General features: G+C 39.4%; 1 protein-coding gene across 1 annotated transcript; it reads left to right on the top strand.

The window, feature by feature from the left end:
- Positions 1-15312: 15312 nt before the first annotated feature.
- LOC106829631 (cytosolic beta-glucosidase) lies at positions 15313-119953 on the top strand. Its single transcript, XM_014838847.3, has 5 exons — positions 15313-15469; positions 50611-50838; positions 60712-61508; positions 62265-62388; positions 119169-119953. The coding sequence occupies exons 1-5, from the start codon at positions 15412-15414 to the stop codon at positions 119369-119371; spliced, it is 1410 nt and encodes a 469-aa protein (XP_014694333.1). The 5' UTR covers positions 15313-15411; the 3' UTR covers positions 119372-119953.
- Positions 119954-136556: the final 16603 nt, after the last annotated feature.

The raw sequence follows: 136556 nt of genomic DNA, 5'->3' as shown, positions 1-136556 counted from the left end.
TTCTGATTGTTGATAAGAGCAGCCAGTATTCTCTCTTTCTTTGGTTTCTCTTTACATCATTACATCAATAGGTACATCTACCCACTGATGTGATACTTGCCACGGGCATCAGATCCAGCTTGCTGAAGCATTTTCCTGGAGTGACTTAAACACATCACGAATAGATCACAAATAATGAGGTCTTAGGGTCTGGAATTGTCTGCCAACAGGAAGTTAAATTTTGCTGATGGAATACATTTGAGCCATATGTGAGTGATCATCTGTCTAATTTATGATTTTAAGAAGATAAAGGGAGGCATGATGATGAGAAAGAGAATGACCGAGATGCTTCACGGAAATGGATTTAAAAAATGTGGCAGAGCTTGGAAAGCTTGGAAAAGTGGCAGCTTTTTTTTTGCATTAGTCAAACCTTATCCCTTTTCCTCCAATCCTCTCTTCCCTCCTTGCCTGCCTTATTCAAGAGAACCACCAGAGTGCAAGTTCAGGTTCTTCGTAGATGTCAACATAGGTAAGAGAGGGCCCAAGTATCAAGAAGCTTAAAATCTACCTCTGGAGTGAGACTGCTAGCCTTTGTTATACGAACACAACTGACTCTGGGAAGTAGAGTTTTTTAGTGAAGGTGTTAATAGTCCAAGAAGTCAGAAGTCAGAGCTCCACACAGGGTGATTTCTGCAACAGTGGGTGTCCAATAAAAAGAGAGAATGGCCTACTTGGGCTTTTGTCTCCAGTGACTCTTGTACTGTAAATCAGGTAGAGTTCCTACACTCCACATGCCTCATCATCTTTCATGTAGCAATGTGAATACATAATCCCACCCCAGAGACTGTTTCCTCCTTCCCAGCCACCATTTGTTTAGAAGAGTCTGGATTTTGCCCAAATGGAAAATGATTATATTTTAGGAATTCAGTTTCACAGAGAGGCAGAATGGGTGCGGCCTTGGCTTGTGCTCTTGCCTAGGAGCGAAGAGCTAAAACCTTCACACACTGGAGATTAGCTTTGAGTGTCATGATTTGGGGCAAAGCCAATAGGGTTTATTGTCAAACAAATCCCTACGCTACTCTTCTCCAGCTTTGAATTGAGCAAGTTGCCAAACCTTGAGAACTTTCCATTTATAAATCTTTAGAAAGAGAATAAGACTTCTGGCCCTTCAGGATTATTGTGAACTGAGTCTGCTTGGGAAAGTTGACAGAATGACGCCTGGTCTATGCTTGTTGATTCCCTTCTCCCTCCCTCATAGACACACAATTTCCCTCTGAAGAATGGGAAAATCTTTAAGACAAATTAAAGTGGTTAAAGTTGTCTGCCTGGGCAACGTGAACCCAAGTCTTATTGAAAGAATAGCATATCTACATGTCTGTTTTTCTGACCTCTCCTGCTTCTCAGAAATATCTATAGTTTATCTATGAACTATTTGCATTCCTATTAGGTATTTGTGAAGAGAGAGAGAAAAAGAGAGGGAAATGGTCAATTCTTAACTTGGAAAACGCACCGTATGCTTATCCAAATCCAATCTTGGACAGGTTTCTAGAATCAGGCTGTGTTCTGGAGTGTGAGGTCCAAGCCGAAGAAGGAAACTCAAGTGCTGGAGGCAATCTGATCTGACTTAGGAAAGCATGACTTTTTTCCTCCCTGTCAAAGGCAAGTATTATTCTAATTTATGTAAATTAACCCAAGTAGATTCTTTGTCTCTTTTCATAGAATGATGTAAATCATGGGAAAATAAAAACAAAGGCATTTGGGGTTTATGTTTTTAAGTATAGTGTTGATCCAGCAAAATGGAGTGCCAGAATACTAGTATGTTGACCCAGGTAAGAGATGTTTACCCAAAACAGGCTGATCACTTGAAATCTCCCTCGGGGCTGGGAGACCTACTTCACTGCTTTCTAGTCAATGTGCTACCAATTCATTTTGGATGTGCCACAATATCATGAGTTTCCTTTATTCCAGTAGTGTGAAAACCAGTGCCAGGCATATGTCAACACGTGTTGTCACATTTGTTTCTCCCTTTGCCAGTTTTACTTTTATGCAAGGGAGAGGGAGGGAAAGAATAGGGGAGGTGATTTAAAAAAAAATGCATGGAGCAAAGAGACTTTGGCCGGGAATGGAATTTTCATGATCCTTTGGTTATTGTTAGATATATGCCTGTTGGAAAGTGGAACTACCAAGTAAAGATAAGTGCCTGTAAAAAGCTAAAAAAAATCAAAGAAAGTTTGGGCAAAGCTTTTTATAGTACATGGAGTCTATCGTAGAAATGTGTTCTGCCTTCTAGAATAATAATAGACTGTATCTTCAAATGGAATGAAAATGCTGGAAAGAAAGACAGGATTTGGAATGGAAAAACCAGGACTTGAGTTCTGGCTTTTCCAACTTATAACGGTGCTTTTCCAGGCAATTCTCTGGCCCTCTTCTTCATTTATAAATGATTGCTCCTTACGAAATGACCTTTAATATCATTTCCAGTTCAAAAGACTCTATGAGTCTAACTGAGGATTCCTCTCCAAACTCCATGAATAGGGCCTTTTCAGTGCTATGTTTTATGATTCTGAATAAAGGTCTTACTTCCACTTGACCACTGCAGAGAAGGAAGAAAGAGGTCTGGAAAGGGACTGTGGGTAGTTAATTACTATACCATATGGCACAAAGAACAGCTGTACTACAAGCATTTCTGCTTCCTAAAAAAATAAGATGTGCTGAAGTGAACAAAGACAGACCAAGCAGCGGAAGGGCAAGAGCCTCTGGAACAGTGGCTTTATGTAGCCTCAAATGATTGGCAGCCAGTTGTGACATTATTACTCGATGCGTCTATGTTGCCATTCAAAACAGTTGTGGCAAGCGCTCAAGAGAGAACAGTCGGGCTGTTTGGCTCTGTTTTTCCTCTCTTCCAGCGGGGTGGAGTGGAATGCACACAGAACCTGCTTTGAAGAATATTAGCAGTTAGAATCAGGGTCCGTTGTTGGTCAGTAGAATTTATCTACTTAATAAAAAAAATGCTTTTCCTCTTCTGATATATAACGTATACTTATTGTCAAACATTTGTAAAAATACAAACATAAATGAAGATAAATATCATAACCTCAACACCGAAACATAACTACATTTTGGAAATATATCTTGTAAGAAATATATCAATAAGAGACCAAAGGGGCATGAGCTGTAGGAAATACACACATATGCAGATGGAAGTAGACCTGGAGAAGTTGAGCAACCTTTGCAATATCTACAGTACTTTATACGGCACCACACTTCCTCGGGGGCTCAGCTCAACATTTCAGAAGAGTGAAAGCATTGTTGACATTCAAAAGCTAAAGTAAGGACTTGGGATAAGGCAATTTTGTTTTCTATTTCTGAGAGAAGAAAAGAATCACAGTGCACACCAGGAAAATAATTTTGGAAAGTCAGTTAATTGTGAAGGTGAAGCTGAGCCAGCTTGTGGTTAGGTACAAAGGAAATATTATTCACTACCCATAAATGATTTCCCATATGTAAAGTGGGGCTGATCCTAGCAGGTGACTTCAGAGATGTGGAAACATTTAACCACATACGAATAAATCTTGCAAGCGCTTAAAAAAAAACTGCAAAGTATAACCTTTAAAATAAAATTGTGGCTGTCACATTTTGAGACTGAAAGCTCTAAAAGCAGAGCTTGTTTATACCAACCACAAAGGCCAGGGACCTGTGGTTTTATTGGATTTCTCATTCCAAGAAAATATTTATGCTTGGATGGGATGATGTGTTTTTAACTATAAAAGCCATACATAGGGTATTTGTGGAGAATATTGCAAATAAAAATGTTTTTTCCTGAGCCTGGAAAAATTGACAGCTCTGCTTAAGGCATCAAAAAATAGGTAAAATACAGAATCATAGTGTTTTTAAATGGGGGAAACTTTTTATTCTTCTGGGGATGTGCATGGGTGGTTGCCAGGGAGGAACAAGATCTTGGGTGAAAGTCCTGCCTTCTATGGCCACAAAATTCCAGTTACTAGAGTTTCTGGAAGTCTATATCCATATATATGAGAGGAAGAGAAAAGGGCACCACAAGAGAGAGTGAGAAAGAAAAATGAGCACAGACCCAGCTCCACGGACCAGAGGCAAAATGGAATAAATTCATGCTGTGGGGAAATGAAGGCAATTTGGGGGAATTCAATGATGTTTGCTATTCAATCATTGGCAATCTAATTTTTAAAAAAGTAATTATTGATTTGGGGGTCAATTGATTTAGGGAAATTAAAAAAACCAACCCGAACTAAATGTTTGCCTTATGTATTAGCCATTATGCTATAAAATAAGGTCCTTATTTTTATCTGAAACCTCCAGCCTTCTGCATAACAGAGGCGGAAATAAAACAAAGGCTGCAAACTGTGGAAAGTGATCCAGAAGTGGATGTGGGGACCCACGCTGGTGTGTCGTCTTAACGAAAGAAATAGCTGAAGGCACCTACATACCTGAAACACAAGGAGCCAGACCTCCTCTTAATAGTCCCTGTTTCTTCTCTCGTTTTTATAGTTTCTGATCGCCTCTCTAAAGAATATAAAGTTAACCCCTTGACAAACTACGTAAAGAACTTCTCGTCTGTAGTGTTGGACTGAAACTTAATTGCAGTGAGTGTAGCAAATATTGCTTGGAATATGGCAATGAGTGACCCCAAGGATTCAGTGTTTTTTAAAGTTACATTGATGAGAAATAATAAGAAATATATATATTGATCTCCGGCCTCAGTTACTGACACAGCTCCTAAAACTTGCAGTTTCCTGAGTGATAGGAGTGTCTGACATAGAACTCCTAAACCCCTTGGCATTTGCTGGGTGACAGAGGCATCTTGTCAACAGGATGTGACTCTTAGTAGGCTCCTGGATAGGGTTGTTCACCAGAAAGACCAAGCCATCATCTGAAGCTTGGAACTTTCAGCCCTGCCCCCCATTCTCCAGAGAGGGGAGAGGGGTTGGAAGTGGAGATAATAATCAATCATGCCTACGTGATGAGGCCTCTATAAAAAATCCCTAGAGTATGGGGTACAGAGAGCTTCCAGGCTGGTAAACACATCCATGTGCCAGGAGGATGGCACACCCCAACTCCATGGGAACAGAAGCTGCTGCCATTGGGACTCTTCCAGGCCTTGCCATAAGTATCTCTTCATCTGATTATCCATCTGTATTTTTTATGGTATCCTTTGTGGTTTTTTTTTAAGATTGGCCCTGAGCTAACATCCGTTGCCAATCACTTTTTCTTCTTATTCTTCTCCTCAAAACCCCCCTGTACATAGCTTTAGATTCTAGTTGTAGGTCCTTCTAGTTCTACTATGTGAGATGCTTCCTCAGCATGGCTTGATGAATGGTGCTACGTCTGAGCCCAGGATCTGAATCTGCGATACCCTGGGCCACCGAAGTGGAGCATGAGAAATTAACTCAGCCATGCGGCCAGCCCCTCAATATCTTTAATCAGAGTTTTCTTACCAGTGGTGGAGAACATCCAGTCTTGGCAGAGAACCTTCAGTGTCCACATCTATAATTGTCAAAAGTTCAGAGCGAACTTAACCATTCTGCCATGAAGCTGGCCCCTATCATATCCTTTATTATATAATACACTACTAAACATACGTAAGTGTTTATCTGAGTTTTGTTAGCTGTTCTAACAAATTATTGAACAATGAAGGGGTTGTGGGAAACCTGATTTATGGCCTGTTGGTTAGAAGTACAGGTGACAACCAGGTGACAGCCTGGCCCCTGAAGTGGGGGCAGTCTTGTGGGACTGAAGCCTTAAGTTACAAGATCTGACGCTAACTCTAGGTAGATAGTGTCAGAACTGAATCAAATTGTAGGACACTCAGATAGTGTCAGAGCATTGTTCGATGAGGGAAAAAACCCACACATCTGGTGTCAGAAGTACTCTGACTGTGAGAGTAAAGGAAAGCACAGTGCATTTCCCCTAGACAACTGGGATACTAACTTTCATAGTGTTTGTTGGCCTGCACCGGGACTTGATGGAATAACAAATGGCAAAGGCCACAAGTACAGCAAAAGAGGTGCACCTAATGCCCTACACTGTGCATTGGAAAGCATCAGCAGGGGATGTTTTCCAGACACACATGTGACTTCTGTTCTGGCTCAATTCCTTGGTCACATTTGTGTCAACAAGAGCAGGTAAGTGTAAAAGTGGGAGAATCCACTTCAGAGAAGCAGTGTCTCATGAGCGACACCATTCACCAGCATAAGCCATGGTAAAATGTTGCTCCCACATGCCCCATGAGAAAACACATAAGCTTTAACACTTTCTCTCAGTCTGGAGTTGTGCCCCTCCCCCCAGTTATGTTCTGTGGCAAAGAATCCCTGCCCAACCCAGCTTCTAGCTTACAGCGCCCTGAAAGTCAAAATGCTGCTTTGAATAAATAGTGATCTCTTCCCCTTGACTGTTTTTTTTTTTTTTTTTTTGAGGAAGACTGGCCCTGAACTAACATCTGTTGCCAATCTTCCTCTTTTTGCTGAGGAAGACCGGCCCTGAGCTAACATCCATGCCCATCTTCCTCTATTTTATATGTGGGATGCCTGCCACAGCGTGGCCTGACAAGCGGTTGGTAGGTCTGTACCTGGGATCCGAACTGGCGAACCCCAGGCCACTAAAGCAGGACTTGTGAACTTAACTGCCGCAGCACCAGGCCAGCCCCGCAGTCCATGACTGTTTTTGATGAGGTGTCAACTGTGGGTCTGGCACTTTTCTCAGGGCTTCCTGTATATCATCTCCCTTAATCCTCACAACAGTCCTCTGAACTAGGAACGATGATCGCTAGATTACAGTTGGGAAAACTGTCATTCAGAGAGGTCAAGAAATGCATCCAAGCTTACACATCTGGAAAACAGCCAAGCTGAGCCTCACCTGGGCCCTGCTGCTTGACATCCAAGCCCTTGTGCCTCTAGCACGCCCTATTCCAGAAAAGAGGTGTCACCTGTAGTTTGAAAATACTCAGTATTTCAATTTCCTGCCCAATAAAAACGACCAAAAATGCAAAGCTAATCAAGATCTTCCTTCCTGTGAGAGTGCGTGTAAGCCAGAGGGAGAAATTGCTGTTTGGGCATGGGTTTAAAATGGGTGAAAATCCCGGCCTGAGACAGAGCTGCACAAATTTCAGACATTTGGATACGGCCTTTCCTATTTTTGCCATAGCTCTATAATAACTGCATTACTACGTACTTTACATTGACTCATCTTTTTTTACTTAAAAATGTGTTTATAAAGGAAAATTTATATCATGGTGCTGTATGGAAAATTAGGGTCATGCGTTATAAGTAAAAGGTAACCAGAAAAATACATGTAACGAAAACATGGCAATTTTATTAAATATTAGCTCCTTCCTTTCTGTGGCTCCCTCCCTTTGTGGATATCCCCCCTGAGTTTCCAGCCCCTTTTCCTCCCTCAAACTTCCTTCTCTCACTCTGCAGGCCGGAAGGATAGAGATTTTCTGCTTGAGTTCTATGAGGAGTGTCCTCAGGGTAAACACCTTTAAAAATGGATGGCACTCTACTTCGCTTCTCTTCTTTCCTGTTTGACTATTACCCAGTTTCTACCTACTTTTGCATCCTCTTCGGTTCCTTCAAAAAGTTGTCTTTGGTGTTATGGTTAGAGTTTGCAACTGAAATTGGCAGAAGAGTAATTCTGATGCAAGCTACTCTTGTCATTATCAGAAGCTAGACCTGCTTTTAGCACAGTTATAATTAGATTTTTGTTTTTTTTTGTTCATTTGCATGTATAATAACTGTCTCTTCAATGAAACTAAACACATGAAGTGAATGTTATAAAAAGAGGTTTTCAGGGAAAATTCTCATCTGTCCCAAGCTTTTTCCCACTGACTTTAACTATCTTAGCATATTTTAATGGCCTCACCTTGATTTCAGGAATAATATTAATATATTGCTCATTCTTTATGTATTTTGATTATTATATATGAATATTATAATACAAGAAATCCTTAGTAAGAATGCAAGCCCACAAAAATTACACATGAAATGGGAATGTAATAATCTTTTTTAATTGCTTAACTCTGAATGTTACGAATAGAAAGGTAAGTTGATGCCTGGGGTTGTGCTGTGTACCATTGTTCAATGCATGGGTTCCCAAATAAAAGGAATGTGAGTCAGGTACAGTGTTGCCTTTGGGAAGACAGGGAGGAGGGGCTCCCTGGCTTGATGCAGAGGCTGAGAGATGCCCCATACCAGCAGGACATCAAATTAGGTTGATGGAGCTTTAACCCAGCTACCCTAAGACTGAGAAGCTCGCAGACAACTTTTCTGATGGAGTTCTCTGAGTAGCATTCTTATTGTCTGCTCCCTAAGCCTAAATGCCAAACCCACTTCAGCCAGTGGTCCCAGAGTGTTCCTTTCTCCATCAATGACCTCATGGGCACAACAGAGCAAAGCAGCATCCCATAGTTTTTGGTGTTCTCTTTCCTTCTCCTTATGCATCTCCTTTCTCTACTGTGAATCTCTAAGGTGTTGGGGGGATGAGTGGTAACAATACACTTAGGAAAACTATAGGTCAATCTCTCCTTCCTCTTCGATTCTTCCCTGAGTAACTTGGGGTGAAAATGCGATGCTATTAAAACAAAGTTGGGGACGTTTAATTAGTAGATTGGAAGATGATTCAAACCTTGACCGTAAGTTCGGGGCCTGACTCAGTCGGATTGGTTCGCCATTTTCTTCCTAGGGTTTAACATGGTGCCTGGCTTATAGTCAATGCTCAATACTCATTTGGTGAATGAATTGATGAATTTAGGTAAAAACAGATACCAAATGAGCCTTTCATCCTTAGCTTGCTTGGTTAAGGCAATCCCTACTCTCAGAAAAGTTATAAATTGCTTGGGGAAGTCAGACATCTAAACACATTTTGAAATAAAATGCCATGTTATAATAAGGAGTGCACAAAGAACAATGGGAGCATGGGTCAGGGGGACATAACTTGTCCTGGGGGATATGTCCTTTCCAGAGGGAAAAGTACACTTTAGTTGGTCAATGGAAGATAAGTAAGAGTTAGCCCAGAAAAGGGAAAAAAAATACATAGATAGAAGAAACATCATTTGTTGAGAATCAGCATTGAGAAAGAGCACGGAGTGTGGTAGACTTGAAAAGCTGAAAATGTTGAAAGAGCTTATAAGAGAAACACTGGTGCACATGTGAACAGAAGGGAGGCAGGAGCCAGATCACGCAGGCTTTGTGTAGATGGAGACGTTTGAACTTCAGGGGCAGGGGACAGCCTCTGAAAAATTTGTATTTTATAAAGTTGGCTGGGAACAAAACTAGATGTTAGGAGTCCATTTTGAAACTTCTAGGCTTGAGAGGATTTCCACTGACTTTGAATAGAGAAGAGACTGCAGGGATGAAAGTAAACTGATAAACGTAAGACAAGTCAAGGAATTAGAGTCGGCAGTGTTGGGAGGTGGGCTGCATGTGGCAGGAAGTAGGAGGACCACAACAGAAGGGTTGAGAATGGTATCGAGACTCTACCATGGTCTTTGATTGAGGACCAAGAGAGAAAGGTCTGGGCATTTTCCTAGATCATCACATGCTATGAAGAAAGCCATGCTTACTCTTCCAATACAGTTGATTTAAAATAATTTTATGATTACTGAAGTTCTTGTTTTTACTCTGGTTTTACATTTTGTTTGGCTCGATTCCACTTTGATGCTTCCTTTTGAGATTGCGGGCCTCCAACACATCTCTTTATTCACTGTGGGAAGAAAATGCTTTTGAAGTTCTAAACCCAATCCCTGAAGAGAGATTAACAATCAAAGATACTCTCAAACGTGCAAAGACTCATGGGACTTAGGTGGATTAGCTACAGTCTAGTCCTGAGGCATATGGCACACCTGTGCGTTGCCACAAACGGTTTGGAAATAAAACCAGTTCGTGGTCTGTAACAAGGCCTTTGAACTTGTTTTCTTTCTGGCATTTAACACCAGGGCCAGGAATGAGAGAGAGCACCTCCTTAAATTTTGTGCCCTGAGGCCTCATTTGCTGCACCCTAATTCCAGCTCAATTTAACACTTCTCCAAACAATCCAGAGGAACAAGTGGAGTTTAGATTGCATTGGTGGAGGGATGTTTTTAGGCGGACGACCTGAGTGGCTAAATCCACGTTGCGGCAATAGCAATTCTGGGGAATCTGAATCACGTTGATGAAGTAGATGGAATCACTGGCAGCTACGCGGTGATTAGTGTCCTGAAATGTGCTACCAGTAGACTCTGATCCCACAGCTGTGGGTGTTTGCTGGAAGGCTCCCAAAAGGCACTCTAAGGGCTCTGCCTCTACTGATGTCTTTTATTCTTAGAGCTTCTAAGCTCAAAGCTTGAGCTTTGAGTGGTATTTAGCGATTTTTGTGATTATTTATATGCCATTGTCAGTACCAGCCTGTCAACACCTTGAAGGGCAGAGCATTTCTTTGTTTGTTTTGAAAATTGCTCAATAGTAAATCCTTAATTATACAGTAGTGCGGCTTTTTGAGATGTTGAGGGGGGCACTGCTGTTGTTTTACATTGCTTTCATGCTAAATCTTATGGGGTGTGTGGTCTTCAATAAATTAATGCAAATAATGTAATTGAATCCCACTTGAGCCTGCCGTTAATTATCTCACATATATCTTCATTTTTGGGCTGGTGATATGGGCCAAGATTCAAGTCAGCTGGGAAACATATCCCGTAAATTTCCTTTATTTGGAGGGGATTTATGATACATAGACATGCGTAGGCATCATGTACATGTACACACATCCACCTTCATATGTCCATGTCTATACTCATTGAGATATATCTACAGCAAACTACATGCATGGATAAATAGACTCAAACACATACACATATATATTATACATACATACGCATGCGCATATACATGTGTATAGATAAATAGAGCCATAGATAAAGATATAGATACACACATCCTGGAAAAATGTGTGTACTGTATATGAATCTTTTGGTTGCAAGTAACAGGAAATCCAACCTTTGTAACAACCAATCCAACAGGAAACCCAAAGAGACCTAAACCGTAAAGGGAATTCATTGGTTCTCAAAGGTTCAGTTCCTTCATCTTTCCTCCATATCCCAAGGCTAGTCCTCTTTATGTTTATGAAGTGGCTGCCAAAAACTTTACATTCATGTGTAGCAGGAAGAGCGTCTTTTTAGAGAGCTCCTACGGGAGAGTGAGAAACTAATGTAGATTTTCTCCTCTCTCATTGTTTGATTGCGTTTCTACCCCATCTCTCATCCAATGCCTGTAAGATGAGATGTGAAGATGGCCTCGAATTAATCCCTGGAGCTAGTGGGCTGTTTAGTGGGGTGCAGTGGCAGCTTCTCCAGAAGCATAGAGGCTGCAAAGGGGAAAGGCAGATACTCAAGGGAAAATCAGATTACCAAGAGAATCCTGAGACTTGACTGAATCCCGAGTGGCTCAGATTAATAAATGTCCCTACGCACTGGATCCCAATACACACACACACATCGTGGTTGTCAGAATTTTCACAAAGATTCCTTTTATAATTGATTTACTTTTTGGACTTCACGTTTTGACAGCTTCTATCTACTAAGAAACTGAGAGCATTGTATAACTAATTCATTTTTGCATTTTTGTGCATAAGAAGCTGGTATTAGCACAATGAGTTTACATAAAAAAAGCAATAAAATTGACGTTTTAGATAGCCTCGGAGACCAGATAGGAAGAAAATGTACAACTGCAATTAGAAGTATTAAAATACTAAAAATAGCTTGATGACTTTCAGGAGTCAAGGACTCTGTTTGGAGGCACGTTTGTAAAATATGCATCCTTAGGTCAAGATTTGACTAGATCTTTCTTGGCAAATGCAGAAAATCAAGATGAATAATCCATTGCGCAAACAACTGCGGGTCGATCTGCCCTTTGGTGTGCCTCACCCCACTTGGCCCTGCTTCACTTTCCCTTCCATTTCCTTTTTCCTCCAGTGAAGTGCTATCACCTGAGAGGCTCCACTGCTGGAGAAAAGTATTTCGAAGTCATTGAAATTTTCCTTGGGCTTTTTTGTTTTTTATACAGTCATTATTCAGAGAGTATATTTATCGGCAACTCCCCAATCTTAGTGGTTTGGCAAAGTCACTATTTTTCATTCATACCACAGTCCAAAGTGGGTTGCTTGTGGAGTTGTGACTGGGCCATACTCAACACGGTGACATGGGGAACCAGGCTCCTTCCATCTAAAGAGTTCCTAGGCCTCAGAGTTTTCCAGGAGAGCCTCTGTGTCCAGTCAGTGGTTGAAAGGAGAATGATGACATACAGATGAAACACAAATCATTGTGTGGGCAGATTTGAGCAACCTAGCCTGGAAGTGGTGTACATTATTTCTGCCCGCATTCCGCTGGCCGGGGAACAGTTGTAAGGCCACATCTAACTGCAAGGGGGCTGACAAATGTGGTCTAATTGTGTGCCCAGATGGAAAGGAAACAGGATTTGGCTAAGACGTAGGAGTCTTTGCTGCAGACAGAAAAATGCTTATTTAGAACCTTACTTTTCTCCTGACATGGGTACACAGGAACATTTTGAATGCCAGGGTCCTTATTGAATAACAGCTTGTTCTGTAGTTAACAAAAGAGTTTCTACAAGATACATTTTTGCTTCAAAGGGCACTGAATTTATAATCTCCTAGCACTAGCACTCCGAGGACTTCTAGAGAGAGCACATCTGTAGCCAAAACCATAATGCAAGTAACTCATATTTCCCTCCAGCTTAGCAAGTGGACAGGGGTTGGTGGCTCTTGTGAATAGTGTGGTTTGGCATGCTCTTTGAAGGCAACACTCTGGGAAGGTGGCAGGATCTCAAAGGGATTACTGTGTGGTGTTGAGGAGGGAGCTGGAACTAAGGTCTCAGATTTACACCACTAGAGGATTCCTGTACCACAAAACAGAGAGTTAGTGGATGTGAAGGGACCATGGAAGGCTTGGAGATGGGAGAATGGACATGTTGGCATTAATCAGTATGGACCAAAACTGGGAGGTGGGAGAATGAAGACACCAGGCATTTGTTAAATTTGGTCTTCATAAGATCTAAATTTTCTAGTATGGCCCTAAAGTGGAGTGCAGGGGACCCAAATAATGACAAATTAAATTACCAGCCAGTCTTGCTAGATAGGGCCATGAAATCAGAATGCTTTTTGTATAAAGCAAATAAAAATATAAAATAATTTCTTCTTATCCAAGATAGTGGCTGCAAATTCATATGTCTTACAGCCAAAAGGGCTTTAGTGCAGGCAATGTTAGTGGAATGAGCTCTCTGGAAGGTGAGAAGAATACAGAGGGATTGGGGTAGCAATGGAAGGCACTGGAAGAGGGGCAGGGAGAGAGTACCAGGAGAGCTAGGGTTCCTGTGGGGTCCTCGATACCCTCTTGGGAGTCCACAAGGTCAGAGCTATTTTCATAAGAATCCTAAGACATGCTTTGTCTTCTTCCTTCTCATCTCTATGAGTGTACAGTGGCATTTTCCAGAGGCAACAAATCTAAGAAGAAGCAGATATGAATATCCAGCTCTCTTCTCTTAAGCCAGACATGAAAGAGATTTGAAAAAATGTAAAACGTTCTTCTCACTAAATATTTTTTGTTTTGGATTATAGAATTATTTTTTATAAAATGTTATTTATGTTCACATGCATTTTATTGCTATTTTAAGCGAAGACATCAGTAAATATTTTTTAAAAATCTGTTTTAATTTTGAATAAGGTAAATGTTCATAAATATAATCCACATTTTAAAAAGCTCTTTGGGGGGGGGGTCTCAATTATTTCTAAGAGTGTAAAGAGGTCCTGACACCAAAACACTTGAGATTGCAATACTAGAGAACCTTATCGGAACTGAAAAAAATGAGATTCTGCCATTTGTGGTCAAACAACATCAGAGAATGTGGAGCACTGAAAAAGTAGTTTGTTTTTTCTGAAGAAAAATCATTAGAGGAGCAGTAGCAATTAGCTAGAGGTTGCTGGGGTAGGTGGCCGTTGGTGGGACAATGAAATTTTAATAACACGTCATACAACTTGTAAACCTAAAAAAATTGCAATACTGCCATCTAGTGTTCCATAATGAAAATATTTTAATATTTATTTTTTTCATTCCATTTATGATTGCTTCAGAATCGAATGACTATAGGGACTCAATTTAATCGTATGCCCTGTATTTTTAATGCTTATTTCACCACACATGTACGTTTAAATGTCTTCCCTCATTTCCTTCTATATTCAACCTCTTCTTTCTTCTTAGGGTTAGGATAACTGGGGAGGGTAGGATTTCAACCTCCTTATAACTCGTTCCAATCTTGTGTTCTGGTCATTATAGAGCGCCGGATGATGTAGCCCTGTCTTAGGGGAACTGGGTAAGTAACTTTCCTCACTTGGATTTTGCCTAACTCCTCACTCTACCGTCATTTAAAAAAAAAATTGAGGTATAATTGACATTACGCCATTATATTAGTTTCGGTTGTATAACATAATGATTCGATATTTGTATATATTATGAAATGATCACAATATATATAACCACAATGTATATCACATCTAGTTAACATCCATCACCATATATAGTTACAATTTTTTTTCTTGTGATGGGAACGTTTAAGATTTACTCTAGGGGCTGGCTGGTGGCGCAGCGGTTAAGTGCGCAGGTTCCACTTGGGGGCCGGGGTTCGCCCTCCGGATCCTGGGTGTGGACATGGCACCACTTGGCAAGCCATGCTCTGGTAGTTATCCCACATATAAAGTAGAGGAAGATAGGCACAGATGTTAGTTCAGGGCCAGTCTTCCTCAGCAAAAAGAGGAGGATTGGCAGCAGGTGTTATCTCAGGGTTAATCTTCCTCAAAAAAAAAAAGATTTACTGTCTTAGCAACTTTCAAATATGCAATACAGCAGTGTTAACTATGGTTAATACTTGACTACTAATCGTTATATTTTTATTAATTAATTATTATTAATTAACTATATTAACTAATATAATTAATAATTGACAGAATAATTTTTATATGTCAATTATAACTATCGTTATATTAGTTACATATAGTTATAATTTTACAAATTACATCCTCATGACATTAAAAGGGAAAAGATGGGATGACTGGGGGCCCTGCCAAGGCAGGGACTGTGTCAGCTCTCAGGCTGGTCCAACAATGTTAAAAATCAGGGAGTGCTCGGAGAAGAAACTATAAATGTTTGCCTGGTACAAAGTGTCTTGGATTCGTATCAAGGCCGTGGCCAGTCAAGTGGAATCCTTTAATCAGACTCCCTGCGTATTCGCACAAACACTTGCATTCGGAGACTCCGGTCAGGGGTGAGAGTTCACTTCCTGTGTATATAAGTGCTGGGCTCCTCCTCCTAAGGGGCACAGTGCTCCCACTGACTGCGCGTTCAGGCAGCCGCCTTCTGAAGGCATGGCTTTCCCTGCAGGATTTGGATGGGGGGCAGCCACGGCAGCCTATCAAGTGGAAGGTAGGAGAAGCTCCTTCCCTCTTGCTAAGGCTGGGATGGATTATTTCTGGTGGGCTCTGTGTGCCTGGGGAAGCGGGTAGGAGGGAGGGGGCAAAAAGAAAAGAAGGAAGAGGATTGAAGAGTCTGTAACAGTACCAATGAAACTGTCGCTTTCCACACAAAAGAGGCTCACATTCCTGTGTCCCTTTCCTTAGGCACAAGGGCAGTGTTGGTGAGGGACTGAGGACCAGGCTGCAGTGTATTTTCTGTCAGTCCCAGCTTTTCTGAAACATCAGTTTGCATTGGGCCAGCTGCTTCCGTCACTGGTTTCTTGAGCATGTTTGCCCCACCCCCCCTAAAAAAGATATTCTCCTATTAGCTGGAAAAATATTGGGTAACTTCCTCCAAAGAGTCCAAAGAGACTTCATTGAAGGACCTGTGTCAGTTGCGAGAGGTGCCCTGTTCCATTCCGTCTGCACAAAGCAGAGCCTATCTGGCGTGCCAGGCCATTCGCTGGGCCCCTGAGAAGCAAAGGGGAGCAATTGTAAGATGGTAAACGCACCCAGAATGGAGCTGGAGGTCTGAGTTCCACTCTCCATCCTACCTTGCATGAACATGCGAATTCACTATCCTCCCTGAGGCTCAGTTTCTTCCTCTGTAAAACAGGACGATTAGGTTAGCTTTTCCAAAATATTTATGTTTTCCCCCGCAAGGAATTAGGGATTGCTAATACTATTACGAGAAAAATATTTCTTTGGTTAAATAAGTTTAAGAAACCCTGGGTTAAACAAAGCTAAGTGAATTTCTTGTAGTAATCTCCTGAAGCTGCTGTCGCAAATTACATTGCGGTCGCCACCCAAAGTCTAATTACCATCCATCAGGACACACATGTGCCTAATCACCTCTTTCATCTTCCTCCCTCCCTGCTTCCCTTCTGGTAACCACCGATCCAATCTCTGTCTCTGTGTGTTTGTTTGTTGTTGTTTTATCTTCTATTTATGAGACCCTACAGTATTTGACTTCCTCCCTCTGACTTATTTCGCTTTGCATAATACCCTCAAGGTTCCTAGCTCAAGCACTTACTAGCCAAGTGACTTTGGGCGAATAACTTGTCTCAGTTCCCTTATTTGTAAAATTAGGAAAATGATCATGCCCACTTTGTAGGTTTGTTCTGGGGAATGAAAGGGGTTAACATATGTTAGCTGAAGCACAGAGTGCCTGGCACGTAGTACCCACTAAATGACAATAAACAATAAACTATATAACAATTTCTCCTGGCTTGGTTCTCTCTTACTCTGTATGACAGGAGAATTACACCGTCTGCTCCATTTGGTGGGAAGGGTCGTTTCTTCTTTGGACTTCAAATTAGAATGTACTCCCTCCTTGCTTCTGGGAGAGTTACTGTTTAACTACCCTTCCGCTGTTGCGCTGATCACACGTGCAGGGCGTCAACATTCGGCTTTGTCAAATCAATGTGGCTTGGGATTTAAAAGCTGAGGTCACCCTGCCATTTTTTGATTTTGAGAATCTTTGAACTTTTGGGCGGCCCTGGCCTCTGGAAGTCTGCAGAGCCATCGGAAGTCACACTGGGCAGAACTGAGGACTAAGCATGAATTGTATTTGTAAAAAAAAACCAATCTAACATTTCTGCGATTTGTTATAAAACATTGCCATGTATCTCTTTCCACTGATTTTCAAAACACAGTTGTCTGTGTAGCTATCTTTGTTTTCAGATACCCTCTCGAGAGCCCTGAGAGATGACTGGCAGACTCTGCCACCTCCCCACCCCCTACATACCCATGCTTCGCCCCTACACAGACATGGAGATATTTTGGCTATGTTACTTGGCATGAAAGGTGCTGTCAATGTCTTTGCAGGTGGGCTGACCGAAGCGGGCAGGACAGGGCCTTCTGATCCCTGGACCTCCCGACACATTGACTACTTGGTTGTGTATGTCACCAGACCCAAGGTTCTTCTTCCTGTCCTTGTCCTTATCCCTTCTGCTTCCTCTGGCTACTTCCTTGGTCATAGTTTGTAAGAAGAGTTTACTGTAATGTTTATTAGGAGTCGGCTGCGTGGTGCCTTGAGCCTTTTGGAGGAAAGCACAGTATAAATCTAGTAAATAAATAACCCAGTGGTATAAGCAGGAGGAAAATTATGTGTTTTAGGTGAATTGTAAAGAACATTGTAAAACCTGTAAAAGTGTATTTGTTAGATGAAGAGGCAGGGAAGAAAATGCAGATAATCATCGTTCCTACAGAAATGGGTCTCATGCAATATTTTAAAGTACAGAAAAATTCCCATGATTTTTAACCCTTTAGGAATCTGCCTCTGCCTCTGTTTTTGGTTGGAGGGAATGTGAGGCACAAAACAGCAGGGAGCTTAGTGGCGTTTTGCTTACTTTCTCAGTATGCCACAGAGGAGCTATGAAAATGACATTTAGGACCCAATTCTACAGCTCTTATGAGCTCATAACTCCCAATGATTTCAGGGGAGTCTCTTAAGGGGTGAACATGCTCTGCAAAATCCCACAAATCCTGAGCAAAGTCTAAACTGCTCTGTTAACGCTTCCTGGTGGGATCTGAGTTTGTGGTTCTTAAGGAGGCAAAGGCCTCAGTTTTATGAATGCCATTATCAACCCTTGATGCTGCGCTGGATACCAATATAAAGTTTGGACTTTGATTGAACTTTGACTTTGGACTTATGTTGGCAGAAATTGGGGCTGGCCTCAAACTTCTGCCATCAGTTTGCCTTGGTGCGCCAAAGGTGGAATCCTATAGTTAAGAAATTTAGGGTTATTTTTATACTAAAAAGGGAGAATAAACAGGGAAACTGCCTTAGCTGGTTTTAGGTGCAGTTTGTGGCGATTCTATCCAGCCTGTTTCTGCTCTGGTACCTTTGAAAAACTCAACTGGTCCACACAAAGCTAGGCTGGAGGCACATTTCATCCACCTGCTGTAGATGTCAGCACAGGCCCCGTGTTTCTTTAGACTACTTCCTGTTTGCTTTCTCCACTCAACCAAGTGTGACTGTGTATCTTGGTTTCTATTTTCTGCTAAACCCCTTGGATTAAACATCCCAGTTTGGGTCTTGATTTCTTGGCTGCCCTTGGTGTTCTTTTAGAACAGGTCTCACCAGATAGATCGGCCCTTTCTCTGGACCACTTAAGAAAGAAGGAGGGGGAAGAGATTTAAAGCATGGTCACAGATTTCTTGGTGTGTAAGGGAAAAGGAAGAAGAGAGGCAAACATTTATCCATGAAATTTCTCATAGCTTAAAAGTTGATATGACAGAAACCACCCTTATTTCGTTCCCCCAGTTTCAGATTTGAGATCCACAGGAATCTTCATAATTGCCACCTTTTTGATTGTACCAGGAAATGATGTAGGCATCATCAAAAGAGTATGGGCTTAGGCAGGGATGATACTCAAGTATTCATCAATTGCTATACTATCCACGTTGACCCATCAGATGCCAACTGTAAACAATGAGTGTAGACTAGACTGACACCCGCATTGACGAATGAGAGTGGATGCCAGCCATAAACAACCAGTATGGGACAGTCTAGCATCTTCATTGACCATTAAGAGTAAACAACTGATATAGACCAGGGTGGTACCCACATTAACCAATCAGAGTGGGTGCCAGGTGTAAACAACCACTGGGACCACACTTAAATGTGCTGATTCATTTCAGGCTTGGGCTTATGAGTGGGACACATCTGGAATATATCTGCCTCTATTTGTGGATTACTGAAGAGTGAAATCAGTTAACTTCTCTGAGCCTCAGATTTCTCATCTGCAAAATTCCTAATGCTGATCTCTCTCTTTGAAATTTCATTTCTGAATATTGGAGAACTTCTTCCTACATTTTTTACTTCTTTGAAATTTGGTTTCCTCCACGTTTTGTTTCAGATTACTAATTCGGACTTTAGCGTTCATACTATTTTTCAATCTCGCTATTGAATACTTAATTCTAGCAATCACATTTTTAGATTTTCAAACGCATTCTTTTTCTTTGCTTCATTTTCAGGAAGCCACGTTTCGTTTTCTGGATGTTATCAACCCTGAAATCTTGTTAAGAATGCTAGTTTAGAAAATCAAGTTTTCTTTCTTTTTTTTTGTTTTGGTACAATTTTGAGATCTTTGGGTCATTTGTTTATTTGCTTTCTTATCTTTCATGCTATTTGTTTTTGTGAAACGTCTGGCAATCCTTGAGTGCCTCCTCATGTTTATGAATGAAAGAGTATGTTGATTGATATCAGTAACTGAGTTAGGCTTCCTTTGAAGTGAGGTAGTTCTGTTCAACTGAAACAGGGCTGACTCTATACGAAGCAGGGCTCTGTGTAAGTGGATCAGACACACTGAGAGTGTCTTCTCATAAAGGACTATGTGTGTAGAGGAGGGAACCAAGATTTAGACCTCAGTAACTGCCAGATAATGAGGACTTTAAAGAAGGATGTTTTTGGTTTTTGCTTTTATATTTCCTCTCCCCACTGCTCTTCAAATTCATGTTGGGCTGTAGAGTTTGTTCTGCTTTTCTTGACTGTCTCAGCACCCTTGATGGAAATCCTTCTCAGTCACACCTCTCACTTTTATTAAGCATTTCTTGGGATTTCAACATGAGGTAAAGGCAACATGATGTGCTCTGTTTATGGGGGAGAGGAACCACTCCGTCCAGCAATACGATAGATAATCCTTGAATTAATTGCCGTGATGCTTGCTTTGCGGCCTGCTCTGCTCTCTGTGTTGGTTGACCCACAGATTCCCTAGGGGAGCCCCTCTTAATCTTTACCTGCCGTCTTCAGTGTGTGAGTTTATGTTGTAACTCTTTGCTTTAGTTTCTCAGACAATTCAGTCCTATTTTCTTTCTATTACCTAGAAATACTTTAGTAAATGTGGTATTTTGGGGCACTTTGTTTCAGCTCTATTGTGGATTCCTTTTTGTAATTTACTGTCACTTCAATTTCAGTGTGAGAAGGAGAAGAATTAAATATGGGTACTCTGTTCCCCATGCTGAACTGGAAATCTTTATTAATATGCGTTAATATGTGGAAGTTCTTCATAAACCATGTAGGATTATTTGAAGTTAACAAAGGAATGCCTGCCTCTTCTTCGTCTTACCATTATATCCTCCTGGTCATCACTAACACATCTAATCTCTGGAAATTTTCTAGTCCAATGCTTTTTAGAACAAGGATGAGAGAACATGGAATTGATGGAACTTTGGACAATGTAACAAGAGAAAGTGAAGTATTTGGACAATGTGAGGAAAGCCATAGTGGAGGGGGGTACTATGAGTAAGAAAGACCACGTGTCTAGGCATAAGCTTCTGAGGTCAGCTGCTCTAAGCCACTTTCGCTTTTCATCATTTCTTATCTCCCTTTATTCTGAACACACGGATTCTCCATGTACCCAATTTCCAGTACCTCATTTGGCTTTGTGGGCAGTGCTAAGAGGTATCTGCTGCCATCAATATTGGTATACGTGGATTACTTATCAATGAGGGTCTACCTGCTTGTCTAGTCTTTTGTACTGGCAAGGTTCTGAATATAGAATGGATGCTTATCATCTATGTTTAGGAAAAAACCATTTTTATTTGTATTATGAAAATAAGATAATTGCAGAACATTTAAAACATACAAACAAGCAAATAATTAAATAAAAAATCAGCCAGAGGGATATTTTCAAATTTTGAGTACGTACTTCCAGTCTTTTTAGTTTTTGTTTTTTGTGTTTTTTTTGAGGAAGATTAGCCCTGAGCTAACATCTGCTGCCAATCCTCCTCTTTTTGCTGAGGAAGACTGGCCCTGAGGTAACATCTGTGCCCATCTTCCTCTACTTTATATGTGGGATGCCTACCACAGCATGGCCTGCCAAGCGGTGCCATGTCCGCACCTGGGATCCGAACCAGCAAACCCCGGGCCACCGAGTAGCGGAACATGCGAACTTAATGGCTGCGCCACCGGGCAGACCCTGTTCCAGTCTGTTTCTATGCCTTCACAGACTTTTATGAACACGTACGTGTTTCTACACCCTAATAAGAACGTTCTGTAAATGGTTTGGGTTTCTTTAAGACAACACAAATATCTTGATAAGCTATGACATGTCTGCCTCTTTTCTCCTCTTCCAGTATCCTTTCTCCCTTATCTGTCTTTCTACAGTTGCCCACAGATGTCACATGGAAAGCTAAATGTGAGTCAATATCTTTAACCTTGAAAAAACAAGAAAAAATTTGCTGCATCTTGCTAATTTGTTTGGAATATGGATTCTATATATTGTCCTACATATTTGCACATGATTTTTTTTGGTCACCACTAATTTCATCAGTTAAGTTCGGACATTTGTTTATTTGGATGAAAATGTGCTGGCATCCTACTGGAAAAGAACAAGGCATTGCTTGTTCTGTTCCTTCCTGGGCCTGCCCATCTGGTAGGGGTTGCTTTCCAGGTAAGTTCACTGGTGCACAAGGTTAAGCAATTCTTTAAAAATTGTTAGGCCATCACACAGTGCCCAAGCCAGAAATATGGGGCCCTTGCTAGACTGTTCCTTTTCCTCTCTCCTTTATTTAACCAATTATTTTTTATTCTCTCTCCTCTAAACCTCTTGATTACACCCCTCCTCTCCATTACTACTACCTTTGCCTTAGTTCTGGAACTCACCGGCTCTGGTCTTCTTAAAGTGTCCTTCCCTTCCCCCACTCTCCAATCTTTCTGGCACATTGCTTCTAGCGTGGTTTTTAAAAATTCTAACCACATCATTCCTTTTCTTAAGAGAGCATGAGCTCTGAAATCAAACAGACTAAGTTTGAACCCTGACTTCCCCTCTTACCAGATGTGTGATCTTGGGAGATATCCAAACTTTGCATGCCTCAGTTTCCTCATTTGTAAAATGGGAACAGTAAGAGTGCCTACCTCGGGGTTGTTGTAAATATTAACTGTGTTTACAAACATCAAATGTTTACAACAGTGCTGGGAAAACTGTATGTGTTCATAAATTTCAACAATGAAAAATTTTTTTATTGTTTTCTTACCGTCTACAGAATAACTTCTGAACTTCCTGCATGACATTGAAAAAACTCTGTAATTTTCTCCAGCTACATCCCCAGTTTTGTCTCTTGCTTCTTTTTCATTTGTATCTTATTCTTTGACCAAAATGAAGCACAATGTAATTCTTTAAATGTGCCATGACCTTCATGTACTGTTGCCCGCACTGTTCCCTCTGCTTGGCTGCATACCTGACTCTTGGCATGAGCAGAGACTGACAGAGAACAAAGATCCAGGCCTCCTGACTTCCAGGCTGGATCTTTTCCTACTCCAGCATACAATCTCTTTCATCTTCATCTTTTGTGCTACTGTTCTGAGTGTTACTGTCAGCTTGGTAGTGGTAGCAAGAGGCTGGGGGTAAGGTGGGGTAAAGGGAACCCCCAAAAGAAGTTTCTAGCACATATGAACAATCTATTCTATATTAACAATATTTATAAATTGTTTTATATGTAATATATATTCTATGTTTATATATTTATCTATTCTATATTAACCTTATTCTATATTCTATTTGGAACAACATGGATGATATGCCTTTTTACCTGGGGGCGTTTGGACATAACTGCATGCTTGTAGAGATGACTAATATCATGAGAGGTGTTCATATGGATATTGTAGTTGGATGTTGATATTTTGGATGGCGTGGGTGGTTGTCACTGGCAGCAGCTGGGACCCTGTTGTTTTCTTTCTACTGTGCTCTGTGGGCCTCCTTGAGGTGCCCTAAACCAGCTGAGCAAATCTTATTGGCTTCGGATCTTTCTCAAGGTGGCTGCTCTTCCTTTCATTAGTGTGGATAATCAGAGTTTGATTCTAAAGTATGCCCAGGCCAAATACAAGGGCTTTTAAAATTGTCTGCTGTTTTAGATTATCCAGGCCACTGATCCCCCTTCCTTAGCATGGATAATTGAGAGTGGACTGGGCTGAAGAATGTTAAGCAGAACCAATTGACACAATAAATGAGATTTAAAAAATCCTTTACATTTTAATAATAGGAAAAAAAACAAGCTAGGTTTCCTTTTTTTTAATCTCAAAGGGCTTATTTTATATTTTGAAACTGTAAACTTATTTGGTTTTAAGTTGATTCAAAATAGGAAAATATTTCCTCTGATATGTATCCATTTAAAACGATTTAAAATGTATACTAATTACAATATGTACTTAAAAGAGGAGAAAATTTGAAAGGCTAAAGAGGTTGGACAGTTTCAGATTCAATGTAAAATATTATTATAATCATATTTATGTTTCAACTACGTGGAAAGGAGAGGGTAGGAGTCACTGCACATTCTGAAAATCTCTCTCTCTTTTTTTTTTTAAAGATTTTATTTTTTTTTCCTTTTTCTCCCCAAAGCCCCCAGGTACATAGTTATATATTCTTCGTTGTGGGTCCTTCTAGTTGTGGCACGTGGGACGCTGCCTCAGCGTGGTTTGATGAGCAGTGCCATGTCCGCGCCCAGGATTCGAACCAACGAAACACTGGGCCGCCTGCAGCGGAGCACGCAAACTTAACCACTCGGCCACGGGGCCAGCCCCTGAAAATCTCTCTCTTGATAGTGGAGGCTATAATTGTTTGTCCCTAATGAGCAATAATCATGTAGAGAAGGGCATTTTGGGAATGTATGTGTAAGATAACAGGATTCTGATTCCTGGGAATATCTGATCTCTTTCACTTCTCATTTTCATCCTCTCATCTTTCCCCATACGTCCCCAAATGCAGGGAGAAACGTGTTCACATGTCAATTGACTGGGAATTTAGAGGACAAATTCTCAAAGGAACAATGTTGTAAATAGGTGTAGGTGTCACTGTATACCCTTCAGGTGTGTAATGAGATAAATAGATTTGGGGAGTTGGCCTGGGAATTTGGAACATAATGTAAGAGGCAATGGTGAGTTTCTGGGCAGGTGACTCATAAACAAAGTGTTTGAAACATTACTGACTTTTATGTTGGGAATTGCCAAGCTAAGGCTTAAAGTCTCCCACAACACCCATGAATAATCATTTAAATACAGGCTTTGAGACTTGGGGGAAAAAGCGCATTATTTACTCTAAAGACAATAATCTTTTCGAGTCATTGTAGTCTATCATACAGATGCATACTTGGGGATCTTTGAAAGAGCAACATTTTCTCTCGATGGTCCATTACCTCATATACCTTATAAATTATTATCCAGGTCTAGATTGCAGGCACAGTTTAGAGATACGCATCAGCCACTCCGTAACAGAATCTGGGAGACTAAGACTCTTTCCCAGGGTGAAACATTGCAAAGGGGCTTCGGCCATTGCCTATTGTGTTTGTGTGAAGAGCAAGACCTGGGGATGGAGGTGATGAGACTGTCTTGCATCCTCTTGTTCTTTGTAATGCCAGGAACTTGGTGAATGTAGGCAAACAATATATTCTTGTTGCCCAACTGATTTGATGAAGGGAGAACTGAGGAGTTCTCAGAATAGATATTATATGGCTTGGCCAAACATCTTCCAGGGTCATCCTAGTATACTCTCTGTGGTTCAAATAAAGACCAGATACAAGCATACTAAAACTATGATATGGTTGGCTTGCTGTTGGATGGTGACTTTTCTCTTGGATAGAGAGAAATTACGCAAGAAGGTTGAGAAAAGGTCAGTCTCTGTGTTGTACTTGGGTCCCATGGCATGAATTAATAATTAAATTGAATGAATATTTATTGGAATTACTACTATGTAGTTCATCTCAGTTAGACATTTATTTACTGTGGATACTAGAGCCTGGGGTATAAAAGATAAATAAAATGATCATTTGAATCCAACAGTCTAGGGCAGGAGAGAGGCATATAGTTGACTATGATATGATGTGACAACTCTAACTGCAGAACAAATGAAATGCTATCTAAGCATGAGTGGGAGGGGTGGGGATTCAAGAATAATATTGGGGGGATTGTATGGGCATCTAAGTTGGGTGAGAAGTTTGATTTTTTGTGTTTTCAGGGAAAGGCATAGGAAGGGCATATCAGCAGAGAAAGTATTTTGAGCCAAGGCACCAAAGTATGGCTACTTCCATTGTATTTGGGGAATGGTATAGTCACATTTGGTACAGTAGAAATGATTTAGAATTCTAATAATTTAGATTGTATAAGAATCACCTGGAGCTCTTGTTAAAATGTAGATTTGGGGCTTCATACCAGGCTATATAATACCAGCATTTACAGATGTGGCCCAGGAATTTACATTTTTTATAGGTGCTGTGGATGATTGTGTTGCAGATGGCTCATACTTGGAGAAAGCCTGCCACAGTCTCTGTTCTCTAGGGTCTGTATTGTGATGTACATAAGGTACCAGGATAAGGAGTTGGTATTAGAATCACATGCAATATGTTCTTCACAGCCATAAAATACTCTTAAGCAAAGGGAGTAATATGATCACGTTGTGCATCAGAAGACTTGACTGCAGTGTGGAGGATGAACTGAAGGAAGGAGACGCGGAAGCTTGGGGTAGTTGCTAGGCTATTGCAATAGATAAGGCAGATGATGATGAAGATCTGAATTGATGTAGAGGGGACAGACTGGAGAAAAGAGTGTAAACAGACATCTTTGAGGGAGAACCAAAAGGAAATGTACATGAATGCAATGCAGGGCATGACGGAAATAGAAGGAAGACTAAGGTGACTTGAGATTGTAGTTTAGGTAACTGGCTGGCTGATGAGGCTATGAATTGAAATAAAATACACTGGAGAAGGAGCAGCTTTGGAGTTTGTGTAGTAGAAATATAACAGGCTCAATTTGGGTTTGAGGCTCCCTTAGGGTATTTAAATGGAAATCCCTGGGAGGTGACTGGAAATTCACATCTCCATTTCACATTGGATTTGCTGGCAGTCACCAGTGTATAGCGGATAGCTGAAGTCATAATGGAAGAGAATGCTTGAAATAGGGTTATAGAGGGACACAGATACAGGAGCAAAGGTTGGAAAGTTCAGATTAAGTGCTGTAGAGGAATTCAAAAGACACAGAAGGAGCCCACCTCGAACTGACATTCTTTCAGAATATTAGAATGGCTAGAAAGAACTTTAGAAGACTTCTAGTCCGGTGGTTTTAAAACATTTTTTTTAATGCAGCAGAACTAGGTTTTCAAGGAAAATCTAACTCAGAACTCTAATAAAACAGACACAGATGGAGCGTCTCTGGTTGAAGGGAAGGGCGGGAGAGCTTGTGCCTCTCTGTCCAGCATTCCCTTCTTTCTTTCTTTCTTTACTTTTTAAAGATTGGCCCTGAGCTAACATCTGTTGATGATCTTTGTTATTTTTTGTTTGTTTGTTTTGTTTTGTTTTCTTCTTCTCCCCAAAGCCCGCCAGTACGTAGTCGTATATTCTAGTTGTAGGTCCTTCTGGCTTTGCTACGTGGGACACCGCCTCACCATGGCTTGATGAGTGGTGCTAGGTTGGTGCCCAGGATCCAAATCGTGAAACCTAAGGCTGCTGAAGGGGAGCGTGCAAACTCAACCACTCAGTCACAGCCACGGCCGTGGGGCCACCCCCTCCCTTCTTTATGCTTCTCCCCCACATGGCTACTTTTGACTCCTCTCCAGGGTACATGATTCTTAAAACATCAATGTACATTCCTTATTTTGTAGAGCCTGGAGAGATGAACTGACATGATCCATGTTGCACAACTCATTAGTGACAAAGGGGAGTGTGATGTGATAAGGCTCACAAGAAACAAAGTAACAAAAAGCAGTGTGGAACTCACAGCCAAAAGGAGTGGTGCTGACAATGTGTGGTTTCACCTTCTGAGTTGTAATATTCAGGCAGGGAGTTGCAGAGGTGGCAGATTTTCCCAGGCTAAGCAAACATTTGGGGATTTGGTTTCTTGTCCATTTAAAAGTCAGAGTAAAGGTTTTTGCTGGGTTGGCGAAAGTTGGAAAGTGGGTCTTCACAACTTCCACAAAATTGAAGCAGTTGTAATATGCGTTGCACCACAATTCTTGCTCAGACCCCATCCAAATTCCAGTAGAAGTGGAAGTTCAATGATGGGACAAATTGAAGTGCCAGAGAGGACAACAGCAAGCTTTCCTATCCACGTAGGAGGGAGTTTCAGAGGGGCAACTTCTTTGGGAGGCAGTATGTTGGTAACTTGTCTTAAACTTGTAATTGCAAGACAAGCATGCTCTTCTTATTAGAATCACATATTTATTTTGAAAGGCTCTTTTAGGGAGGTTCCTGATAGTACACCCCTTTATACTGCCAATTGGCATACCGTAGAAACTATTTGTGGCTACCGCAATCAGTCTTTAACATGGAAAGTCTGGAAAACTCTGTATTCAGGGAGTTGTTTTGAGACATCAGCAGAAATCTGCCAAGACTGAAGTCTGACTCGGTGATTCCTGGGGGACCTTGAGGAAAGTCAATTCGTTTATGAGTCAAAGGAACCTCAAATAATTCTAAATGGCATTTGCTGCCATCATAAAGTTCTGTTCTTGAATTAGCAAGCTGCTGCAAGTTCCAAGTCGGTGTTCTTTCTTAGAAAGACGCTTATGAGAGATAAATCTTTTTAAGTGCTTTTCATTGTACCAATTGTTTTGTTTAGAAAAAGCCTATTAGTCTGTTATTAAGTGCTCTCTTTAATAGTGTCAATAAATTCTAAAAGTGGAGACTGGGTATTGTTATTTTGGATGTTTTAATGCTCCCAATTGTCTAAGTGACTTGGCCTTGGCTGATTTGCTTGACCTTTGTTTGTTTTTATGGCTTGGAAAAATTCCCCCGACTACACAGAGTTAATTTAGTGGCTCTTCATATATATGATACAAATATGGAGAATACTTGAATAAGTAAACTATTTGTATTTGAATGATTGGATCAGGTCTATACAACCAAAGTGAAATAGATAACTGTGCAAATTTTAAAGGAAGCAAAAAGTTCAAGTAAAAACTCTATTTCTTATTGAAAAGACTTTACTTATTACCTTCATTGAGTGTAATTATAACTATGCAATAACTATCCAGAAAAAGGACTGGAAGATTATGCTGCAAAATGTGAATACAGAGAGGTAATATAATGTACAAGCTACTGGCACCAGTGCTTCTATGCTTACTGGCTTAGGAAAAACAAGTGTTCAACTTTGACTTTCACAAGCAATATGGTCTTGTTTTGGTTACTTCTTTAAGATTTACTTCCCTCAGGTGAGTATTATTTACCTTTTGGAGGTTACTGGGAATAGTACATGAAATACTTTAGGCGGTCTCTTAGCACAGGGTCTGGCAATTTTTAAAAAACTTAATAAATCTTAACCCTTAACATCATTATCCTCACTACCATCATGACCACCACTATCCTTATCATCAGTCCCATCACCATCACCATCATCATCATCAGGTGGTACGTTAGTCTGGGTCCTCCAAGAAGCAGATGCCAGGATGGTATTGAACATGCGAAATGTTTGTTAGGGGAAATGCCCACGACAGAAACTGGAGAGGGGGCCAGGAGAGGCTGGGATACAGGTCTGATGAGTGAAAGGGGGAGGGAAGGAAGGAACAAAGTTTGAGTGAAGCATTTCGACTGCAGTATAGTTCAAAGGAAAGTTCAGCAAGGTCTTCGATCCAAAATTGTCTGTCAGAAGAGTCCCACATCTTCTAGGTACAGGCTTGTCACAGTTGCCTTGCCACACTCAGCACTGGCTGGGATCAGCCGGGAGAAGTGTGGCCTCAGTGCAAACTCCAGCCCGTCAATCCACGTGATGGATTTTGGGGCTCAGCAGCTGGGGCCCTCAGTCAATTATACTCCCTGATGTTGGGGGTTTGTGAAGTGTGTTCTTACAGCCCCCTCAGTTGTGAATGATTTAAAAAATCTTCTCACTTTTTTGGTATTTTACTAATTTTCTATATTTAACCTGCATTACTTTAACATTTGTGAGAAGAGATGAAATAAAGAATTTAGAATATTTCCTTTTGCTTGGGCGACCTGCGCTGTTTGAGACTTGCCCGAATCTCACAGTAATTCCCAGTTTTTCACTCCGCTTGACGGTTTTGGTACAGCCGTGCTGTTGCTTCAACTGGACCTTTCCGTGAAAAGTTTTATTTCTCTACTCCAACTTTAGTTTCTATTTAGAAAGCTGATTTGATAAAGAGTGAAAGTTTAAGTGTTTGTAACAGGATTCAATTAAAATAGGTCATTCTGGGGGCTCTGAAAATGGTAACCGGCCTTGGGTAAATTGGAACAAAAGTTATAAAATTCAGTTGGATGCATCACAACATTTAACATCTTTAAGGAGGACGTTTTGCCTAATAGATTCAATTTAGAAATATTTAGTGTAGGTCATCGGCTTAAGCACCAAAAGAATGTGTGTGTTTCTTTGTTTCTCCCTTTAGTTATAGCAAGGAGCAGGACACCTGGACTCTAATCCACAAAATAAACAATCTGTGGTGGGACCTTGAAGAAAGTCAATTAGTTTCTGTGACTTTACCTGTAGGTTAAAAAGGAGATTGTAATATTGGTGAATAATGTGCTTAGAGATGTTTGCATAAAAGATGCTTTGTCATTGTAAAGTATTATTGAATATTTATGGTCTACCAGACTGAGCCAAATGGCCCAGAGGAAAAAACAGTCAGATTTATGTAAACCTTGTTCAGTGTTCCAGATACTTCAGGATGGGTGCTCTATATATGAATGAATAAATAAATGGTATAAACATTATTTTAAATTTTGAAAGTACATCAATATTATCTGGGGTGTTAGCCAATGTGCCTGACCTATGACATTGAAATGAAATGTCTGCCTCCAGGTAACTATTTCAATCTCATAAATATTTTTAAAGCCAGAGGCATTGACAGCAAGTAATGTTTTCTTGGAGTTTTGTGTCTGCAAATAAAGGTAAATTATATCTTTTCCTAAAACCTACAAGAAATGATTATCTCTCACCCACAAGGTGGCTCTGAGAATTCCCAGACCAAAATTGCATATCTTATGCTTCTCTTTATCCTTTCTTTTCAAAAGTGTTTTACCACTGTCTGCACAATAGTTTTCTCTCACTTTGTTGTGAGAAATCTGAGCCTCACAGAAAAAAGAAAAAAATTAGCCATAAACACTGCCCAAGGACTTAATGGATCTTACTGAGCCACGCAATGCAGATGTATTGGGACATAAATAGGTGACAGGAGATAGAGGCACAGAAGCAATTTGCTTGGATTGGGTCACTGCTTCATTCAAATGGGTTCAGCACAGGAATTCATGAAACGTGACAGTGGGCCAAGAAGAACTTGCTGTGACATTTCAGATTCCCCTACTCTCGTAATTAACCATTTCAAGTATACAACACCTAGATCACATACAGATTTAGCAAGACCCGTAGGTACCAGCTGTAGACCTGTCTGTGGGGGATGGATGGTTCTAGTCTCCTCAGGCAATGGACTATGACTCAATAATACCTCAAGTTGGGCTTTTAATGTCTATGAGACATTGATTCTGAACAGCATTTTTCTAAAAGAGCAACTATAGCAGAGTTGCTTTATGACATAGCCTGCCATTAAATGTGTTTGGATATATTGCATGAATCTAAATATACCTTAGCAAGTCTAATGAGATGTACAAAAACAAAATCACGTATAGAAAAAGCTTGTTATCTTGGGAATGACAGGAATAATAGCAACAACAACAATAGGTGCCCTTTGTAACAACTGCTATTTGCCACCATGCCAGACATTTTACATACTTCCTATATAATTATTCCCTTTTTACAGATGAGGACACAGACTCAAAGAAGTTAAGTTGTCCAGGGTGAATTAGTATGTGGGAGTTCTAGAATTCTTTTTTTAATTACAGAAAAAAAAAATAAACCCATATTTCTGCTTAGAGAGGTTGTCAGGGGTTCTTGCACTGTTAGACATCCTTTAAGTGCTAATGTCTGGATATGACCCCCGTCTCTTCAGGTCAAGTTCTCCACTGCACCCACTGCCAGCTCTTCTCACTCCGCTTGGGAAATGGAAAGTAGGATCCAGTCGCTGAGTCCTGCCTCAGTATCTGCAGCATCATATGATCCATAAGCTTTGTTGACAAAACAAAGATCCAGCTGACTCTGAAGCTTCTGATTTTTATTAGTCATAAAAGGATGCCATTAGCCCATTTTCACAAATTCCAGGTTTATTTATTTATTCTAGAAAATATATCAAAATGGGATTAATTAAAATAAGAGGTTTGAATTTAACTGACAAAAAGAATTGATTTACCTGGCCCAATTCAAAAAGTGGATTTAGGGAGGCCATTTTTTTGCTTGTCCAATGAAAATCTGTGATTTCTGGTTAATAAAAAAATAACAAGAATTGAGTTAGTGTTTATAAAATTCTTGGGTTGGGGCTGGCCTGTTGGCATGGTGGTTACGTTTGCTCACCCTACTTCGACTGCCTGGGGTTCGTGGGTTTGGATCCTGGGCACAGACCTACACACTCCTCATGAAGCCATGCTGTGGTGGCATCCCACATACAAAGTAGGGGAAGACTGGCACCAATGTTATCTCAGTGACAATCTTCCTCAAGCAAAAAGTGGAAGATTGGCAACAGATGTTAGCTCAGGGCCAATCCTCCTCACCAAAAGAAAAAAAAACTTCTTGGGTTCATTTGCTTCTGGAATCAGGCCAGGCAAATCCTCAGGAATTGAGGTTTCTTGGGATATTTTATGTCTCACATCATGTCACTAGGAAGTCACAGATTAATAGCATGGTTCTGTTTGTAATTTTCATGCAGCAGAGGCAGGAAAGAGTTAAAGGATTTATATGTTGCGAAGGATGTTTCTTCTAAGCCACAGCAGTTTGAATGTAGGGCACCTTTTGCATTTTAAGCACTGATGTTTGATCCCTTATCCCATAGTTATAAAATAAGAGAACTTTATTATTATTTTTTTAAGAGAAACAGAAAGAAGGCCAGTGAGAAAAATACTTGCTCCTAGGGGACAGCTTTTACAGTGTATTTTATCCAGGAGCCATTTCTTCCTGTCCAAAAGTTCTGGAACAGGATGAATGCTCTTCTTGAGCTGCTGAGAGGCCAGAGTGACGACCGAATGCAGGCATCCGAGAAACCACATCGCTGTGTGGGCAGGATTCTCTGGGCACACCCAACAGGTCTGAGTGGTCACTGGCCTGGAGAGCTGATGCGGCCAGGCAGTCAGCTAGGCCAGAAAAGAGAACCAGGACTGTAGTCCTCCAGGAGCTGGGAAGACAACGTGGGTTCCTAAAGGAGCTAGTGACTCTGAGGTCTCTTCTTACAGGAGAGAGCCTAGAGTCGTAGGTACAAAAACTGTGTGCTAACAACAGCAACTATACACTGCCCCTGACAAGTCAATTTTAAACGCATCAACTCAGTAAGGCATCCAATAAATGTTCTCAACCACTCTGCCAAATAGGAAGACCCAGGGGTTATTATCATTCCTTTGCAGATAAGGAAACTGAGGCATAGAGGGGAGGAGTGAGTTCTCTGAGGTCACAGTGATAATAAGGCGTTGAGATAAATTAGCATGTGGAAAATATGAATTGAAAAGCCACAGAATGCAGTCAAGAGCATGGTCTGTTCAGTTATACTTAACAGTTTTAATTTTACTAGTTACCATCGCTGTAATCTCTAAATCCTTAAACTCAAGGAAACCTTCGATTCCTCATGTTTAAGAGGGGTAGAATCAGAAGGTATGAAGCATATGATGGGCTTCAGGAGACGCTATCTCAATATATGGCACCTCGGGATTGGAAGGAGTTTGAGACAGTGGAGGAACAGGAAGGTGACTCTGACTTTCCCCTTGGAAACAGGTCATAAAACCCTCCTGTGAGAGTTGCCCTCGCTATACCCGGGGAAAAGGAGCCTCCTCATCTCTGAAGACAGAGGGACACTGGGGGGCCTTGCTAAGGATCCCCCAATTACTGCACTTGCCTCATACTCCTTGACCTATCATATTCCTCCACGACTAGCCACTCTTCATCAAACCTAGCGTAAAAATACTCAGGTTTAACCATTTCTTTGGGTCTTCATTTCCTTATGAATGCTCCCACATCATGTAACACTTATGTTAAATACATTTGTATGCTTTTCTCCCGTTAATCTGTCTTTGTCAGTCTAATTTTCAGACTCAGCCAGGGACCCTTAGAGGGTCAAGGAAAACTTTTTTCCTTCCCTGCACATGTAAAGTGCTTGCCAAAGTGCCAAGCCCATTGTAAGGGCTTAATCAAAGATAGCTGTTATTATTATCAAGATGCTTTTTCCAGTATTCTGTTCCATCCTTCCAAACGTGGCTCATATTAGCATAGTAGCAATCAGAAGCTGAAGCCAGTTGAGATTAATGCAATGCTCTTATGGATGAAAAGAAGAGTCGAGGTTTCCCTTCAAAGACGGAGAAAAATGTCTTTCACTAGATAGAGTGATTCGATGCATAAATGGCTGAATGCAAAGAGACTTAATTGAAAGATAAAAGAATAATTGCAATAGAATAGAAGAGGCAAAAGCAGTTAAGACAAAAAGTCACATGTTACGCAGAACAGAAGTAAATGAAGAGGGAGCCTGAGACGTCTTTGTAGCTAAAGACATGACTATCATCAGAAAACAACAATGCGACACATACGGGGTTGAGGTCCAGAAGGTCGCGTCCCTGAGCCAGGACTGAAATATTCCCTCTCACTATTTATTCCTAGAAGAATTGATCACTTCCCTAAAATACTAAATCAGTAGTTAAATTATAATCACGTTCTGTTATACATTATACCGGCACAGTCCACAAGTAGGACACTCAGGGCACACTCATGAAGTAACTGTTTTTTTCCCAGTGTCCCTTCACACTGACTTAGTGGGGGTAGCTCTTCCCTTCCCTTTAGGAGAAAACGCAGGTGGGCTCTGTTTCTCTGGTAGCCTGAGGTCTTATTGTGTACTGGATATTTTCTCTTTGCTCATCCAGGCCCACTGTCACCTTTCCCTGCTCTTGGCCTTGGGCCGCCAACCTATATGTATGGCATTTTCCTTTGGCTTTGGTTTGGACTTGATCAATGGGAAGCATTAGTAGGAGATAGAGTCCAGGTGGGAGGAGAGAGAGAAGCTGAGGTATTTATTCTTCCAGTACCTTCCCTGCTGGATTGCAGTGGGTTGGCTGGGTCCCTCCGCTAAAGGCCTCCTCTCCTGCCAGGCAGCCCTCTGTAAGCTGCTACTCTCTACAGGATTTGGAAACTGATTCTGTCCCTATTCCCTTCCGGGGTGCTAATGACTTCCTGCTGTTGCAAGCTCCCAGGTACTGCATCATGCCTTGTTGCTTTCCCCAAACCCTGCTCACGCCATTGTAAAAGGTCCTTTTATGAAACTTTCCTTGATTACCCAGTTTGAATGCCATCTGTTTCCTGCTGGGACCGTGGCTGATACATGTAGCCACTTTCACTGGCAAAACACAGTCTCATTTTGGTATTTAGAATAATTAATCTGTGAAATAGTTAAAACTCAAAATCTGACTTAGGGTTAATTCACTTGCCTAGCTATACTGGAGGGGGGATGTGGTCATCATCTTTCCCCCCTGCCTCACTTATTTCCCCTTGTTTACCAAGGCTGCTGACCTGGTTGAAGGCAAGGTAATAAAAAGGAAAGTTCTCAAGGTGGTTTCACAACCTATGATTCGGGCAGATCTTTAGAGCTGATTCTTTTTCTCACAGCCATGTCTGTGGCTTCTTCAGAGACCTTCCCATTGCTGGGTCTATGTATCCTAGTATCCTAGATGCTGGTGAAACTGTCTGCTCCGGCTCCTCACTTCCTCTCTCCTATAGGAATCCAGCCCCGTACCTCAGCCTCCATCTGTTGAGGAAAAGTCTGTTTTAAAGCATTTAGCTGCATTAAAGATGTTTGTTTTCAGATTTTGCCTTTTCTTAAGAGAATTTTAAAGATGTATCTTTCCTTAAAAGTCATTCTGCTTCTATTTTCTGTTTATGACGAGATTTAGTTAGAATTAAAACCAAGTGGAGAAATTGGCTTATTCTTTTGTTGTTAATCTTTCTTCTTTCCTCTTTTTTTGTTTAATTGTCAGAGAAGGTAGTCTGCATGAATTCTATATTTGTGAATACTTCAGGGCTGTTTGAATAATTTTCTGTCGTTGAGTAACAATCTCTGTCTCTCTTTTGTATGTGTGTGTGTGTCATGTGTATATACACATGTGTTTAGTCATACATGGCCATCTGTCTATAAGAGGATAAATTTGTGAACTATGCTAATCAAATTCTCTCTTAGTCAATTTCTGAGAGTCTCTCACTATATTAGTGGAGTTTTCAGTGTATCCCTGCCTTTATGGCAAGTTTTTTCTTATATATTTCAAAACTCTATTGTTAAATGCACAAAAGTTCATGGTTACTATTTAGTTTAGGTGAACTGTAGCCTTTGTTAATATGAGAATATTTCTCTTTATCTCATTTAATGCTTTTTCTTTGTATTCATTTTTATAAGATATTAATTTGCTAAATTTACTTTATTTTTTATCAGTATTTACATGGTAAATATTTTTTCTTCTTCACCTTGTCTTTTATTCAAACAGGAGTATTTAATGGATTTATGATTTTTATGGTTACCAATGTTTCAACATTTTTCTGCCACATTATTATTTTATATTTTCTAATACAATAGTTCCCTTTGCTTTTTGCCCTTCTCTTCTCCTCCCCCACATTATATTTTTCTTTACTCTTTTTCCCATCTAGTGCAGGGTTTCCCAGTGGAGGGGCTGTCGGTATTTGATCTGGCCATTTCTGGGTTGTGTGTGGCCTGCATTTGGCAGGACCGCATTGTTGGCCCTGCCACTAGACATCAGTAGCACCCCAGTCACTGGGACATTCAAGAGCAACCTGCACATTTCCACATGCCTCCTTCTGGGGTCATGCCACCCCTAAGCGTGAACCAGTGCTCACTGGTTTGGGACTAGGCATACAATTTCTCTTCTCTTGTGGTTATCTTTATTTTTCTAGCTTAATTTTAAACTTACCTTAGTAACATAGGTGCATAGTTTAAAATTCAAATAGTACTGTGAGAGTTATAACACCCAACAAAGAAATGTCTTTTATGTCACTCCTACCTACTTATTTATTTTTCCCAAAGCCAATACTTTTAAGTCTTTTCACTATCTTTTTCTGGTACTTAGTTCTATGCGTTTATATAGCATGCATAAACAGCTATTATTTGATGTTCTAATCTAAAATATAACATATTAACTTTCTGTTACATGAGTTTTTTAAAGCCCGCTTACAGCATCATACTCACAAAGCAAACTTTCTCTTCTCCATTTTTCCTATTTGGTTATTTAACAAATTTTGTTAAATTGCCATTCAGTTTTTAGATCACTGTTTTATGTAACCATTGTGCACAACTGAGTCATCTAACGTCCTGTGATTGAACTGCTTTTCTTGTACAGTTTTGGCCTTGCCTGAGAGTTAATAATTGGCTTTTTTGCTGTTGTTCCTATTCTGTGATTCTTTCACTAATTCCTCCCCACATTGTCTGCCAGAAATGTAAATTGCTTCTTGACATGTTCAAACACATCAGATGCTTTATCAGTTCCTTTATTTTCTTTCTTGGAGACATCTTTTCTGGAACCGTCCATCCTCCTGTGACATGATAGCGAAGTGCATTTCCATGCAGTATGGTCGTTTTCTTGTTACTTTGGGCATTCTTGTCCCTTCTGAATTATCTCTGGGCACGGACCAGTGCTTCTAGATCAGAGAACCTTTGCTCACCACAACCTCAGAGCTTCACATAGAATAATTATGTCTGGTACACTTGCATGTTAGTTGTAAAAATAAACAAATATTTTTGTCTGAAAGCACACCGTGTCATAACTTATAAATGGTAATTGCTTGAATTTTTACCATATTTCACCTTCGAGTAAATAACTTGCAATAACTTACAAACATGAAGATAACTTCTGCATATCTCTGTGAAGCAATGAGATAGCAAACATCAATATTTCTATTTTATGCTAAGCATCCCACACAAAAAGCATTTTACTCAGCACTTACTATTTCTGTACACCATTCTTCCTACTGGAGAGACAGATAAGCAAGTGAAAACTGGACTCTGCCTTGAGAGAGCTCAAAGTGTAAAGGAGGCAAAAGATGTTTTTCAAGATGAGTCAACATGTGTGTCAATCGTACAATGTGTGCACTGAAGAGGGCGTGATTACGGTGGGAGTCAGCGAGTGCTTCCGAAAAGAGGTCGTGTGGTAATGTCATTTTGGGTTTTGAAGGAAGAGTATACACACACACACACACACACACACACACATACATACTTATTTATTTATTTTTACTTGACATGATTTCCTCTGCGTGGAGGACTGAGGACTATATAGGTGTATGTCCTCTCAAAGGGCATTGTCGAGACAAAAGTAAAAGTGACATGACACCGTTTGTAATGATGGCTTGTCAGTCAGGAAGCTAAGGGCCCTGTAGACTAAGTCATACCAGCCCAGACGCTTGATTCTTAATCATGGGCGAGTTTGTAGATATTTCTAGTCAGAATGTTTCCTACACGTGCATATCAAGAACAGGCCACAGAGGGAAGAAAGAAAAAAAGCAGCTGGTTATTTTCTGTGTAAATGTAGCTAGTGTTCACTGCATTGAGTCTAGAAGAGGAAGAAACTAACACTGGTTGAGTACATCCTATCTGCATGTACCCTGCCGTTCACTTTTGCTTTGACTCAGTTGATTTTTACTAGAGCCCCATGAAGTAGCTATTATCCTCCCACTTTACCTACAGAGAAGTCAAGTAAGGGGTAGAGACAGGACTTAAAGTTAGCTATGCCTGGTTTTAGCGCCTGTACTCTTTTCATTGTACTTTGCAGCTTTGGGAGTCTTTGATATTTAGGTTTGTAGGTAATATCAATATTCTACATTTTTGCAGGAATTCCTTCTATGTCATAATATGGTGGGAATTTCAGAGACAATGTTATTTTCTTCCAAATCACTAAAAAATAAAACACAGGAGCTTATCATTTCTTGCCAAAAATATTGCCATAACCTGCTAACTGGTCTTTGGGCCCTTCTTTCCTTCTTTCTCCAGTTCACCCTCAGCATTGCCACTGAATTATGCATTTGCTTTCCCCTCATTGGAGCCACTGTGAGAACTCTTACTCATCTTTCAACACCTGCCTTAAACGTTTTCTCTTGGGCAAGTCTATCCAACTCCCAATAACAGAAGTGATTCTTGAGTGCTTGCTTCTTGACCCTCCTTGTAGCGTTTTTACATGATCTTCATATAACTTTTATCTTAATGTAGTCTAAGAGTTTGTCTGATATCCACTAGGTTGTGAGATTCTCAAAGGAAAGTGGATATGCAATGATTATTTGTGAAATGTATGAAGGTGGAATGAAACATTAATTCACAAAGAAAGATTCATTTTGTCCAGGACTCACCTATGTTATAAGTAAAAAACTTGAAGGAGTTTAACCTGTTGATGTACATATGGGTAGGACTGGTGTGTCATGTTTTGATATTCACAGTTATTAGCTATGTGATCTTGGGAAAGTTAGTCAATCTTTATCCTTTTGTTCTTATCAGTAATAATTAATAGTACAACTTCTAATGGTGGTTTAGTGGTTAAGATTCGGTTTCCATACTCTCAATGTCATGGCCCAGGTTTGTTCCCCGGTCAGGGAACCACACCACCTGTCTTGCTACAGTGGCTGTGTGTTGCTGTGATGCTGAAAGCTATGCCACCACTATTTCAAATATCTACAGGGTAACTCATGGTGGACAGGTTTCAACAGAGCTTCCAGACTAAGACAGGCTAAGAAGAAAAATATAGCCACCCACTTCTGAAAATTTGGTCATTAAACCCTAAGAATAGCAGCGAAGCATTGTCTGATATAACACCAGAAGATGAGAGGCTGGTGCAAAAAGACCAGGCAGATAAAAAAACTCTGAATAAAATGGGTATAGAAGGAAAGTACCTCAACGTAATAAAGACCATATATTACAAACCCACAGCTGATATCATACTCAATGGAGAAAAACTGAAAACTATCCCTCTAATAACAGGAGCCAGATGAGGATGCCCACTTTTGCCACTCTTATTTAACATAGTATTAGAAGTCCTAGCCGGAACAGTGAGGCAAGAAAAAGAAATAAAAGAGATCCAAATTGGAAAGGAAGAAGCGAAACTGTCACCACGTGCAGATGATAAGATTTTATATATACAAAACCCTAAAGAATTCACCAAAAAACTGTTAGAAATAATAAACGAATACAGTAAAGTTGCAGGATACAAAATCAACATAGAAAAATCAGTTGCATTTTTATACACTAACAATGAAGTAGCAGAAAGAGAAATTAAGAATATAATCCTACTTACAATTGCAACAACAACAATAAAATATGTAGGAATAAATTTAACCAAAGAGCTGAAAGACCTGTACACTGAAAACTGTAAAACTTTGTTGAAAGAAATTGAAGAAGACACAAAGAAATGGAAAGATATTCCGTGTTCTTGGATTGGGAGAATTGACATAGTTAAAATGTCCATACTTCCTAAAGCAATCTACAGATTTAATGCAATCCCTATCAAAGTTCCAATGACATTTTTCACAGAAATAAAACAAAGAATCCTAAAATTTGTATGGAACAACAAAAGACCCCAAATAGCCAAAGGAACCCTGAGAAAAAGAACAAAGCTGGAGGTATCACACTCCCTGATTTCAAAATATACTGCAGAGCTATAGTAATCAAAACAGCATGGTACTGGGACAAAACTGGACACATAGATCAATGGAACAGAATTGGGAACCCAGAAATAAACCTTTATCTATGGACAGCCAATTTTTGACAAGAGAGTCAAGAACATACAAAGGAGAAAGGAAAGTCTCTTCAATAAATGGTGTTGGGAAAACTGGACAGCCACATGCAAAAGAATGAAAGTAGACCATTATTCTTATGCCATGCACAAAAATTAACTCAAAATGGATTAAAGACTTGAATGTAACACCTGAAACCATAAAACTTCTACAAGAAAACACGCTCTTTGACGTCGGTCTTAGCAGTATCTTTTCAAATACTGTGTCTGACCAGGCAAGGAAAACAACAGAAAAAATAAACGAATGGGACTACATCAAACTAAAAAGCTTCTGCACAGCAAAGGAAACCATCAACAAAACGAAAAGACAGCCTAACAATTGGGAGAAGATATTTGCAAACCATATATCTGATAAGGGGTTAATATTCAAAATAAATAAAGAACTCAAATGTCTCAACAACAAAAAAACTAACAGACCAATTAAAAAATGGGAAAATGATCTGAACAGACATTTCCCCAAAGAACGTATACAGATGGCCAACAGGTACCTGAAAAGATGTTCAATATCACTAATTATCAGGGAAATGCTAATCAAAACTACAATGAGATATCACCTCACGCCTGTCAGAATGGCTGTAAATAACAAGGCAAGAAATAACAAGTGTTAGAGAGGATGTGGAGAAAAAGAAATTCTCATACACTGCTGGTGAGTATGCAAATTGGTGCAACAACTATGGAAAACAGTATGGAGATTTCTCAAAAACTTAAGAATAGAACTACCATATGATCCAGCTATTCCACTGCTGGGTATTTATCCAAAGAACATGAAAACATGAATGCATAAAGATACATGCACCCCTATGTTCATTGCAGCATTGTTCACAATAGCCAAGACTTGGACGCAAGCTAGGTGCCCATCAAAGGATGAATGGATAAAGAATATGTGGTATATATACAGAATAGAATACTACTCAACTATAGACAAAGATGAAATCTTGCCATTTGCAACCTGGATGGACTTTGAGGGTATTATACTAAGTGAAATAAGTCAAATGGAGAAAGTCAAATACCATACGATCTTATTCATAAATAGAAGATAAAAAGAACAACAAACAAACACATAGAGACAGAGAGTGGATTTGTGGTTACCAGAGGGGAAGGGAGGAGGGAGGAGAGATAAAGGTCATTAGGCACATGTGTCTGGTGATGGATGGTAATTAGTCTTTGGGTGGTGAACATGATGTAATCTACACAGAAATCGAAATATAATAATGTACACTTGAAATTTATATAATGCTTTAAACCGATGTTACCTTAAAAAAAAAAAAAAGACCAAGGAGGGTTCCCCTCTGCTGTACACAGCGTTGCTAGACACTAGGATCGACTTCATGGCCTTAACAACAAACAACATCTTCTAACAGTTATGTGAGGGAAAGAGTGAGATGACCAATGTACGTTGTTGGTGTAGGACTGACGGGGAGCTAGCACTCAATACATGGCCTTCACTGTGAACAATGAAATGTATTATGAAATTAGTGTTTTAGATAAACAATAGATAAAATAATATTTATAACTTGTGTGTATAGTATAAAAAATAAAAATGATATGCACATACTCGTCATATTTCTAAGACCCATCTCTAATATTGTCTCTTTACCCCCTGTCCAGAGGTGTCTACTAAAATGAATTTTGCATTTATTAATTCCTGTCTTTTCTTTATGGTTTTAGCACAAGAGAATGTATAAATAAACAATTTATTATTTAGTTTTATATGTTTTGGACATTACAGTCGTCCCTTGGCATCCTCACAGAATTGGTTCCAGGACCTCTGCATATATGAAAATCCGTGGATGCTCAAGTCCCTTATATAAAATGGTGTTGCATTTCCATATAACCTATGTGCATCCTCCCATATACTTTAAATCATCTCTAGATCATTTATAATACTTACCACAATGTAAATGCTATGCAAATAGTTGTTATACTGTCTTGTTTAGGGAATAATGACAAGAAAAAAAAGTCTGTACACGTTCAGTACAGACGTAATCATGTAGGCCTTTCCATCTGCAGTTGGTTGAATCCAAGGATGAGGAACCGGGCATGTGGAGGGCAGACTGTATATAATTGGAAATATATCGCTTGTTTTAAGAACTTGCTTTTTCCTTCTCAATATTATATTTGAGAGATTTATTTATGTTGATCTATAGAGTTGTAGCTCATTCTTATTCCTGCATAGTCTTTCAGTGTGTTATTATTCTACGGTTTATTTATTCATTCATTGATTCATTGTCTTGACAAAGATAATTTCAGTGTGGTTTTTGTTGTTGTTGTTGCTGCAGTCGTGGCTATATATGTCTACTGGTCCACATTTGTAGAAACAGAGTATAGGCTCATATGTAAATTACTGACTTTTGGTATATGTGTTTCCTCAACTTTACTAGATATTTGCACATTTTTCTCCTACCAGCGGTGTGTAAACATTCCTGCCATGCAACAATTTCTCTAAGGCTTGATATTGCCCAACTTTTAAATTTGTGCCAACTGTGTGGGTGTAGAATGGTATCTCATTGTGGTTTCCATTTGCATTTCCCAGATTTTTAATGATCTCTTGTATTTTTAAAAATGTTTACCAGCCATGTGTTTCTCCTTCTGTGAAGGAACTGTTCACGTCTTTTGTCCTTTTTTCTACAGTCTTGTCAGTCTTTTTAATTGAAATATCCTCATGTAATTGTGGATTTGCTTAGTTTTTGCAGTTCTATCAGTTTTTGCTTCATGTGTTTTGAATCTCTGTTATTAGGTGTATAAGCATTTAGGATTGTAAGTCCTCTTGATAAATTGACTCCTTTAATGTTATGAAATGACTTTCCTTATACCTGGTAATATTCTTGCTCTGAAATCTACACTGGTATTAATATAGCTACTCCAGTTTTCTTTGATTAGTGTTAGCATGGTATATTTTTTTCATCTTGTCACTTTTAACCTTCTTTTGTCTTTATGTTTAAAGTGGATTTCTTGTAGGCAGTAGAGAGCTGAGTTTCGTGTTTTTATCCAATCTGATAATCTCTGCCTTTTAGTTGGGTTGTGTAGATTCATTTGCATTTAATGATATTATTGATATGGTTAGGTTTAAATCTGCCATCTTGCTGTTTGTTTTCTGTTTGTTCCATCCGTCTTTTATTCTCACTTCCCTCTTTTTCTGTCTTTTTCAGGTTATTTTTTATGATTCCATTGTGCTTTCTTTGCTGGCTTATTAGCTATAACTCTTTGTTTTGTCATTTTAGTGTTTCCTGTTGGATTTATAGTACACATCTTTAACTTGTTACGGTCTACCTTCAAGTGGTATTATACCACTTCCTGTGTAATCGAAGACTTACAATGGCCTACTTCCGTTTCTTCCTTCTTGGCTTTTGTGTTACTGTTGTCATAAATTTTATACCTATATATGTTATAACCCCTATACCTATATGTTATTATTTTTCTTTAAACAATAAATTATCTATTAAAGAGATTTAAATAATTTAAAAAATCTTATATAGTTTCCTTTTTCTGGTGCTCTTTGTTCCTTTGTGTAGAGCCATACTTCCATCTGGTGTCCATTGCCATCTGCCTGAAGGACTTTCCTTAATTTCTTGAAGTGAGGGTTTGCTGGTGATGAATTCCTTGAACTTTTGTACGTGTGAAAAAGTCATAAGCATTCATTTTTGAAACATTTTTTCCAGGTATAGAATTCTAGTTAGGCAGATTTTTTTCCCTTTCATTATTTTAAAGATGTCATTCCATTGTCGTCCTGCTTGCATTGTCTTTTGACAACAAATCTGCTGTGCTTATATTTGTTCTTCAAAATATCATGGGGCCGGCCCCGTGGTGGAGTGGTTGAGTTTGCACGCTCTGCTTCACTGACCCAGGGTTTCGCCACTTTGAATCATGGGTGCGGATGTGGCACCGCTCATCAAGCCATGCTGAAGCGGCATCCCACTTGCCACAAGTAGAAGGACTCACAACTAAAAATACACAGCTATGCACTGAGGGGCTTTGGGAGAAAAAGGAAAAATAAAATCTTACGAAAAATTATACACCTTTTTCCTCTGGCAACTTTTAATGTTTTTCTCTTCATCACTGGTTTTGAGCAATTTGATTATGATGTGGTTTGGCTTATTTTTCTTCATTTGTCTTGTGCCTGGGGTTCATTGAGTTGGATCTATGGATTTATAGTTTTCATCAATTTAAAAAAATTTTCAGCCATTATTTCTTCAAATATTTTTTATGTCCCCTCCCTTTGTTCTCCTTTGGTGATTCCGATCTCATGTATATTAAGCAGATTAAAGTTGTCCCATAGGTCACTGATCCTCTGTTTATGTTTTGAGTTTTTTTCTTTCTGTGTTTCGTTTTGGAAAGTTTCTATTGCTATGTCTTCAAGTGCACTAATCTTTTCTTCTACAATGTTCAATTTGCTATTAATCTCATTCAGTGTATCTTTCATCTCAGGCATTATAGTTTTTATCCTTAAAGTTCAATTTAAATTTTAAAATTAAAAAAAAATTTAATTAAAAATATTTTTAATCTTCCATATCTCTACCTATTTTTACAACTGTATTTATGAGTGAGATTGGCTTATAATTTTTCCTTTTTTGTAGTGCTATTTTCTGGTTTTGGAATCAAGAACATTCCACCCACATAAAATGAGTTGAGGAATTCTTCCTTTTTAATTTTCTGGAGTAATTTGTGCAAGAGTAGAGTTTTGTTTTTTAAATGTTTGATAGAACCCAGGTTAATTAAAATTTCCCATTATGGGGATGGACTTGTCAATTTTGGTTTTTAGTTGTGTCAATTTTTGCTACACATATTTTGGAACCAGATTCTTAGGTGCATACATATTTAAAAGAGTGTTGTCATTATTTAGTGACCCATATCATCTCCAGTAATACTGTTTTTCCTTGGAGGTCTTTTGCTTTTTTGGGGGGGGGCAAAGGGACAGGGATATCTTTTTCCATATTTTGACTTTCAATTTTTCTATATTCTTATGTCTTAGGCGTATCAGTAAAGAGCGTATGGCTGGATTGTTTTTTTTTTTATATCTAGTCTGACAATCTTTGTCTTTTGAGGAGTTTAGTCCACTGACTTATATTGTTATGAGTGATAACTTGTATCTTGTCCTACCATCTTATTTTATGCTTTTATTTTTCTTGCCCTTTCTATGTTTATTTTTCTGATTTTTCCCTGCCCTCTTTTTGGTTTATTTAGTTTTCCCCAGCTGGCATAATGGTCAAGAATATCAGCTCTGGAGATCAACTGTCTGAGTTAGAATTTCAGCTTTAGTGTGTACTAATCTGGCCAAGTTACTTACCCTCTTCATTTCTCAGTTTCCCTATCTGAAAATGGGAATAATAATGGCAGTTACTTCACTGTATCATTGGGAAGGGTTGATATATGTAAAATGCTTAGAGAGAACCTGCTATAGACCTTCCTATGGATGTTTTTATAAATTCCATTTTTTTCTTTAAGTGCCTACTCTAGAAATTTTGACCTGGATACAAAAATGTAATAGATAAAAATGTCCATATCTTAGGTCTCCTTCTGAACAATATAAGAACCTCCCACTTTTGGTGACTTTGTCTCCTTTCTCCTTGTCCCACAAGGCCATTAAAATTAAAGCTTAGTTCATCTGGGTTGGCAGATGCTCTCAGGACAAAAGCCTGCTTCACTGCTCACTTATGCCTGTGAATTTCCTCTCTCACTTTGTTTTTGGGTTACCTAACATCCTGCCAGATCAATGGTGCATTTAGAAGTATATTTCCTATGTTTCATCCAGCAATTGTAGCTGTTTAAAGGATGGCTCAGGGTATGTAGTCCACCTGGACATGGTAGTCTTGTTCATCAAAAAGGACAGTTATACTTTTAGAACATGGACAAAATTGCAGCCAGAGAAAACCCCTAATGAACAAGTGAGTTAATATCATTCATTCAGCAAAATTTACATTAAGGTGTCAATAAGTACCAGCCACTATATATTTTTTTAATCAAAATTTCTATGATAGTGGTAATTTTCAGTTCAAATTCTAGTTTCTCTCTTTTTTTTTTAAGATGCAAACTAATTTTTTTTAAGGTACACTTTTTTTTGGTGAGGAAGATTGGCCCTGAGCTAACATCTGTTGCCAATCCTCCTCTTTCATTTTTTTTTCCTCCCCAAAGCCACAGCACATAGTTGTATATCCTAGATATAAGTCATTCTAGTTCTGCTACATGGGATGCTGCCACAGCATGGCTTGATGAGCAGTGTGTAGGTCCACACCCACGATCCGAACTGGCAAACCCGGGCCATGAAAGCAGAGCTGGCGAACTTAACCACTATACCACCGGGCCAGCCCCTGTAGTTTCTCACAGAAATAATGTTGCTTAGATATGCTTCATCTAGCTAGTATACATGTAGAATGAGCTACTTCACATAAGTACATTTTTCTGTTAACCGACATTTACCTTTTAAAATTGTCAAAATTTGTTTTAGGCACTACAGAAGGAGTGCCTCCCAAAATGTACGGATTGTGGTGTGCCCTTCTTAAGCCTTACAGATTGAGTAGCATGGGCATCAGTTGACTCTTCCTTCATCACTCAGAGTCGTTATTACTAAGTGCAGTTCAGTGGAAGGACTTAGGCTTCAAGATCAGGCAGATCTGGATACACATCTCGGCTCTGCTACTTGGTAACAGTGTAAATTTAGATAAGTCTCTGATTGGTGATGTGGTGAGGCCTGCTGGTACTGGCTCACCAGTGCCTGTTGTTAAATTTTCAGCAATTTTGTGAGTTGATTCTTAAACACAGCCATTATTAAAAATTAAATTATGGAAACTTACAAGTAGGTGCTTTATCTTAAAAACAAAGGTAACAAATACTCCAAATCATTAATTCTTAATTATTTTATTACATTTTATTATCTATGCCCTTGAGGTGATTTACATTTCTTGTATCTGTAGAAAATACTATATAATGGTGTAGTACTGCTTATCTTTTCACAGCTCTGTTTTCAGTGCTATCTCATTGTTTGCTTGAAATTAGCTGTGATGGAAGTATTTACACCACAGAAATCGGCAAGTGCTACAAGTCAGTATTTGATTTATTGTTTTGTTAATTGTCTAGGTCTAAGAAAATGTTAAAGAAAATGTTAGTAATGCAGACTAAACTTAAAAGTGTGTCATGTCTGTAATTGTTAGATCGTGAGTAGGACAAAACGTTTAAGGTAATATTCTTTCAGTGTTTGAAAACTATTATCCACTTCAGCAAAGAACTGGCTCATGTCCCTGATGAACAGTGAAATTCTGGTACATCTTGGTTGTTTTCCTTTCATCTTGCCTTTTAACTTTAGCAAAAATATCAGCCAACATTCATGTGAGAACTACACACATTTGTCAGGTTGCAAGTGTAGGTCGGCTACTAAAATAAAAGTTTGGCAAAAATCTAAAAGAGAGTTCTATGAGGATCAATTGGCCATATGGAATTTACAGAAAGAGCGTTGCATGTTATTATTTGGAAATTGTATATTACAAATCCCTTATATCAATAAAATTTATAACAAACATGTGTACACATATAAGTATATATATATATTTTTAAACATATAGCCAGTTACTATTTACTAGCACATCACTGCCTAAGTTCTCTGGGATCAAACTTCTCCATTTATTAAACATTATCTGAAACTATGAGCACCGTACTTGACCAAAATTGTGTTTTAGTGTTCATGCCTGTTTTATTCTAAGATTGAACACCAGAATTCTTTTTCCTCCATGCCTCTAAACCACATATATATAGATATAATTTGCGAGCCATTGGAATATATAAACCTTTTTGCCACTATGTTACATTGCTCCAGAGCACAATACTTTTTAACATGCACGACTTCTTTGTATAGGTATGTAGTATCTTACCTTGGTATCAGTGGTCATGTTTGCTTTGTCACAGCTTATCCTTTCAGCAGTCTCTCCCATCTCTCCATGATTCCTTCCCATAACTTATTGCTTATGCTGCCTTTTTGTTGGACTAGTGACTATATTTAATCCTGTTAGAATTGTGCACAAAATACGAGTAAGTAGATGCTGAATGAGGACCTTAGAGACCTTCCTATAATTGCCGTAGTCTACTTTACTCCAGCTGTGACCTCCTTTCTTATATAAAAATCACTATGAAATATTTTATGCATATAAGAAGGACTTTGAGTAATAATAACAATAATAATAAACAGTCCCTCCACACACATTTTACCCAGTTTAAGAAATGAAACATGAGATGCAATCACAGACACCGTATACTCCTCTCTGGTTCCATTTCCCCCCTTTTTCTCCCCAAAGGTAACCATTAGCCTAATTTTATTATTCCCAGGCGTGTTGCCATATGTTTACCTCATATCTATATGTTCAGAAGAACCATGGATTGTTTTACATATTTTTAAATACACAAAACATGATAAACATATTAGATACATATTCTTTTTTAAATTAGTAGACTTTATATTTTAGAGAAATTTTAGGTTTACAGAAAAATTGAGCAGAAAGTATAGTTATTATATAATCCATTCCTTCAGTTTCCTCTTCTATTAATATCTTGCATTAGTGTGGCATATATGTTACGATGGATGAATGAATATCGATATGTTATTAACTCAAGCTCATAGTTTATGGGTTTTGACATATGTATAATGACATGTATCCACCACAACAGTATCATACAGAATAGTTTCACTGCCCTAAACATCTTCTGTGCTCCCTTGTTCATCCTTGTATACATTCTTTTGAATCTTGATTTTGTGTTGTTGTTTAACATTATAGTTTTCAGGGTGTCTTAGTCCATTTGGACTGCTATAACACAACCACAAACTGAGTGGCTTACAAACAACAAACATTTTTTTCTCACAGTTCTGGAGGCTGGAAGTCAGAGATCAGAGTGCTAGCGTGGCCAAGTGAGGCCCTCTTCTCCATCACAGACTTCTTGTTGTATCCTTACATGGCGAAGGGGCTGGGGAGCTCTGTGGGGTCTCCCTTATAAGAGTGCTGCTCTCATTCTTGAGGGTTCTACTCCCATGACCTAAGCACCTCCCAAAGGCCCCACCTCCTAATAACATCACACTGGGCATTAGGATTTCAACATACGAATTTTGGGGTACACAAACATTCAGACCATAGCAGAGGGTTATCTGTGCTCTGATTCATTCACTTTAACCGTTGATTGGTGTTTCCTCTCTATGGATATGCTTCAAATTAATTATCCGTTCTATTGTTGATAGGATGTAAAGTGTTTCCAGGATTTTGTTACTATAGACATCTCTTTCTCAATAATCTCATATACGTAATCTCTTTGTGAAAATATATTAGTGTTTCTCCATGGTATGTACCTAGAAGAGGAATTAGGGAGTTAGGAGATTTTTAAAATTAATCCTTTATACCATAAAATGGATTCTAACTACTATTTGAAACAAAATTTCTATGTGAACAGATATTCCAAATCTAATGCGATTTTTATTTTCTGTTCCTCTAATGTGCAACACTGTCTCTTACCTCTGGGTTAATAGGATCCTAGCTCTTCTTTTCTCTATCCCCCTCACTCCCTACTTCCCAGCAATTCACCTTGATGATCCAACTTTTTCTTTAGGTTTCTGTCTAGAAGTCACTTCTGTAAGAGACCTCTGACTCTGGCCCACATCTGGATAAACACCCCTCCCTGGTTTTCTTGCAAGGGCTTTTACAGTGGCTGTCTTGCAATTGCCTATAACTAAGTTCTCCAAGATCAGAAAGCACAGCAGAGTTCATCCTGGTATCCCCTGTGCTCAGCACAGAGCCTGACACATAACATTTGTTGAATTAATGGAGGTATGAATGAATGACTATAGGATACCATTACCATGTCAGCAATGGCAGAAACTAGCACCTCCCCACAATAATTGCCATCACAATCCCCATCGTCAGATAACAGGAGAATAATGCTCAAGTGTAGAGGGCCAAAGATAAGTTTCCAAGACCCCATCATGCACATCAAGGACAAGGCATGTCAGTCAAGGCTAGGAGAAATGTTTACAAGGAGGAGATATTTTCAACTCAGACATTCATAAGCTGGGGCGTGCCTCTGTTTACCAGCTGGGACATCTTCAGATAATGAACCATGAAAGCCTGCTATGTGACGGCACTATGCAATAATTTTTCATTTGCCACCAGTAAGCTTCAGGGATCAAGGACAGCTAAACACATAACCCACTCATGCATGTTATTTTAAAGGCATATTTTAAAGTTATAAATATGGTACATTGAGTTAACGAGGTATGTCCTTTTGCCGACAAATATTTACATTCCACATCTGCCTCTTGATGTCAAGAGTGTAACCATTTCATTTTCTTCTTTTTCTCAGGAGGCTGGGATGCAGATGGAAAAGGCCCTAGTGTCTGGGACACATTCACCCATCAGGGAGGAGAGAGAGTTTTCAAGAACCAGACTGGCGATGTAGCTTGTGGCAGCTACACTCTGTGGGAGGAAGATTTGAAATGTATCAAACAGCTTGGATTGACTCATTACCGCTTCTCTCTTTCCTGGTCACGTCTGTTACCTGATGGGACGACAGGTTTCATCAACCAGAAAGGCAAGTGTTTCTTAAAAATAGAAGGTTGCAGCTTTAATTCAAGGTTATTGCTGCAGTCTGGCATAATTAATCCAGTATGCTATTCTGCAGTGTAGCTTTGCAATGGCAAGTTTTTAGAGTGATCACAGGATAAATTTTTTGAAATGGGTTTGCACTAGCTTTCTCAATAATATTCCAGTTTCCTTTAACCAGAGATCTTTGTTGGGAGGGGGGAAATAGTTGGGCAATGAGGGAGTTGGAATAAGTGTTTTATTTCTGTAAGTAAGATGTTGTTTGAGTGTTAACCTGAAGGTGAATTTCCAACAGTTGTGTATTTAATTATTTTCAGTTGTGTTACACTGTGGTGAGTATGAAAGCCCTGCAGAACTTGAGAAGATTCTGAGCTTTTCAATTGGACATGACTTAGTGGAGCTAATTAACTAGCACAGAGGTTAGCACCAAGGCACCTGGAGTCCACTTACTTGGGGTTGAGTGCCAGCGACATCGCTCACTATCTGTGGAAGCATCTCTTGGTGCCTCAGTTTCCCCATAACTAGAAGGGGATACTCTAATCGTCCCTACTTCAGAGAATTATTGGAAGATTAAATGAAATAATCTTTGTAAAACGCTTTACACAATAGCTAGTATATCATAAAAGCATTCAATAAGTGTTAGCTATCATTTGTGTCATGCCTTGGAATTAAAAAGACTACAGCTCTATTTGAAAGTCTGTTACTAATGAAGCATTTTACATACGTTTTCTAAAAGGTGTAATTATCACGTTTTACAGAGCTGTATGTCCAAATCCAGACATTTTGTAAATGGTGGATCTGGAATTTAAAGCTAAGGTCTGGCTAGCTCCTTCCACACAACAAGGTTGGCCAACAATGACCTGAGGGCCAAATTTGGCCTCCCACCTATTTTTGTTAATAAAGTTTTGTTGCAACACAGACACACCCAATTTATTACATATCATCTATGGTCGCTTTCCCACTACAAAGGCAGAATTAAGTAGCTGAGACAGAGACCGTAGGAACTGCAAAGCCTCAAATATTTACTGTCTGGTCCTTTATGGGAAAATGTTTTGTGACCCCTGCATTAAAACATAATGCCTTCTTAATAAAGAACCTTTATTGCTACTTTGTCCTGGAAAAGATTTCACGCCACTCCTAGGGTTGGGACCAGAGGAGGCAAGTGAGGTGCCTCAGTGCATAGTTTAAGGAAGTGTTTACTCTCAGGGCTCACAAGTGCAAGATGGGCACTTGCAGGAGCCTGAATGAAGACTCCTGCCTGCCTCACCATACTGCCAGCCTGAAGAGTCCTCATTGATACTAATGGTTTTTTCTGAATAAGTTGTCTCATTTCCTACATAGTAAGAACAACCTGTGATAACAATTCTTTGGGACAATTGTGCGCTTCCAAAGCTCATTTTATGTAAGATGGGGTAATCTTTACATTGTGAAATGGAACCATAACCCATGGACCCATGTATAGCATATGGCCTTGAGTAGCCTCCCCAGATAGGGACAACACAAGATTAGAAGGTGCATTGCTTGATTCTAAAGACATTCGTCCCTGTGACTAACTGCTGGTGGTTGAATGTCTACTTTCTTGACATCACTGGCTGGTTTTATTTTTTGACTTCGAACATGAGTTAATTTGTTGTTCAGTTTAAAAATGAACTCATAATTTTCTACCTTCCTAATCCATCATCTGTACTTTCTCTTCTCTCTGGCACCATCATACTCCAAAGGTCTAAAAACTAAGAGTAATCTTTGAATCTTCTCTTTTCTTTGCTTTCTACATCTAATTGGCTGCTAAATACAATCTATTCTGCTTATGTCTCTTTAACTTCTCCCTTCCTAGCCATCTTCTCTGCCCCTGCCCTAGTTTAGGTGTTTACTATTCTCATCAAGGACTTTTTGATATACCCTTGACAGGTCTACCTACTGTCACTTCCTTTCTCTGTCCTTTAATCTTGTACAAAATGCCACCACAGCAATTTCTCTAAAGCTTTGCCCAAGTCATATTGGCTTGCATCATCTCCTGTTAAAAACAAAGCAAGATAAAATTTTTTTCAGTCACTTCAAGCCTCAATGTACAGTCTACGCTCCTTCATATATCATTCCAGGTTTTATTTTACTTAGGCATAACTCACCTCTGAAGCATTACAAGCTGGAATTCCCCCATGCGTATGATCCATGCAGTTCCTCCACGCAATTCCCTAAGCACACAGCCTGCTGCTTATTAAACATACTGTGCAATTTGCCAGCTTTGGAGGAATTTTCTTATATTCTCCCTCCTGCCTGGAATGGCCTTTCCTTAACTCCCAACTGTACCTGCTGAATGTCCATTCTCCCCTTAAGGCCTAGCACAAATGTTTTCTCTTCTTTAGAGTCCTCTTCTATTCCAAGACAGAAGATAGTTTTTTTTCTGTTCCCACAGGACTTTGTGAAGCTTTTAAGGTATTTCTCACCTTATTGTATCCCATGCTATACTGTGAGCCCCTTGAGTTTAATTCAGTTCAACAAATGTGTATTGCGTGTCCAGGACTGTGCTGGATACTCATAACATAGATATAAGAGAATCCCTTGAATTGCCTACAGTGCAATGGGCAGATAATTCTGCCTTGTTCACCCCTGAAACCTAGTCCAGCGCCTGGCAGGGAGGAATTCAGTACATATTTACTGAATTTAACTGAATTAGGTCAATGACAATCATTAAAATCACTCTAAGGGAAGTCATGGTGTGTTTTATCGAGCACGTGGTGTGTGTGGTTCCCGCTTTTGCTGATCTAAGGCTCCTAACAGCCCTATGAGTGAGGGGGTGCTCAAAACAGGGAAAATAATGGTAATCTGGGGTGTAACCTGGGCGTAAATTTGCCAGGATGATAAACTTAGTTGGGGCTGAGTTCGACCTGGGTCTGTCTGGCTTCAAAAACCTAGTATCTAGTCTAGAGCCATTTACAACCTCAGCAAACGACATGTGCTCTCTGAGCTATGACTTCCCTGTTGGTAAAATGAAGTGGAGGCATTACATCAATAAAAACATTTCCACTTTTCTAGTCTGTGATCCCAGAAGTTTGGAATTTTCACTGAGCTTCCATTTGGATGGTAAACAACAGAAAAATTAAACAAACAAACAAACAACCCACCAACTCATAATATAGGTCCGTAAGCCCTTATATGAAATTCTAAAATCCAAAAGGCTTTGAATACTGAATCTTTTTTAGCAAGTTTAGTTCTAAAATTAATTTGGTAGCAAAAGCTGGCCTGAATTGATGTGAAAGTTTTTATCATCTCAGTTTATTCCACTTGGTGAGAATATTTATCTGTTTTACTAGAGAAATATTAAGGGACACTGACCCAGACCTATGGGGGATGTTAAGCTTAATAGATGGTATTTACTCTGGGTTTCCTTTCTAAAATCCCCAAATTCTAAACACATTTGCTGCCAAGATTTTCGGATAAAGAATTATGGACCTGTACCAATATGTCAACACATCAAGCTATTTAAAACCAACTTAAGATACAGAAGTTCATGGGGCACACTGTAGATCAGTAACCCAAGAGCAGGGTAGCAGAAAAGCTGGAGGTGGGTGGCCATGGGAGTGGAGTCATGAGGGCCTTCTAAACAACGTGGAGAAATCACTCTTGCATATCTCACTTGGGGATCACATGCCCCCAACACTGAGCTTTCTGCGTTTGGCCTCAGCTTTTGTAAAGCCATAGCTGATTAATATTACAGACTTTCCATGAACAAGAGGGCACTGGAGGTGCTTCCAGGAGGCAGAATTTCAATAAGCACTTGCTCGCTCTTGTGCAGTGATCTGTTGAAGCCATTGGAACTGTTTTAACTTAGAAAGGCCATCATTTGTTTTTTCTGTTTAAACATTTTCTCAAAGAGCATGTAAAGAATAAGAAAATCCTTGTCACTATCTTTTCCAAGGAACTCCCTATTTTAAAGCTTGATTAGAGGACATTTGGAAACTTGTAAATCCTGTGTTCCCAAACTGGAGGAATATTTTACAAAATGGAATTCTTACACAGCCTTTCTCTTTCAAATGTCAAGTTTTCGAGGTTTAACAAGAAGAGATTGATCTGGCAGCTGAAATCACATATTTCTGTATTTCTCAGCTGTTCAAGTGCATTTTCATATCTGCCACAGATGCAAATTTCAGATGATTAGTAGGAGACCCAAGTATTGGAAATTAAAAAAAAAGAATGTTTATGCAAAATTTCTTGTTCACTTTAAGATTTAAAATATGAGGACACTTAGCAGTAATGATAGTTAAATGTGGTAGGCTGAATAATAGTCCCCTAAAGATGTCCATATCCTAATTTTTAGAAATTGAATATATTATCTTTCATGGTAAAAGTGATTTTACAGATGTGGTTAAGTTAAGGATCTTGAGATGGGGAGATTAGCTTGATTTATCTGGATGGTCCTAATATAATCACGTGGGTCCTTATAAGAGGGAGGCAAGAGGATCAGAGTCAGAGGGAGAAGATACAAGAATTCAAGCAGAGGTCAGAAAGGAGAGAAGACGTTACACTGCTGGTTTTGAAGATGGAGGAAAGAGCCATGAGCCAAGGAATGCAGGCAGTCTCTAGAAGCTGGGAAAGGCAAGGAAATGGATTCTTCTTGAGAGACTCCAGAAGGGCCACAGCCCTGCTGACATATTGATTTCAGCTCAGTGAGAACCATTTTGGACGTCTGCTGCCCAGAACTCTAAGATAATAGATTTGTATTGGTTTAGGCCACTAGTTTGCAGAAATCTGTTACAGCAGCAACAGGAAACAAATACAGGCAGTGTGCCGAGAGATCCTAGGGCAATGAGAGAAGTGGTGGTGTGAGTCCAGAGAAGAGTGAACCTAGAGAGTTATCATATATTTGACACATGGTAGGCACTCGATCAAAATTAATTCTACGTTAAGACATTTGTAGTTTGACTAGGAGAATTCCAGTTTATTTTCTGTATTGAGACATCATCTTTGCAAGTCTCAGCTACCTCCTCTTCTAAGGGAATTTCTCCGTTTCTTTGTTCTACATGGTCCTGCTCCACTCCTGGCCACAGCTGACTGGATGAGGGAAATACTCTGTGACATATAGTTTGTGTAACCTCAAAAAGATCATCTTACCCCATTCTCTTCCTCTCTCAGGGATGTTTGGAGTTGAGGAGCTGAGTGGCTGAGTTGGTTGGTGGTTGGTAGTAGGGCAGTACATCAGCTTTGGCAAGATGGGTGGCCGTTTTGAGACCATAGCAAATTGGGTGCAAAAGGAAACTGGTTCTGCGAGAAGGAGAGGAGCGGGTGGATGTGTTGAGAGAAGTTGGGATGGGAGAGACCAGTCTTTCCTGAGAGACAAAGATTTTCTCAGCTCCCAGCTTCATTTCCCTCCAGTTCCAGTTGTAATTATTTTCTGTCTGCGGGTATCTGACGTCTCTCTCATTTCAAATAATGCCCACTGCATCCCACACCAACCAGCCCCCTGCACCTTATGCCACTTTTATAGTATTTGAGTTAATCTGAGTGGGTTTCTTTTCCAAAACCCTTTTATCCAAAAAGAACTTTAACTCAAATATGCTTCATATTTTCAAAGATAAAATACAAAGAAATGGGCTTAACTGAAACAGAGGACATGGTAGTAACTATAAAAGAAGGCTATGGGAGTCTTAATACTTAAAGTAATCAATCCTGTCCTAAATATCAAGATGCAGAGCAGAGTCCAGGTAGTCTTTCAAAGTTTCAAGATCCCTAGATAGGTAACAGGTGATCATTTAAAAATACACATTAATGCTTAGAACTAATTGTTCTGAATTGTACCAATTTGATAAAGCTTAAGAACCCTTTGACGATTTGTTCTCACGAGGTGGCACTATTAATATTCCTCTTTTACAGATGAGTCAACTCGGGTATAGAAAGGCCAAGTGATTTGTCCATGACCTTTTGACTGAACTGCCTGACTCTGGAGCTCTGCTCTTAAAAACCTCACCTCACTGCATCATGGGAAAGTTTCATTACAGCCCCAAATAAACTGTACAAACCAGAAGTAAAATGCTCAGTTATGAGATATTAAATATTACTTATGCAATTCTTTGTTGCTCTGCCATACTGATGAGTGAGGAACAATTTTACTTAATTTTTTTTATCTTCAATTCAACTGAGGAGTATCATGTTGTTTGAATTACATTGATTGCCATCATTAATGATTGTGCCATATCTAATGATGCTTACAAGAGATAAATCATTGATTCCTCCAAAAGTGGAAAAAAAAAAAAAGAATCTGATATCATAAATTGGCTCCAAAGTAGGTAATTGTTAAGGCTGGTACAACAGAGTCATCATGTTGCTGGTTCCGAAACATTAGCAAACGTGGAAAGTGGAATGTCATAGTGAGAACAGTTCAGTCTTTGTAGTGAGACAGGCTGGGTTTAAACGTTGTTTGTGCCATTTGAAACATTGTCACATTAAGTCTGGTACTCATTCTCTCTGAGTATCAGTTTTCTCCTATGTTTATTGAGAATAAAAATGCCACCTCTTGGGTTTAGCTCTAGGATAATACAAAATGCATGACATCAAGTACATGTAGTATGAATGCAATAAATGAAAGCTGATATTATTTTTATATTCAAAGCCAATGGAAGGAGTTGGCTATGAAAACTTTAACACATACCAGTACTAGGGTGGTTCCATCATACCATCTTTAGATGCTCCATTTTACAAATGAGGAACTGTGGGCTTACAGAGGCCCAGAGATGGGATGGTGAAATGCTTTTTCATTGAGAGAGAAAAGGAAAGCTTTATAAATTTTGGTGATCGTATTAGCTTTCTATTGCTGCTGCAACAAATTATCACAAGCTTAGATGCTTATATAACACAAATTTATTACCTTAGAGTTATGTAGATCAGAAGTCAGACATAGGCTCACTGAGGTACCTCCAGGACTGCATTTCTTTCTGAACGATTATGGGAGAGTGTTTCTTGGCTCATTCAGATTGTTGGCAGAATTCAGTTTCTTGTGGTTGTAGGACTGAAGTCTTCATTTCCTTGGTGGTTGTCAGTTGAGGACAAATTTTCAGCTTCTAGAGGCCACCTGCATTCCTGGGCTCATGGTTCCCTTCTTGCATCTTCAAAGCCAGTAATGATGGATTGAGTCCTTGTCATGCTGCCATCTCTTGAGCCTCTTCTATTGTTGCATCTTTCCCACCCACTCTTCTGCCATCCCCCTTTCCTTCTAAACTCTCACGTGTGGTTAGATTTGGCCCAGCTGAACAATCTAGAGAAGCCTTTCCATCTCAGGATCCTTAACCTTAATCACATCTGCAAAGTCCCTTTTGTTATGTAAAGTAACATATTCACACGTTCCATGGATTAGGGTATGGTCTTTGGTGGGGGGGAGGGCAGGGAGCTTATTCTATCTACCAGTGAGTAATGGCATACAAATGAGCCTTCCAAGTATGGAGTTGTTAGGCACGATTCACAGTGTTCCAGTTTGCAAAATAAGTGAGCTGTTGTTAAAAATATGCACTCTTACAGACAACACATGACCTTACATAATTTGGCTTCTTCTTACCCTGCTTACCCCTCACTTTTCTTATTCCTCTTCTGCTTAACTATCCACTCTTCTTATGGAACTTTCATTTCCCAGAAAGAGCCATTCTCTTCTAAAAGAATGAATATACAAACAATGGCCTGACTATACATGACAATAAAACTCTGACCCATATAAGAAATTCAGGAAGCTAATCCATAACCTCTGAAGCCATTGCCCCAGAATACTCAGAACTTGGTCAACAACTGCTAACTTCTTTAGTTTTTGCTTCCCTGCCCCTTACTTCCAACTCAGCACCAACCAGAGGAAGCCAAATATCCTCCCCAAACCAATTGCACAGAACTCCTGCTTCTACTTAGTCCGCCTCCAGCTACTCCAATCAGAACACATTTGAAGTCTTCTCCCTCCCATCTTTGTTCACTATAAAGCTTTCCCTCTTCCCTGACAGCCTTTGAGTATCTGCTAAACACAAGTGATGATGGCTGACTCCCTTGCTGTTGCAAGCTCTGAATAAATGAACTGTTTACAATGGGGTGGCCTTTGTTTATCTCTATACCTCCTTTGGCCTTTTGCATGTTTGTTTCTCCTTTTTCTCTTCCTGGATTACTCTTTCCTCCTTGCCTTATGTGGATAAGCTACCTTCATCTTTTGAGCACCACCTTAGATGTCACTAATGACAACAATAACAATAATAATTATTAGAATGATAGCTAACCTGTACTGAGCCCTTACCTTATGCCAAGAACCGTTCTAAGCATATTCAGTTTATCGACTCATTAAATTCTCACAATAATCATTGAAGTAGGTTTGTATTATTGTCCACATTTTGCAGATGAGGAAAGATAATTGAGAGAGAGAAAGTAACTTGCCCAAGGTCATGGAGATAGTGGTGAAGGAGTTGGGATAGATTTTAGGCAGCATGGCGCCAGAGTTCACCTTTGAAGCCATTATGTTACATTGCTTTCAGAAAAGATTTCCAAATGCCCTGAATTTTGGGTGGGTACTCCTTATATCATATGTTTAAAGAGCAGCTGTACATTATCTTTACTAGTAGTAACTGTACTGTAATTGTTTATTACTTTCTCTGTAGTCCCTACCAATATTTAAGCTCCCTAAGGTCAAGGAGGATGTTTATCTCACTTGTGTTTGTAAGTCCAGCACATAGCAGCTCTTCTATAAATGTTTATTTAAGGAATGAATAAATGAATGATTGGATGAATGAACACATGCAAAAGTTTGAATATTATTTTTTTAAATTGGAGGATACTAAGTTAAAAAAAAAAAAAGGAAAGAGACCCTACTTCTAGGAAAACTTTGAATGCAACACAATTCTACCTATAAATTTATGATAATTATCCAGGAAACAATCCCTCAAAAGAGAGGACAGCTTCTCTCTTTGAGGCTTAGCTTTCCTTCACACTCTTGCACATAAAATCACATGAAGTACTCATATCAGCCTTGCCTCGGAGAATCTCTTCAAAGTAAAGATTCATTATGAGATTGGACTCAACATCTTCTTGGCATTGGTTTCTGAGGCAGAGCAACGAACTTAATAACATTCTTCAGAACTCTGCCACAATCCTGAAATCTCTCTCACATGCAGTGCTGGGAGAATGAGCTGAGAGCCAGGAGTGGCCGTGTATTCCCAGGGACTGTGTCAGAATTTTAGAGTAAACTCTCTAGACAAGTATTCCTTAGTGTCCCAAGCCTCTAGCTAACTTTTCTTGTAACCCACATTCTGGGACAGATGATGAGCTCTTGCTCACACTCACTGGATCTCCTTTCCTAGACTTGTGAGACTGATAGGTCTGGAGATGCACTAGGCAGTCATCTGGTTCAATTCCTTTGCTTTATATTTAATACCATTGAAATCCATTCATTCATTCAACAAGTATTTATGGAGCATCTACTAAATTTCTAGTACTGTTCTAGAACTTATGGATCCAGAGATGAAATAGATAGACAAGGTCCCTGCTATCATGAGGCTTGTATTCTAGTGGGGGTAAGAGACAAATCAAGCATACAAACAAAATAATTTCAATAAGTGTGACAATAACACAATGTTGTGTGCTGGTGACTTGCCCAAATGTATCCCTTTGACAACACACAGCTTCCACAATCGTATCAACCTATCACATGTCCACTTTCTGATCAGCCAGTCTTCCTTGGAATTTTTCATGTTTCCTCCTAGCCTTTAACTGACTATATGTAGGAAGTAATAGACCTTATTTTAAATAAAAATTTCTTGGGAAATTATTCCTGATGCTTTCCTGATCCTAATTTATTGTCGTCATACTAAAGTAACTTTTCTTCTCATACTTTCTTTTTCTTTTCTCTTAGGAATTGACTACTACAACAAGATCATTGATGATTTGTTAACTAATGGGGTTACTCCCATAGTGACCCTCTACCACTTTGATTTGCCTCAGGCCTTAGAAGACCAAGGAGGTTGGTTGTCAGAGGCAACCATTGAATCCTTTGACAAATATGCCCGGTTTTGCTTCAGTACGTTTGGGGATAGAGTGAAGCAGTGGATCACCATAAACGAGCCTAATATTTATGCCATGCTGGGATATGAGCTTGGCATATTTCCTCCTGGTGTACCTCACTCAGGAACTGGAGGTTACCAGGCAGCTCATAACATGATTAAAGCTCATGCCAGATCCTGGCACAGCTATGATTCCTTATTCCGAAAAGATCAGAAGGGTATGGTGTCCCTATCAATTTTTGCTGGCTGGGCAGAACCAGCAGATCCCAACTCAGTATCTGACCAGGAAGCTGCTAAAAGAGCCATCTCTTTCTGCTTGGATTTCATTGCTAAACCTATATTTATTGATGGTGATTATCCTGAAGTTGTCAAGTCCCAGGTTGCCTCCATGAGTAAAAAGCAAGGCTATCCATCATCAAGACTTCCAGAATTTACAGAAGAAGAGAAGAGAATGATCAAAGGCACTGCTGATTTCTTTGCTGTGCAATATTATACGACTCGCTTAGTCAAATACCAGGAGAACAAGAAAGGAGAATTGGGTATTTTGCAGGATGCGGAGACTGAAATTCTTACAGACCCATCTTGGATAAGTCTGGATTGGGTCTATGTGGTGCCATGGGGAATACGTAAACTACTGAAATACATTAAGGTAAATGCACAATTTGTTTGTGTCCATGTATGTCCAAATAGGTGGAGATGGGAAGACAGGCAGACATATATGAATGTGTGTATAAGAACGTGAAAAAAGAATGATTTTAGGCAATAGCATATACATTTGTTGGCCGGGGGAGAGAAGATTAGGATTTAAATTGGTGAGGGGTAACCAGCTGATAAAGGGCTTCAAAACCGTGGTCAAAGTTAGGATGCACTGTTAAAGTCAGTTATGGCCATAAGAGTAGCTGGGACATGGTTTTCAGACTGGTACCACAACTGTGATTATTAAAAGATGCATTAAGGGTTGAAATAGCTGGATCCTTTTTGGGTCTCTGTTATTCTGGATGATAGCCAGATAGCTGAAATTAAAATTTCAAGGTATCAGTTTTCAGAACCCCTTCTGTGGAGGGATAGAGAGTGTGGCTGCTGGAGGGACCAAGGGGTTAAGGAGCAGTGACAATCAGCAGATGCTGATGGAAGAAAGATATTTCTGTCTTCTCATTATAATAAGAGTCATTTGATTGTCTTCATGGACATTTGCACAGTTTTGCTTTTCCATTGTTAGTCATAAAAGGTCAATGCGTGGAAAATTAAGTTAATAGGGTCAGTGCAATTCTGATGAAAACTAGTTTTGGAGTTGTAGCTTAGAGAAGATAGAGGGTAATGCACCTGATTTTATGACCCCTCTTTTTTTTTTTTTTTTTTTTTTTTTATGTCTGTTTGGAATAAAACTTCTGCTCTCTTGTTCCAGGATACTTATAATAACCCTGTAATTTACATCACTGAGAATGGATTTCCCCAGCTTGACCCTGTATCTCTTGATGACACTCAGCGCTGGGAGTATTTCAGACAGACATTTCAGGAACTGTTCAAAGGTACCATCTGAAATGATGAAAGATCAATTGTGCAAAGTTAATATAATTTTCCCATGTGTCTATTTGCATTCAGCAAAGACCAATGATTTTGAAAGCTGAAATTCATGTAAATTAGTGTAAAGCCATGTAATTAAGAGAAAGGAGAAAAAGTATTTAGGAAAGAGGAAGGTGAGGATGTTGGCCTAGCTTCAACCTTCTGAAATTTCATCAAGTAAAAAGTGACCGTCTTCAGCATGTTGTGACTCCTGGGTGAAGGTGACATGAATAGAAGGAGTGGTGGCTGTTGGGAGAGAACATTAGTTATTACAAAAAGATTAGCATTGACCAACTACAGCATGCTTATTTGCATATTTTAATATCCTAACTACCAAGAAACGAATTGACAGAATTTTTAAAGGCCCCAAATTGAGCATGTGAGCAATAAACCTTAAAGTGGTATCACTTTTCGCTCAATGTATGTTTCATTTAAGCTGTAACCAGGCAGCCCAGTTAGGAGGAGTTTTTTCGTCATATAGAATCTGTGAAGTTTGTTTCAAGACAATATTATTATTCTGGTAACTGCTTTTCCTCCATGGAATTCTATTCATATTTGAAAACAAACGTGAAGAAATAATCTTTAACTGATAACACACGTTTCTACATCAATTTCCCCCTTTTTGCCAACACTTGGAACACTTCTGATTTGTAAATTTAATTTCTCCTCCCTATACAGGAATAATATCATAGCACCAAAACGCAATGCATAACGAGACTTTCCATGTCCTCTGTTACCATGATAGACATACTTCTCCCTAATCATTCTGCTTGAAAGGCCCTGGAATTATTCTTTCCAAAATTAATTGATATTACACTGAAATCAGCCAGAAGGAATTCTGGAAAGCGACACAGTGGTCTCTTTCCAAAACCTAAAATATATTGACTTAATCCCTTACTCAGGCCTGGAGTTTATCGGCAGAGGGCAATTGGATTCCTGTAATTTGATCCAAGTGAAGTAGTAGTTTCGTATTACACACAAAACAGATTCTTCCTCTCGGTGGGAATACACGTTCCGGTAAGAAATGGAAATCTCTCATTTTCTGAGATTCCTCCCCACTTCTCCCTGTAAAGGACCTTATTCATAGTTAATACACTGATGTTCCCAGCTTCACCTGAGAGAGATGTAAGCTAGTTACCATCAGGCAGATTTATAGATTATAAAGGGACCATAAATGACTTGTCCAAAATTGTTCTGTATATTTTTGAGAAAAGAGAAGAATAGAAACTGGCTTTCTTCATTCCCAGCTTGGTGCTCTGTTTACTGCTAACATATAAGGATATTTCATTGCTTTTTGAAATAGTTGCAAGTACTTTACGGAGTCCCTTAGATCTTTAACACTAAAAACTCGGTAGTGGACCCACAAACTAAGACAACTTTAAAGACAGAAAAATAACTGAAAGTAAGAGTGGAAAATGTGAGAAGGTTTGAGTTTCTGATGGATAAGAGGGGAAAATAGGATTAGGAACAAAAATCTGTTTTTCAACTTGTTGAATTTATATTGTGCCTTTAAATTGATGGAAAAAGTATCATGCACTTAAAACATTAATTGTTCACAGCATCTATATTTTCTTCTGATTCTTAACATTAGATGATCTATATTCATTGTAATTAACACCTAATACTGTGTTTGTTTTGCTTTTTTAAAAAAAGTAGCCTTTCAGAATGTGCAGAAATCTACATATTGACCAAAAAACCCCATACATAAGTATATCTATTCTGGATGGGATACAGTGTTAGTTATTTTTCATATATTGTTGTAGTAGACACCAATTCTTTGCTCTGTGGTGAAACTCTCTTTTCTAATAATTAACCCCCTTTCTTCTATGAAATAGTCCCCTCTCCCTATCCTCAGGCTTACCACAGGGACAGCCATGTAAGTAGAATAAAATACTGCTCCTTATCAACAGATAATTGATTTTCTAGATACAGGCACATGACATGAGCTGGGCCAATTTCAGTTCTTCCTTGGGATTTAGAACTTGGACCAAACAGATTGTTTATCTCTTAGCCTGGATTGCCAGAGGGATGTAACTCTGTGGGCCATTGGTGGCTATGTTCTGCCATGTAAGCTTAGGAGCAGTGAGAAGGGGAGACGCCTCTGCAGCAAGGGCATGGGGACAAGAAACAGGAAGAGCCTCAGGATGGCACTTGAGCCTCTAAGTTCAGTTTTTACTCAGACCCAGCTGCAGGCCTGTTCCTGAGAGACATTACTTTTACTTATAATTCAAGTGCTCATTCTGCTTCATCTGATTCTAATTGGTGCATAAAGAGTCTTAATTGATATAATCATCTCATTTCACTTTCAAAACAGTGAGATGAGGTCATTGCTCCTATTTTACAGATGAGAAAACTGAGTATCAAAGAGGCTCAGTCATTCGCTCAAGATCACAAAGTTACTAAGTAATATTTCCTGAAACAAGGCAGAATATCGGTATTATTGTTATTACTACTATTTTGGTGTTTGATAAGATCTGTGAGTCCAGGGCTTTCTGACTCAGGGTGCTTGCTTGTCCCACCACACAGAACCTCCCCTCACTTTTGGTACTCTGGGCTTGCACAGATTCTTTGGAAGTGCTTCATGCTGCCTCTGCAAGAGCCCACAGGTCCTATGACCTTGGACAAAGCTCAGGCTCTCCATATCCTGCCTCTCATGAGAGGAGCAGAGAAGAATTTACTAATCGATTTCCTGAGACTCTTCCAAGTTAGCGCTGATGATCTGGATTGGTGAGAGCTTTACTAGTATAAAGCACCCTGTGAACAATTAAAAATAATAACGGGCCAAGGAAGACATTCATGGGAAGCACTGCAGGTGAGAGCCCGCCAGAACCCAGGGAGTCAGATGGATGATGGCTTTGTGATTGCCACGAACAAAGCCTTTCCTCCAACATCACGTCCATGGACAGGCACATAATGACACTATAGTTGGATCAATGGCGTCCGCCTGGAGGTCTTACTGATCTCTTCAGGCAAAATCCCACAGCATTTAATAGAGCACTAAAAAGAAAGCTAATGTTTCTGTTTCCTTTTGGGAAAGAAAAAAGAAGAGAGAAAAATGTCATTTCAAGAAAAAAAAAGGAAATCAGCTAATGCCTTTTTAATCATTGTATTATTTAAATGCATTTAAATAGGTTGTGTTTTAATTAATGTAGATATAGATAAGAGAAAAACAACACACAGTGAACACAGCAAAAACTTGAAATAACATATAACTAGGCTTGCACTCCAGCTCTGAAAATTATTCAGTGAGGGGCATCTGGCAAATTGTTCAACCTCCCAAACTCTTAGTTTGTTCATCTATAAAAGTGAGATGACCCTTTCCCTGGCAGCATTGGTGGAAAGACTCTGTTTAATAAGCTATTTTGCATAAACCCCCCTTAGCAATTGCCGGGCACATAGTAGGTCCTCAACCAATGGTAATAATTATTACTATTACCAAATGCACACTTAAGAATACATTTATCACCACAAGCTGTTTTTTTTTTTTCATTTCTCCCCACCAAGTCTCAAAGTTACCACACACTCTTCCCCCATGTCTGCAGGTTTCTCCATCATTCTTTTGGGGGAACTTCTGAATGAGTGTTGTAACATTGACTCTCTGGCTATTTATGGTTGAATACTGTGGAGGAAAAAGCACCCATGACCTCCCTCTATTCATTATTTCCACCAGAGAGCTTGCCAGAGTAGGTGAAAAATCAAATCATCGGCAGCAGAAACAACTGTCAAGCAACTGGGTAGCTGGAATTTCTCTGCTACATGAATTTTTGTGTAAGTTCCAGAAGCAGTCATCTTCAAAGAGTTAAGCCTTTCTCACATCATATGAATCTTTATTATGTTCATAAAATTTATACCAGTTCTTGCTGCTCCAGAGCCATCAGGCAAGTTTAAGTTCATATGTAAACACACAAAAATGGATACCTCAATAATCGGAATGCTGCTGGGGAGGTAGGAAGTGTGTGAAGAAGGGAAGGTTATTCCCAATGGGAAATACTCCATCCATGACCTAAATTCTCCTGAAAGGGGATCTGAGCCTGTTCCTCGTACCTACCTAACATATGCCTGCCTTTCACTTGGCTCTTGCTTTTTACTCAACCCAAAATGCCATGTTCTTTGCCTTCTTCCTGGCCAAATCCTCTTGTTTGGAGTATATGAACTTGCTAAAGGTCAGACAAGACATGGGTTTGAAACCTGGTTCTGCTACTTACAAGCTCAATAATTTAAAGAAAATTCTTAAACAGACAACATTTCAGTCATCTAATCTTTAAAATGGGAATAATAAGAATACCTATCTTCTAAAGAGTGGTGAAAAATGAACAAGATAATACCTATAAAGCCTAAGTACAGAGTTTTTTGTATTTATGTATTTTTGTATGATTTTTGGGCACATTACAAAGGATTCTGTAAATGATGGCTCATTTTTGGGGGATTCTGTGAGCCCTCTGAGAGCTAGAGCTGTATCTTTTTCAAAATTATATCTTTAGCCCCAAGCACCATTTCTATTATACAGTAGGTGTTCTACACACGTTTGTTGATTTTGGTTGTGTCTATCAGAGAAGAGTTAGTCAACGGATAATGAGAAATAAATGATTAAATGATTGGGAATTGTATTTTCTTTCCCTAAAGAAATATATCCCACATAGAAAAAAAAAATGCAGCCTTCTGGAAAGTTTTTGAGCCAGCCAACTTTCTAGTCAGATCCATGCCTGAGTTAGCACAGCAGTAGATGATTGCAGAGAAGGTTTGTTAATGACCAGCTTTAGGCTTTTAATGACAAAACCCCTCAGCAAGATGTCATCGAAGTTATTGAAGACTTCACTGAAAGTGTTGAAGCTGATGCATTGTAACAGGAAGGTTATAAATCTTGCAGCTTGGGTATACCACTAAGACAAGATGCTGAGCACAGAATCACCCTGCTGTTGTCTGTCAGCATTCTCCCTCCCCTCTCTTCTTCCCCTTCCCGTGGAGAGCTGGTAAAGGAGAAATGCATCCATTTCCCAAAGTAGTGCAGACCTGGCAGCCACCTGCCTATGCCAGTTGCAGATCACAGAGCCTCATTTACTGGACAAAATGTGTTAAGCACCTGTGTTTCTCTAAATGTACGTTAAAAACATCCCAAGAATTAAGGAAAGATCTCAAAGGTTAATACACTGACCTTTTAGAAAAACTAACCAATTAAAAATCCATTGCAAGCTCAGAATAGAGACCCAAGTACCTGAATATAGATTCCCACTCCGTATCTACTGTTTTATTGCTTCTCAGAGGAAACCTCTGTCAACTTAGCCCTTATGAGACAGTTCATCTCATAGCTTATGAAGAACTCACAGCTTTGAGTACATGTGGGATGGGATGTTGGGTTCACTTGGTACTGTTGCTCCAGGCTGGACTGGATGGCAGCTGACAAAGAAGAGTCAAGGTCAGAATAAAGAAGGAAGAATGAGATTTGAAAGCTGTGCGTCATAATTGTTAGTGTGAGCTAGCGTACAGACTAGTGGAATTTGAAAAGTCAAGAAGAAAACAATTTCCAGTATATGTGTACTGCCAAACACATAATCAGACCACACATAGACTCAGCCAGCCAGAAATTAGAGTTAGCCTTAAACAGAGATGTACTGGATGACCTTCCTCTATTTCTTCTCCCTGACTTCCATCAAGTGCCGAATCTACCTTTGCCTTCCATTCCGTGTTTGAGTTGTGGAGAGTAGAAAGTCTGCAGGGTTTAGAGAGTGAAGACAGGGACTGAGTCCTGTGTTCTAGTGTTATGCCTTTGGGTAAGTCATCATCAGGAAGCTCTGAATGTCAACCTCCTCACCTGTTAAATGGGACTGATGTTAATTGCTGTTCTGCCTAACCCAAAGTTGGTTGTGAAAATAAAGTGAGATAATTTATGTCTACATATGCTCAGAACACCTTAAAATGTTAGATATTATTTTCATATGTGGTATATTTACTTTACACTTTTAAGTTAATCCATCACTCTGGCCAAAACACATAATCTGCACCTCAGTGTTCTCTGCTGCAAACGGAAGGGGTTGGTGCTCATTATCTGTAATGATCTGTAAGATCCTTTCAATATCTGCAATTCTCAGATTCTGTGGTTTTTATTTTCCTGCATGTTGTCAAACTGCTATGATGGTGTGATCAGTTTAGGGGTTTTAGAGAACATGTAGTATGACCTAGTAACTGGTGTAGTGCTTGGTAAAGCTCAAAATACTACACACACACACACACACATTGCTGTTGTTGAGCTACTTTACGAGGCTTACCCAGGTGACGCATGGATTGATATGATCAAGGACATACACCATTTAGCAGACACACCCTCTTAGAAACATAGAAATGTAGAACCTGGTGCATCTGCTTCATGGGAGCATGTTTCATGGAGTTGCCCATGTGAGGAGCAGCTCAATCACACACCAGAGAATGTGCCATTGTGCTTTCTGATTGGAAACCATCCTTTATCTTCCCTTTCCACAGCATTCTAATACTTATGCTGTGCCCCTACTGATGGACGTTTCCTTGGGCTTCTTTTCAATTCAGTTCCTATTGCTCTGAGGGGATAATTACTTAAGGTTCCCCAACACCCCAGGCCCAGTGAATTTTAAGACTATTATAAAGCCAACAGCAATGCTTTACTACAATCATCAGACTTGCTAAGAGATTAAATTATCCCAACCGCTAAAAAGAAAGGATAGTTATGTAATATGATAGAGTCACTAAATATCACTACAACATCAATCATATTACAATATATAAATATATCAAATTAACACATTGTACACCTTAAATTTACAGGATGTTATGTCAAATATATTCAATGAAAAAATAAAATGCAAGAAACAAAAAAGACTACTATAAAACTTTAAAAAAAATTTGAATGATACCAAACCTACCCTCCATTTTCTTTTTGCTGAGGAAGATTCACTCAGAGCTAACATCTGTGCCAATATTCTTCTCTTTTCTTAAGGAAGATTCACCCTGAGCTAACACCTGTGCCAATTTTCCTCTATTTTGTGTATGGGTCACCGCCACACCATGGCCACTAAGTGGTGTAGGTCCATGCCCGGGAACCAAACCTGGGCCACCAAAGTGGAGAGCACCAAACTTAATCACTAGGTTACGGTGCTGGCCCCTTACCCTCCATTTTTTTTTTATGACCGTCCCTCCAGTGGTTTTTGTGTGATGGAGCAGCAAAAGAAGCACAGTTTTATTTTTATAGCTATAAAAGAGACTGGTAAAATAATTGAAGAATAATTTATCAGAAGAAAATCTACTTTTCCAACATGAAGAGTTGACTCAATGGAATCTCGAAAAAGGGGGAAAAAGAGGAAGGATTTGATAATGATTTTCTAAATGGAATATAATTGAAATATAACATTGTGTAAGTTTAAGGTGGACAACATATTGATTTGACACATTCATATATTGCAATATGATTACCGTTGTACTGTTAGCTAACACCTCTATTACATGACATAATTATAATTTCTTTTCTGTGGTGGGAACAATTCAGATCTAGTCTCAGCAACTTTGAAGTTTATGATACAGCTTTGTTGACTATAATCACTATGGTGTGCATTAGCTCTCCAGGACTTGTTTATCTACTAGTTCCCAGTTTGTGCTCTAAAACAACATCTCCCCAACTTCTCCACTCCCTAGCCTCTGGTAACCATCATTCTATATTCTGCTTTTATGAGTTTGTCTTTTTTTGTATTCCATATACGCAGTATTTGTCTTTATCTGTCTGACTTATTTCACTTAGCATAACGCCCTCAAGGTCTATCCATGTTGTTGCAAGTGGCAGAATTTCCTTTTTTCTCATAATCTAGATTATATATATTCAAGAATAATATTCCATTGTGTGCATGTATGTATATATATGTGTATATGTATATATATCTCACAACTTCTTTATTCATTCTTCTGCTACTGGATGCTTAGATTGTGTCTATATCTTGGTTATTGTGAGTAATGCTGCAATGAACATGGGAGTCCATATATCTCTTGGTTATCATCAAGAAAACAAGAAATAACAAGTGTTGACGGGCATGTGGAAATAAGGGAACACTTGTACACTGATGGTAGGAATGTAACATTTCAGCCACTATGGAAAATAGTATAGAGCTTCCTAAGAAAGTTAAAAATAGAAGTACCATATGATCCAGAAATTCTACTTTTGGGTGTATATCCAAAAGAAATGAAAACAAGTTCAAAGAGAAGATAGTTTTTTTAAATCTGTCCAGGAAAGAGCAGTGTTGGAATATTGAAGTGAGAGGGCTACTGGAATTGAGGGAAGGTGACCTTCTCAGGTTTTCCTCAGGGCCAAGGTGAAGTGGCCCTCAAGCTTCTGCCTACATTAGCTCTTATTTCCTGATCACCAAAATAACCTGATTACTACTCAGCTTCTCAGTTATCCCTAGAGTAAGAAAGCACTGCTTTGGAGCAAGGTTAGTCAACTTTATCTTAGTGTGATTGGCAGGGGTTGCCTGGATAACTGTGTTAAGGATTCTATTGGACAGCTGTGGGCTCATGGAAAGAATAAGAAGAAGTGGGTGGCTAGGTTTTAGCCATTCCTACACAGGAAACTTAACATGAGATTTCCAAAGCTTGGAAAGGGATTTTCCCCATTGTAAATCAATACAGTGACATCATCTTTTGTTATCAAGGATCTTGTGAGTTAATCACTGGTGATTAGCTCTGGGTACACCGAAAAGATGAGTTTCTGGGGGCCAGCTTGTTGGCAGAGTGGTTAAGTTTACGCACACTGCTTTGTAGGCATGGTGTTTGTGGGTTTGGATCCCAGGTTCAGACCTGTGCACCTCTCATCAAGCCATGCTGTGGTGATGTCCCACATACAAAATAGAGGGCGATTGGCACAGATGTTAGCTTAGGGACAATCCTCCTCAAGCAAAACGAGGAACATTGGCAGCAGATGTTAGCTCAGGGTCAATTTTCCTCACTAAAAAAAAAACAAAAACAATGAGTTTCTGGATTGGCATCATTGATAATTAGACCTTGAGCAGTGTTAATCTCACCAGTTCCATTGCCTTCCTCTCTTTGGTCTTCTTATCTTACCTATTTATAAGTGACATTGCTTACACTGGTCAGTCACTCTACAGTCTCATAAATATTTTCTGCCAGCTTTCCCATACTTGTAGTTGGGTGAATTACTGGTTAATTACACCCAGTATTTATTTTTTTAATAGTGAACCTGACACTGTGTAGAAAAAAATCAGCAATATCATGAATAAAAACGTTAAAAATTTGTCCCATAACTGATTCATGGGCTCCCTGCTTAACTGCAGCCCTCTCACAATTAAGTATTTGTTGAATAAGAAAACTGAATAGATGGAATTTGAGAGGCACTTTGATTCTTGAAGGCAACACCCATTATAACCCTTGAAAGGAAGGAAGAAAACCATTTTTGGGAAAAAAATGGAAGTTATTAAAAGGTATAAGGATTCATGGGCAGGAACAGTGTAGACAAAGATTTTATTCACCATTTTTTAAAGACAAAATTCTGACCAGAATAAAATTTTGGAGTTTTGAGCTATCTACGTAGCATGCAGTAAGTGCTCAGTAAATGTTTAATGAATGATAGGAGATTGAGTCGAGATTAGCAGGAAAACTGAATTGCTCTTGGTAATTTCAATGAAATATTAGATTTATACCACCAGTTTGCTTTTTTAATTTTAGAAAAAGTGATAGATTGTTTTTACTATTATTTCATGCATTGGCATTATGCTTGGGAGCCAAGTATACCATTTTAAGCCTAAATTTGGGTTTGTTGAGTCAATAATTGAAGCATATGCTGAAGTTTTTCAATCATTTTACGTAAATATGCCTCACCTCCCTGTGCCTGTTTCTTCATTTGAAAAACAAAAAGGTTGAACTAGCTATTCTTTTGTGATCCTTCCATTTTAAGAATTATATGACCCTCTAAATATCCTTCCTAGGCAGAAACGTCAAGGATCATATTTTATTAGAACTCTTCATACTTACTTAGGCTATAAAATTAAGTCTAAGAAATTATAATTAATAGGCTTTTTTTTTTTTTAAACTTTCTTCGTTCTTCTCATCCAGCTACTTAGTTTGAAATCTGAACACCTTTCTTATCAGGACATGAAATTAGATCTTGCCCTTCAATGAACTGTTTCTATTGATATTGATTCAGGTTCCAGGTCACATTTTCTTGACCTTCAATCTGAGGGTCTCCTCTTCTATTCATTCATATTGAAAATGAACCTCTCTTTTCTTCCCCTGAGAGAGTTACTCCTTGGAGTTCCGAGTCAGAAGGGTCACCTCAGATTCAACTTTAACAAAGTTACTGTAGAGAGCATAAAATCTCTAGGAGGAAATTGAATGAACAAATCAGTTCAAAGCATCAGAGTAAAATCCCCAGCTGAACAACTCCTCGGCAGCAACGGTCACCAGCGGTGAGATCACCTTTCAAAACGCGATCATGGCAAGCACCACCTAATCTATCAAGTTTTAAGACAGTTAAGTATGATTTTCCAGCTTCACCATAAATGCATAATTTAATTCAGTTAGTCAGTGCAGTAATTTTCACTTTCCTTAAATTTGAGTTGAGTATGAAACTTTTGTCTCTGGGTAAGATCCTGAATTAGAAGGAGGGATCAAGTGGCAGCACATTTTCAGAATTACCTTCCTGCCATACTTTTGTGCAGACTTCGTATATGGGAAGTCTGTTTTTCTACTCTCAACTTTTGAGCACAGGGCTTACTCTAGTCATGGCTTCTTTCACCCCAAGGTACTGTTTAGGTAGCATTTTCTTCAATACAATGAAAATATCAACCTGGTCCTAGAGATGAAAATAGTTTTTTTTGGAATAGAAAGTAATTCTTAAGGCTTATCTGGAAACGCTGTATGCAGAGGAGGGGGAGGGAGGCCTGTCTCTTTGAACGGGGTCATCTCAGTGACAGCAAAGTTTCCTGTGTGTGAATGAGATTAGCTAATGAAACGGTATCATGGCCTGAGATGATTCTGTGCCGTTCTAAAGTTCAAGCACATGTCCCCGCGTTGTTTGTGCAATTGCGTTATTGGAATCATTGCCTGCTTTAGAGACAAGCGAAAGCATCATGGGGGGAGGAAGAAAAGGCATTTGAACTTTGGAGAATTTTAATTGGCGCTGGTGAGTGAAGGTGAACAAGAAGCCATCAATTTTCAGGTGAAAACATTAATGAGTTTGGCACTAAAAAGTAGATGATGGGAGGAGGGATGTGTCATGTCTGTTGAGGAAATAACCTTTTTCTTCCCTAACAAATGGAATTCATTCCTTTTATAGATTTACACCTAAATGTTTATGTTTAAACCTAAATATTTAATTTATAAATTTTATAAATGTATTTATATTTATTTTATACATTTCTATATTTAATATTTATATTTAGGTTTAAATATAAGCCTAAAGTCTTAAAAAATTTTAAATGACCATGTTTTTTTCCTAGTAATAGTCAGCTCACATATGTTTCATAGATGAAAATAAGTGGAATAACACAAAAATTAGATCATCACATAAAATGAGTCAATGAGTGTATATTAAGTTTATACGTTTATTGGTAGATCATTTGTGTGTGTGGCTGAAACTATGCTGGTTTAGTCTCTTAAAACATTTTTCTTTTGAAGATGTTTAGGCTACGTTCTGAAAGCGCATATAGTTCTGTGTTCAAAACCTGGCTCTGACACCATTTCATGTTGTGTAACTTTGGGCACGTTATTCTAACTCTATGAATATCAGTTCGTCATCTGTGAAATTTTATTTTTGGCAAGGATTAATGATCTACTTCACATCCTAGCAAAATGCCTAGCACATAAATCCCCCGAATGATAACTATTGCAGTGAATTCTTTGTTACCCAGCATTTATTAACCAGGATTTTAGAAAAACTGTGACTTCCTGCACAGTCATCAAGCACTGATAATTTATGCTTCTCTTGATGACCTTGAAATGCATTCTGAATAATTAGAGAAAGATTAAATTATAATCAGTTTAGTTTCAGTGTTAAGTGTATTTTAATTTATTCTTATTCTTTAAAAATGTGTAATCCTTCTGCATGCGGTAACAATTAACAAAAAATATTTGATTAGCTGGAGCACTCCACTTCTTGACTATCTGACTAATAAAGAGTTGATTGTATATTGTTGGAACCCAAACTCTGCCCTATGGATAAACCGGGCATTTGCTGGATGGATTCACTTTATGCCGGTCTTATATCCATTCTCAGAGCCAATACGTTGACTTAGTGCCTGTTAGAAATTCTGGGATTAATCTTTAAACACTCTTGAACAATAGTATGAGTCTACACAAGGCCTGCTTCTCGTATTTTTGAACATTAGGTCCTAATGCTGGTTGTCCTATCTGATTCTAGGCAGATGAGTAACTAAATCTTGTAGCCCTGAGGGTTGTCTGTTCTTTTTCTATGAATTTCTAGGGATGGACATCTTAGCTGACATTAGTAATCAATCTATCTTGGTGTTTCATCAACGTTTATCCTTACCCAATCATGTTTTAGACTTATTTTCACTGGGCTGTTTAGGCTCTATAACCCTCCTGATGAAAATTTCACCATGCATTTATCATTTTTGCGAGTCTTGTTTAAACTTTCCACATTTTCTCCCATTTGTCTCTCCCCCCGACATAATATCGCATCCCGCTTGAAAAGATGGCTTAACAACTGACTCGTATTAAAAATAGTCTCCAAAACTTTTTGTGATCTCAGTTCATAAGGTGCCTTTTCAGGCAAGCAGATTGATTTTAGGGGTTTAACTGATCATTATAGGGCCTAGTATTCGTCAGTCCTCCTGTGTCTGCCTCATTCTGCTTTCCCTTAAATTTCTGCCTTGCCCTGAAATCCCCCTGCCAACTCAGTAGTCTTCTCTTCCGTAATGTCATTCACATCCCAGCTGACATCCCTAGTACTTAGTGAGGACAGCAGTGGCAGAAGGAGGCTGACTGTTTCCTTGAAAGGAAGAGCAAGGCAAAGGGGCAAAATGGCCAGTGAAGAATTAATTTTGCTTTCCAAGCCTGGGCAACTCTTGGCCCTGGTATGAAGGCAGGATTGGCTAGGTGCTGTCATCAAAATGTAGAGGTCTTCCTTGGTGATGTCTGAGTGGGTGCTAGGCGAGGGTTGGGAGCCTGGGTGCAGAGCCAGAAAGCAACAGTTAGCATTCTCCTCTAACCCTGTGATTTCTCTGAGACTAAACTCACTAGGTAGCTGTTGCTCAGTTAATAAGGTGAGTAGCCTGTTACTACTGCTCTGTGTAACTTCTCTCCAAAATCACTTTTTTCTCATTATGTAGACATGTATTAAAAGCCAGCATCTCAGTGGTATTGCTATCGCTGTTTCTCTAGCTACAGCAAACCTGTACCTATCTGACTATTACAAAAACATGTTTCATGTTTGACAGGCCATGTTTACATTATAAGGCTATTTTGAATCTTCTGGGAACCATGATTTTGGATTTCAGCGTGTTAGCAGGGTCACAGTGCAATGTTTTAATGAATAGGCTTTTTAAACAAAATGTGATATTTTCCCAAGTATAACAAAGATTACTTGGCAAAAACAAATGAATTTATGTTAGTATAAAATGTTAAAACTTAAGAACATTCACAAAATTAAAGTTAAAATGTCTCTACTAGCTTTCTCTACCAATACATTGTTAGCCACGGAAATGTCATATTAAATATTTATGTAGGTCATTAATTGAAGGAAGTTTATATATGCATCTTATTTTTTAACTTTTGACATTCCTGATGCTGGATTCTCTTATAAATACGTATAACTACATTCATCCTAGGTTGTTTATTGTTTTCCTTTTATTTAAAGGAGATTTGCTTCTTGCAAAGAATTATCTTCTTTTTTGTGTTTCTATTTTTTAAAATGTTTTTTGGTAGCACAAGCACTGTTAAATCTGTTATTCAGAATAATGGTGGGGGGACAGTTAAGAAATCCCAGTTTAAAATTGTCAAGAGATATTAATTTTTGTCAATTATTGAAGATGGGCCATTTTATTACATCCAGCTTCTTGATAAAAAGAACCAGGAGGGAAAAGGGAGAATGCAAATGTCCCGACCATAGATGTTGACATAAAGCTTTAAAACTGGCTCATAGCTGCCTGGCATCTGGGTCCAAAGGGATTCGCCATTAGTTACATCGGTAGCTTTCACATTGTGCTCTGTGGAGCCGTGGGTTCCATGGAGATCTCTTTGGGGACTCTGTTAGGTTGCATGGAGGGAAGGTGAGAAAGCAGGGCTCCAGGGCACCTCAGCTTTTATTGGTTATATATATTAGGAATCCATGAAAATATTCATTTGAAAGGAAGACACCGTTGCTAAAAAAAGAAAAGTTGGAAAGCCTCTGAATAATAGGGATCTCATTATCAGAGGGGAAGAAACATAGTAACTCCTTTGGGGAAATGAAGCTTAACTTCCTTTCTCTTTCTCTTAAAAAGAAAGTTATTGCAAATGTACAGAAAAATACAGGTGCCCGTAAAACTGTGACCCAGGTTTAACAAATATTAATATTTGCTACAGATATTTTCCATGAAAAAAAGAAACAAAATACTCTTGACCCAGGTGAAACCCTTTCGTACCCTTCCCAAATCTCCTTTACTCCCACCCTCACCTGGGAGAACTCTGATCCTGAAGTTGATGTCTATCCACTTGTGAACTAGATAGACAGTTTGCTACAAATGTATGTACCCATAACCTATTTGTATATTGTTTTGTGCATTTCACTATTTCTATAAGTGGCATCATAGTGTATATAGTCATTATCAACACTACGTTCTTTAAGATTTATCCATATTGATACTTTTTTTATGAATCTATGGTATTCAGATATGGGAACAGACTACATTTATTTATCCATTCTCTTGCTGATGGACATTTGGGATCCAAATGATGAACATTTTTTCTCTGTTACAAACAGTGCTATGCTGAATATCCTTGAGTAGCTCATATATTTGAAAGGCCTCTCATACACAGGGGTTTATGAAAAGGCCCCACGGCTGGCCCACAAGGTGTCTTTGTACCATTTAGAATAAGGTTCCCTTTCCTCAAAACGCTTTATGTTTTCTGGAAAATGGTCGCAAAGATTAAACAAATCTACAATGACTTTAGTCAAGGCTGTATTCTAGAGTTGTGCAAAGTAAACATCTGCGTAATCGTAAGCAGCAGTCCTGTACGTAGGGGATGCTATGAGTGTGAAAACCTGTAGGACACACAGAGTTTGAATGAATTAGTGCCCTTAACAGATTAGCAACTGTAATCTAAATAGAAGATTTGTGCTTAGTATTTACATGAGGTTTTTCTAGCTAAAGGTAGGGGCTGGTGGAAATTGAACCTTTTTTAGAGATAGTAGTTGCAAATGGAGAATGCAAGGAAAGTATATAAGGCTTTTGTTCTTTCCAGGTCACAGAGGACCACTGGCAGGGCCAAGTGATAATGTGTGGAGGTCTTATCTATCAGTTTCTCCTTTCCAGAATATTGCCTTCAAGCCCTTTCTATGTAGAAACATATACAGTGCAGACTTCTACCAGGCTCCCTCTGCTAACTCCACAGCATACTACTAAGGAAGGCGAGTTGTGCAGGAAAGGCATATATACGCTTGCATTGGGAAAAGAAGTTGGAATTGTATCGGACTGAGGTACCAAGCTGTAAGCCTCCCACTGGGGCTGGTGTGACAAGTGTCAATACATTGAAATGCTGTCATCTAAAGTCCCTTTGGTCCTCACTAGGTGGCTTTGCCTGGAGAGGAAAACAACCCTACAACAGGCCATGCAATGTCCTCTCTGCTGTTTATGGGAGTTTAGTAGGGGAGAAGTCCCGCCCTGCTTTGGAGATCTTGAAAGCATGTTATTTGCTTTGCAGAGTCCTTGTAATTCGATGTTACACAAGACAGTCTAGCAGGAAATTCTCTAGTGCCTAAAGTTTCTTTCTTCTTGACCCTGTCCTATGCAACATTTTAATCAATGATTTGGGTGAAGAATTGAGGGAATGCCTTTCAAATTTGCAGATGACAAAAACTTCATCAGGAGAGAGCAAAAAAAAATGCTTGCTGCTACTTTTATGATAGTTTGTTCATTTTCATCACATAGGTCTTAGCTTAGATTTCACCTCTCAGAGGGTTTCCCCGAGGAGCTGACTAATGTATGGCCTCCATTTCCAATCACTTCTTACCTGTTTCCTTTTCTTTTTTTTCTTCCTATTTACTTTATCTGAAATTGTGTTTCTTAGCTGTTTACTGGTTTCCTGACACATCTCCCTAGACTACAAGCTTAATGAGAGAAGGGACTGTGTTCCGCTCCTCGTTTCTGGCATCTCAGGACATAGAATAGTTTCTGGCACATAATAGGAACTTAGTAAATTTTTGTTGGTTGAAAGAAAGTCATGGAAATCATTGAAGAATATTAGTCAAGGAAGTGACATGATCAGATTCCTGGTTTAGAAATAGAACTTGGGAGGAGTCAAGCTAGAAGCCTGGTAGAAATTGCTGAATATGCTTCATGGAAGCAAACATATATGTTTTAGCCATTTAAGAATTCGCCTTACTTGCATTCACAGTGTCAAATCTCCTGATGATAAGATGTAATAGCATCACTTTCAGTTTATATCTGAAATATTATCTTCCATCCATGGCACCAGTGAGCATTAACGATAATATTAACAATCTAAATCATACCCAAAAGAGAAGGCCTAGGATGATCTCATATAGAGAGAGGGCCGTTAGTTTTTGTTAAAATTATTAAAGAACTATCTCCAGGTAGAAGACTAAAAAGGCTCATTTTGTGTTGTTAGAGAGGGCAGAACTCAGGCCAGTGGGGGCCCATTATATGAAAGCAAGTTTCACTTCAACATAAGACCGAGCTGTCTAACAATTAGTGGGGCCGAGGAAGGGAATGGATGTCCTCAGGAGATCATTAGATACCTGTCAATAGATGGCGTGGAAGCAGATGCCAGATGCCCATCTGTCAAAGACGCTGTTGAGAGGACGTCTGCCCCATGAGGGAGAGTCATTCCACAAGTGTGTGCAATCACCTAGTATTTATTGATATTGCACTTGCTCCTGTGGGGGATACGGAAATATACAAGGCACAGCTGCCGTCTGATGTGATCACCTTTCAATCCTGAATCCCGTGAATCTCAGGGAGTGTTAGCCAAGGTCCTGATGTAGTTCTCACAAATTCCACATTGGAGCAGTCTGAAGTTACGAGGTCTCAAAATACCACCGACCTACCAGTAATGCTTAACCTTATGTCCAGCAGGAAGAATGTGGTGTGGAATACAATTTCATAGTCAAGGGTTACTTTTTCCTGCTGATTAAGTTCTGCCTTTGCTATTTTGCTTTTTTTTTAAATTGAGTATATTTGACGTTAACATTGTGTAAATTTAAGGTGTACAACATGTTGATTTAATACATTTATGTGTTATAATACGATTGCCACTGTAGCAATAAATAGCCCCTCTACCATCTCACGTAATTATTTCCTTTTAGGTTTTGAAATAATTAAGATCTAATGGCTTTGCTTTTGTGACATGAAGGATTACAGTACATGAAAAGTTAGTTTCTTTTCTTTGGTTCACTTCTCTTCTGGTCTTGAAAGTTAATTTGAATTCTGAACTCAGGATGACGTGTGTTGGCTTTATTTAACCAAACTCTGTCCAGATAAATATTTTTGCATGAGAATTGGATCTCGGTGATTCTCATTGATGACAAAAACATGAATTATAAAGTGGAGACTTCACGGAATTATAAGTAAGCACACTTAATTCTTTAACGTCGAGTCTGCCCCAATCAATCACAATGTGTTTGACTTGGAAACCTCCCTCAGTGCCGTAGAGAACATTAGTAAATAAATGTCTGGTTGAGGCAGTTTTAGGGGTTAGATTTGAAAATCACATTACGCACCTAACATTTAGGTTTGAATTCTCTGGCCTGTGCCGAGGCTCTGACCTTGGCTGTTACATGATACGGCCTCTCTGTCTTTCACACGCTTCAGAAACAAGTGTGTCAGGATCCCATTAATGTGTGTTATGTCTTCTGCAGTCACTTCCTATCACAGTGACCTGAGGGACTGATGTGCTTCTTTAGGCGACTTAACATAACACTGGGGCCACTTGGACCCTGAGTGGATTACATCCCTAGATTTTAAGGTTTGCTTTCATTATTGTATTAGTAAATATGCAAGATACTTGAGCAGTCTTTAAACATATTCCTTTGCAATGTAGTCTGGGGATCTAGTTATTTCCTCTCTTGGCCAAAATCTCTTTGTGTGTATCTGCTTTTCATTTGTTGACCCTGAAATGAATCCAGTTTAAAATTATTGTTTCTGATTGTACTTTGGATTAATGTGTTCTGAGTAAGGGAGATAGTAGAGAGGGAGCACCTGATGGAGAGAAGCTTCTCAAGCCATTGCTCTGGAGTTGCTAAGAGTGATCAGCCAGCAAGGCCTAAGGTATCCATTTAGTATGGCATGCAAGTATTTTTAAAGGATCTTAGCTGGAAGAGCAAGAAATTTGGGAAATTAAAAACATTAAAATGAAAATTTGTGTATTCTGACTGGGAAGAAAACATTACCCTACATTTCTTCTTTTTAATACTCCAGTTTTTGCTCCTTGTAGAGCAAAGATTTGGAGCACTGCTTCTTAATCTGGGCTGCACACTGGAATCAGCTGGGGAGATTTAAAAAATACTGACACTTGGTTTCTACCTCCACTCATTCTAGTTTATTTTTTTAAGCTTTATTGTGATGTAAATGACATATAACATTGTGTAATTTTAAGGTGTATGATGTGGTGATTTGATATATGTATACATTATGAAATGATTACCACAGTAGGTTAGTTAACACCACCATCACTTCACATCATTACCTTTTTTCTTTTTTTGGTGAGAACATTTAAGATCTACTCTCTTAGTGACTTTCAAGTATATAATGCAGTATTGTTAACTATAACCACTATGCTGTACATTAGATCCCCAGAACTTCTTCCTCTTGTAACTAGAAGTTTGTGCCCTTTGACCAACACCTCCCCATTTCCGCCACCCCCAACCCCTGGCAACCACCATTCTATTCTCTGTTCCTATGAGTTCAGCTCTTTTTAGATTCCACATATAAATGTGATCATGCAAAGTTTCTCTTTCTCTGTCTGACTTACTTCACTTAGCATAATGCCCTCAAGGTCCATCTATGTTGTTGCAAATGGCAAGATGTCCTTCTTTCTCATGGCTGATATAACATTTCATTATACATATATATATATTTATAATATATAAAATAATAGAAGATCAAAGTCTTTAACTCAGTGATTCTGAGTGATCACCTTTCAATCCTGAATTCTGTGAATGCCAGGGCATGTTAGCCAAGGTCCTGCTTCTGCACTCCACTGTTTATTGCAGCATTATTCACAGTAGCCAAGACATAGAAATTTCTAGATTTGTGTTTAATATTAGAAGATCAAAGTCGTTAACTCAGTGATTCTGAGTGTTATCTGCACATTAGAATCTCCTGTGGAACTTGTAAAATCCTAACCTAAGTGTTCGTCTACGTATGCATGGATAAAGAAGATGTGGTGTGTGTGTGTGTGTGATCCATTTTCTTCTGGGTTTGATGTTGTGTAAGAGAAGTCTGTAGACTGAACTGTGTTTCTGTGTAGATGATCAAGCATCTGCATGGTTGCTTACAAGAATATGTGTTTGTTCTTGTCATTAATGTAGGCTGTCTAAGACATTTGCAACAATAGTTTTTCTTAAGCTGAGGAAAATTTTATGCTATTATATCTTCAATTGTTGGGTCTGCCTCATCTATGCCATGCCCGCTACCAGAGATTCTAATTTTTACATACAGCATATTGACTTTCCTCAATCTGTTATCCGTGTCTTTTAGTTTTTCTCTTACATTTAAATAAGTTTTTCCCTCTTCTGTGAGATTTGGGCAGATTTCCAACCATGTCTTCCACTTTCTACTTTGATTTTCGGCTGTGACCGATTATCTGATCTCTATCATCATGGTGATTTCTGATTCAGCAGTTTATGTTCTCCACGTGTTCTTTCCTCTTTTTATGACTACTTACTTTAGTTTTATAAATAAAATAAATGCTCATATATTTTTGAGATAAAAGGACAGAGTGAAGCATTTTCTATAATTTTAAGGAGTGGTTCTCTACTTATGAGAGGCAATGCCTTTTCAAGGGTCTAATTGCTGTTCTCGTCATTTAGGAGGAATCTAGGCTGTTTTCTTGCTGATGGTGTCCACCATCCACATGAGTGTTCTCTCTGTCCTCTGGTCCACACTGATCTACCCTCTGTTCTTCCCTCAATCTGGTGCCATCTGCCCTTTCTCTCCAGCCAACAAACTAGAAAACTTATATTTTTGGCAAATGGAGCAAATCTTTTATGGTTTCCAGAATCGATGCAGGTTTTATCTATTGTATATTTGGAAATGTTCTACAGGAATATGGAAATTTAGAGAGTTAGATGTTTATGCTCACATTGACAGCTTATCTAAAATCTTCATAAGTCTTTGCAGGGTATTTTTTTATGCAGCTTCTGTTTATGTCTTTAGGATATAGTTCTAGGTGGAAGATTACTGAATCAAAGAGTATGTGCTTTTAAAAGCATTTAGATATATATTTTCAAATTGATTTCTTCTTTTACTTTTTTCTTTTTACTGTGTAAAAGGGATGTGCTTAAATTAAGGCTTTTTAAAAAAAATTGAAGTATAATTGACATAGAATGTTGTATTAGCTTCAGATGTACAACAAAATGGTTCGATATTTGTATATATTGTGAAATGATCACCAAAATAAGTCTAGTTAGCATACATCACCTCACATATTTAAAATTTTTTTTCTTTTGTGGGAACTTTTAAGATCTGCTCTCAGCAACTTTCAAATATGCAATATAGTATTATTAACTATAGTCACGATGCCATACATTACATCCCATGACTTATTTATTTTATAATTGGAAGTTTGTACCTTTTGACTCTCTTTACCCAAATGGGCGAAGGGGGTCAAATTTATTTCTACAAATTAATTTTTTTCTTGGTACTTGTTAGGATACTCATTTTGCTACATCCTCATCAATACTGAGTATTATCTTTAAAACACACAGATACATACAACATACAGTTTGCTAATTTGATATATATATATAAATTTGCATGTATTCTTCTCTTGTTTTCATTTATATTTATTTTAATTTTGGAGAAGACAATGTTTTACTTATTTACTAGTTATGTAAATTTTTTTCTGTGAGGTGTCTGTTCATGTCCTCTGACATTCTAGTGTGGTTTTCATGTTTAGCATATGTTTTAAGAAAATAATAGCCATTGTAATAACTGAATGTCATTTCCTCTAGCGTTCCCCAGAAAGTATATAGAGATAATGATGATTTTAATATATTGGGCAAAGCCTTCAATTTTATTTATGTTTTTAAACATTGAATCCATTCATTATAAACTTTAGATGCAGTTTTACACATTTTTTAAAGCTTAAAATGAGATTTTTAAGATGTCGTTATATAAGTGACATCATATGAAGCATCCAAAGGAGGATGAACTGAGGGAGAGAGAGGGGAAGAGGGTGAGCTCTTCCCTCTGGACTCTGACATTCTAGTTCCATGAAGCACAGCTTAAAAACCAGAGTTTAGAGCTTTTCCTATTATGTTCTTGCTAATCAAACATTTTGGTACCATTTCCCTGTAACTTCATTTGCCTTCAAGGTCAGCAAATTAAATGGCATACTCCCATAGCTGCCTAGTGCTGCAGAGATGAATACGTTATGGATGCCCAGTATAAATTTAGTGATGAGGATGAAGAAGAAAAACATGCTGCTTTTGTACATCCTAATTAAACCCGAAGTTGTTTTTATGATTCTTTAAATCTAGGTCAAATTTTACTTTAATCTCACAGACATATCCTAAATTGAAGGCAAACATAAATATATTGCATTATCTTTTTCCGGCTGTGTATGATTTATGTCCTCTCTGGGTGAAAATATGTTCATATGATTTTGCTATTGTGATAAATTGAAGGTGTGATATTACAAACCAAGATTTGTAACACCAAAGACTATGAAAATTAAAGTTTCTGTTGACATAAAAGATACTTTTCTAGTTGTCATTGAACTTTTTAGTCAACAATCAAGATGCCTCAGTACAAAAGATGTAAAAATTCTTCAGGTTTCTGGAAAATGACAATACTCCAAACCTCATTTTTATTTCCCTGCGTATTTTATGACAAGGTTTTTATTTCCTTGATATGCCTTTTCCTTTTCCTCATTTACCCTTCTGTGTTCACTGCTGGTTTTTCTTTTTTTTTTTTTTTATCTTTAATGCTCTTTCTATTTCAAAAATGGGCAAACTATAAGGCTTGAGGCTCAATTCAGCCTGGCTTGGAATAGCTTTGTATAAATAAGAGAATTGTGTTATATGCTATTCAATCATAAGGAATAAAAACGACTTTCATTTTAGTGAAAAGAAGCATCACCATGTTTTAAAATTATAGGCTTTTGGAGCTGAGAGGAACCATGGAAATCATTGAGTCCATCCTTCTTGTTTTATGGATTAAAAGTGATCATGCAATCATTCTGTCACAGGTGAACTGCTCCCCATACTTGTGGGTCTGCTTCCCACTGGTGACTAGTGCAAAGTAAGTGTCTAAGAAATGAAAATTGCTTTTATCGACATCTTTTTGTCTTGTCCGTTTCCTCTTCTAGACTGTGAGTTCTCAGAGCCACCGTGTCTTGTTCATCTCTGTATGCCCGATGCCTGGGCACAGTATCTCATTCACTGGCAACTCCAAGATTCCAATGACTTGAGGCCAAAATCTTGGAGTCATTTTTGCCTCCTCTCTTTCTGCCTTGCCCTCTCACTCAATTAATCTGCAAACACTAATGTTCAAGCCACCATCACCTTTCCTGGACTAATGGATTGGGCTCTTAACTGGTTTCCCATTCTCTGTCTTATGGCAGCCAGAGTTATCCTTTTAAAACATAAGAAGCTATCCCTTTAAAACATAAAAGTCAGACCATATAAATATTCTTCTTGAAGCTCTTCGATGGTTTTCCATCTCACACAGAATAATAGTGACAACCCTTAATTGATTGACAGGGTCATATACGGTCCCCTTCTTATTCAAACTCTTGGCCCTCGTCTCCTATTGCTGTCTCTTCCTCATTCCACTCCAACCACACTTGCCTTCCTGCTGTTCCTCAACACTCCAGGCACATAACTGCCTAGAGTGAGGATTAGAGTCATATTTTTAAAGAAAAGTGGTTGTTAGCCTGTCCACATGTAGTTTGTGCATTACAAGTTAGCTTCTGCAACCATCATATATTTCTTAAATAGGTATTTTATACTCTGTCTATTTGCTTTCATATAGGAATAGAGGAGACTTAAAACAAAATTAACATATACAATTAGATGAATTAGTAACAAAGGTGCAAACCTAAAGGAAGACTGCTCTTTCGGAATCTAAGCTGGGCTGGGAACCCAATCAATATACTCACAAGGAAGATGGCAGAGTGCTTGCGTTGAATTCACAGGACTTTTGTCCTGGCTAGCCCTTTCTTCTTCTCTAGATTTCATTATCTCTAGTCAATATGTATTTCATTCCTATTTTATTGTCTGTACTTTCTCTCTCTAGTCTGACACACTATTTGTTCCGTTTTCCTGGCTTTGCATCTTGCTAAGATTTTAGTTAGTGAGCTCATCCCAGCTGTAGCATAGGTGACTGATTACCAAACTCTCTGCTCTTCAGGGTCCCTACATAGTTTCTTCTTGGGCAGCTCTGCCTGGGTATGGCCTGAGCCCAGCATGGCCGGCTCAGAGTGAAGGGTGTGAATATACCAAAACACTGTTTTAGCACAATTCCTGTGATTGATCCTTGTGTGCACAGCTGAGTCATCTATCGGCCAGGACAAAAAAGGAAATACTATGAGCTGCATAATTTTCTTTACCCAATAAAAGGATACATGTCAGTTCTTCAAGAGGCAAAACAGTATAATCTCCTGATACCAAAATAAAAAACACCTGCCTATGATTTTATCGGTAGCTACTGCATGCCAAGTAAAAGTAAGAACTCACATTGACTTGCCAACTTACTGAAGTTAAGATTTCACTTTATCTATATAGAAATTTTATATGAAGCCTTAGGATCATTATAGTAAGAAAGTGGAGGACCCATAGAGCAATTATACTTTGGTTACTAATTAGAGCATTTCACCTTTGAAATGCAATACAAATTTCTACACCGTTCCTGGGGTTGGCTATATTTTCAAATTTAATTCACTTACAAATAACTGTGAATGCAAAAGATGTGTGGAGACATGGCTTTTGTGGATAGGTGGTAACTTTGAGGGTCTTTGGGGACAGTTGTGTTGCAGTGGAAACACAAGTTTAGATTTCAACCAAGAATCCGGGGCTCTGTTTTTGCCAAAAATGTGTGACCATAAAGAAGTCATTTGACTTCTTTGAGACTCTTTGTCATCACTCGTGAAATGAGTACTCACTCCAGCTCTTAAGTTCTACATGATGATGTTTTGACTTTTGGCTACTTTAAATAAAGTGACCACAACATTTCTACATATAAAGGTCTCTCCTCTATTTCTAATTGGAATGGAGGCTAGTCCTTTGCAATGAAATTGACCTTGCTGACAACCATGCATTGCTGCCATAGTTTGAAAGGCATGAGCAAAAGAGATGACAACTAGAGAGTCCAGCCAGACAGTGGGAAAGGCCCTTAAAGAGGACGTTATTATGGCCAACAATAACCATGCTCTTCAGCTTTGCTTGTTCAGAAGCTAAAGTGTTGTCAGCATTCCCAGAACATATCAGTTTCTCATGGAATAGACGTATCTAGCAACTTACAAGACACTGATACATAAACTGAATAAACCAATTTATTAATTTATCACTTAGGATACAACTGTCAAGGACCTAAGATATTTGTGTCAATTAGTTAACACATTCTCTTTCTAGAAAAAAGCTATCGTTGAAACAGAAGACAAGCTTAAAAACTGGCTAGATGATCAACTCACAGCAAAGACTAACAGCATCGTAATCTTTTAGCCTGATGCCCCCACCTCTATTATAAAGGTATTCCTATACGGAGGCACAAAAAATTATACTAGTTGCCCTGGTCATCCAGTCCCTGGATGTGCTGGATGTACATTGACAAATTCTTCCTAATTTCCCATGTTTTCGTGGCTGAAGTTCTCTCTCTTGCTACATCCTGTCTTTGGTGTAGCCACACTTCATTATGGCTCTGGTCAGCCCTGTTCTGTACTGGGGGAAACTGTTGATTTCTGTAGTTATCTGCTCTCACTCATTTTCATACTGTGTTGCTCTTCCAACTCACTGAGCACTGGGCATGCTTTTTGTTCCCCTGTGTTCTGCCCACATCATACTGTGTGATTCTCCCTACTGTATATTTTGGCAGTGGCAAAAGGAATTCTCTCTGGGATCTGCATTCCCATGGCATAAGATATCTCCAGGTCTAAATGCTAGGGGAGGGGATGGAAGGGGATGAAGGGAAGTGTGAGAGGAGTGGCTGCTTCTGAAGCCAGATAATTTGCCTTTGCTTTGTCCTTGCTGAGCTCCCACCCTGGAGGATGAATGTTTAGTATTTAGTAACACTCACAGTAGTCTGGGCTCTCTTTTTGCAGACCTTGAATATATTCCCCCCTCAGGGAAAACTGGATTCTCAAGAGTAAAATGAATTATCTACTTGGCTAATTAGCTAGGACATAACAAAATTCTCGGGAGGATCATCCCATCTGAGGATTTCTGCAGTGTGTGCTTGTTTTTGCAGAGTCCATCTCTTCTCATTTTGTGTCCTGCCCGTCCTATAGCTCCTGCCTCACGGAGAGGGCAAAATTGTCAAGTAGGCAAGACCTCTTTCTCTTTCCTGTCCCTGTCTGCCTTCCTCCTCTTGCTGTGCCTCATAACTTCTGCTGCTCCATGGGGGACCCAAGGCAGTCCGTCCTCTCAGCATGAGAGTTCTTGAATTTGCCTGCTCTACCAATTTCCCACTTCAGGAGATGAGATGCTCCTATCCCCCAACACCCAGCCAGACTAAGATACTCTGCACACTCCTCTTCTCATTGCCTTATACCAGGCTAGGTGCCACAATTGATGACCAGTGAATATACCATCATCCTGATAGGGTATTAAAACCCTAAGATGGTTCAATACCTTACCCTTTTCCTGTGGATGTATGTTACCTCTTCTAAAATCATCCTACATTTCTTTCCAGCAATTCATTCAGTTCCCATTTCAGTCACCTAATTTTGGCAAGACTGGCTCCATCCTTAGCTTCAGAGAGGAGCCCTAATTATTTCAAGTCAATCAGAGAATCTCATCCCTGAGACATTCTGATTGGAGCATGGAAAGGGATGTTACCCAATCAGAGATAAGAAGATGCAAAAAGATGTTTGTGGGCATTTCTACAAAGATGATTTTCTTCTCTTCCATTGGAGCCATTAAAGGAGACCTTTGGTCTTTCTCATGTGGTGTGAGAAAGGGAAGTCTGAAACTCTGGCCACATTACCTTCACGAGCGGAGAGCCTGGAGCTTTAGGGACACTGAGGGAATCTTGAAACTGAAGCAGATATCATGGAAATCAGAACAGACAGATGGAGAAATCCTGCATCCTTGGTGAGATCGTCTGAGCTGCTGGATCAAACCTTACCTTAAGCCAGTATGCCTCTTGGCTTTTAATTACCTAGGTCTATAAAGATCCCTTTATTGTTGAGTTCTGGTCTTTGTCTCAAAACAAAGAGTTCTAGAAGATACTCTGTTGTAATTTTAAAAGGATTAGTGGAATATAGCAAAGCTATAACTCAAAAGAATTAATTTTTTATGGTGGAATTACATGCATTGTAACAGACTTCATATTGCCTTTCAGCTCATATAAGTCCCATATAAAGTTAGCCCTGGCCACAGGGAATGAATCCTATAAAGCATATGTCTATCAGACCCTGTACACAAGTATACACCCACACTCTGCTAATTCTGTCTTTGAGAAGGCCCTAAATCATATGGCAGTCTTACCTCTGAACCCATCTTAGCTTCACTTTTATGTAATACCCATATCGTCCACAGCCAGCTGTTTGGCAATAGCATGGAGCAGTGGAGATAGAGATTTTGGAGAGAAGATTAGAATTCTCTCATTTGCTGTGTTAGCTAATTTTCCTAAAAGGCCTTTCCCACATTTGTATAAAGGGAACCATGCGGACTTTGCAGAATTGTTTGATAATTACATGAAACAATGTACAAAAGGTGTGCCCTGGAGTGGGTTGTGGGCTGTGCCTGATGCACGGTGCTCACTCAGACAGCGGCATTTCCTGTGGTAATTATTTCACAGTATAAACATATCAAACCATTAGGATGTACCCCTTAAAGTTACACAATGTTATATGTCAATTATGTCTCAGTAAAGCTGAGATTGCCCTGAAACAGCTAGAGGCAGTCTAGTCCAATGACTAAGAGCATGGAATTAGAGTAAGGCTGCCTGGCTTCAAGTCCTGCCCCCTCTGCTTTTGGGATTAATGGGCAAGGGCAAAGTCATTAAACTATCTGTTCCTCAGTTTCCTCATCTATGAAATGGGGATAATAATAACACTAACTTCTTGGAGCTCCCTAGAGCAGGAACAGGCGGAGCAGAGATGCTAGGAGCAGAGCGTAGGGAATGGAGGTGAAGGGCTGGTTGCAGCATTAGTCTCATCGAATAGGGGTCTTTTGAGGATTGAGTTGGAGGAGATGAGAGTGGAAACAGTGCAGACATTTGGGAAAAGCTTCCAGGCAGAGGGAAGAGACAGCACAGAATCTCTGAGCTGGGATCTGGCCTGGCATGGCCCACTGACAGCAAGGGTGCCAGCATGGCTGGAACACCATGGGTGAGGGGAAGAAGTCACTGAGGGAGAAAGGGGACCTGTGTGAACAGATCCGTAGAGGGGTAGGCTTTAAAGACGTTGGCTTCTACTTTGATGGAAATAGGAGCCATTGTAAGGTTTTGAGCAGAGCATGGACAGTATCTGATGTGTTTTCTCACTGGCTCCCTGGCCACTCCATCAGGAAGAGATCGGGATAGTGTATTAGTTTGCTGTGGCCGCCATAACAAATACCACAGACTGGGTGGCTTAAACAGAAAATTTATTTTCTTACATTTCTGGAGGCTAGAAGGCCAAAGTCAAGGTGGCAGCAGGGTTGGTTTCTGGTGAGGCCTTTCACCTTGGCTTCCGTGGCTGCCTTCTTGCTGTGTCCTCACATGGCCTTTCCTCTGTGCACATGGGGGAGAGAGACAGAGCTCTCTGGTGTCTGTCCTTCTTCTTATAAGGACACTAGTCCTGTGGGATTAGAGCCCCACCCTTATGACCTCATTTAACATTAATTACTTCCTTAAAGGCCCTATTTCCAAGTATAGTCACATTGGAGGTTAGAGCTTCCACATATAAATTTGGGGGGAAGAAAACACAGTCCATAACAGGTAGTATGATGATTAATGTTATGTGTCAACTTGGCTAGGCTATCATGGTCAGATATTTGATAAAACACCAGTCTAGATGTTGCTATGAAGGTAGTTTTTTAGTTGTAATTTACATGTAAATCAGTAGAGTTTGAGTACAGCAGATTACCCTCTACAATGTGTGGATGGGCCTCATCCAATCAGTTGAAGGAATTAAGAGAAAAAGACTGAGGGCCCCTGGGGAAGAAGGAATTCTGCCTCCAGACTACCCTTGGACTCGAGCTGCAACATCAACTCTTTCCTAGTTCTCCAGTCTGCCCCGAAGACTTTGTGCTTTCTAGTCCCCACAATCGTGTAAGCCAATTACTTAAAATAAGTCTCTCTCTCTCTCTACGCGTGTGTGCACACACACATACACACACCTACAAACACATATGCAACACTCTCTGTTGGTTCTGTTTCTCTGGAGTAACCTAATACAGGAAGCCTGGGTAGGATTAGGGGCCTAAGTCAGACCCCCACTGTAGTGGTTCATCTAGGCCAGGATGGAGTGAGATGTCTTACAACGTTATACTCTTAGAGTCAATTTGTATGATTTCTTATGTATGTACTATTTTATCTAGATTTGTATTAAACTATCATAATATGCAATATTACATCATTATAATATTGCAGTGTGCATATCATATTGTAGTTTGGATTATTTACATCTTCTCCATAAGATATTTTATGATACTCATACTACAAAAAGAACTGGGATCTCAACATGAGAGACACAAAATGGCCCATTTTACCGAGTTCGGCATGTACAGGCCGATAGATACTATACCCTGAGCTCATAGGAGGTGCACTATTTACATAATATGTAAACGGTGGGAACAAACGCTGGTGAGACAGGAAACTCAGGGGGCCTTTGGGGTACTGAGAGCTGCTGGGGAAGCCGCCTTGGTCCATTGTGTGTGGTCTCTTTGGGAGGTGTGGAGATCTGGTCTATTTTGTAGGTACTAGGTCCCCACGGTGCACCATTCAACCTCTCTCTAACCTCTGTATTCATGGTAAGCTTATTCTTCAAATAACTGTGTTTCGAAAGTCTCATAGCTTAGTGTTTTAAGGAAGGAGACAGAATTCCAGCTCCATTATTCCCAGCTGTGAGAATTTGGACTAGTAGCCTCCCCTCTTTAAGAATAAATTTTCTCATTTGTAAAATGGGTGATACAGAGGCAGAAGGCAGATTGGTGATTGCCAGAGTCGAGAGGAGAGTGGGGAGCAACTGCTGAGTGGATATAGGGTTTCCTTTTGGGGTGATGAAAATCTTTTGAAACTGGTGAGATGTCGTGGTCACACAACACTGTAAATGTACTCAATGCTTGTTCACTGTTCACTTTTAAATGGTTAATTTTATGGAACGTGAATCTCACCTCAACAGAAAAAAATGGGGATGAAAATAGTACACACCACATAGGGTTATGATGGGACTTATGGATGTTAAATACTTTTCCCAATGGCTAATACTTAGCACCTGGTAACCAATCAAAGAATGCCAGTCTCCTCTTCCTCCTCCTCCTCTTCTTCTTATTCTCCGTCATCTTGTTGTCATCGCCATTCTAGAACCTATTCCTTCTCAGGTAAAAGTGCTAACCTGTATTTACATCACCTAAAGGGCAACAGTGGCAGATAAGGCCGGAAGATTAGGTTGGGACTAGGTTATGCCAACCTGAGATATCCAGAATGTATTTAGTAGGCAACAGGGAACCACTGAAGATGCTTGAGCTGGAGAGTGAAATGCATCAGACTGTGCTTTGAGTCAATTAGCCTGGGAGCCCCATGTATAGTGGCTGGGAGGGATGAGGCTGAAAGAAGAGGACATAGTTAGCAGGTTAATCTCAACAGGGTCCTCAGATTTCACATTCTTATTTCCTCCTCAATCACCTTGGATTTGGCTGGCTACATAGCAAACACTTAATAAATACTTTTAGATTAGTTATTTTACACTTGTTTAATGCCTTCCTTTGAAGTGCTTCCAGTTGAGATTACTTCTACAAATCACATAATGCAAGATAAAATATCCTATATATCTGTCAGTTTTCTCTAAGACTGTTTTCTAAGTGTTATATGTGTTCAGTTCATGGACTGGGTGTTCAGTTGCTGGACAAATAGAGATCACCCCATTAGTCATGCCTCCGCAAATTTCACATTTTATATTCCAAGTTTTGTGGTGGGTGATATTGAAAGCCTTATTTTTTGCTGGCTATTGTGTCACTACAACTGTATATTGCTTGTGGACATTTTGTGATCTCAGATCTAAGGAGAATGATGTCCCATTTGTTATCGCTTTGAGGGAAGCGCAAAAAGACCTTAAAGTGAGAAACACAGCTTAATTAGCACGTTGGTGATTTATACTACCCACTGTGAAATCTCCACTGGCACCAAAGGAAGGATCAAAACAAAGGACAGCTTTTGGATTTTTAAGTTCTTTTGGTCTTACTCAGTTTTCACAACCTTATTTCCATGTCTTTAATCTGCAAAACCCTCAATGTAACAGCATAGTCTCAAAGTTATTGCTTTTTACAGTATCAGGCAAAGGTACACAGCTGCTTATTGATTGATCTCTGAGGACAAATGTCCCTTGTCCCATTTTATGCACAGGTTTATACCTTGATTTACGCAATGCAAGGGCTCTTAAACATCATAGGGTTTTAGAACCTGAAGGGACTGCCAAAATTTTCTAGTTGTACCTTTACCATATATTCATTGAGAAAATCCTAACAAAAAATGTAGAAAACTTTTACACTGATTTATATTTTATTTGGCACATTATCTACATATATTATAAAAATATTTGTATATCTCTGTGTTAGACAATAAGTTATTCCGCTTATAGGCCATGTATATCAGACACTTCTCTTTCAGTTACAAAAAACTTCATAGAAATAAGGAATTTATTTGTTCAAGTGACTGGAGGTTTAAGGATAGTCTTCAAATTATTTGGACTCAGAGGCTTGCTGAGATCTATTTCTTCTTCATATTTTGGCTCTGCTTTTCTGTGGATTTTCGTTAATTCCCAGACTCTATCCTTGTGGTTGCTAGCAGATCCAGGCTTCCATCTTTAGGTTCAAGATCAGAGCAAAGAGAAGAACCTCCCCTGGGTCTCCAGCCAATGCTGGGCTTAGCTCTGGTTAGACAACTTGAGTCAGGAGTCCATCCTTTCATGGATCACGCTAACTCCAGTTTCGGAAAATATTGACCGGCCAGAAATAGATCGCGTGTCCATACCTGGATACAGGGGATGGGGCCAATCCCATCCGAACCACGTCCACTGAGTGTGGGCAGTAGAATTTCTTCAGAAAACTTGGCGTGTTCTTATGAGTGGTTGACGGGAAATTAGAAGCAAGGTAGGCAAAACCGACAGAGCCCTGTGAGAAGTTCACAAGTGGATTCCAGGATATCTTGCAGTCACAACAGAATGGGAGGTAAGAGATATTAAGAGGAACCCTCTCCAGAGGACTATAAATCCACAGATTGGGAACACTTTCTGCATTCCAACTCCCTCATCAGGATATAATCTCCAAAAGATGAAGCGACTTCCCCATGGAATCACAGTTACAAAGGTAGAGGCGGGCTAACACCATTCTGCTGCTCTTCTTTACAGACCAGGATATTTCTTGGGTTAATCATACGAGAGTATGATTAAAAAATAGCCAATTTTCAAAGGTGATATTTTTGCCTGATTTCAAAAGTTTGGAAAACTCCCAAGAGCAAGTAAATACGACTTTTTGAGAGAACTGTTAAAACTTTCTCTGTTGAATTGTTTTGAGTTTAATTCTGTAAAAGGAGAATATATACAAGCTCCATTTAATCAGAGTCTCTCATGATGGCATTTTTTAATGTAGAAAATTTTCACTGGGGTTTTTCACAATTTAAATTGTATGCATGGAAAACCATGTTTGCGAATTCCTCAATGAGATAGCACTAGAATTATATTATTATCATGTAAAAAGCTTTTAGAGTAAAAGAGCTCTTCAGACTTTCTCACAGCCCTTTAGACTGCTTTCCTTTACTGACTGGCTGTCATTCTTCTGTGTAGCAGGTTCCCAAAGAGTTACCTCTCATGGCTGCTCGTGAGAGAGCCTTCTTCACACATGCCAGGAGACCTGGCCCAGCCTTGACCTCTTCCAGTCAGCTTCAGCCCAGGCCACAGGCAGACCACTCACCCCATGGCCTCTTGCTTCAGGGTCCCCTCATTCATCGAGTGACCTTTTTGGAAATGTTTTAATCCATCTATCATTTGGCATCTGATCAACCCATAGGAAATAACTATATCCTTGCCACAGTGAACTGTGGGAGTGTAGGCTGCCCCCAAACCACTGGCTTTCTTACCTCTGCCATCCTGCTCCTGTCCTTTGTCTCGTGACTTGGCAATATTGAGCATTCTGAAGATTCCATTGCGAAACCTTTCAGACAATATAAGATCTCCAGTCCCCGACTTAGCAGAGGTGAGAGAGGACATTTGTGTCCCCTCGATATTCCAGAAGAGGATGGTGGAGAGGTCCAAGAATGGAAGCTTGCTGCTCTGCAACCTGTAGTAAGGTGACCTCTCTTCTCTCCTGGTTCTGCTCGTATACAATGGGTTGGGAGGAGGTGTTGTTTAGTGATGGTGGTGGTGGGTGATGAACTGAGGTCTTGAATGAAACAAGCTCTATGGGAAGTGGCTGCTTCTGATTACGGTGGTTCTCTAATCTGCTCTCTACTTGCTTCCTAGTGGTCCATTCTTCACACATCAGCCAAGTCAGATAATGTCACTTCTTTGCTCAAAACACTCTAATGGCTTTCCATCTCACTTAGAATTAGATCCAAAGTCCTTGTTGTGGCCTACTAGCCCCTACCTGATCTGGTCCCCACTTCCTCTCTCACTCCTGCTCAGCCACTCTCCCTCTGCTCATTCAAATCTGGCCTGCCCTCCTTGTTGGTCCTTGTACATGTCAAAAATGCTTTCACCTGAGAGCCTTGGCAGTCGCTGTTTCCTCTGCCTGGAATGCTTTTATTGTATATTCTTAAGATTTGCTCTTTCTATTGTAAATCTCTTCTTAACTGTCACTTTATCTGTGAGGCCTTCCTTGACCATTCTGTATAAAATAGCATCTTCTGACAATCTCAACTCTTTCTCTAATTTATTTTTCTTTATATCATCTATCACCACCAGATATATACATGTCTGTACTTGTTTACTGACATTCCCCTCCGAGGGACCTTCTTGGCTTTGTTCATTGCTGAACACTTGCAGCCAGGGCAGTGCATGATACTTAGTAACTCCCAGGAAATATTTGTTGACTTAATATGTGAATGATGAATTAATTAGGATGTATATGGCAAAATTGAGACAAAACAAAAAAACTTACTTTGAAGTGTCAGTTGACTGGCTTTAACTAAACGCAAATTTCAAATCCCCAACTGAGAAGCCAGCTCCTCTCTTAATTTGGCAGAATAGTTTTGACTGTTTCTATTTTCGTGAAGAATAACCAGGTGCCTGAACCAGTGCTGAGAAGCCCTGTGGCCATTTGGCGCTGTGCGTTCATTTCTTCTTGGCCAGTGGGGAAAGTTTTTGCATTTCACATTTTCACTCCCACACTCTCATGTGATGGAAGCTGCAAGACCAGACTAGGTAACTGGTAAGGTCTGCTTTTGCTCAAAAACGTACACTCTATGCATTTCTTTTCCTTCCATTCCACTCTGTATGCACTTTCGAGGAGACATTGTTCCTTTGGCCTCATCTGTATTGTTCATCTGCTCATAACTTGCAGATGAGCCTATTGTGGTACATGATTTGGAAGACTGGTCTTGACTATGTCTTTCAAAGTGAGCTAATGGTGGCTGTAGAGGTTGCTAATTTAGGAATATGATTCAGGTAGTATGGATATGCAGTCATTGTTCAGACCAGAGCTCTGCTGAGGCTATCAGTTTTCATCTGTAGAAGTATGTGGAGTTGAGGGCTGCGAAGGCCATTAAAAATGGCTTTTGTCCCTTTAGTCAAGTAGATTTGCCGAGGCGATTTTACAGTTAGTCTCTGAAGCTGTTGACAAGGGACAAGGGGACAGGGCTTTTCCATAAATGTTTCTCACCAGAATTTTCAGACTCTCTTTTGTGGGATTTTAGTCTCACTCTTCTCTAAAATCAATACAGTTAAATTTGTCTGAGTCTAGGAGGGTTGTTTGTGTGTGTGTCTATATAAATATCTCTATATTTGGTTTGTTTTTGTTTTTTTTCTTTTTAAAATTCACGTAGGGTGAGAGAAAAAGGATTTTGTGGCTAAATTGACAGAATGTTTGTGTTGAGTACGTTCCCAACAAAACAAAGAAAAGAACAAAAAACAAAAGGCCCAACTTGGAAGGCGAAAGTTTGTTTAGAACGGGAATTAACCTGTCTTGAACATGATAAATGCCATACTTTTCAAAGGTTTGCTACAGAATTGATTTCTTTGTATACGTTTCTGGTGGTTTAATTTGATTGGCATAGCAAAATATTGCTATTTGATGTGAGAGAAGTTGTTTTTAACGCACAGGACTGTAGGTGTAAATTTTGTTTGTGTTAATAATGTTGAATCAACTGCATTTATGTGCTGGGTTTATTTCTGGCTACTGTTCTACTACATAATTTGATTGTCCAGTGTTCAGACATGGATTTAAATCTTTGCGCAGCTGGGAATTAGCTAGTCACATTGTGTTTGCTTCTGCTTGTGAAATCAGGAAAATGACCAGACTCAAGAAAGGGAGTTATTTCAGGGTTTTCTTCTCTTTTTTTAAAGTACAGAGTTATTTCCATAGAAACTTGATAATGAAGAGTAATTTAACTCTGCCTCAGTCTATTTGAATGACAGGTATGCAGTTCTGACTTTTCCACTCAATGTTACCTGTGCTTAAGGAAAGATGTGACATGTTTTTTATTTAAACAAATCAACATATTATTTTTATGCTTTTAAAGAGATTAAATAAAAAAATAAAAGAGATTAAATTGTAATTGACTTTTACCACATTATGAAGCTATTATTTTCAATATTTACCTTGACAACTATAATTTTCAATAAGTAATCATCAAGTGCTCAAACCCATAAAATGGTTACTGGGTTAATGTTTTTCAATAATGCCAAACATATTGTTTTCATGTATACTAAAACGGACAAAATTTTGCAGACAATGACATTATTTGATCAAATTCACACAATTTCAATGACAATTACAGTTAATTTAGGCAGAACTTCAGCTTACTTTTGCATAGTATTTCTTAGGGTAACTATTGCCCAACTTCAGTGGAGTTAAGGTTATGAAGGCTTTCGTGTTCATCTACTTTAACTCTGTGATGATGTCCTCATAAAATAAACTACCTGTGGCTCATGAGTAGGATAAGTTCTTGCCTTCAGTTATTTTATTACTATTTTGTCCCATGGGTCTGACTGGATGTATGTCTAATTTATTTCCTTACTATTTTGTTCTATGGGTCTGACTATATGTATGTCCAATTTGACACCAAAACGCGAAGAGAGATTAAATTGGTTGGAATCTTTCAATCTTGAAGAATTAAACATTCATGGGTAATAAAGTTAATGCACCAATGTTCACTTCAATTGATTTTCATCAGGAATAACAGAAATTTACTCAAGGACGTCAACCAACAAATATCTATTGTGCATTTGGATGGTACTAGGAAGCATAATATCAAATTGAGACAATTAATGCTTAGGTATATGAAAAGTCATTACAAACTAGTAATAAACTAGATCTTCTTTGCCAAATGAGGGGTACAGCAGAACTCACAGATGCCCTGAGTAAATTTCTTCTCTCTCCTACCATTTTTTTATATCCTTGGAATAAGGTGAGTTGTTCCATGAAAATAAGCAAGGGGAGTAAATAATACCAACTAACATTTGTTGAATAGCTCCTATGTGCTGGGCAAAGGTGTATAGCCTTGTTTGAGACCCCCAATTCCCGTGAAATAAGTCCTGTGATCCTCATTTCCCAGATGAGGAAACTGAGGCCAGAATAACTTGTTGAAGGCTGTTCAGCTGGTAATTCCAGAGCTGGGATTTGAATCTAGACAGCCCAGGCTTAGAGCTTGTGGCTGCAACATTATACCATCCTGCCTCTCCACTACACCTGGAGAGTGTGCTGGGAGAGGGATCAGGCTGTGGAGAGCTAGCTTCTCACTGCAAGTTTACTTTTACAGGGCTCCAATTAGTACTCAGAAAGAGCTCATTTACTAAACAGGCTCTGAGTAATGGGCTAATGGCTTTTGGTCAGCAGTGTCCTCCAGAGGGCTGTTTCCACAGCCTGACGCATTGGGTAGTCAAGTCTGCGGCTGTTTATCACTCTCCAGGATAGCACAGCCCAGCACACTAATGCTTCTAGAACACTGTTCCCTATTGAAAACTCAAACTGGATCTGTAAAGCCTGGCTCTAGCTTTCAGAAGGCAACACTAGCAGCCCAGCAAGGATATTCTCACTTGTAAACTCAAGGAATTGGGGGTGAGGTGGGGGGAAAATAGCTCTCATGTTTCATATATGGGTTAAAACAATGAGGGCCTGTGTCTGGATATTTTCCTAGTCCACAGGCTCTGAAAGAAACATAGTCTCTAGTGAGGAACACAAAGATGTGGTTCTGTTTGCCTTGATGCTAGACCCTCCCCACAGGGGAAATGACAACAGGTAGACTCTTCACCCCAACTGATACAGTTAGTTGCTGGCATCTCTTTGTGCTCCATTTGCTTTGGCTATAAAATGGAGGTAACAGTGACACCTACTGTGTATGGTCATCGTGAAAATTAAATGAGTTGATAAAGTTCTTGTAGGAGGGCCTGGGCATTCAACACATAATAGCTATCATCATTATTATTTTGCTACTATTATTGTGTATATCAGATTATGTAGTGGATAGAGAATGGGATCTAGAAAGGGTTCAAGTTCCACTTCTTCCCTCCCCTATTGAGGGAGCTTGCGCAAGTCACTTAATCTCTCTATTCAGTGATCTCGTCTGAGAGGAGGAGAACACCAATCGAATAAGGTTGTTTAAAGGAATAATAAAATAATATCCGTCAATGTCATTTGTAAACTGTAAAGCCTCATGTTCATTGTCATCATTAATTCCCCAAACCTGATCCTCCTATTGAATTCTTCCTCTTATTAACCCAGTTGATGAATCTATAAAACTGGGAGTCATCTTTAACTCTTTCTCCCAATTAGTTAGCCCTTAAGATTGGATTCTTTTTCACATCTCTAGCATCTGGCCCCTCTCTCCTACCTTACTGCAACTTCCTTAAATATAAGGCTTTTTGCAGCCTCCTAACTGGCCTCCCAACCTCTAATCTCCAGTCTATTGGCAGAATGATTGTTCTAAAGTACAAATTCAATCTTCTCATTCCCCTGCTTAAAACTCCCTAGTGGTTTCTCATTGCCTTCAGCATAAAATTCCAATTTCTTAGCATGGCAAGCAAGGCCTCCCATGACATGACTTTTTACACACTTTCCCAGGGTCACTCTTGCCCTTTTGTCTTTATCAGTGCCATGTGTCATACCACATTAGATGTAGTTTCCAGAATGTGTCCTTGTCTTTTTCTTATGCTTTCTGGCTTTTCCTCCTCATTATCTTCTACCTGCCTTTTAAGATTGCTCTAGCAATACCTACTATAAAGAAGCCTCCTCCGGCATTCCCTTTTCTCAACACCCTCACTGAGCTGGAGCTCCTCCTGTGTGCCCATATGATACCTACTGTTTGCCCTGATCACATTAGATCATAGCTACTCCTTTATTTATCTCTCTTCCTTATAAGACAGAGGAACCCTTAAGAATTAGGATCTCATCCTACCTGTTTCTGTATCCCAAGTGGCATGGAACAAAAACAATAAATGTTGATTGAATGAAAGAATAAATATTATACTCAGTGAAAGTATGATGATGTAGTTGTCCTTCAAGAAGCATCTCCAAGTTGCTAACCCATTCCACTCTACAAGAGGTTTCCAAAGGACACCATACTTGAGATGTATTATCAAATGCATGACCTTGGGCAAATGACACAACCTCCTTATGTCTCATTTTTCTCATCTTGTAAAATGGGAATAATAAGAGTATTTACCTTACAGGGTTGTTGGAGAGAGCAAATTAATTATGCATATAAAACTCTTAAAACAGTGCTTGGTATCCAGGAAATACCCAGTAAATGTGAATTACTACTGTCTAATTAGCTCAAAAATCAGACTCAATTCAACCCATCCTTTATTCAGGAAAGTTGCTTTTGATGGTGGTCAAAGAAAGGTTGGGTGGGAGAGGTCATGTATAGGTTTTCTTGACCTCGGTGATGTAACTCCTAAAAGAGTGAATTTATTAAAATACAAACAAAGCCAATATTTATCCAGAAAAACAGTGGCATTCAAAGGCTTGTAGAGTCCTGGCATAAGCCAAAAAAAACCAAAACTCTGTTGATCCTATTCTGTCTTTGTTGGTTTTCTCTGCCTTGCGGTTCACAGTAAAATATAAGGTTTTCAACTCCCATGAACATTCTCTACTCTTTCTCCCTTTCTACTCTTGGGAATATTTTTGTCTTTTTATTACTCAAACCCAGAAAAGATTAACTGATATATGAGAAACAGTGAGGTCAAATAAAAAAAGATACTGGTTGGACCTGCCTCTGTCAGCTACATGCTCAGTGCCAGGCACACATCCAGAATTCCTCTGACGCTTCATCTGCTATTGCCACCTACAGGGCTGTGATCGACAGTCCTTCAAAACATAAGTAAAATGAAGGAAAAAAATGGCTGTTCTCTACCTCCTAAGGAGCAGAGTGAACTCTCGTGAAGATGAATCATGAAAAGGGCAGGAGAGGGTCTTGGAAAGAGCATGGACTTTGGGGGCAGACAGCTGGGTTTCAGTCCTTTCTCTGTTACCTGTTCACTTGATCACCTTGAACACATTTACTTTCTTTAAACTTCATTTTCTGTGTCCATATAATGGACATAACAGCATCAATCTTTAAAGATTGTTGTGAAAAATATGGTTTTTAGCAAGAAATCATAGCTGTTTCTTTTTCTATGCGCCAGGGAAGTATCAGGTGCCATCTTTGGTAACCCTCTTCTATTCTTCTTGAGTCTGAAAAGGCTTGCAAGATAATGCCCTGGCTACATTTTTGTGAGCCACTGTTGACAGTCTGAAGATAAAAACAGTTTAGAGATACTGTTGATTGTAGTAAATGTTTCTCCCTGCCTTCCCTGCCCACCTCCTCTCTTCCTCTTTGCTTCCTCTCTCGTTTTTTTCTTCCTTTCCTTCCTCCCTTCCTTTCTCCCTGCCTCTCTTTTGTGTCCCCAGTGCACTTGTTGAATAACAACCCCTGATCAAAGCAGCTCATCTTTTTTATTACTGATGGCATCCTCAGTACCTATGGGAAGCAACAGTTACTTCTTTTATAGTCTCTGGGTCTACCATGTAACTCATAGTCAAAATTGTTACTTCATCTACCACTGTTGGTCCTACAATCTTCATTTTGAAGGCCAACTATCATATGATCTTCTATGATACAAACCAAGGCTCTTTTGATGTGGGACCTTGGGTTCAAGGGGAATAAGACAGACCTTAGCAGGCAAGACTCAGCCACTCGCTCACCCTCCATAATGATTACACTGAGCCATCTTACATAAAATCCATTCCTAAAACCCTAAGATGTACCGCTGTTCACTGTTTTGGGGTAGAGAAATAAAAGAATTCCAAATTTCATGCAGACTCTTAGTTTGGGAATAACCCTGGAGAGATTCTAGTGCTAATAGACCTATAAAGATCACTCATTCTAAACCCATCAATGATCCAAACCCATCGTATTGATCATATAAACAATCTCAGACATACAGGTCTTGTTTATGCATAAGCTAATCAGAGGCAGAGAGAGAAACAGGACTTGGGGCCTCAAACTGTATCACATTGCTCATGACCTTGGGAGAGGCCATTAAAACAGACACATGGACGTAGTTCCAATCCTGTTGTGGCTCATACCTTCCCTTACTTGACTAGCTAGTGAACTCTTATTTATCTTTCAAGTTTCAATTCAAATGCCTGTTCCTCAGACAAGCTGTCCCTGAACTTCCCAGGAGAGCTAAGTCACCTCCTCTTTGTCCCTCTAGTATCTTTTACAGCCCATGTCCCTCTGTTTTCCCAAACCAGTTCTTTTTGGGTCTATCTTACCAATGAGACCATCAACTCCTGCAGGCAGAAACTATGTTCTATTTATCTCTGAGTCACCATACCTAGCCTGGAGTCTGGTACGTAATAGTTGCTCAGTGGATATTTGTTGAGTGAATAATGAACCAACAGTACTTCTCAAATATTTGGATCAGATGTGGAGTCGCAGAGCCCACTTGTGAAGGAAAACTGTTCTTGCCCCCTCCACCCCCGCCATTGCTGACGAATGAAGCCCAGACTAAATTCAAGTCAAATGCTCTTTGCAGGGCTGCATGATTGAATCACTGCTTTCCTTTTCAGGCAGGCTGGCGGGTTCTATGTACAATAATGTTGGAGTCCCCAAAGTTTAGGAGGAGAGAAATTTGATGGCCCTCACTTGGAAGTCTATAAGGAGTTTTATTTTCTGAATAGGTATTGATCGCAGCTTACAAAATACTGCAAACCTATATAATTAAAAAGAATGAGACCAGTCATTGGTGGGCAGTGCATGGCTAAGTGTAAGAGAAAACAAATTCTTCAGGTGCCTGTGATTTTATAATTGTACTTGCTTGGGAAGCTTATTAAAGCCTTGCAGGTGCAATGTTTCATCACAGAGTAGTGAACCTTTGAAAGATATGCATAATAAACAGAGTTTGAAATACGTTTTTATTCCAGGCCATATGGTCCTGTCTGGAGCTTTCCTGGATCTTTGGGTCAGTTCATTGTTGAAAGACGGGCTTGCAAGGGCCCACCTCTCGGAGCAGCTGTCAGAGCCCTATCAGAACGAATCTGCATGATTATTTATTGTATATGGCTCTCTGAAATGAGCCCAGCCTTGCTCAGTGGCTGTAATGTGCTGAGCAAAGGCTCTCCCCTGAACAGCTTGTGGCCACTTCACCAAGCAGTGTCCTTCCTTGTCCTTAAAAAGCAAACTTGTGAGACTTGTACAATAGGCCAGGACAGGCAGTCTGGGTGAGGTGTACCCACCTGGGCTTGAACTTGGTGCCAGCAATATGGAAACTTACAGAGTAGCATTTTAAAGAGGTGTCATTGTTCTTTCTCCTCAGCTCTCTACTGCTCACTTTCCTGTTTCTCCTGACTCTAGGTAATTACAGTGGCCACTGTATGTGAGCACGAAGTGTTTTTGTGGTGTTATTGTGGTGAGGATAATGCTAACACTTGCTTCTTCTCCCTTTGTCATTAACAAAAGGTGCCATTGACTCCTCTGAGAATGGCTTTTTAGGGAACATTTAATATAATTTATTCAACATTTATTGTATATACAAATATAGGAATACCAGTAACTGACAAGAGACAAGGTCTTGGAGTCAAGTGATCACATAAAAATGTTCTAGCACACAAAAATGAGCAGCGAGTTGATCAGATTGGAAGAAGATCTCTCTTTCTCTTTATTTGGACAAGGTGAATTTGGAGTTAAATTTTGTCATCTTGGTCAACAAATCTTGCCTTCTTGAGAGCTAGCTTTTTTCTATTCTCCTATTGCTGACATTATGTTCAGTATTCTATATCTATTTGTAATCAGTCACTCATTTAAGCAATATTTTTAGACACCTATCCTTTACCAGGCACTGGGCTAAGCTTTGGGAATACAAGATCCATGTGCTTCCTACTGTCATGGAGCTTAGAGTCTGGAGTAGAAGGCAGACATCGAACAAATAGTTAACTCCTTGTTTTCTTCCTGTTACAAAAGGGAAGTTAAAGGCGGTAAGTGAATGCACATAGCAGGGAAACTTATGTGGGGTCTTTGCTTTTCTACTTGTCTAGTTGACCTTGAAGGCAAAGTCTGCATTAGATTTTTTCTCCCTACATGAGAATCCCTCTTCCTAAAACAATACGTTGTATATAGTAGATGCTTAATAAATTATTTTGTGGATCTAAGGGAAGAATGAAAGAAAGAAGCTAAGAAGGAAGTATTAACATTAGTCCATTTATTCAGCATACGATTGACAAATTACAATTCTAAAGCCCTAAATCAGTTTTAGAGCAAGACTACACATTTTTCTTTAGCCCTCACATGCAGTTATGCCATTTTTATTTACCTATGGTGCCTATTTTTCCACCTCTAAACCATAGAACCTATAGCTCAGCCTTTCACCTACATTTAGAAACCTGGGGCTCTGATATTTCTATCTGGGGCATCAGCTACTTTCTTTGAAGGCTATTCTTAGGTGGTGGTAGTTATTAGAGATGGGCTATTTCTATATACAAGTAGATCAATATTCTTATCTCTATAAAAGTCATAGCTCTTCCAAAGTATATACTTTGGGCCTGGGATAAGGTCATATGATGGAAGCTGTTTTCTCCTAGAGCTCTGCTATGGTAGCCTAAAGGATTTCTGGGGCCAAAGAGCCACCGTTTTTGCTTAGTACTGTGCCCCGGAGAGTGCAGTGACATTGCTCCAGAGTATGGAGAGCTTCCAGAATTCTCAAGAAGGGGAAATCATTCAAGAGGACTACCCCAGAAAGGCAGCCAAGGCCAAATGAAGGGTTCTTTAAGAAGTATTGGGAATCAGAAGTAGGTGTGGTAGCAGCAGCTGAGACAGTGGAGAAGCTTCTGGGGAATGTCAGAGAGTGGGAGGCCAGTGGAAAGTGATGGGGAATGTCAGGTCTGGAAGCAGAGGCTGGTCTCCCATAGGATATGGAGAGCCAGAGGGGTCTAACAGGGATTCGGGTGCTGGGTGGGGACTTGGAGTCAGTGGCCACTGAAGTATTGGTTGTTTAATCTGGAGATACTTGATTCTAATACCCACATGAGAAGAGTGAGACCAGAGTCCTAGTAAGATCATGTTAAGATGACTCTTCCCTTCCTTCATTCCTTCCCTCAGTCCTTCCTTCCTTCCATCCACAAGTGCTTATTTAGCATCTACTATGTGCTAAATACTGTTCTCAGGGTTGGGCATATTTAAGAGAATAGACAGAGAAGCTTGCCTTTTCTCCTGGGATTTTCTGTCTTCTAGGGGAGATAGACAATAAAAAATAAGTAAGTACATGAATAAGACATGTTCACCTAATGGTTAGGGCTGCAAACAAAATAGTACAGGATAATATGAGAGAGAATGGGGTGGTTGGAAATGTGATTTAAGTTGGGGCATCAGAAAAGACTTCATATGGAGGTGAATTTGAACTAATATCTGAATGGCAACAAAGAGCCATGAGGTGAAGACCTAGAGAAGTGATCCGGGAGAAGAAAAGTCAGTGTAAAGTCTATAAGATGGACAAGAGTTCAGCGCATTTCAAGAAGAGAAAGAAGCCCAGTGTGGCTGGGAGGAGGGGCCAGGAAGGAGAAGATATAAGAGAGTGAGGCAGCCTGATCATGGAGGGCCTTTAAGGTCATAGAAGGATTTTAAATTTTGCACTAAGTGAAATAGGAAACCATTGAGTGGGAGAGTTATACAGGGGAAGGACATCAGCTAAATTAGTTTTTCAAAGATTTACACATTCTGGCTACATTGTGTGCAAGAGTTGTGGCAGGGAGACCAGTAAGGAAGCTGTTGTGGTAGTTTAGAGGGATGGAAGAGTGGAGAGAGGCAGATCCAGCTGCAGACTGGCAGTGGAAGACAGTATCAAAATGGGAGAATCAAGCATGACTTCTAGGTTTTTGGTGTGAAGAATGCACGGCTGATGGTGCCATTTTTGGGGAACAGAAAAGCTAGAGTGGGGCCAGTTTTGAGAAGTGGGTTAAAAATCAAGTGTTCTATATAGTACCTCATAAATTTTATTTATGTTTAAATTTTAAAAAGAGTTTTAGATTTTAAAATTAATTTTTAAAATTAAAAAAATAAAATAAATAATTTTTAAGTATTTAAATAAAATTTACCATTTTAACCATTTTCAAGTGTACAGTTCAGTGGCATTAAATACATTCACCAGATTGTGCAATCATCTCTTCCATCTATCTCCAGAACTTTTCATTTTCCCAATCTGAAACTCTGTACCCAGTAAACAATAACTTCCCATTTCTTCCTCCCCCCATCCCTGGTAACTAGTACTATTCTACTTTCTGTCTCTGAATTTGACATTCTTGGTACCTCATATAAGTGGAATAATACAATATGCGTCTTCTATGTTTGGCTTACTTCACTAAGCCTGGTGTCTTCAAAGTTCATCCATGTTGTAGAATATATCAAAATTTTATTCCTTTTTAATACTGAGTAATATTCCCTCGTAAGTATATACAACATTTTGTTTATCCGTTCATCCATTGATGGACATTTGGGTTGTTTTCATCTTTTGGCTATTGTGAATAACGCTGCCATGAATATTAGTGTACAAATATACATGTTAAATTTCAAATGTCATTTACACCAAAGGAAGAGAAGTCAGGTAGGTAATTATTTATAGATTTTGCAGCTTAGGGAGATGCCAGAGCAGGAGATTTAATTTTTGGAGTCATTATATAGTATTTGACTTGAGGACCCATGACCCAAATTTTGCCTTAGCTGAATCACCTCCCATGGAGATATATACACTAAGAAGACAAAGAATGTAAAGTAAAACTTTATTATTGGTTGGGTCTTTGGCCCTCAATTCTCTTCATAAATCTAGTGAGCCAGGCTGAACCATATGGCACATTTTTGGGGAGCTAGGTTAGAGCCAGGCTAGACTTAGTCTAAAACCCAGAGTTAAAACAGTCTGAAAAGGCCACAGTTTCCCCTAAATTTATCTTAGGATTTCTGAATTTATCCTTCTGATAGGATAAAAAGCCACACCATCACAACACACCCTAGGGAATGGAACCAGAGTGACAGATTGCAGGAAGGAGTGCCTTTACTGCCCCCCCCCCCCCCCCACCAACCAAGCCTGCCTCTGTCCTGGGTCTAAGCAAGTCAGGAAACTCTGGGCCTGTTGTCAAATAGGGAAAAGAGAAACTTTGAACAAAGTATAAGTGTTGGCAAAGTGTGCTCCAAAGAGAGAGAATCTGTGCATTTTACCACTGACTTCAGGAGTGCATGAAGGAGAGCCCACTACCCATGTAGATTATAACTTTATAATCTAACCCCTTTTAAAACTATCACCCCAGAAAAACTTGGACCAATTACTGTCCCCTAAATTGAGTGCTACTCTTTCTCACTGGGGACAAGTTTCTTGGTTTTGATCCTGCATTTTTCCTGGAGAGATATAAGGGGATTAGGGAAGGGTGGAGAAGCCTTGAGAATTTTCCCTACACTACAAGCCCCAGATTTTAGCTCTGAAGGGATTGATGTTACAGGTGCCTCCCGCACCTCCACTCACTTTATACTCTCCACATGGTATGGCAACGTGCTTCCTATAGAGATTTTGACCTTACAGGTCACCACAGTCTTAGATTTGCAAGATTTCCATGTCATTTCTGATTGAAGGATTGTAGGTTTTGGAGTCAGCCAGCCTTAGGATTCATTTCCAAATTCTCCCCTTGTAGCTGTGTGAACTTGGTCAAATTACACCCAGAGAAATTGTCACCTATGGTTGTATGAGGTCAAGGACATTGGACACTTCTGGCCCTCCTCCTCAGTCTCCTTTTCTGGCTTATCTTTAAATGTTGGAATGCCATCAGGCTTGAACCAAAGTCCTGTTTTCTTGTTATCTAAATTCTATTCAATAAACATGATTTCAATTACTGTCTTTACATGATGACTCCAAAATTTACAGTTCCATCTCAGATTCTACTTCGAGCTCTTTGTTGTTCTATCCAACTACCCATTCAACCCTCCTTTGGAGGTCAAAAAGTCACCTTAATGTCATCATAACCAAAGCTTGATTTATTATCTTCCCTGACTCTCCTCCAAAACTTGTCTATGTCCAGTATTCCCTAACTCAGAGACTGACATCATTATCCATCAAATTGTGCTAACTTTGCTACCTTATCTCCTTCACCACTGATCTCCAGTGAATTGTTCCATCCTGTTGACTTTATCTGAGTATCTGTTGAATCCATCTGATTCTCTCCATCTTCACTTATGTCACCTCAGCCTAAGCTCCCATCATCTCTCCTAAATGCTCTCTCGATTCCATTTTTGCTACACTCAAATCTGTTCTCCACAGAGGTCACAGTAATCTTCTAAAAATGCAGATTAGCTAAAGCCACTCCTTTGCTTAAACTCCTTCAATGACTTTTCATTGCTATTGAGACAAAGATCAAAATCCTTAAAATCTTTATAAGGAGTGCATGGCTCAGCCCCTGCCTTGTGGCTCTCTCTGGATAATTCTTCTTTTTTTTTCTCCTGCTTTTTTGAGATATAATTAACATATGACACTGTATAAGTTTAAGGTGTATGATGTGTTGATTGGATACACTTATATATTGTGAAATGATTCCCATTGTAGCATTAGCTAACGCCCACCATCATGTCACATAATCATCATTTCTTTTTTGTGGCGAGAACACTTTAAGATCTGCTCTTAACTATAGTCACCATACTGTACATTAGATACCCCAAACTTATTTATCTCATTACTGAAAGTTTGTACACTTTGATCAAGATCTCCCCATTTCCCCCACCCCGAGCCCTTGGTAACCACCGTCCTACTCTCTGTTTCTATGAGTTCCTGCTAATTCTTTATGATCCATTGAACTTTCTTCTTTAAGTCCCTTATAAATGCTGTGAAATTTCCTGTGTCTTTTCTTTCACACACGCTATTCTTTTTTCTTGGATTGCTCTTATCCTTCTTCATCTAGTGAAGCAGACATCTGTCATATTTCCTGGTTGCCTAGCCCTTGTTGAATACACTTGCTACATTGAATGAATCTCCAGACTTATGAGTTTTGTCTAGCCAAGGTGGGGAGTGACATTTCCCAGCTTTCTTTGGAGCAAGGGCACAGACATGTGATCTAGTCTCCACCAATCATACTTATCCATGTACGAATTTAATTTGAAGGTGAACAGTGTGAGGATGGCAGAACCTATCGTGTTGGTGAAAATGGCAGCAGAGGCATCCAACTTTTGAGAATGACAGTGGCTGCAACATTTAGTTTCTGGTGCAGAAGTAGCTGAGATGCTGGTGGCTGCTGTGGTTGCAGGTAAATTGGGTTTTGGCAGCAACATGAACTGTAGGATTTAGTGCTCATTGAGTTGTTAGCAGTTAAGACGGTTTCTTCCACCCAGTAGTTCCGTGGTGTGCTTTTGGGCACTGTTCCTGAAAGCTTAGTTTGAGCCCAGTTCTGCAGCTTGACCCCTTTTATGCTTCATCAGCCAAGGTCAGCTTCTGTTACTTTACAACTAAGAAAGACCTCTGGCTGATAGCAGTAAATAACTACAGCTAATCCTTGAGCTCCCAGATCTAGTTCACTCCAGGAAACTGCGCCATCCTCTCCAATCTCCCACCCTTGCTGACTAAGATAGATCTTCCACTATAGCTCGTTGTCAAGACTCAATAGAGTGTCATGGCTTGGCATGTAGCCTCTCTTGTTTCCTGCCTGAGTCCCAACCTCAACTCTCCTACTTACTTGGTGTATGAATTTTGTAAAGGTTATCTAACCACTCTCTGCATCAATTCCCTTATTTGTAAAATGGGGACGATGACAATACTATCCAACTCGTAGGTTTACTGTACGAACTAATGCATACCTGAAACCCTTGAAGCGGTACCTAAATGCTCAATAAATGTTAGCCAATATGTTGTTCTTTCTCACAGGTCCCCACTTCTTTTATTTCATAATACTTTTCACAGGTTGTAATTAAAAGCTCACAGGGTGGTAATTTGATTAAGATATGTCTTTCACATAGGCTGTATAAAAAGAGGAGCTGTTTATTTTGCTCACCATCATATTCCCAATTCCTAGCACAATATATATTTATTTGATTAATGTAGGGTGCTTGTTATCTTAGGGTCCCAGAAATCTTGAGTGATGCAGTCCCATGTCTGAGCACACCGAGGCAGGGGAACTTCAACAGCACCTGGTACTCCTGGCAGCAGCACCCTAAGTTCCGTATCTTTAGTGATTTATTTTTCGTGACCCACAACTGACCCGTTCCCACAGAGCACAAACCCTGCCCCAGATGCTACGCTTTCCCTCAATGCCCTGATTTCTCTCGTTCTCAGCACTGATCATTTTGTGCTGACTCTACACCCTCTGAAAGCTGTTTGAGGCCAGATGGGAGGAAGAGATAAAACAAGTTTCATTCATTGCCCTCTCCAGACTCTGAGAGAAATAACAACAGTTACAATAAGTAGTGTATACTGAGTGTGTGCTATAAACTAGGCGTTATTCATAGAGCTTTATGTGTGTTAACTTAATACCCTCCATAATCCTAGGAAGAAGATACTATTACTCTCATTTTATAAAAGAGGAAATTAAGTCCCAGAGGGAAAGAAAGGAAGGAAGGAAGCTTTTCTGGTGGAAGAGCTTCCCTTGTTGATAACTTTGGTTCCCATAAGAAGAGCCAGAAATTCTCTCTGCAGCAGAATTAACTCAAAAAGTAATATTGATGGTGAAATTATAGAAGATGACTCTGAATAAGTGCTTATCCTCAGATCAGCTTTATAATTTAGATATTTTTACATGATCCCTTTCAACTCCTTGCTATTCGCAGCTTTTTTCCTCCAAAGTCTAATGTAAGTACCAGGAACAATATAGATAGTTACGAAATCTGTACAGCTGACTTTGGGTTAGTTGGCACCTTCCTCTAAAATATTTAAAAGTTAGCCTTTGGTTTTCAAAGACTCTCTTTTCGGAGAGTCATAGTTTTGTGGCATTTTTTTGGTGAGGAAGATTAGCCCTGAGCCAACATCTGTGTCCATCTTCCTCTATTTTGTATGTGGGTTGCCACCACAGCATGGTTTGACAAGTGGTGTAGGTCCACACCCAAGATCTGAACCCATAAACCTGGGCCACCAACGTTGAGCGCACCAAACCCAATCACTACACCACCAGGCCAGATGCGAGGAGTCATAGTTTTTGCTACTAGGAGTTCTCATGTGCAGGTGGGGCCTCCTGTGTTGGGATCACTGGGGCATTTTGACAGATGCTGTCCAGCCACTGATACCTGGAGTTGGCGAGAGGGGGGCTTATTGTGCAAATTCTATGTTTAGATCTTCTTGATGTTGTTTTATTTTATTTTTCCGAAGAAAGGGCAAAACAGCAGGTGTGCCAGTTCTCTTGCAGGGACTGTTATGCAGCTAAAGCTGTCCTCCAATTGTAGTGCTCTTGTGCATTTCAACCAAACTCAGAGAAACACATTTTCAAAGTTAGCGTGTGGGGCAGTTGCCAGAAAATCTGCTGCAAACTTTCCTTGGGAAGATTCTCTCTCCTCGGCTTTGACAGGCCCTGAAAGAGAGTCTCACAAGCCCTCGGCAAAGTCAGGTGGCTGGGTTGGGACTCAAAGCCCAGTTGGCAACCACTTGAAAAGAGCATAATGTATTAATTTCCTGTGGCCGCTATGACAAATTACTACAAACTGGGTGGCTTAAAGCAATAGCCATTTATTCTCTCAGAGTTCTGGAGGCCAGAATTCTGAAATTAGGGTGCCCATATGATCGGTTCCTTCTGGAGACTCTGGGGGAGAACCTATTCCGTGTCTCTCTGCTAGCTTCTAGTGGCTGCCTTGGCGTTCCTGGGCTTGTAGACATAGTCCAATCTGTGCCTCTTTCTTCACTTTCCCTCCTTCCCTGTATGTCTTCTCCCCTTATCTTCTAAGGACATTTGTCATTGGATTTAGGACTCACCATTATCCAGGATGATCCCGTCTTGAGAGCCTTAACTTAATTATATTTACAAAGGCCCTTTTTCCAAATAAGGTCACATTCACAGGTTTTAGATGGACAAATCTGTTGTGGGAGCCACCAATAAGCCCATTACACATGGTGAATTGAGAGGGTTTCTCATGATCCACTGGGATAAGGCTAGGCTTTAACTAAGCAGTGGGGTGAGAAGGTATTTTGACACTCCTGAGCATTCAGTATCTCCACGTTAGTCTCTCAGTCGTCATCCATTTCTGAAAGGTGGTGTGACTGGCCTGCACATTGCTGCGTCTCTTCCTGGAGCTCTTCTGGCTGTGACTGTTAGGAGAGGGGCTGAGGGAGATTCTCCAACATTAATAAACCTCAAGAGGGATGCCTCTGGAGTTGGAAGCTGTGTCTAAGAAATTGTAGTGGACTGTCACAGCTTATCCTAGGCTTACGAGTCTCAAATTTGATTAAGTAAAAGAAAAACACTTGGAGTTTATTAAAAACAGAAATTCTCAAGTCTCAGCCTGTATTAGTTTTCTATGGCTGCCATAACAAAATGCCACAGACTGGATGGCTCAAACAACAGAAATTTATTTTCTCACAGCTCTGGGAGCTGGAAGTCTAAGATCAAGGTATTAGCAGGTTTGATTTCTCTTGAAGTTTCTCTTTTTGCCTTTCAGACAGCCAGTTTCTCACTGTGTCCTTGTTGGTCTTTTCTCTGCGCACATGTACCCTGATGTCTCTCTATCTTCTTTTAAGAATGCCAGTCATATTGGATTAGGACGACACCTTGACAACTTCATTTTAACTTAGTCATCTCTTTGTGTCCAAATAAGGTCATATGCTGAAGTACTAGAGGTTGGGGCTTCAACATGTGAATTTAGCCGATAATGCAACCCAGCAGGTTCTGATTTTCATAGGTCTAGGGTGGGGCTAATGAACTTTTTTAGCTATGCACCAGGTAATTCCAGCTGGTTCAGGGGTCAGAATCAATACTTTGAGAAACAATGCCCTGGTGGATTGGTAATCATTTTGATATTTGCTTTGGCTCCATGTCTTTACATCATTCTGATTCTTCCTTATACCACATATTCGGCAATCAATTAATGAAAATATAAGATACTCCATGACCCGTTGCAGGCACTCCCTAAGACCTCTCCCCAACTCCTGTGTCTTTGTCTCAGATCGATTCCCAATCTATTTCAATGACCTTGAATCTGAGGTTGTTCTGCGTCCTGTCTTTTGAATTTGTTATGAGAGTGACTTAGCCACGTACTACTTATGGATTTTGAATCAGATCCACTCTACCAGGTTTTTCCACAGCTGGGAGAAGATTTTCTGCTCAAGAATGAAACTCCAGGTTGTACCTGCTCAATTAACATCACACGGCTTTGAGAGTGTGGACACTTGAAACTCAGTACTTTAGAGGGTCTCTGGACAGCTGTTCAGGACCAAGGGAGGCAGGAAGCCAGGAAATGACTTGGAAATGTCACCCTGGAGGAAAGAAGGGAGTCTGCAAACGATGGAAAGAGCCCTGTCTTCAGATTTAGACAGTCTGTCTGTACCTCTCTCTTCATCCTTATACTCACCTTTTCTAGACTGAATGTGGTCCTTGTGGTTCCTTTTCACCTTTTATACTGTCCTAGATGTTCATTTAAACTCAATTGCTACTTTATCAAAATGTTTGGATGGGAGGGAGAGGGTACATCAAAGTATATTTTTACTTCGGATTCTGCATTCTCCTAAGGGCTGGCTAGAGAGGAAAGGAACAGAAACCCATCATGGGCTAGGTATTGTGCTGGGGTTTGTGCTCTCCCATTTAATCTTCACCACAGCTCTAGGAGTAGATATTTCCGTCTCCATTGTACTCATGAAAAATAAGAGGCCTTTTCAGCTATATAATTGCTGCACTCAAACCCAAGCCTGTAGAGGTTCCTTTTCCAAATCTTCCACATCACTTTTTTATAGGTTCCTGAGCCTTGAAGATATTTCAAGTTTGTCTCTGTGATTTAAACATAGTGAACATGGTTATTTCATAGTCTGTCTGAAAATTCTAATTACTGAGATGTTTGTGGGTTTGTTTCTGTTGTTTGTTGATTCTAGTGACTTTTGGGGGTCATCATTTTTTCAAGTCTGTCTGGTTATATTTGGTTATGTGCTGATTATCATACTTAAAAATATTTGTAACAATAATTGGAGGCTTAGAATACAGGTATCTCCCTTCAGAAAGCAGTCGAATGTGCATCATCCAGGCGCTTGGGGTACTACCAATTTGCAATCACCTCAATCCAAGATCCAGTCTTGACATTTCCTGAATCACCAGGTGACTTGAGACTTTCCAGTGACTTCTTTGCTTCTGGCTCACCCTTACCCTGAGGGTTCAGTCTTTTGGGATCCTAATTTTCTGGGTGTGGGGTGGCATACTAGATTTCCCACCTGGTTTGGCTCTGAACTTTGACACCTATGCTCACCCCAGAAAACAGAGGAAGGTGCTGATTTCCTAAGATTGGGAAATTCCCTCCAAAGTAGATACCATGTCTACCAATCTCAATTTCCACTTTCTGCTTTGGCTGGGTAATTCCCTACAAAAATTGGCAGCTTTCCATTGTTTTGAAGGTTTGTTTCTAAAATTTTATCTAGCTTGTTTACTTGTTTACATTAGGAGGGTTTGCTTCGATAACATAATCTGTCGTTACTGGAACACAGAAATCTAGAGGCCTCTAATTTTTCTTCTCACTCATTCCTGGGCTTTCTCTCTGTCTCATTTTCTTCTGTGATGCTGCTGCCTTTTGCACTGTCCTGAACCTCTCCACTGGCAGCTTGGGTCTGTGGCTTAGTGGTTTGTGGGATAGCTTGATACTTGGGCCACATTCATGGATGTCTTATGTTAAGTCCTCAGCAATCTTGAAAACAAAGATTATCTCCTTTTATAACCTGAGAGGATATAAATCCCATTGATGTTGAGTGCTCAATTTCTAGCCTCTTGTAGTGTGACAAACAAGCATAATCATAACACATCATAAACCAGTAACTTGGAAAGATTGTGCCCAGTGCTGTGAAATAATGAGCTTCTAAAATAGGTGTATGTAGTAAAGAATTTGGCTTTCCCCAAAGAGTGCATTGGCCTTTCCCCTCAGCTTCTGGGAGGTAATCTATGTCATGCCTGACAGAATGTCCTTGTCTAGGGCAGAGGCTGGTCACACCAGAAAGACAAACCATGTGATTGAGGGTGAGGGCTTTGGGTCACACAGTGTCATTGATCTGGAGACCGAGTTCATTTACATGGGCAATCAATCAATCAATCAATCATCCCAATGTAACAAAGCTCTAATAAAAACTCTGGACACTGAAGCTCAGGTGAGCTTCCCTGGTTGGCAATACTCTGTGTGTATTGTCACATGTTGATACCAGGTGGGTAACTTGTCCTGACTCCTAAGGGAAAAGATAATGGAAGCTTCACATTTGACCTCTCAGACCGTACCCTACTTTTAGCTGATGTTAATTTGTATCCTTCATGTAATAAAGCATAGTTGTGAGTATAACAGCTTTCAGTGAGTTCTCTGAGTCCTAGCAAATTATTGAAACTAGGGGTGGTTTTGGGAATCCCTTGAACTTGCAGTTGGTGTCAGAAGTGGGGACTATCCCCTCAGCTTTTCAGTTTGGCTAACACTGGGCAGTGTGTGTATGTGTGTGTGTGTGCATGTGTGTGTGTGTGTCTGTGTGTAGTAGAACATTGGCATAGGGTTCCTATAATTAGAATTTCCTGACTAAGACTCTAACATATTAGCAAGCCTTAGCTATTTTTCTCCCTGCATCTTTATATTCAACCTGCTCACTGTGAGACCCTTCCCACTGGCCTTTTAGTCCAAAACCAAACTCTGACTCTGTGATGGGTGTCATTTTTAGCTTAGTGTGTTTTGTACCCATCCACAGTTCCTGTCAGTCTGTGTTTACTTGGCCTGCAACTCTAGGTAAAGAAAGAAAGTGAACTCACAGAAGTGTTTTTTCCCTACTAAGATTTGGGACCTCATAAATCACAGTGACAAGAAATGTGATGATGGTCTCTTTCTGTTCTTGAGAAGATTGGAAGAGGAGAGGCGTGCAGGTTCCAGCACAGTTTTGTAATTTTTCCCAGTGGTGGCACGGTGAGAAGGATTCCAGCAGGCTAGCTGCTCAGCCCTAACTAGGTAATTCTCTACTTGAATGTTCCTGCAATGAAAACGCAAAGACATCCACCAGTGTCACTTGGGCAGTTTAGTACCTGCTGCGGAACTCCCGGCAGTTAACAATGAAATTGTCAAGATTTCCTTTTTGTTCCCTTCCAAGCAGGCCGGGCATCATTTTTATCCCCTGGTTTAGCACATGAATCAATCCTTTTGTACATGATCGGTGGGACTGCGTGTGTTTTCAGAAACTGTCTGGCTTTATACCTGGCAGGCTTGCTTTTGGGCAGTAGCTCTGCAAATGAGAAAGAAAATATGCAGATTCTCACATGTCCCTAGATTGAATTACAAGGCAATTAAAGGAGATTGTTGGTTTTTGGCCTGGTATTTGGTTTTAGTTGCTTTAATTCTTAGGGATATTCCATCCAGAACTTCAATTAGGTTTTTTACAAAAATTATTATAAAAAATTAGTATTTTGCAGATTGTAGTTGACAGAATGGGGAGCAGACACACAGGGCAATGTCGACAAGTAGGAGGACAAGGAGTATCTAGTAAATGATTTAATTTCTGCAAAGCTTGATGTGTTTGAATGTTATACATTTCATTTTCCAACAATACTTGTATTTAAAAATAAAAGAATACTTTTATTTAAAAATTAAAAAGAGCCAATCCAGCTTGGCTTAATTCCTGCCTCGAGGACATTCATAAACATTCTTTAAGAAGAGCACTTTACACGCCTCCGTGAACAAAGGTAAAGAGGCTTTGTGTCAATTAACCCATCAGGAACGTTTTGTCTATGGAATATCCAGAGTCAAAAAAAAGATCCAAGAAGATTTTGGAGACCAACATATGGGTAGCAGTATATGAGTGAAGTGCTTTTTCTTTTCTTTTCTTTTCTTTTCTTTTCTTTTTGGTGAGGAAGATTGGCCCTGAGCTAACATCTGTGCCAATCTTCCTCTATTCCATATGTGGGACACTGCCACAGCATGGCTTGATGAGCAGTGTGTAGGTGTGTGCCTGGGATTTGAACCCGCGAACCATGGGCTGCCAAAGTGGAGCATGTGAACCTAACCACTATGCCACCAGGCCAGGCTCAGAGTATAGTGCTTTTAAGAGACCTGAAAAATATAGATTTACCCCAAAGAAAAAATTAAAAGGTGGATCTTACTTTGCTGAAACTAGAAGAGTCGTTTTCGTTGAAAGCAATCCCCAGTACAATTAAAACTTGATTTATTATATGAATGTTCATTTCCATCCAACTTATTTTGGAATATGTCTTTCTTGTAAAGGAAATCTGCCCTTTAATTTAATTTATACCCTGAGAAACAGATATTAGTGCACCTCATAGATAGGGTTTACTTATTCTGGTTTTAAAAAAGAAAATGCTCAATGCAGAGATTCACACAACCTCAGAGTTTTACCAAACTTAAAATATTGGTGAAAAAAATGAGTCAATTTCCTGACTAAAGTGATGGAAATCAATGCAAAACTACTTAGAGAATTCTGTACGCTTTGACATGTCAATATGGAGTCCATGGATGGGTTTTGGGAGCATCCACAAACGAAATGATATAGAATGTTGTGTTTGGGCCTCGTGCGTTTGTCGAGGAGGTGGTGCCTTGCGTTGGCTCTTGGAGAGCTTAAGCACCACTCTGAGTTTAGATGTGGGGCAGAGGGGGTGCCGTAGCGTTTTTGCACCTCCTCAGTCTAGGATATAGGCACAGCCAGAGCTGTGCGCTGACCCTTTTCATTTTGGAGGTTCTATTTCCAGAATTATAAGACATGTCTCAATTAGGTATGAGGACACATGGTAAGTGCTGGGGCTTCCTCGGCTTTGTTATTATCACTTTGTCCAACCTACCAGTGGGCTTTCTGAATTATCTGAAGGTTGTACTTATAAACTGGGCAGTGTTTTGCTGAATATAATTCTTGGTAATAGGGAGAAACTCTGTGTGTGTGTGTGTTTGTGTCTGAAAAGAAGTATTAAAAAGATGTGTATTGAGTAAATAAATGAATGAATTAAATGAAGGAATAACCAAATAATTAGAATTATGTAATTTAACTCTCGAATAAATCCCCTGCTTGGTTGAAACAGAACATTGGAAAAGGGGATTGACAAAAGGCTTTTACTGTTCCCCTGTGATCCCATGCAGGAGAAAGAGACCCATACTAGTCATCAGAGATTTTGTCTGTGTTCTCATAAAACCTTCTTGGAAATGGTAATTTTCTTTTTTTTTAATTTCAGCTATCCAACTTGATAAAGTCAATCTTAAAGTATATTGTGCGTGGTCTCTTCTGGACAACTTTGAGTGGGACAGGGGGTACAGCAGCCGGTTTGGTCTCTTCCACGTTGATTTTGAAGATCCAGCTAGACCCCGAGTCCCTTACACATCAGCCAAGGAATATGCTAAGATCATCCAAAAGAATGGCCTGGAGGGAGATGCATAAAAATGATGGCTGGGCAATTTCACCTGGAGAAGAGGCCTCTGCTTTTGGAAAGAAAATCTGCTTTGGTGATCCCTCAGATAAACTCAAGTTGCCTTTGTAATCAACAGCTCCTACCAACAGATGGTGATTGTGAAGTCTGAATATGTAATGCCTGCGGATGTATTTAATGATGGCCTTACTCTATTTTCATTTGGATCAATGAAGTTTTCAGGAAAAATAGAATAGAAAACCACTGAAATTGATTTTTATATTAAGAAATCAGATAGACTTGGAAACTTCAATTTAAATCCTTAGAATTTTTCTAGAAAAAAGAACGCAAAATTTATCAAGACAGTATACTCGTGATTTGCAACTCTAACAGACCACTTATTACAAGAATACTTGTTTCTGAGCCCATTTGTTCTGGTTACATAAACTATTGTTTGCTTAGTGGATCCACTGTTGTGGTTCATCATTTTTCTACTATTTAATCTAGTATAAAAAATCAAAATTAAAACTTAGTCACATTATATAGTTATGCGTTCTATTCACCAAAGCGATTAATTGGTAAACCATTTAATAAAATCGATTTGTTGATGTTGATTGGGCACATGTCTTATTTATGTATGAACAAATACATCTTCCCATTGCCTGATGCACTTTTGAAAAATAATAAATTAAGGAAACAAATTAGACTGTGAATAGCAGCAAAAGTATCTGAGTGTTGATATTTGGCAGAAACTAGATTCCTGTTCCAGAGTGGCACCAGATTAAAAGCAAAATAATAAGTAGGGCATGGTCTCTACTTTTGAGTACTTTTTAAAGTGTAAGATCCATAAGAACATTGATGACGTCCATCAGTGAAGGCATGAACTGATCGACCTACATGAGTGTAGGCAAAGGAGGGGAGGACTCATGAGCCGGGTACTTAAAATGTCTGAGATGTATATGGGGTTGATTGGACTTGGATGTTTTCCTGAGCTTCCTCAGTAGTAGAGCCAGGGCTCCTCCTGGACAACACATCTTTACTCCAGCAACCTTTCATATTTGTGGCATTTGGACCCTCACATCCATGTTTAAGCAATGTTTACTGAACAGTCATTTGTGTATCAGGTTTAAAGCTAAGCGGTAAGTATGATCATCCCCATTTTGCAGACCGAGCAACTGAGGCCACACTGATGTGCATCTTCCTCTGGTCACATTAGGACTTGTTTACTGCACCTGGCACTGCCTTGGCATCAGCTCTATTCTCTGCCCAGCATACTGTAGGTTGGGGCGCCCTGGAAGTCTGCCCTGCCTTTCTTGAATAGAGGAAAAAAGAAACAAAGGTGTGGAGCTGCCTTACACAGGAGAAGTGAGGAAGGTGGTGTTCTGTGCCCTCGTTCTGCTTCCCTGAGGAAACTGCACACGTGTTGCCATTCTCAGAAGGCTTTCGGCCCTGTGCGGACGCTTTGTCATTTTTTAAAAACACTGTGGTCCATTTCCAGATGATTTTCATGTTCATAATCAGGGAATTATTTACAGCAAAGAACACTCTCTCAGTAACTTTGGACAGAGTGAGAAAGAAATGGTTGTAGTAGTTCAATAAACGTGGATGCACTGGGGAAAATTATATTAAGATTAAAATGGTATACATAGGAAATTCTATTACATCTTTGCCACTGGTCTGTTATTTTTATTGTTCAATGAGACATTATCTCACAATTTGTGTTCGTTTAAAAAGCACATTTCCAAATCTTATTTCATTCCTCTCCTATCCAGCCTGTCTTTTTCATTTTTACCATGTATCTTGTTTACAATTTATGTGTTCTCTTATATTATCTTGCAAGACAACTGAGTTTTCCTTTTAATTAGGATGTTGCTTTGAATATTACTTATCCTATAGGGCATATTTACAAGTTTTACAACAATACAAATGAGCACTGTATTTTTGTTACCAAAACCAGAAAATTAATGTTCGCGCTGTAAATAAAACGATCTGTCAAATTTGGTCTACCAGGTGAAATAAACATTCTAGCTGCGTCGCCGGGGCCTCCTCACACTGCGGTGGCCGTCTGCAGCTCTCTGCTGGGTTTTAAAGGCCAGCTCTTCGTCCCAGAGATGGATCAAACCAAGGGTCCTCCCTAATTACTCCTGTAAATTAGACTTGCCAGGAGGCTAAGGTGAAGGAAAAAAAATCCACCAGCCCCAAACCTAACAGACCCTGTAGTATTTTAATTAATGTTATTTTTAATTGCATGTATTAGCATTTGAGAACAAGATTGATTGGCTTTTGCCTGTCAAGGAAACAGAACTTGAATTCTTCGAATGGAAAACCAGGAGTTGTTAATTATACTTAAAAATCCATAGATACTGTACTTAGATGTCTTGAAGGTCATCTGAGGCTTGTAAAGCACATGTTTTATGTCTGTTTTATCTAAGGAGAAGCTTGAATATCACAATGATAGATTGGATCGACTCATATTTCTTTTGCTCTACTTTCCTTCCTTGGTTTTTTTTTTTTTTTTGTTTTCTAAGGGGAAATGTGAACACATGTTATTAATTTCCTGGGATCACTTTAAAGAATTGTGTCTTTTGGATAGTTTTTATTTTAGAGCAAGTCATTTCTGAATTGTTAAAATCATACAGAAAATAAGCATAGCCCATTTTCATTTTGATGTGTAGGACTTTAGTTTTATAAGTCCTGTGAACACCAGCAGGAAATGTTCACTAAATTCTTTATTGAATAAGATACAAGTTCTCATTAAGAAACCTGTAAACCAGGAAGCTGGCCACCTTGGTATTTGACTGCGGAGTGCCTGTCAGGCTTTTGTGCTCTGGGAATTTGTGTTCGGCTTGCAGCTTTTAATTATTTTTATGAATGAGGGAATAATGAATACATTCAAAATATATTGAAAAAATTCTCCAACACTGACTGACCAAAAAGTAGATTTATATGATAATCTTTAAACACCAATTCTATTGCTCTGTGCTAAGGCAGACAGGAAATAGAATACTGAGCTTCATTATTGAGAGAGCAGAATAAATCAAAGCTGATGGAATTAATACTGTTTAATTACTAGCAATACACCTTACCTGGAGAACACGCATTCTTCACTGATCACAATATTTTAGGGGCTCCAGTTGTCCTGGGAGGGACATAGTATTGAGCACAAAGCATGGTGAGCCTTAAAGAATGAAATTAGAAGAAATTTTGACATCGAGACACTTTGTGATGCCTTTAGAATTATGGCAGCATGAGGGAGAATAAACCTTATAAACTGGGCAGTAGGTGAGATGGGAGACGTGCTTCCGCGCTGGGCAAGGGTCATGGGAAGAGCGACTCCCGATGGTGAGAGCCAATGAGTGTTTCTCGTAGAGCAGACAGGGCCTGTTGTCTCAGATTTTCCCAGCGTCCACAAGTGTCACTTGACCCATGACTGGCTTATGTGACCTTTCGTGAGTGGCTATCGGTAGCCAGTATGAGGCAAATATAGTGTAAGAATGTGGGCTCTGGAGCCAATGTGCATGGTTTTAAATCTTGGCTCGGACATTTATTAACCAAGTGACATTATGCAACTTACTGAACTTCCCTGTGCCTCAGTTTTCCTAACTGTAATATGGGCTCCTTATGCAGCTGTTGGCAGAGTTATATAAGCTAACAGATGTAACAGGTTTAGAGCAGTTGGGCACGATGAGTGTGAAACGCTATTATAACTCTCAAATTTGTTCACACTGATCCTCCAGCAACTCGCCAGTTACAGCTTAGATTTTTCCCACCCTGGTCCTACCTCTGGTTCCCACAGACATTTCTGCTCTGGTAAGTTGTGATTCACTGTCTCTCCAATTTTCTGTCTCTCCAATTTTTGTGGCAGTGGTTTTCCCCGTGACCTTAATTCTCTGACGAGTTGTTCATGTTCAGTTTGTTTGGCGTTTTTCTTCTTGTTAGGATGGGAGCGGCGACCTCCAAGCTCCTTACATATTGGACTGGAAACCATAAGTCATCCTTATTTTTATAATCACTAGAATTGAAGGTTTCCAGCAACCCAATCGGTACATATTTATTAAACTAAACTGTGTAATACATAGTAGAGATGCAGTACTGCAGACAAAACGGTTCTTCTCTAAAAAAGTTCATAGTCTGGTTGGGGAACTAGGACCGAGATGTGACATGATAACAAATGCTGCCAGGTGAATTTTCCAGACGCTAAGAGGAGGGAGAGCTCTCTCATAGCTGGGATGGGCAGATATGGCTTCATGGGTAAGGAAAGGTAATATAATATAAGAAATAATGTGGACAATAATAAAATATAAGTAAAATAAGTACAAATGTAGAAGCGGAAAGCATAAAGCCTGCCGGGCGTGGGGAGCAGCGCCCAGGCCAGTTCACCTTAGGGAAGAGAGTGGGCAGGTTGGGAGTAGACTATGGAGTGTTCCGATGTTCTTCAAAGACATTTTGATTTTCTCTTGGAGTAAGGTTGAAGATTTCTGAACAGGAGGGTGATGATTGAAAAGCAACATGATGAAAGTTGGCAAAGAAACTAGGATGTAGGAACCAGACAGAGAGTTGCTTGGAGCAGAACATAGGTGATGCATTCAGGGCGCTATTTAAGGTGGGAAGTGCATACAGGAAAAGTTAATGTGTAATTATAATTAATGTATCAAAAGTACATAGGAACTTAAATGCAACATTGTCTCTTGCATTGGATCCTGGAACAGAAAAAAAGGATATTAGTGGAAAAACTGGGAAATCCAAATAGTCTTTAGTTAATTAATAGTGACTAGTGTTACCTTCTTAGTTTTGGTATATACACCATGGTAAGATGTTAACGTTTGGGGAAACTGGGTGAAGAATATGTGAAATGCTCTGTACTCTCTTTGTAACTCTTTTTTGAATCTAAAATTATTCTACACAAAAGTTTTAAAAACGTACATGGCAAGTTAAGAATATATTCAGAGAATATCTTAGATATAGACATACGTTGTAATCTACGAGGATAAAAGGAAAGAAATAACCACTGTTAATGTCTTGATATTTCCTTCTCTCTCTCTCTCTGGGTTGTGGTATTACAGCTGTTTTCTTCTCTTTTTTTTATAGTTGGTTCCCAAGTTTTCCATACTTAGCTTCTGTTTTCTTTTATTATTAGAAAATATTTTTAAAGAGTAACTTCAGCAGTGAAGATGATTCATTGGATGTTGGAGTAATGGAGACATAAGTCAATGCTGGCTCTGTAAGGGAACAATGGCACCATTGATAGAAATTGGCAAGAGGACACATTACTCCATCTAGGTGATACTTTCAACACATCATGGCAACAAATATTTCTTAAGGACTTGTTACAGTTTTGAAATATTTAAAAGTTAATTGCTACCTCTAGTCCATAAACGCCAATTTACTATATCTGTGTCATACATAATGTTTTTGGTTTGTTTGCCCTTGTAGATGGTGAACATCTTGAGGTCTTATTCATCTTAATGTTCCTAGTACCTAGCAAGATCTCTGGCATATCTAAGTAATTTGTAAATAGTTATTAAATCATTGATACAGTGATGTTAGGTAATCAGTTCTTATTTGCAATGGAAACTTAAGATGTAGGCTGACTCATTTAATCCTTACAAGAACCATGTGAGGTAAATGCTACAATTATTATTCCCATTTTACAGATGAGTAAGCTAAGGCAGAAATAACGTAAGCAAGTTGTCTAAACCATAGAGCTAGTAAACAGTGGAGCCAGCATTGCAACTCAGACAGTCTCCTTCCAGACATCAAAATGCTACTTCATATTCTTTCCTGATAAGGTTGTGGCAGAGTCAGGGCTGGCACCCGGGGCTCTGGCTCCTGGTTATGTTCCATGAGCTTCCCTGCCACATGCTTTAGCCACACTGTAACATTTCAGTGTAAGCTCCTCCACGTCTCTGGAATTTCATCTGATTTTCCACACTTCACAGCTAGTCATTTCATACAATGGTGGATGTCTATTTCCTTTCTTTCCTAAGACTTCTGCTGTCCACATCAACAATTATTTTCTTTGATTTTGCACTCACTAGGCTATTTTGCTTTTGAATCCTGTCTTCTAATAGTCTAGTTACTCTTCCCAGCAATGACATTGACCAAAACAAAATTATTCCCGTGATGAAAGTGTTGCATTTCCAGTCACCATTTGAGCAGATGGAATGGTTCAGCACGTGGACAGTGTCGGGCAACCCAGGGCCTGATCGCAGCTTCAGCCTTTACAGAATGTGTGACCTCAAGCAACTTACTCGCATTTCTGATTCTTATTTCCCTCATCTGTAAAGCGAGAATTAGAATAAACTAACTACTTTATAGGACTGTAGTAAAAATTAAATGAGATGATATATGCAAAATAACTTCAAAACACTGTCCGCTAAGTGATAATTACAATGTCCAGTAAGTGGTAGCTACTATTAGGATTTTCTGTTTCTATGAGTGCAAAGACTGTGAAAGTGGGAAAATAATTCAGACAATCTAGTCTTACTGCATGCCTACCTTGCTTCCTATGTCTTTCATCCACACTAACAGAGTTGATTCCCTGAAGGGCATCCACTTGCAGCTCCAAGATACCAGCTCACCCTTCTTGCAATGGAAGCTCATTCTTCCCGAGACTGGAGTTCCGATTCAATGCTCAGTTCCCCCATTACTTTTCCAGATCCACCCTGCCCGGGAGATAGAGGCCTTCCTTCTAGAAGAGTGACTGCCTTTCCAAAGCTGCTGCCTGCTGAGTGATGATTTAGAAACTTTCCTGCATCAAATATAATTCTGTGTTTGGCTCCGTGTGCCTTTTGTGGGTTCAGGTTCCATGTCACGCAGAACCAAAAGCATTTTATTTACCACTTACATAGCAACAAAGAAGACTGGCGGAGAAATCACACTGTGTTTTCCATTCTCCTGTAAATGTCTCTCTCTTTTTTCCTTCCCCGTAAATGACAATACACGGTTCTTATTACTTTAATGGACTGTGAATTGATTTGCGTGCAAGATGGAACTAGCGAAAGGGTTTGGCTGAGGATAAAATGTTTTTTCCTTCTCTGTATTTCATTTTTACAGTAGAACGCACCCCTGAAACCCTTCCAGATTCCCTACCTTCTGATCTTACTGTCTATTATAATTCTGCCCGATGGCAAACTTCTTATTGACTCTAAATTACATTTAATCCTGTTAAGATCACTTTTTACTGAAAGGCATGTGTTGTGACGGCATTGACGGGAGTCCAGAAGCCGAGATGCCCAGCCAGAGGAAAATAAACTCTTGGAGCTTTCTAATGCTTGTCATTTTCATGCTGGGCCCAGCTGTGTAGCCTCTTGAAGAATGCAGAGGATGGGGGTGTTCAGTGCAGATAATAGTGGGCTCCCGGGTAGTGTGGAGAGCTCTCCACCACAAGAAAATAATCTTTTGAGCCCAGTGGACTAAGAACCAAAGGCCATTTTGAGTTAAGACAGTATGATTCTATTAGTGAAAAGCCCTTGCAGGGGAAAATTGCCTGTGCTAAAATCTGTGCACAAATTAAAATAACAGGGCTAAGGGGACAAATATCTCTATAAAAGGCTTTATCACTCTAGTGGATAATAATATCCTTGTCACACTAGGATCTGGGGACCTAAAGACTTAGGAGCTTTTTACATAGCATATGGGCCTTCTTTACTCAACTTTAGCCTGCGCAATAAATCTGTTCTTGGGTGCTTACTTGATGAATTTAAATGCTGTGGCAAAGCATACTTTTGTTCTCATTAAGAAAAAGTGGAAAACAAGGTCTGCGTATCATTGCTGTCTGTTGACACCTTATAAGATTGATGTCATCTAAAAGCCCCATTTTGGCTAAATGCATTGCATGTGTAAGTTTCCTATAATTTGCATAGGATTTTGTGGCGACAAGTACTGTTAATATTGCTGTTTTGATCTGGCGTGAAAAATTTATTTAAATGCGTACCTTGCTTTAGAATAAATTCATTAAAAGGGGTGAATTGGAAAAAAAAAAGCTGTCAGCACAAATGCTGTTCATTTTCCAGGGTGACGGAAATCAAAAGTCCCAAGGTCTGTAACTGTTGAATAGCCAGCTTCCTCTATCACAGTGCTATCTGGGCATCCTCATTGATCGGGCGGCAGCTGCAAATTTAAAGCTTATGCTACATTTCCCTAATTCCATGACAGAGACAACATGAAGAATGGGCTGTCATGTATTCAAAAATTGTGCTGTGTAAGTAAATAAAGACACAGTCCATAATTCTATAAAAGGATGATGGCAACATTTATTCTAGAATTAAGCAATAATGAAACAGATGATTCTTTGAGCTCTAGCAATAGGCTAGGGAGTTTAGTACCAATACATCTCTTTTGTAACCTATAACAAAATTCAGATAATAACCAACTAGTTTTATTTCCTCCTGTCCTTTTGTGCTCTCTCCCTCTCTTCCTTTTCTCTAACCTCCTTCTTTTCTTTCTCTCATCTTTTCCTCCCTGTCACTTTATCTTTTCTACCTCATTCTCATCTTCTCTCTCCATCCACTCACTCACTCACTCACTCACTGACTCTCTTAGTCTTTCATCAGAAATTTGATAAGAACATATTTTGGTTCAGGCATTGTGCTGGCACTGGGACTACACCATGACCAAGGCAGATATTGCTTTGATCCTCACGAAACTTAAAATTTATGTGGAAATGGTGCTGGATTACCCAACATGAAAACCAGCTCTGTGCTTAGGGCACCAGCAAAGGAGCCACCACCTTCCTCAACCCTCTAAAAATCTTAGGATATGATGTGTGGAGTACAGCATTGATGCAGTCCTGAAGGGAACTAGCAAAACCGTGTTGGACATCTTACATTTATTTCAAAGTTTTGATTTTTTTAAGTTCAAAATCCATATGGTGTTGAAGGAGACACCATTATCTTGTCAGAGCTTAGGGCCTCTAAAAGTCTTAATAGAGAACATGTGGGGAGCAAGTAATTAGACAGTGACATTGAACAAGTAATTAGAAGTGTGATGAGTACTGTAAGGGAGAAGTCCAGAGTGCTGTGGAGCATGTGACAGGGGGCTTAACCTCTTCTTTTTTCTTGATGAAATCCAAGACATGCACACTTTAAATTATAGCGGAATAAAGCCCTTGAAAGGGTTGGTATTTACAGTGTGCCTGGAGTGGGTGAGGGGTGGGGAGAAGTAATCACTCTGGCTGCCCATGAATTGGATAAAACCACTGTTCTGGGAAGGGTGGGAAGTAGTTGAAGACCCTCAAAAAAGGACTTGCATAAGATAAAGATGTTTTACTCTAACAAAATTGAATAGTTGGACGATCTTGACTTCAAGAAATAAAAACCATTTCCTTTATCTCCAAATGGTAAGGATCCTACATTGGAGGATGGATCCTCCAAATGGAAGGATACCCTTCCCCCCAAAGGGTAGGGAAGAGAAGTTTCAAGTGAAGGCCGCATCACCTGCATTGTATGGATAAGCTTTAAACATTCTGCTTCTCATGGCTTTGAGGTCTCTTGAAGGCCTAATATCAGGACTATTGATATGATCTGGGATGACTTTATGATACCGTTAGGAACAGATTGCACGGTCCTTAGGAAGTTTGATGTGTATGTATGTTAATCATAGTATTATCTAGGTTACTATGTTTAAGTGTATGCCAGTGGTGCTCAAACATCAGTGGGTATCAGTATCCCCTGGAGGGCTTGTTAAAACACAGATTGCTGGGCCCCATTCCAGAGTTTCTGATTCAGCAGATCTGGGCGGGTGGGAGGCTGAGAATTCACATTTCTTGTCAGTTGCTGGGTGATGCTCCTGCTGCTGCCTATTTTGAGAGCCTTTGGTGTATGCCCATGAGTCAACTAACCTTAATGGCGCGAGGTGGAAAGAGTATTAACTTAAGAATCAGAAGACCTGAGTAGATTTCTAGTACTACTGTTTAAATGCCTTGATCATCTTTTCACTGAACTTTTCCAAATTTCTTCCTTATTGTAGAATGCATGTTCTTATAAAAAAAATTGTTACAACGATCAAATTACATATCTGAAATCCTTTGGTAAATTGATAAAAACCCTCCGAGTTTTAAAACTTTTTCTTAATTCTTAGCATGATCATATATCTCTCCCTAGTGTGTCCAGTGAACAAAGGCCCGAAGATTGGAGAAGGTGTCTCAGAGGTTGAAAAGAGCAAATCTCTGACCTCCAACAATCACCATCACAATGCAGAATGCAGTGCAGACTATCAATATGCCACAAATCAGACATTACAGAAAAGCTGGGGGTGACCGAGCTTGTGGTGTTTCCAGAAGTTTCTGTCTTTGTCGCATGTGGCAATCTGTCAATTTTGGGGGTTGGGGGGAATCAGAATTGCCAGTTTTCTCAGTCAGATATAATTTTGGGTGAATGGATGAAGCATATTGGCCAAGAGTGGCTGAACCTCCTTGGAGAGCTATAGAGTGTTAAGAAGGAATGTTATGGTTTTAAGTATTAAATGTAAAAACAAAACAAAAGTAAAAATCCAGCAACAAGCTATTTTAGCTGTGTGAAGCAACTCATTCTTGTTGACTGAGGAATCCCAATTGTCATTTTTATTTTCTGGCATTTTTACTCATTATAGGCTTCCTTTTATTCAAGTTTATAATTAGACCTTAAATGAAAAATTTTTCTATCCCAATCAACTAAAAATGAGACCCCATAGTTTACTCACTGTCAACTTCTCAAGATGCTTTATACTTAGTCTCCTCTGAGCCCTTCTGGTTCGGAGCTGTTTTAGGAGAAATAGGTTATTCTGATCACTGGTGAAAATCTGAGCATCAATGTGTCCTTGAAGCATATCCATGAGATGTCACGGGATCACAGCAAAATTGAGAATCCCCTCCAAGGGGTTACCGGAAATCTTTTATTTGGTCATTAAACTGTTCATAGAACTTACCACTTTCATGTGGTGACAGAAAATCATTGAGAAAGGTCCCTCCTGTCCAGCAATGACAAGGAAAACATCCCTGAGTATCAATTGTCCTAGTGGTGGTTGTTCTGAGCCCTGGGTACATGCCAAGTGGCTTGCCAGTTAAGCCCCCAAGGTTTGACTTGAAATATGGTTTTCCCTCAAGCTTTGGGGGTACATGTTTACCTGTGTTTTAGTAATTATGGCTGGAGGATTTCCTGTAGGAGGCTGAATTGTTGTCCTACAGCATTTCTAAGAGAAGAAAACATATTAAGAATTGAGTCCAGGACTGAAGAACTAGCAGGAGATCATTAAGGGCAGTCTTCAGCTCTCAGAAGAGTGAAACATGAGCAACTGTAAGATGCAAGTCCAAGTTGATAGCCTGGACTCCAGAGTCAGACATACAGGGTTGAATTCCTTGCTCCACCTCTCTCTAGTTCTTTGACCTTGAGCAAATAATTTGTCAGAATCTCAGTTTCCTCGTTTACAAAGTTTGCTTAAAAATATTATCTTTCTCACAGGTGTACAGTATACATTACAGGAGAGAATGTCTATCAATTTCAAATAGATTGCATGTTTCTGTAGGGAAGAAAGTAATGTCTTTATTAATTTATTCAAAAACCTCATATTGAGCAACTAGTATGTGCTAGACACGGGATATCTTCCTCCAGTATGTTATCCCATCCTGTTGTGATTAGCTTCATGCCCAGTATGCAGTTAATATTTAAACATACTTACTGAATTAACTGAATGAAAATTTCCCATTTCACTTCTTTGAAAAATAGTGTGATGTGGTCAACTCCTTTATTTACCTCTCATACCCTCCTTAAAATATGTGCAACCTTTAATTTGGATACTCTATTGTTAAAAAGATGGAATGGTAAAATTTCTTCCCAGATTTTCCATGTTATCATAGCATTTCCTGTGGACATTCTTGATTAAAACTTGACACAAGGAAAGTTTGATTTTATACAGGATGAAATATATGCAAAAGACCATGACTATGTTACTATCATAGTTTGTATTCTCGAAGTTTAGATCTAATTTTTGATTTTAGGCATTTTGCCCCCAATGAAATATTATGTGTTATAATGTAGCAGCTAATAAGATCTGATACAGTGACTTTAAATTGAATTTCATTAAAAAAAATAAGAGCATAAAATGTCTTCCTAATAGTCTTAATTAGGGAAAATGGAAGAGCATAGTATTTCTATATTAATGCACTAACTTAGATAATTGGGATAATATGAAATGCATAGTGAGAAAAATAGGAAGTTTGGAAGCCAAAGGAAAAATAACCCAGTATTTTCCAGTTTCTAGTAGTTTTGTTTTGGGACCAAGGAAGCTCACCAGATGTTGGGTGGAACGTCTTAAAGTAATTATTCTCTTTCATGTGTATAAGTCAGTATTGTCCTCCTGCAGCCCTTGTTTTGCAGTGACTCCTTCCCTGGGAAAAGGCATTGTTCCAAATCGCACTGCTTCATAACAACTGCCACTTGTCCTCCTGATTAGGGCATTGTATGAAAACAGTGCATTCATCGCAGGGTTCTCACTAATCTCTTTCCTTTCATCCAGAGCCTCCCAGTTTCTCTGAGAGCTCTGCCTTTGCATTTTTAATTGAATGCTCCTAAAAGTTGATATTCATGCATTGGGCTTGCCTGAAATCTCTGTTCATACCTCACTATGAAGGTCTTATCTGTCTCTTTTATATTTCAGTCTGGTTGGGAAGTGGAATTAGGCTCGATTCCTTAATTGGAAGCCACATGGGGCATCTGCATGATGATAACTGTACCCAGAACTCAATAGCAACCCAGCGCTCTGAAACAGAAGGTCGCCATTTTGTAAAGCCATAGAAAATGCTACTTGGTATTTTACAGAATTGTCAATCAGGATAGAATGGACACTAATTGCTTCTCCCACAGCTGTTAACATTCCTCTTCAGTGGCCAAGCAACCCTTAAGACAGGAACAAACTTTCTTAGACATTTGAAAATTTCCTACAAACCTAAGAACAGGTTTCCAAGGTGACATCTGTGATGAGCTGTCCATTGATTAACATGAATGAAGAGCTAACACTTCTGAACAAACAAAATGTTTTATCTGAAAGATCTGATTCTATTGAAAGGATACAGTGACCAGACAAATAAAAATTCCATGTTTACAATTTTTGGGAGTGTTTGTATTATTATGACGTTATTTGTTACTCTATCACAGTGTTCTCCAAAGTAGATGTGAGCACATCAAGGATGCACAAACCAATCTTGTGGGGGTCTATACTCATAATACGTTATTAAAGCTTCCCTCTATATTTATTTTCACCTAAAAATTAAGAAATAATGCAAGCTTTACTAATATTTAAAATGAAAGTTTGCAGTAGTACATGTTTATAATTCATAAGGAAATATATGGATGGATAGATAGATAGATAGATAGATATAGGGACTGTGTGCTCTAAAAGTTGCATTGAAGTGTATACTAGTTATCTATTGCTGGGTAACCATTACCCCCAAAAATAACAGCTTAAAACAGCCAACATTTATTATCTCAGTTTTTATGGGCCAGGAATCTGGGTGCAATTTGGCTGGCTGCCTCTAGCTCAAGATCTCTCATGAACTTGAAGTAAAGCTGTTGGCCAGGGCTGTGGTCGCTTTTGAAGGCTCAGATGGGGGAGGATCTGTTTCAAGCCCACTTACCTGGTTGTTGGTAGGATTCAGTTCCTTGCAGAATGTTGGACTGAAGGCTTTAGTTCCTACTGGCTGTTGGCTGGAAGCCTTTCTCTTTTTCTTGCCTTTTTATATGGTAGCTCACAATATGGCAGCTGGCTTCCCTCAGAGCAGGTAGGTGCAAGAGAGGGAGAGAAAACATCTAAGTCAGAAGCCAAAGTCTTTTTATAACATAATCTCAGAAGTGGCATTCCATCACTTTTACCATAGTCTATTTAGTGGAATAGAGTAGAAGCAGGTCTGTTTAATAGAATAGAATAGAATAGAGTAGAAGGAAGTTGATAAGTCAAGCCTGTGTTCAAGGGGAGAGGATTATACAAGGGCATGAATACAAGGATGCAGGGATTTTTGGGACTATCTTAGAGGCTGCTTACCACAGAGTGTGTGATCAAATAGTCTGGAGACCACCCTTTAGAGCACAGGTCTGCAAACCTGTAAATGTCTAGATTGTAAATAGTTTAGGCTGGGTGAGCCATGTATGATCACTGTTGTATATTCTTCTTTATCCTTTTTTTTTTTTCCCCACAGTCTTTAAAAAATATAAAAACCATTCTTAGCTTGAGGACCATATGAAAATAGGCCAGGGGTCAGATTTTCCCTGCAGACTATTGTTTGCCAACATCTGCTCTAGTGGACTATGAAGCAGATTGCAGCTCAAATTCCAGAAGATCTCTAACGATTAAGTCTATCCAACGACAGAACCAAAAAATTGCTCAAAATAGGATGCATCGCTTACCCACAGAATTATTTAAGCAGAGTTACACAGTTCTCTCACTCTGGGTGAAGGGTGGTTGGGATTAAGGGGTAAAACAAGGAAAATGGTCCAGTTGAGCTCTTCCCAAAATCAGAACATCAGTTTCACAAGATATGGCTCAATAAAAGTGCCCCTGAATGAATAAGGTTGGAAACGCTATTAGCTACATCCCGTTTTGAGAGAAATAGAAAATTTTAGTAGATCAAAGTCTCCGAGAAGTGAAAAAACTTGTTGGATTCTGTTTTCTCCAAACTTATTAGACCAAGGAGTCTCCCATCCCCTTTTGTTTTAATAATATCCATGACTTTTATTCCATGGGACAAACTTCGGAAACATTAGATTCAATGACATTTAAGATCTCTTCCAATTTTTTCAGTTCATGATTCTAGACAGGTCAGATATTATTTGGTTTTCTTAGTTCACAGTTTTATAGATACTTGCCTCCCTAAAATGTTTAGTGTATTTTAACATTTACCAACTGCATATGTTAAGCCACTCCTTTTTGTTAGACATAGAAAAGTAAAGATGATACAGCTGTTGTCCTCAAAAAGTGTATTAATTTCTTCTAGGCTCTGAACTTTAGACTGTGCTTTTTAAGATTGAAAAAAAAGTGCCCTTTGAACCATTTGGGATTATGGACTCATAGGCAAACTCAGTAAATGTATATAAAATAAATCAATAAATTCTGGATGAAAGAAGCAGCGCATTCAGTTATCTCAATGTTGCCATAAATCTGGATATATTTTCCTGAGCAATCAAACTAAGTTTATCACCATTATAAATTAAGAAGCTTAAGCTAAAACTGTACTCATGAAATTCAGATTCCTACTGGAATCTGCTTCTTTAAAAATAACCCTTGTGCATGCAAGTTGACATCTTTCCACTAGATGGTTTGATATGACCATGGCTTTCATCTTTGTATAATAGAATATTATCTGGTTACAACGCATAATTAAATTAACATTATCCTTTAAATTTCTCCATCCTTTGTTGAAATGCTTAAATTTATTCCTCTTTTATCCTTGCCTCTCCTTTTTCAATCTTAGAAACTACTGACATTAATCTATATCTTTTGAGGTTATCATTTCACTTTAGCTAGGAGCCGTTTCATTCTTATCATCCACAGTGCATCATGTGGGCTGTTCTTCTCTATATTATGTATTGCCATCAATATTCCATCCTTATATATATTTAATCTCAGCCAAGAATGTTGTATCATCTTCAATTCTGGTCAGATAAAATAAACGTTCCATTGGATATGTAAATGATCCTGTAAGCCAGATGAATTAGGAGGTTCGGCTTTCAGGGTTGAAAAAAGATCTTTATCCTTAAATCAGACATTATGGAAACAAACGGAATGTTACAAGCTAGCATATTTTTAAATGCTAATTTTTTTACCTCCCATGAAGGAAAAAATGGCATTTGCAACTCAGGATTTGCCTGGAAAATGAAATCTTTTCATTCATTTACCGAAAAGGAGGATCAGAGCACTTAGGGAAGCTTTTCGTCTTTGTCTTACTCTCCAGCTGTCAGGTTATAATAGCATTGGCCTCTGTTTGCCTTGGCTGGAAGCAAAAGGATGCCCACAAAAGCAGTCTGGGCAATCAAATTCCAGAATGTTTTAACTGGAAGGAGTCTAAAATGCTACCTGGTCGAGCCCTCAGTTTTGATGGCTGAGGAAACTGGGGCTTAAGGAGATTAAATGAATTATTAAAGGTCATATAGCTGTCAAGCCTGTACTGAAGGCAAGGTCTCCTGATTCTTAACTCAGTGCTCTTAATACTTGTCAGAAGCCAAACTCTGCACACTGAGTAAAACAAAGCAGAAAGATGAGTTTATTGCAAGGCTTTCCACCAGCAAGCCAGGAAACTCAAGGCTAGGAAAGCAATGAGTTCCGAGTTGCTCACGGACTAGAGAATTTTTATGGCGTAAATGGGGAAGTGATTTGGCTTTTCCAGCTGATTGGTTGCCTAGTGGTCTTCTTCCTTGTTTGGATCAGGGTAGCTGAGTCAGGGGAACAAGAAAGCCCAGAGATGCAAGGAACAGACCCGGCCTTTGGGGATTGGCTGGTGTCCTCTGCTGATTTATGAGAAAAAATGTTAATTCCTGTGAGCTTAGGTTAATTTCTTTATGTACCTGCATTAAATGTCTCCATTTTGTCCCTGACTAAGTGGTTCTATTTTAGTTTGTTCCTGCATACTTCATCACATTATGGTACCTCCCCTTCTTCAAGTTTTTCTAAATAGTTAACTGAACACTTCATGAACAAATCAGATTATTGAATAACAGATGCCCACTGGGACCCCCAAGTGGGAATAACAAAGCAAAGTAGGTCTTAAAATAACGAAATAACTGGAATTTTGACTTACAACTAGGTAATCTACGGTAGAGGCAGAAATATGAGCATGAGAGTTATTGGGGGCTAGATCCCCCATAGTGAAGAAATAACTCCTGGCACAGTGACATAATAAGTCCACAGAAAGGGAAAATAAAAATGAGAGACAGAATCTTTGAAGGTTTCCAGTCCTTTGACTCTCCTCTCCAGAGGCCTAATCCATACTCATTTTAATTGCATTTGAGAAAGCTACTTAAGATGTTTTGGAATGTGTAAAGAACCAAAACAAGCGATTTGGATGTAGATATATCTGAAGGGTATCTTCTTTTGTTATCTCTAAATTTATTTATTAAAGATTTGAGAGGAAATTCAGATAATAAATGGAACATAAAGCAAAATTTATGAAGGTCAGCTATAAAAAATCAACAGAAATCATTCTGACATTGAGGAGCAAAATTGTAACCAAAAAATTCAGAGCATAACAGGTGC

Source organism: Equus asinus, chromosome 3 (genome assembly GCF_041296235.1).
Source record: "Equus asinus isolate D_3611 breed Donkey chromosome 3, EquAss-T2T_v2, whole genome shotgun sequence".
In the NCBI taxonomy this organism is placed as follows: Eukaryota; Metazoa; Chordata; class Mammalia; order Perissodactyla; family Equidae; genus Equus; species Equus asinus.
Note: the sequence above shows the minus strand (reverse complement) of the source record. Positions and strands in the feature narration are given on the sequence as shown.

Bases quoted from the DNA above. Each gene is read 5' to 3' on its own strand.
- LOC106829631 (XM_014838847.3), top strand. From the start codon at position 15,412: ATGGCTTTCCCTGCAGGATTTGGATGGGGGGCAGCCACGGCAGCCTAT. The intron at 50,839-60,711 runs GCAAGTGTTTCT...CTTTTCTCTTAG, and splicing joins AGGTTTCATCAACCAGAAAG to GAATTGACTACTACAACAAG. The intron at 62,389-119,168 runs GTACCATCTGAA...TTTTAATTTCAG, and splicing joins ATTTCAGGAACTGTTCAAAG to CTATCCAACTTGATAAAGTC.